A 143,001-nucleotide genomic window follows, 5' to 3' on the forward strand; every position below is an offset into this window, starting at 1 on the left:
GCTCCCCAGGATGCGGGAGTTTCAGGCCTGAACACTGACAGGAGTGCACTGGGCCCAGCACTCACGGAGCTGGACTGTGCGCCTGAAGTCAGCCCCCTTGGGGACGCCCCTTCATCTCGTCAGCTCGGTGCCCTCAGATCCCTCCCTGTGCAGTCTTCAGGAGCAGGATCTGGGGGGCTCTGGAGGCTCCACCCCCCCTTGAGGGGCTTAGCCAGCATTTCTGCCACCCTTCTCTCCTTCTGCTGAGAACCCAAGTCCCCAGGGTCAGGAGGTGGAGAGGCACCCCAGCCCATGGCTCTGACAGTTGAGGGCCAGAGCCTGATGTCAGACATGGTTTTCAGGAGTGTCTTCACCCCCAGGCTCCTCTGTCCCCATTTGCCATTCTGGGAGCTCCTAGGGACAGAGGGGTTAGCTGATACCTCCCAGGGCTCAGAGCTGCCTTGATTACCCTCTGATCAGAGCTGGCCCCGAGCCCAGGGCAGAGGTGAGTGGGACAAAGGCCAGCACCCATTCTTTTCATTGGCAGGCGTTTTATTTGTTCAATGACTTACCAGTAACCTCCTCATTAGTCCAAAGAGAGGAGAGGGCCTCCCCCCTTCACCAAAAGGACCCAGCTTAACACCCACCAGATTCAGATTCCTCTGGCTTCTCCAAGTGGGAGGGGAAGGAGATTTTTAGAGAAAAACATGGCTTTTGGAGAAAATACGTTTTGTTTTTATGCTTTCTTTAAAATGAAGAATGTCTTTTAAAGGGTTTCAGAAAGTTCCATTTCTTACAGTGCTTGGCAGGTCCCTTTAGATTTCTGATGCGGTCAGGTCTTGGGGATGACCCTGGTTTGTTGTTTGTGTGTTTACTCTGATAAATCCGATGAAGAAGCCTCTTTGGAAGAGTGTGGGGTGATTACAGACCCTCTAACTCTCAGCTGATAAACACTGGAGTATGTAGCTCACCCCACTTTGCACGGGAAATGCACGCACATTGCTTTCATGGGGTCATAGGTCATGTTCCCTCTTTGCTCCTGTCTTTAGCTGACCCCCCCCCCCACGCCCCCCAGCCCACATAACCAGAAGCACTGACTCTCTCTCACCTGCACTGCCTTATCCTGGGTCTACCCTGACGCTCACTGTCCATTGCTATAGTGAATTCTTTACGCTTCTAATCTGTCTGCTCTCAGAGACAAGGACTGAGTCTTGCTCAGTTTTGTGACCTCACTGTCCAGCACACCCTTACAGAATGCACACAGCGTTTAAGCATCTGTTGAGCACGTGGAGGCCGTGTAAAAAGCTTTTGTTGTTGTCCAGTCGTGTCTGACTCTTGGCGACCCCATGGACTGCAGCACGCCAGGCTTTCCTGTCCTTCACTATCTCCTGGAGTTTACCCAAACTCGTGTCCATTGAGTTGGTGCTGCCACCCAACCATCTCATCCTCTGTCGAGATGCCTTCTCTTCCTGCCTTCAATCTTTCCCAGCATCAGGGGCTTTTCCAATGAGTTGGCTTTTTACTTTACATTTAATTGAACTTCCTAGGGGTTCTTAAGGTTGAAATGAATACTATATATAAAACGAATACTAAAAGAACAAACTCTTTAAAAGACAATCTAAAAACGGTTGTCTTGAAAGAATGCCTTTGTAATTATCGGTTTATTGTAGTTCACGAAGCTGAGATTCCTTTTGGTGGGTGTCTGTTGCCCTCTAGTGGCTCTAGAGGGTTAAAGCTCGGGAAACGGTCCTCAAGATGGCCGTTCCCAGGACACGTGGGCGAGGACAGGAGAGATGGGGAGAGAGACGTTTGCAGCAGGAACGGTGTGATCATCTCACACAGTAACCTGGCCTTTTATACAGACTTCTTAACACTCTTCCTCTGTTTACAAAACAAAGAAACAGAGACCGCAGAGCCTTAGATGCCGGGGAAGCAAAAACCAGAGCTCCCTCTCCTGGGCAAACGAAATTCTGAACAGCTTGGGGCCGCTTCCGAAAAAGGGCAGCCCACACCAGTGAGGAGAAGGAGTCCTGTCTTCACCTGGTGACTCATCTCGCCTCTGGATCGACAGAAAGGTAAAGATAAGAGTTACTACTCTGTGTGTGTCTGCTTATTATGAACAGTTTTCGGTTCACTTTACATTTTCTATCATGTGGGGGTCATTATTTTTAAGCGGCTTATAATTCTGGGTCTGGGGAAGTTGCTTGTGAGAAATGGAATCTTTCCTGTGTATCAATCATCAGTGTTCCAGCCGCAACTAAAGATGAGCTGGTGAGCCCTGAGGGCACTCTGGAAGGAAAGAATACCTGCCCTCTAGCAGCCATCAGACTGCAGCCCCTCCCCTAAGGTGAGCCCTCTGGAAAGCAGGTTGTGAAAACACAGGACGCTGGCCCCTGGTAGCTGAGGTGCATCTCAAAGGACTGATTTCAGAGAGCCCGGACTCTTGCATCTTCCCATACAGAGAAAAGTCTAAATTCCTTAGCCTCAGACATTTGGTTTTCTTTAGTTAACAATAATCTTTTGATGTTCTGACTACCTGCCCTTGAACATTCATTGGAAGGATTGACGCTGAAGCTGCCGCTCCAATACTTTGACCACCTGATGCAAAGAACTGATTCCTTGGAAAAGACCTGCATGCTGGGAAAGATTGGAGGTGGGAGAAGAGGACGACAGAGGATGAGATGATTGAAAGGCATCACTGACTCATTGGACACGGGTTTGAGTAAACTCTGGGAGCTGGTGATTGACAGGGAGGCCTGGCGTGCTGCAGTTCATACGGTTGCAAAGAGTCAGACCCTGAGCGACTGAACTGAACTGAACTGAACCTGCCCTTTGTTGCAAAACTCCTACGTAACCTGGCTTTCTCCTCCTCTCCTCATTGGAGCGGTTCTCCCAGGGTCACTTGAGATGCTGCTTCTTGGGCTTAAGTCCTAAAAATTCCCAGCCAAACACACACACACACACACACACACACACACACACCAAAAAACCTCTCAACTTTTCGGTTCTGAATATCTTTTAAGTTCGCGTTTGTGTGCCTAGATTCACTCTCAGTGCAATCAGCATGTCACTGAGTCCAAGCTCACTCTGCTCACTGGGAGACGAGGTGTTGAGGCAAGGAATATGACTTTATTTGGAGAACCAGCTGATTGAGAAGATGGTAGACAAATGTCTGAACATAATCATCTCACCTGGGTTTGGATGCCAGGTTCCCTTATGGATCAGAGATGGGGGAAGGTGAGGAAACAAAGTAGAAAGGCCATCAGCCTTGCAGATATCTCCTAGAATGGCAAACCTCAGGCAGGAGGATGTGCTCCTTCCTTCCTGCCATCCACAGGTGGACTGGCTTCTGAACAAAGGCACTTTAGCTGAACAGTCAGGCAGAAAGGCAGGATTCTCTGAGGCAGGCCATCATATATGATTATAATAACAGCAGCAACGATAAAGCAAGTCACACAGTTCCAACAGGGGGTCAGAACTGGCTTCTCCCTGGGTGAACCAGCAGTGTGCTCTTTCCTCTGAGGACCCGGGGAGGAGAGGGAGCCCCTCACCTCAGACAGAGCTTTGGGGCGGGGCAGGGAGATCCAGAAAGGCAGAGGTGACGGTAAATGACATTTTTGTGAAATATATTAAAAGTAAAAATAAATGCAAATTATCCATGATAAACAAAACTATTGGTGTTCTAGGTAAAGACGGGATCAGCTGAACTGACTTTTCTTTCCACTTCGGTCTCCAGTGTGGCTGGCGCACTGCTGATTTCTCTTTGTTGTTTTTTATTAGGAAAGAGGAGCTTCCCTGGTGGCTGAAATGGTAAAGAAACTGCCGGCAATGCAGGAGATCTGGGTTCGATCCCTTGGTTGGGAAGATCCCCTGGAGGAAGGAATTGCAACCCACTCCAGTATTCTTGCCTAGAGAAGCCCATGGACAGAGGATCCTGGTGGGCTACGGTCCATGGGGTCATAGGAGTCAGACACGACTGAGTGACTAACACCTTCACTCCACAAGTGGTTAAGGGCCCAGCCTTCAGTACCTGGATTTCAAACCAGGTGCTGCTACTTACTGGGTGCCTGATGTTGGGTGACGTTCATCATGTGAGTCCTTAAAAGTGAAGCCTCATTTGTGGCTGGGTTGGAATGGAGGAAAGGGAGGATGGAGGAGAGATTTGTTCAAGGTGTGAGAGGGGCATGGCCCATCTTGCTGACTTTGAAGATGAAGGGTAGGAACCAGGAGACTCGGGATGGGAGTGGCCCCTAGAAGCTGGGAATGGTCCCCAAATGACAAGCTGCCAACCCCCCAGTAACAGGAGAGAAAAATAAGGGGCAAAACAGGAACAATAAAGAGAGCCAAAAGACATGCGTGCTTAGTTATTTCAGTTGTGTCCGATTCTTTGCAACCTGTGGACTGACTGTAGCCCGCCAGGCTCCTCTGTCCATGGGCTTCTCCAGGCAAGAATATTGGAGTGGGTTGCCATTTCCTCCTCCAGAGGATCTTCCCGACCCAGAGATAGAAGCTGGGTCTCTTACCTCTCCTGCATTAGCAGGCGGGTTCTTTACCACTACCACCACCTGGGAAGCCCACAGAGAGAGCAAGAAGACATGTGTGCCGGCCTTTACATGGAAAGGATGCGGGGGAGTTGCGGGTGGTGAGCACACCCCGCACCCTTCGGTGGACTGCGTGCTTCAGGGCGGTTTGCTCTGTTCTCTCCCCGCCCCCGCCCCTGTCCCTGCCCCCAGTTTGGGGACCCTGGCTCTGGACCCTCATGTATATTTTAGATGTCTATCAGGGCAGCAGGAGATTCAAAGTGCCTCAAAATTAAAAGCTTTTTATTCTCTTGCTTTCTCCCCCCCACTTTTATTACATACAAATTTGGCATAGAATACCATGCCTGATGCGAACATGTAATATTTAATATACAGCTGTTGCTTTTTCTTTTGCTATCCCCATGTGTTAAGATTTTAAGGCTTCAGTGTATTTTATGTGCCTGTTAAAAGCTGAGTTAACAGCACTGTGCGCGCTTAGAAGCCTGCGACAACAGCCAGTGGGCCGCCTCTGCTCACCCAGTTCCATCGCCCCCGGCACCCTGGGGGTCTCTGACCCTGCCCAGCCCACAAAGCCCATTTGCAGGAAAGGGAAAGAGACCCTTCTTCAATTAAAACAGGTTAATTTGAAATACTACTTTTTTCGATAATAACAGTTAAAAAAACATAAAATCAGTCTATGTACATTGTATAAATAAAATTGTTGAACCCAATAAGAGGTTTAAAAAATTAATCAAAATAATTAGGAACTCAAAGTCTCCAGGATATAATAATTAGCTTCATATAGTTTATCCATTTTTCCATTTTCCAATATATTGTGAAATTTGTCAATAGTAATGGATAAGGAGAGCTTCCCTGCTAGCTCTCTGTAAAGAATCTACCTGCGATGCGGAAGACACAGGTTCGATTCCTGGGTTGGGAAGATCCCCCGAAGGAGGAAATGGCCACCTGCTCCAGTATTCTTGCCTGGAAAGTCGCATGTACAGAGGAGCCTGGTGGGCTATAGTCCATTGGGTCACAAAGAATTGCATATGACTATGCACACACACACACACAATGGACAAGGAAGTAGATGGTAGTAAATTCAATCTCATCCTTTGTTGTGTTTGACCTTGGGACATGTGTTTTCCCTGACATTTCACTTGTTATCTCTAAATAAATGATCAATCGGGTTGAAGTTACGGTAGATGGGGTGGAAAAGACAGCAAAAGATGGTCGTGAATATAGTGACTTGATTGTAGCTGACTCTTGAGACAGCATGTTATGGGCTGTAGAGAATTCCAAAAGTATGAGATAGAGGAGGGAGATGGGTCTTTGAGAAGCAATTTGGAACCACAGCATATTTCTGAGCAGAGTAATGGCATACTCATAAGGACAATAAGCAAGTTGTTTACATTTTGGAAACTACAGGAAAATGCTTGAGTAATGTTATAGATTCAGTTACAACCACACTGAAAACTCCTTAAACTCCTTAGGCTCAATGAATAATGACTATTTGAATCCAAGAGTATCCCTTTAGGGTAAATCTCTACTTACAGGAAAGAGTTTGATACAGACACAAACTCAGGAGTAGATCTAACAGTGGAAAATAATATATGACATGAAATATAGGGAGCCCAGCCCTAAATGTTTGACTTGCCAGAAGCTGCGTCATTTTGAATCAGGATTCAACCACTTAAGTTTTGCCCAATAAAAACCTATTAGGGACTCCCTAGACAGTAAGGCGGAGAAGGCAATGGCACCCAACTCCAGTACTCTCGTCTGGAAAATCCCATGGATGGAGGAACCTGGTGGGCTGCAGTCCATGGGGTTGCGAAGAGTTGGATACGACTGAGCGACTTTACTTTCACTTTTCACTTTCACGCATTGGAGAAGGAAATGGCAACCCACTCCAGTGTCCTTGCCTGGAGAATCGCAGGGACGGGGGAGCCTGGTGGGCTGCCGTCTATGGGGTTGCACAGAGTCGGACACGACTGAAGCGACTTAGCAGCAGCAGCAGCAGACGATAAGGAGGCAAACTGTAAACGTGAAAGGAGGCTGTTGAACAATTAGCTGGGCAGATAGGATGCTTGGGCTGTTACCCGGAGTCATTACCCAGGAGTTCTGTCCAAGGATGTAAAAATTTCATTTAGAGATATTTCTTTTTATTAAAACACAGGAGCAGTGAAACTTTCTACTGGCTTTCTGGAGACCAAAGGAAAGAATCTTACTTTGCCTGATTTCTCTAAGGCAGAAAATACGTTGTGCGTTGTCCTCATTGAGTCACGATGGCCCCAGAGGTTCTCAGAATGGCAACTTTAGGCAAATAACCCTGGAGCTCTGTTCTGTGGTGGTGGCCACAGTGACTAGACCCCTGGTGGAGGGACTGAGGGGAGTTAGGAGGGTCAGTTCTCCTGAACACCCCCCAGCCCCACTGGCCTGTGACTTGTAGCCTACGGCCTATACACCTGCGCCCAGGTTTAGGGTCTCAATTCCACAAACACAAGTATGATGGGCTTTTGAATGGAAGAGTCAATGAACTGACTACAGAATGGGGGTTAGTGAGATGCAAGCAGCTTGTTAGGAGGAAGGAGGCATGATTATAGTTTTGGAGAGAGGTTTAAAGATTAAAAGAGGTAGGTTTTAGAAGAAATAAACTAGAAACAATTAAAATATTTAATTCAGTACTCAAGCTAATTCAATGGTAAGTGATAAATTAATTTAAAAGTATGACCTTGAAAAGAAATATTTTCTCCAGTTTCATCATAAAATGTGGCCTAGGGAGGGCAGCAGGAGCATCATTTCTGCACATCCCCCCACCCACCTCCAGCTCGCATGCGTACACTTGGTATCCACATGGTACACTCTAATATCATAGTGACTCCACCACTGCTCCTGGCAAGGTAATCCTCTCCGAACATGGGATCTCAATGACATCAGGACAAGACAGCTAGCACAAAGGGCTTTCTGCTCATCTCACTGCAACAATTTGAGCATCACAAAGAAAACAGCACCCTTAATTCTAGTAAAATACAGTTTTGAAGGTTTGCAAACTTGTAATGACACTCAGGAAAGAAAAGTTAATATCAAATGCACCAAACAGCGCTGTGAATGCAACAGGGCATGTTTGATTTTCGGTGGCCTTTAGAAGTTAGGACTTGGTGCATGAGTGCACGAGTGGCTGTCCTTCAGGGTCCCCGTCTGTTTATGAGGCACAGGTGTGGCCCTGTTCGGCAGCATTGCCCGGGGGAACGAGCCTAAACAAAGCTGATTATGTGATGGTGGAGTCCCTTGAGAGCCTATTTCAGTGATGACACAATATCGTGATTAGGTCAGACAGACCTAAAGCCAGTAAGAGGGAGTAGGCATTCGTGTATGCATTTGTGTAGGGGCTGCTGGCAATTCCCAGGGAAGCAGAGGGGAGTGAAGAAAGCGGGTGCGTCAGAGGATTCCCTGCTGAGAGGGAAAGCACGTGTGGTCTCTTTCTCAAGGTCACCTGCCCTGCAGAGGGGAGGGAATTAAAGATTCCTTGCCATGACATCCTGTGCAGTGGCCCAAGGGCATGCTAGTGTGCTGGACAACATCCTAGGGGATGGAGGGAGACGTATACAAAAGAAGAGAAAGGGACAGAATCTGATGGACAAATTTTGCGATGTGCCTTCAAGTTCTTTGTCTCAAGAACATCCAGACACTTGTTCCCCACGGGGCTCAGCTTCCCTGGCTGGGTACTGTGCCCAGCTCTTGCTTCTAGTTTTTCAGCCTTCTTATTACTCTCCACCATCTGTTCCCCAAAGCTGAAGAACATTTGTGTACAGATGAGGATTTTCCTCAAGTGAGGCAGAGCAGACAGCAGGCCGTAAATATTTTATGCTTTCCAGGATCATTTTCTTGCAGAGTATTAAGAATTCACGCCAACAGTTGGTAATGGGTTATCTGAAGAATGCATTGCTTAGTAAAGCATTCATCTTGGTAAAGGATAGGAGGAAAGGATTTGGATAAATTCAGAGCTGAGGTTTCAAAGAGCTGCAGCATCATTTCGCTTGTGGTGGCAGGCTCACCTACCTATTAACAACACTTAAAATTCTCCTCTTGGACTATTTTTCTTTAACAGCTTTTGGGGAGCCTCCAACTTATGGAAAAGTGGCAAATATGTGCAGTACAAAGAAATGTTTTTTTTTTTTTCTATACCATCTGAGACTAAGCTGCTGACATGTTGTCACATTACTTCCACATCCTTTAGTGCATATTTCCTACAAATAAGGACATTCTCCTACTTTAATGCGCCAACTTATATCCCCCCAAATTCATATTGGGGCTTCCCAGATGGCACAGTGGCAAAGAATCTGCTTGCCAGTGCAGGAGACGCAAGAGACTCAGGTTTGATCCCTGGGTCAGGAAGATCCCCTGGAGTAGGAAACAGCAACCCACTCCATCCAGTATTCTTGCCTGGAAAATTCCTTGGACAGAGGAGCCTGGCTGGCTCATCGGGCCCCAAAGAGTTAGACATAACTGAGCAACAGAACACACACATGCACATTCGTATGTTGAAATCCTAGCTCTCAGGACCTCAGAACATGACTGTATTTGAAGACAGGATCTTGAAAGAGGTTGTTGTTTACTTGCTAAGTCGTGTCCAACTCTTTTATGACTGCATGGACTGTTCCTGCCAGACTCCTCTGTCCGTGGGATTTCCCAGGCAAGAATGCTGGAGTGGGTTGCCATTTCCTTCTCCAGAAGATCATCCCAACCCAGGGATCATGTCTCCTATGTTGGCAGGTGGATTAAGAGCCACTAGGGAAAGAGGTAAATAGAATGAGGCCGTAAGGGTGAGCCCTAATCCAACGTGGGGTCCTTACATGTAGAGGTCGTCAGGACATAGACACCTGCAGAGGGAAGATCAGGAGAGGGTGGGGGAGGTGACTCTTGCTTTTTGCACACAGTTCTACCCTGAGCAATTGGTGATGTTTGCTCCCATCTGGTGGCTCCTCGGACACTTGGAGGATGCGTGAGCATGGCATACGTATGGTTCTGGTCTCCAGTCCCGAGTTGTGCAGGAGAGGAGTCCAGTGGGCTCAGCTGCCTGTCCTGCATCCCAGCATGCCGGACACATGCCGGCCTGTCTGGTATGGACTTATTTTCACTGTCCCTCGTCTCCTGCCTGCCAGGACCCCTCCCGGCTCCCCCACTGTGTCAGATACATCTTTATTCTTATGCTAAAATTCTTAGGGTGATCCATGCTGCAACAGTTTGAGAATTTATGGCAATGAAAGGGAAGTAACATGCCTGTTATTGCTATTTGGGGAAGGAAATTATGGGATATCTTTTCCTTAAAAAATTTATTTTTAATTGGAGGATAATTGGTTTGGAATATTAGATCCTTTCCTTTTAAGGTATATTCCCTTTGGGTAAATTATGAGGTAGCTCAGAGTTGCTATATAATGTATTACTGTAAGTCATTATATTGCTCACATCTTTGATTAAAATAGTTATAATTTTTGCTGCTCTCCAAGTATATTTAAAAACCAGCATGGGTAGCTATCACTAACTCGAGGGAAGGTCATTTAAGAAAAAAAGATAGCTTTTTTTAGTGGCATTTGGTAAAGTAGAAGGGGGATGAAGGGCATATTTTTCTTTAAAAATATGCTATTGCAGCAGTTTTGTTTAAAATACTTTTGTTTAAAAATACACCATGTGTTGATTTTTCCCAGTTTCTCATTTCTGTGTTGTTCCTTTGCATTTTTAAAAAATATTAGTTTTATTAACTTGACATTCTTCCCTTTCTAGGTAATTTATGGCCATTAGCTCTGGTTTATAGATACATTTTCTGTTTTCTTTTTGGCCACGTCTCATGCGGGACGTGCCTCAGTCCCTCGCCAGGGACTGACCCGGTGCCCTCTGCCTTGGAAGGGGAAAGTCTTAACCACTGGACCACCAGGGAAGTCCCAATCTTTTGCATTTTGACCCTGCATACTTGGGTTACATATGTTAGACTGTTCCTGGAAAATAAAACTGAATTCTTGTGGTCACACATTTCCACTGTATAGAAAAATGTGGCATTAATTTCAGAACTTCAAGTCCCAGTGTGGATCGGTGGTTTTGAACAAAGGCAAGTAGACAGAGTGGTGACGGCAGACCTTGCCTACAAGCCCCCTAGTTTCCAGCCTCATACTCAGCTGGACATGCGTGTTCACCTCTGACCCTCACGCTCCTTGGTCTCCATGACGCCAGCAGATGCATCGACACTCAGAGAGGTCAAGTGAGATTGTCCATGTGACCCAGCCATGTTAGGGGCAGAACAAGAATTCCATGTACGGGTCTCTGTAGCTCAACAGCTGTGCCCCTAGATATTTGACCGTAAGACATTTGCAGATTTCCCACTCATAGTTTAACACTATCTTGATTTTCACAGCACTGTCAAAATTTCCCAGACTCTTCTCCCTAAAGAGTGGAAATGTGACTTGTCTGATAGTTGATTTCTACAATGTTTTTGCAGCCAAAAGTCGCCTGGAGGAGCATCTTTCCTTCTCCTGCCAGCCAGACGGCTCAGTGCTCCCGGCCCAGCGATTGAGTGGGAGTGTGAGATTGGGAACCCATCTCCCCAACTCCTCAAGTGGCTATTGATGCCCTCTCAGCTGTGAAGACAACCCGAGGCCAGGACCAAACCAGAATCCTACAAGTAAGATCCTAATAATGAACAAGGCCAGTGGGAGAAGAGATTTATAATGGTAAAAGAATGTTCTGTGCAGAGTGTAGTGGGTGAGGGAAGCATAGCACAAAGAAACCACTTCTTTTCAGGGATGAATCCGGACCCTAAATTGAAAATGTAGTTGAACTCGATGACAAAGTTTTAAAACAGACCCAACTCAAACACTTCTCCAAATAGTTCTGCTCAATGTAATTTCGAACAAGGTATTTGTACGGCATATTAAAGATGCTTCAGAGCTAAGGGTTTATTTCTTTTTCCCTCTGTAAATTATTCTGACCAAGATAGAGAATCTAATTAACGTAAACCTTTTAATTACATTAAACAGTCCTATATTCCTTCTTGTTCTGCAGATGTGCTCAGATCTGAAGGCTGTTCTCCTACAAATTGTCACGTATTGTTCATTTCTTTGAATACTGCTTCATGTCACAATTTCCATAAAGTGCCAAAGGGTATTTCTAAAGTCCCTTGCAGGTAAGTCGAAAAATTACTGCAGGGTGTCCCTCTGGCAATCCAGTCACAAGGACTTCATGGTAACTTCTGTAAAAGGCATTAAGGTGGACAAAGACCTGAACTATTGAACTCAAGCAATTCACTGCAGTTTGAACCTGACAACTGGGTGACTGTGGCTGTAATCTACTGTTAAATCCCTTCAGTTATCCTAAACATGGTCTCTAATGTCTGATCAGCTGGGTTATAGGGCACTGAAATCATTGAAGAATATCATCTGTGGTTTTAGGATTTTCAGGGAAAAAAAGAGTCAGCTCTACCGAAGTCAGGGTTTGGGGGCAGCTTGTCAGTTAGCCTGCTCCCCGGTCCTCATTGACACTTGGCTCTGAAGGGCTCCTCCAGCACCTGGGGCGCAGGAAAGGCTCGGTTGGAGGCTGGAGGACAAGGCTCTGTTTGCTGCTTCCCTCCGGGCACGCGGGCAGCCCGACAGAAGTTTCATTCCAGGCGACCTTCTTTGCTCTCACCAGGAACAGTCAGAAAATTGACCTCTGCTGCAGGTTAATCGTCCTTCCCAAACTGAGCCGCCATCTGTGAGCTGGTGTCTATTAAATGACCGCAGATATCGTATTAGCAGGTGGGAGCAGAGCCCTGGGATGCATGGCTGGGGAGGGGCCAGGATGAGACATGTGAGTTCTGGAGAAATAGCTGTGTGAGCGCAACCCGAGGCAGCATTTCTCAGGGCCACTGGCATCCGCGGTGTGTATACTGAGCCCCTGCTAAGGTTGTGTCCCGAGGAAGAAGATGGCCTGGTTAGAGAGACACCAGCACACACAGGAAACTCAGTGACAAGCTTGCTAAGCAGTGAGAACCAACGTGGGTTTTCCCCTGGCCCATTGTTCAAGGTTTATCTGTGTTACTTGACTATGAATCCATTAAGAATGACAGATTCTTGGGCCCTGTGATGGATTAAATGATGCCCCCTAGTTGGGTACTCAACTGATAAGACTTATCTTCCGATCCAGAGATCCAGAGATCCATCTGTGTGTGTGTGTGTGTGTGTGTGTGTGTGTGTGTGTGTGTGTGTGTGTCTATGTGTGTGTGTTAATTGCTCAGTGGTGTCTGACTCTTTGTGACCCCATGGACCAGAGTCTGCCAGGCTCCTCTGTCCATGGGATTCTCCAGGCAAGAATACTGAAGTGGGTTGCTATTTCCTTCTCTAGGGGATCTTCCCAATCCAGGGATGGAACCTGGGTCTCCTGCATTGCAGGCAGATTCTTTACCATCTGAGCCAAATAAAATAAACCAGTATTAATAATAATACTAATGATGATGCTGTCATGCTTGATAAAAGACAGAAATCAACATTTTTATAACTCTGACATGAAAAAGAATAAACCTGTTACAATCCAATTATTTGAAGCTACTTGAAAAACAAAATATTTTGATGTATTATGTCCACTTTACATAACTATAGGTTAGATGAAGTGAAGTCGTTCAGTCGTGTCTGACTCTTTGTGATCCCATGAACTGTAGCCTACCAGGCTCCTCTGTCCTTGGGATTCTCCAGGCAAGAATACTAGAGTGGGTTGCCACTTCCTTCTCCAGGAGATCTTCCCAACCCAGGGATCGAACCCGGGTCTACCACATTGCAGGTAGATGCTTTACCATCTGAACCACCAGGGAAGCTCATAGATTAGATGTAAGTAGATCCTAATGACCATGACATTTAGCTTAATAGCTAATTGCTCCTAAGCAAAACTGGGAGCTTCCATGGGCAGCCCATCACACACAGCAGCTTCCTGAAAAAACTGAACAGCTGGTCTTGATTGTCTGCGCCTCTTCGGTTCCTTGAGAAATCAACACACAGGCCTTCAGTCTCCTCTGCAAGCAGGAAGCTGCAGGCCCCACAGAGCACACATTTGTTTTGTAGCATTTCCTCCTCTCTGTGACAATGCTGACAATTTTACTGAAGTAGATGAACGTCCCCACGTCTATGTTCGCACATGGCAGGAACAGTGGGTGAATGTGAGGAACGAGTTCTCATTACTGAGGCTCCCCTGAACTGGAGTGTCATTACTACCAAGTCACTTGCTTCTTCTCTTCCTCCACTGCTTTTCTGTCTTCTCCCCGTGACTTGATACATGACTTGATCACGGAATTCTCCAGGCAAGAATATTGGAATGGGTTGCCATTTCCTTCTCCAGGGGATCTTCCCGACCCAGGACTGAAACGACCTCTCCTGCATTGCAGGCGGATTCTTTACCACCGAGCCACTGGGGAAGCCCATGATGTTGCCACATGTACCAAATATAATGTGTGCAATACATGTCCATCCTTTAGGATGGACTGGTTGACTTTTCTAAAACCAGCTTGAACATCTGGAAGTTCTCGGTTCACATATTGCTGAAGCCTGGCTTGGAGAATTTTGAGCATTACTTTTCTAGCATGTGAGATGAGTGCAATTGTGCAGAAGTTTGAGCATTCTTTGGCATTGCCTTTCTTAGGGATTGGAATGAAAACTGACCTTTTCCAGTCCTGTGGCCACTGCTGAGTTTTCCAAATTTGCTGGCATATTGAGTGCAGCACTTTCACAGCATCATCTTTCAGGATTTGAAATAGCTCAACTGGAATTCCATCACATCCACTAGCTTTGTTCGTAGTGACACTTTCTAAGGCCCACTTGACTTCACATTCCAGGATGTCTGGCTCTAGGTCAGTGATCACACCATTGTGATTATCTGGGTCGTGAAGATCTTTTTTGTACAGTTCTTCTGTGTATTCTTGCCTCCTCTTCTTAATATCTTCTGCTTCTGTTAGGTCCATACCATTTTGGTCCTTTATCGAACCCATCTTTGCCTGAAATGTTCCCTTGGTATCTAATTTTCTTGAAGAGATCTCTAGTCTTTCCCATTCTGTTGTCTTCCTCTATTTCTTTGCATTGATCGCTAAGGAAGGCTTTCTTATTTCTCCTTGCTATTTTTTGGAACTCTGCATTCAAATGGGAATATCTTTCCTTTTCTCCTTTGCTTTTTGCTTCTCTTCTTTTCACAGCTATTTGTAAGGGGTCCTCAGACAGCCATTTTGCCTTTTTGCATTCCTTTCCCATGGGAATGGTCTTGATCCCTGTTTCCTGTACAATGTCACAAACTTCCGTCCATAGTTCATCAGGCTCTCTATCAGATCTAGTCCCTTAAATCTATTTCCTACTTCCACTGTATAGTCATAAGAGATTTGATTTAGGTCATACCTGAATGGTCTAGTGGTTTTCCCTACTTTCTTCAGTTTAAGTCTAAATTTGGCACTAAGGAGTTCATGATCTGAGCCACAGTCAGCTCCTGGTCTTGTTTTTGCTGACTGTATAGAGCTTCTCCATCTTTGGCTACACAGACTATAATCAATCTGATTTCGGTGTTGATCATCTGTTGATGTCCATGGATAGAGTCTTCTCTTGTGCTGTTGGAAGAGGGTGTTTGCTATGACCAGTGTGTTCTCTTGGCAAAATTCTATGAATTTAACCATTTCAACTAATTTTTCACTTTGGCATGCTTCCTTTTAGTATTATTTTTAAAATTCCTTAGATCTTCAATCCATGGAATGGATACATGTGAAACATTAATGAGGTCTTTGCTGTTAACTGTTTTTAACAAAAGTTCCTCATAAATGCCATGAAGGTGGGAAAGGACAGGAAGAAGAGGAGAGGCATTTTACAACTTACCAGAGATCTTAGTAATGATGACTGTAAACAGAAGCACTGACTAATCTTTCCCTAGGCTGGGTGGGGAATCTGGAAATGGGGTTTAGTGGAAGAGGAGCAGATGCCTCAGCAGGTCCTTGGGGTGTCAGGGGAAGTGGGGGGCACCTTTCTTAGAAGCTCTGTGTACATTACTGCCTGCCCCAGCATCAGATACCTGATGGTGAAAAGACATATGCAGCATATCTGGTTAATGCGAACGGTTATTCTGAGCTGTTTATGTTGGAGTTTTTGAGCAAATGTGTTAGTCACTCAGTCGTGTCTGACTCTGCCACCCTATGGACTGTAGCCCGCCAGGCTCCTCTGTTCATGGGGATTCTCCAGGCAAGAATACTGGAGTGGATAGCCATGCTCTCCTCCAGGGGATCTTCCCCACCCAGGGATTGAACCCAGGTCTCACGCACTGTAGGCAGATTCTTTACTGTCTGAGCCACCAAGAGTCACACCATTTTCACTGCAGTCAAGGAAATATTTTACCATGAAAAAATTCTTTTTTTTCCAAAAGTGCTCAAAACTCTCTAGGGTCAAATCAATAGACATGTATCAAAGCATTTACTGTGCTTCCACTATCTGTATGATCAAAATATTAATTTTTTTCTTTGCATTTTGTTACATAGGACTTCCCTGATAACTCGGTAGAGAATCCACCTCAATGCAGGAGATCCCGGTTCGATTCCTGGGTTGGGAAAATCCACTGGAGAAGGGATAGGCTACCCAGTCCAGTATTCTTCGGCTTCCCTTGTGGCTCAGCTGGCAAAGAATTTGCCTGCAATGTGGGAGACCTGGGTTTTTTTTTTTTTTTTTTACATATGAAGTCTTTTTACAAGCTGGTTGTTCTTTTGCTGCAAAATCATCTTTTGCTGATGTGTGTGTGTGTGTATTCTGAAGAGCAGTATTCATGTTTTCTTTATTCCAAGCCTGCTCCTAGAGAAATTTCAACCTTCCAGAGGCATTAGATGCACATTATTTTGGTTGTGATTTTGTTTTACTGATCCATGAATGCTTTCAGCTGTGCCAATACTGTGTCCATGATTTTCAGTCTTCTATTTCTTAGAGCTGGCATGCTAAGACTTCAGCAGCTTTTAGAGCTGGCATGCTAAGACTTCAGCAGCTTTTAAAGTCAGCTTCTGAGAACTATGCTGTCTGTGTTTTCAAAGTATGTCTAGATGCTTCTAAGGCTTGGTTTCAATACAGCTTTTGAAAACCTATTATCTTCCAGATATGCTAAGAACTGGAGGTACAAAAATGAAAATGATACCTTAAAAGGCACTGTAAGGTTGAATGGATGAATGAGAATGCCTGTTTCTGGCTCCCAGTAACAGTAAAAAAACAGTAGAGCCCCACGTCCCCCATCCAGCCGGCCCCATGAGGCTGTGAGGACTTGATGAGACCACACCTGGCAGGAGGTACTTTTGGCTGCACAGGTGTGTGGCCGGGGCTGCAGAAGACTGATGTCTACCTCTTGGTGTGCTGTAAATTCATGGTCAATAACTTCAAGGCAAAAACAATGCCTTGTGACCCCAATTCTCATAGAAGACTTTTGAAAATGCCACTGAGGGGAGGACAAATCCTATCCAACTAAGTGGTAGCTTCCATGACTGCTTTGCCAGGAAAGAAATACGAGAGGCCTGATTAAGAAAATTCCAAGTACTGAGAATGTTTGGTAGCAAAACACAGATAAAACATCTTAAAATGGCGAAATCTCAAATATTTTCAAATGTTCATCTCGAGTCTGATTCCAAAATAGATGGAAAGAAGCTGCTTTGGGCATCTTTTTAATCAGTTCAGTCGCTCAGTCATGTCTAACTCTTTGCAACTCCATGGACTGCGGCATGCCAGGCTTCCCTGTCTGTCACCAACTCTCAGAGCTTGCTCAAACTCATGTCCATAGAGTCAGTGATGCCATCCAACCATCTCATCCTCTGTTGTTCCCTTCTCCTCCCTTCAATCTTTCCCAGAATCATGTCTTTTCCAATAAGTCAGTTCTTCTCATCAGGTGGCCAAAGTATTGGAGCTTCAGCTTCAGCATCAGTCCTTCCAATGATTATTCAGCACTGATTTCCTTTAGGATTGACTGGTTGGATTTCCTTGCAGTCCAAGGGACTCTCAAGAGTCTTCTCCAACACCACAATTCAAAAGCATCAATTCTTCGGCGCTCACTTTATGGTCTGACTCTCACATCCATACATGACTACTGGAAAAACCATAGCTTTCACTAGACGGATCTTTGTGGGTAAAGTAATGTCTCTGCTTTTTAATATGCTGTCTAAGTTTTTCATAGCTTTTCTTTCAAGGAATAAGCATTTTTTAATCTCATGGCTGCAGTTACCATTTGCAGTGATTTTGGAGTCCAAGAAAATAGTCTCTCACTGTTTCCATTGTTTCCCCATCTATTTGCCATGAAGTGATGGGATTGGATGCCATGATCTTAATTTTTTGAATGTTGAATTTTAAGCCAGCTTTTTCATTCTTTCATCAACAGGCTCTTTAGTTTCTTTTTGCTTTCTGCCTTAAGGGTGGTGTCATCTGCATATCTGAGGTTATTGATATTTCTCCCAGCAATCTTGATTCCAGCTTGTGCTTTATCCACCCCAGCATGTCATATGATATACTCTGCATATAAGTTAAATAAGCAGGGTGACAATATACAGTCTTGACATACTCCTTTCTCAATTGAACATCCTTTTATTAGTTTCAATTTTATTTCACAGATTTCATACAACATAAAAAAGCACTGAATATTGAACTCTATTTTATTTACATGGTGTAAAACTTTTAATAAAAAAAATTTATCATAAAAGATGTTAAGTAGAGCAGAAACTCTGCCTGTGACCATTAATGCAAAGATTTAACATAAAGTATGCTCTATTTCATGATTTTTCACTCTAGGAGAAAATCTCTAATTCAGTTTGTCTAAATGTAACAACTACCCAGTGGCCTTCACTTTTATGAGCTTTACTCCCTCCTGTTTTATTCAAAACAGAGGCTGGCCAAGGCTGAAGATCAGAGCCTGCCACACCCATCAGGAAATACAAGCTTGCTTGTTCTTCTGATTGTCTCAGGATCGATTATCTTCAATGACAATAGTTCTAGAATAGGGTTCAAGTTCTACAAATATATATCGAAATTCATATTCACCACTTTCTGGGTTCTGGGAAAAAACAAAAACATAAACGAAAGAGCATCAAGGCCTTGCCCTCCCCTTGGCACTTCCCGGTTCAGGACGCCCGCCCCCCACGGCTCACCTCCTTCACTTCAAGATGCACGGTTCCCTGCTTCCCAGGCTCCGAGCCCTGGATGTAGAACTTCACTCGCATGTGTTTCAGCCCATCTTTTACGTATTCAATAAAGCTGTCAAGAAAATGAAAGAATGCAAGCCTGACTTCCTCTCACTCAAGCCTCCCGCAGCAGCCCCAGATCCCAGCTGGCCCCGATACCTAACGTGCTGCCTTCGGCCTCGTCGTGTCACCTCCCCGTAGCCTTTGACGGGCTCGCCGAAGACACTGATGACCTGGAGGACACAGACCAGGCATGCTCAGTCAGGGCTATGTTTTTTTAAAGTTTCCTGGAAAAATATTTCCTGACAAACCAAGTGACCCCAAAAGTGCAGCACGCCAGGTTCCCCTGCCCTTCATTATCTCCCAGAGTTCACTTTAGTTAATGTCCATTGAACATTTTTAGCAACATTTACCCAATGGTGTCTGATACTAAAAGTTATGAGAGCAAAATGATACTTTAGTCACTAAACACACATATAAAAACAAATGACTATTTAAAGCAAACCAGATCGAGGGGTAGGAAACCATTATTCCTAAAAGGAAAACACACAACGAAGTGGAAATGAAATTTTTACTGAACTAAAAATACAAATATTTTGGAACATTTTCATAAAATACAAATTTGATATGAAAGTAAAACAAATATTGCTTCAACTCTGTAAATATTTGTTTGTTGAGTATCTTCAGTATCAAAATTTTCAGACATAAATAAAAAGAAGAAATAGGTAGGATGAGACAAATTAAAGAACTATGTAGTTGAAACAAATGGGACAATTCTTCAAATAACTCACTATAATAAACATGTCGGTATCAGAACACTAGAATTTTCTGTTTTTCAATCAGTCACAGTGCCTGGCAAAGAATAGACCCTAATAAATGCTGACAAAATCAAATTGTTAAAATTTAATTATTCTTTGTAGAGCTCTTTTAGGCAGCATATTAAGTTATGAGTTTGAAAACATCCCACTCCACATTTATTCAGGGACGTTCTGTTTTGTTCCAAACGCTGAAGATCACTGAATGGCTAGTTTGTGAACAACACAGCAACTCTTCATCTCTTCCAACATTTAACTATGCGACTGATCATATTTATCATGGTAGCGTGTAAAACATATCTTGTCAGGTACAATTAGGTTTCCCAGGAACTACAGTGGGAACTTCCTTATTCCCTGCTGAGTTTCACTCAGAGCGGCATCTCCCCCACAGCTCTCAGATCACCCAAGTTCAGTAAGAAGGAAAGACGTCAGAAACCGTTAGCTCCTGAGGCTTCCTTGCTGACGGGCCTAGACACTGATGGAGCATGTGGAGGCGGTGCCCAGGGAAACCCGGGGCTGGGCATGGATGCTGACGGACCTAGGCTGGCCTTCCTGCTCTCCCCAGGGACCGTCTCTTTGACATTACTCCTTGGTCTATACGAGAAACAGCCCTGCGATTTATGATGCTATATGCCATATACTTTCAAAGTGCAAGAATTAAGCTTTCAATGAATTCGATTTTTCAAAGCTTTCCACCCAAGGAGTAAGAAATCTGGGCCTTCACAGGCTACACTGCCTTTCTCTCTGTGACTGGAAAGCCCTATGGAAAACTTCCTTCTCTATGGGATCCTTTAAAAAAAAAAATCAACGCAGCTTTTCTGCGTCTGCCTACTCCTGGAGTGTGGTTCAGGCAGGCTGTGCTTAAGACTTAAGATCAGGAATCAGACAAACTTGGACTAGGTTCTGGCTCTCCCTCTTACCAGGCTTCCCTCGTGGCTCAGAAGGTAAAGAATCTGCCTACAAATGTGGGAGACCTGGGGCTTGATCCCTGAGTCGGGAACATCCCTTGGAGAAGGGCATGGCAAGCCACTCTAGGATTCTTGCCTGGAGAATCCCATGGACAGAGGAGCCTGGTGGGGTACAGTCCATGGGGCACAAGGAGTCAGACATGACTGAAGGACTAACACATTCACTTTTTCCCTCTCGCTGGCTTGGTCCTCTTAGCTTTGTTACTGACTCTCTTTAGATGTCAATGTTCTTCTGCACGCAGGATAGAGACCGCACCCAGCAAGAGTGGTTCTCCTGAGACTGAGCACACAGTGCTCAGACCCTGGGCAGAGTGTGTGGTGCGCACTATGCTCTCAGTAAGCTCCAACAATTCCTACTATGATCATGAAGTCATGAATCAGGTTTTTAAAACGACGGGACACTTAATGCATGAGTTTAATATGCTGGTATAGTCTAAGCTTTTACAATTAGAATTGAAATGTCCCTGTATGGACCTCTGGGTGCTGCCCATAAATCAAAGCATTTCAAGTAGCAAACAAAGAGCTAATGACACAATCACAACCCAACCACTCTGATTTATTATTACATAAATTTCACCAGTCTCGGAACCACTATGTGACTTCTGCCCACCACTCCCCCGGTTCACCCAACGTTTTTTCCTCCCTATTGTCGGAGTCTGTGTAACTCAGTCTTGAAGACTAACCTCGGGATGCGATCTGCACTTTTCTAGGGCTTTCCCATATATCTTATTCGGACTTGATGAAGAAAAAAGTTCTCTGAAGATCGTGTAAAACAAGCCACCTGAAAAATCACAGAAAAAAGAGATCTAGCAAAACAAGAACAAGACAAATGGAGAGTGAAAAAGACATTCAGCGGGTTTATACTTGCTGTGATTTCAACCTGTAATGGTGATTCCAATAAGCACCACTATTAAGTAGGTAAAATCTCTTCCGGCTTCTTTCACTGTAAAGAGAAAACACCCCTGGTTACATGTGTGATGGACAGGAGCCGGATGCTCTTGGCTTCAGGATCTCCAGCAGGTGAGACGTGGGTTTGGGACACGGGAGGGGTCAGTGCGTGTTCTGCAGCAGCTGCTGTCAAATCTGCACATCAGAATCACCTGAAGAGTTATTTGGAAAGAACAAAAGCCAACTCTGGGAGCAGGGCTGAGGAGTCGGTACTTTAGGTACTTGATCTTAATGCCTCCTTAGTGTCTAAGATGAGGAAATCCTTTGCTCCAGTTCCTTTGAACCCTCCCACATGAAGTGGCAGCTCACGCCTCCCAGTTAAAGGCTAGCTCTTCCTCCTGCTCGAAGACCTGGTGGGGGCTTCCACCTTGCAAGACACATGCTCTGGCCAGGGTACAACATAACTGGAAGGAAGGAGGAAACGGGCCCCCCAACCCTGAAGCGGCTGGAGGCCCCACCAGCAGAGCCAGCTATATCCCAAGGGAGATGGGAAGGGGTGCAAATATAGACCAGGACGAGTGGGAGCTGGCCTATCAGCACTCTCTGATCAAACAGTGAAGTCTGACAAGTAGCCTGGGAGCTGATGCACAGCTCGGCTCACGCTGGGAAAGACGGAGTGAGCATGGGCCACGTTAAGTGAAGCAAAAATGACAGCACTGCCACGGTGAGCTGTGGGTGTGGTGGAGGGGGTGTCACACACCAAGGCCGGCTGTCCTGAGGGAGGGCCTGGAAAACACTGCTCACAAGGTTATAGAAGGCGGTGCTCTGACAGTCCTGGGGATGGCCCAGCACTGAAGCCAGGTGGGAACAGTCACAGCAATGAACAGCTCGGTTTCTGGACCTGAACCGCTCTTCACTCCTGGCATTCATTTACTGAAGGAAGGCCAATTCCATCAGGAGGCACTTGAGCAAGTATAGATTCCCCTGGTCCTTCACCAGGGCCCTTGGCCATTAACTTGGTGACCCTATGCTGGAAAAGGGGACACTTCAAGGTCCACTGGACAGAGTCTGAGCTGACATCAATAACTAAAGAGTCTCTGTGGTCCCTCTGTTAAGTACCTGTGGTGGCTATGTAATATAAGAGCCTGGCATGTAAGAGGGTCACAGCTACCCAGCTGGACTTACCAGATGGTCATTTCCCTGATTTTCAAAGTATAACTGGAACGGCTATACTCAGTCATCAGCAACAATAGTCCCTAAACTAGGTTCTTTGAGGTGCACTGCCCACCATACCATAATGAGTAAAGTCCAATGGAAGCCTCTAAAACTGTCTCCCACTGATCAAAACAGTAAATAAAAAACAGCACTGCATCTAAGGGCCAAATGTGAGAGATAGTCCAATTCCTGGAGACTAAAGACAGGTGTGGTTGTCCTAAGAGGTAATGGCTTGGCTATTAGGAAACTGAAATTAGAAATACTCACATTCAATTTTTAGTTGTGTGAAACTGGGGAAATAAGCCTTATACATACTACTGAGTCCTGTCTGAAAAAGTAAACGGTGAGATTCAAATGAGATGAAGTAACACCTGGGAAATCTACTTGTCTGTTAAGCTCTCTCCACACCAAAAAATAAAAGTTGAGAAAAATCTTACAGACATTATTCAGCAAAGTTGTATCAAAATCAGCCTTCAAAGGTCAGTTTTCAAATCTTGGGAAGAAAATTGCAGGCCTATCTTCTCTGCTTCTGAACTGTGTTGAACAGTTCTACCTTTTAATTTGCGTGAACTGTTTATTCTCGGCTCTGAACTCATATAAAGGGCGTTGGCAGCTCCCGTCACGTTTGCTGAGAGACTGATCGCTACACGGAATCCCCTTTACCTTTTTGTGACGTCGAGAGGACGGTTTCCCCGCCCTGACTCCTGTGCACAGACACTTGCTTGCTACCGTCCTCCTTCGCGCTCTGGGGGCTCCGTCCTTGCGTCCAGATGGACCTCTGGGTGACTCCCCAAATACACCTAGGTCGCGCCGTCGCCTTCTGCTCTTGCAGCCCCCATCTCCACCTGGGCTCCGTCTGCGAGCAAGCTCTGTGAGGCACGGAGTGTGGCAGAAACCAAGGCTTCCCGGGGCACCCGTGCAGCCTCTCCGTGCACCGCACAGCTCGCAGGAGAGTGCAGATCATGTTCCTGGAAGGCCGCCCCGCTCAGGGAAGACGCCAGCTATGAAGAGCAGACCTTCGCGACCGGCCACACACCCGGCCGGGCGCGGGATTGAGCGTCGCGTCCACACCGGTGACGCTGCACGGGCGTGTTCGGCAAAAACGTTAGCTCCAGCTGCGTCAATCAAGACAGAACGTCTCCGGAAAGGAGCTGACGCCCACTTGCCCTTCCCTTCGGCCCTCCTTTCACTGGACTGAAAGTACCTGGATTCCTTTCTCCGCTGACATTCACCCGATCCTCGCCAGGCCCCTTGCAAAGGGACCTGGAAGGCCGCTAGTACTCCTGGGAGTGGTAGTTCGAGGGCGGCACTCCTGCCGGAACTGCCGCGGTGCGGGACGCTCAAGGACTACATCTCCCACAGTGCAAGGCGGCCGGGGGCGCGCGCCGACGCCTCGGGGCTTCCCACACGCCCCTGCGCGGGCACCGCCCGACTCGGCCTGACAGGAAGGCGGGGCTTTGTTGGTGGCGGGCGGGATGGGAGTCCCTGGCACTGCGAACTTCAGGAACTTTTAAAAATCAAGTTCGCGATTACAAACCGCCCGTCCCGGTGTCTCTCTAGAAGGGGCCGTGCCAACTGGGGAATTCTCGGTCTGACTGTGGCCCTGCTGTTGCCTCTGGGCAGACGATGTAGCCTTTTCGTCTGGTGTTCTTTTAAACAACTCGGGCAGGAAGCAGCGCAGACTACCCCAGAGCTAGCAGGTGGGGAGGGCGAAGCCGCTTCAGAGCCCGCCCGGGCCACAGAGTGTGGGCTACCGTCTAGCCGCCGCCAGGCGTCCTTGGCGTCGGCGTCGACGCTGACGCCGTGCCCGCGAAGCCGGCTGACAGGCGGAGTTGTACTCGGCCCCGCCCCCTACAGCGCCTCTGCGCACGCGCCAGCGACGAGGGGTTCCAGAGGAGGAGCGTCGGCGCTGGGTATCCATGGCGACCGGACGCGGCCGGCTCCTGCAGCGGCAATGGCAGTGCCTCTTGGCGCGGCCCCAGCCGCTTGGCTGCTTTGGCTCAGCTTTCGGGAGCCCCGGGGCTGCCGCGGGGCGCGCAGGGTTCAGGTGACTCTCCGGGGGTGGGGTGCGGTGGGGGAGGGTGCCCGGGAGCCCCGACGGGAGTAGCCCCTCACTCCCCCGCCTCCCTTTCTCTTTATTTTCTTTGATTCCGACCTGTTCGCGGGAAAGGTCTGGAAGGACGAAGAGAGGAAGTGTCTAAAACTTGGGAGCGTGGGGTTACCCCAAGTCACGGTACAAGTCGAGGAGCTTCCGTGGAATATTGTGTCTCCTCGGTTCATTCAGTTAGTGGGCCCTGGGGGTACGGCGTGAGAGCCCCTAGACCCAGAGCAGCCCTCGCAGAGAGCCGCCGCGTGGACGCGCCCACCTGTGGGGGCAGGTGCTAATCTACGCTCTCCCGCGCCGGGTCGCCGGCACTGCCCCCCTCCAAAGCGTGTTCCCGAAGTTGTTTCCTAATTCTGGGGCCGGGGGTCACCTTTTGTCTTTTTTATGACTTTAGAAAAGTCGATAATACTTAACAAAACATAATCAATTTTCTCTCCTGCCCCCAGTTCACGAACGGAGGACTCAGCCCCTAATCAGGTAACGCTGTTAGGCAGGCTAGTCTGGGAGCTGCACCTTCGCCATCGAGGCAAGATTTGTGTTTCTAAGCAGACCCCGGGGGGATGCCTTTTGTTAATAGACATCCCTACATGCTCGCTCCCTGATTCTTTTCTGCAGTCTTCCTGTCCAAGCGGAGGAGGGGGGGGGGTGGTGGGGTGTGTGTGTGTGTGTGTGTGTGTGTGTGTGTGTGTGTGTGTGTGTGTTGTTCTGGTGACAGGGGGCTTGTCTTCGCGGAAGAGGGATGTGTGTGTGTGTGTGCGCGTGTTGTTGTTCTGGTGACAGGGGGCTTGTCTTCGCGGAGGAGGGATGTGTGTGTGTGTGTGTGTGTGTGTGTGTGTGCGTGCGCGTATTGTTGTTCTGGTGACAGGGGGCTTGTCTTCGCGGAGGAGGGATGTGTGTGTGTGTGTGTGTGTGTGTTGTTGTTCTGGTGACAGGGGGCTTGTCTTCGCAGAGGAGGGATGTGTGTGTGTGTGTGTGTGTGTGTGTGTGTGTTGTTGTTGTTGTTCTGGTGACAGGGGGCTTGTCTTCGCTCCAGTTCTCTCGGGGTACCCTGGGCCTGAAGGGTGGTCCTCTTCTGCAGTCACAGAAGGAGATTGGAGGAGTGAGGTGGGGAAGGGGCAGGGCGCAGGAGGTGGCAACTGCTTTCCAGAAGGAACTTCAACTTAACTCCAAGGACAGTGGCTCGCTTCACAGAGTGAGTGGCCCAAGTGTCGGAGGAAGTATCCCTGGTGCTCTCTTCATGTCTTATTACATCTCTTTCTTTCATCATGAGCTGTTCCTAGCTCTGCACCGGTCTTCCCAGTTAGATTGCAGGGTGGAGGAATAGTGCTAAGGACCGTTTGCATTCTTGGAGACTCTCTTTTTGCTTGTAGATCTCAATTTACGGATATAGAAAGTCTGCCATATTATGCCTTGTAATAAGCCAGATGTCTGTGTATAAGCACAGAAAAGGATTCTGTTACTAAGCAGTGACTAACACTACACGACTACTACTTACCAGCTCAACTACTTAAGGTATATTTTTTTTCCTCTGACTCTCCTGGACTGTCCTGTGTCCATCCTGCCGGGATCCATTACCCCTTTTACCCTAGTTTCAGAAGCAGGGCCCCCCTCCCTAGGTGTTACGGTGATAGTTGGTTCTTGAGAATAGCTGTTAACGGGCTGCATATCACAAGCCTCGTGACACAATGGTGACAATGCCTGCAAAATTTCTATTATGTAGGAGAGAAAGACAGGAATTTAAAGTAGGAAGATTGAACTTTAAATCAATTTGCCACTGTTACTAAAATTAGTCTTTATATATAAGGCTCTGTTAGTGGGAAGCAGGATGATTGTTACATGATGAATCTTCTATTACTTTGTAAGTTGAGTGAACTTCTTGTTGAAATGATGTAGTTAGAATGCCTGTAATTATGCCTGGCATGGAAGTGTGCATGGCAGTCTGTGATTTGGTGATATATAAATTCTTTTTGGTCAAGAAAAGTCAGATCTTAAGAATGGTTATAGTCTAAGTAGGTGGTTATTTTTAATGTCTCGAGGCAGAAAGAATTAGATTTTCATAAAGAATCACACAAAATGTTTAATATGTTTAAATCTTTTTAACACAAAATATGAATTTGTATAAATACATATCTTAAACTGTAAGAATATCACAGAAAGCTGTCAAGTTGGCTTAGTTTCTGCTTGGTCTAATTTCTTTGATTTATCAAATATTAAGAATCAGGCCCAGCAAGTAGGTTTTTAAAATATTGAACTTAATTCAAAGCAATCAGGTAAAGTCTGTCACGTGAAAAAAAAAATCGGTCTTAAACTAAATGTCATCTTCCTAGTTATAAAGCTTAATGTGCACTGCTTAACTGGGTAGCCACACAGAGCCTTGTGCCACGCGTGGGGCTTGCTGGTGGTGAACTGTGTGGCCCTGTAGAATGTGCAGTTAGTTTATTTTATGGAGAAATGCAGATGTGCTCTCAACGGTAAAGTCCATAACGATACGATGTATGGTGACACAGACGTCACTGTTAATTACCTCGTTAGAACCTTAGTCTTCTGCTCTGGAAATGAGGGGCTTGGGAGATCTAGTTTAATCACGGAAAAACAAAACAGAAACAAATAGGCTGTACTTCGAACAGATATGAGCCAGTGGGCAGGGGATTCCTTCTTGACATGGAAAACTAACATAATAGCTTTGGGGAAAATGTTAAATAACTGGTGGGTAGTATAATACATTTTTATAATAAGACAAACACTGATAAGTTACCCATTAGAATGCAATATTTGCATTAATTTTTCATATTAAATACGAGGCTTCAAAGGAGTTTTGAGCTTTCTGCAGGGTGTGTTCCCAGATTTTGGAAGACCTGGAACCCAGAATGCTTGGGGGCCTTTGAGAACAAAGGCTCCAGCCGAAAGGATGTTTTTTTTTGTTGTGAAAACTGTGCTCCCAAACCTTCCTCTGTTTGGGCTTCTCAGTTTTGAAATGAGAACAACAACCCTCCCTTACAATTCATTACATTTTCAGTACACAGGAAATATTAGAAAGTACACTGTGTTCTCTCCAATCTTCCGGCTTCTATTTAAAAACAAGGACCACAAAAACTCTGTAATCCCCTAATCTTGTGAATCAGATGTATTACCAGTTAATACCTTGTTATCTTTCCTTGCAGACTGCTTTTCTTTGTGTGTATGTGTTTGGTTTTTTCCTCTGAAGAGAGAAATAGAAATATAAGATTTTGTAGTATATGCTGATAGAATCTGCATTTTTGATCAATGTGTTATTAATTTAGCAAATATTTATTGAATGCTTTCTTCATGCTGGGTGTGTTGTGGGTGCTGAAGAATAGGCAGTGAACAGAACTCATGCAGAAGCCCTGCCAGCACAGCCCTTCCACCCCAGTGACGGTGGGCGAGTGAAATGTGTGGTGTCTGGTGAGGTGTGCTAAGGGAAAAAATGGGGGGCATCGTGTGTGTGTGAAGTGCAGACTGGAGTTTAGAGGGCATGGCTGGAAGATCTCAGTGAGATGGTGATGTTTGAAAGAGTCAGACACCACTGAACAGCTAAGCAGGCAGGCACTGTGTGTAGGAGGTGAAGAAGCCGGCTGTGCAGACGTGCAGAGGCTATAAACTTGTTTTTATGCAAACCCTCCCACTGAGTTGCAGCTGTCCATTTTAACTGGCTGAATGTTGCTTTTTTATGGAAGCCATGGGAATGAACTGATCCCTGTCTGTTTCTAGGGTCTTCTTCCCTGGTGGCTCAGTGGTGAAGAACCCACCTGCCAGTACAGGAGATTCGAGTTTGATCCTGGGATCAGGAAGATCCCCTGGAGAAGGGAATGGCAACCCACTCCAGTATTCTTACCTGGAGAATTCCATGGACAGAGGAGCCTGGTGGGCTACAGTCCGTGGGGTCACAAAAGAGCTGGACATGACTTAACGACTAAACAGCAACAACCAAATACTGTTTCTAGTACTTTTCCCAGTGTAGGCAACTTTGAGATGAATGTTCCTGAGTGAATCCTTTGCGCTCTTTTTTTTTTTTTTTTTTGCCTTGGGATATATTTCTAGACCTGAAGTTCTTGGCTTAAAAAAATACATGTCTTCGAAGGATCTCGACATTTACTAGGACTTGATTTTCCCTGCGCTTGGCACCAATCTGTGCTCACAGTAGTGAATGAGAATATCTGCTCACCTGTAGCCAAGCCACCCTTATCATCGTTTATTGGGTCTTTGCCAGTTTGCTAGATTGAAACTGATGGATAGATCTATTTTACTTTTCTTTGGTTTCCTTGGAAAGGCCTAGGGTGATCGTTTTGATTTTTTTTTATCTTTTGATTGAAGAAATACATAATGGCAAAAAGCTGTTATTGCTTTTTTACTAATGCTTCTAAACAAATTTGTATTTGGTCAGCCACCACAGCAGTATTCGTTTAAGTTATAAAATATCTGTGAGAGACGCTCCTCAGTCATCTGTCAATCTGTATCTGTATCTACCTGTGTACAGACTCTCAGACTTCTGGGCACACTTGTGTAGGGGTCTAAATGTAACCCAGTGAGGACTTGATAGATACTGTTATTAAATGGAAGAGTAAAAAAAAATCCTTCAAAGCTTAAGTAAGCTTAGAAAGCTTTGTCTCCTTAAGGTATTTTCTTTGAATAAGTAACACAGGTCATCTAGAGTTTGCAGGATTGGTTAGCTGCTTAAAATAAGGAATGCTTTAAAAAACTGAGCATGTAGTGTTGAACTGTGTATTGTGCCCGCTTCTTCTGTTCTTCCCAAGCTCATGTCTACCCAGAACCTGAGGACGGCCTTTATTTGGAATTGGGGTCTCTGTGGATGTTGTTAGCTAAGACGAGGTCCTGCTGGATCAGGGTGGGTCCTAAACTGAACGTGACTGCTGCTGTGTAGGGAGACACACACACGGAGGGAAGGTCGCCTTGTCAGGAGGGAGCACGGAGGATCGTCAGTGCCATCAGAAGTTGGAAGAGGCGGGGATGGAGTCTGTCCTAGAGCCCAGGGAGGGAGCATGGCCCTCCCAACACCTTGGTTTTCCTGTTTGGCCCCTAGGTCTGCGAGACGATACGTTTGTGTTGTTTCAAGCCACCCTGGTTTAAAGGTGCTTTAAGTCATGTTTGCTCAGTTTCTTCTGACTACGATTCCCTGGACTGTGGCCCGCCAGGCTCCTCAGTCCATGGGATTTCCCAGGCAAGAATCCTGGGGTGGGTTGCCACTTCCTTCGCCAGAGGACTTTCCCAACTCAGGGGTTGAACCTACGTCTCCTGCATGGCAGGGAGTATCTTTACCTCTGAGCCACCTGGGAAGCCCACTTTGTTAAGGCAGCCCTAGGAAATTAAGACAATTAGGAAATTGTCTTTTACTTCTGGTTGCCATTATAGCAAGATCAGTGGACTTGAAGCTTGTTGGCTATGGAAATCTTTGCTTAAACAAAAATGTCAATAGAAGTATAAAAATTACTGCCCAGGTGGGATTCTCTGACTAAAGCGGGAGAGGGCATTGCAAAACTTTCCAAAGGAGCATCTCACCCTGCCTCTGGCTCTGCGTTTCTGCACTGGGCCAGGAAGTCAGGTAAGATGACGAGCACCCGAGTGCCTCCTGCTGCGTGAAGCTGGGATGGAGAGGCAGCAGGATCTGGAGCGTACTCTGCCTCTCCTGGGCTGAGATGCCAGCGCACAGAGGATCACAGTGTTTCCTGAAGGCCTGCCATGTGCCAGCCAGTATGCTCGTTTCTGAAGAGAAAAATCTAGCCAGGGAAGAGAAACTTGTGCTCTGGCTGCTCAGAAGCACCTAGGGAATCGTCAGGCTATTTGAGTGCTTGCTGGCATGTCCATCCTGGCATGTGTGTCTCCATGGCGGGCACCAGGTGATGCCAAGTCCGTGGGCAGCACCGTCCCCAAGCCTCCTGACAGCAGGCTGTGCTCACAGTCAAGGGCCTTCCTCTGTCCATATCTGTCCATGTGGACTTCATTCTTCCGCTCCCAGAGAGGCTGTTGCCCTGACTTCCAAGTTCTTGGGGTCCCCTCCCTTTGCCCCGCATGCAGTCATCGTGCATATCTGTTAGGAAAAACAGGATGGGGTGATTAAACCTGTGGTGAACAGAGTGTATCCTCAGAGCTATAGGGTTGGTGAACCAAGTGTGTGGATACCGCATCTCTAGGTTCTAGTGGCTTCTGAAATGGTATGCTGGCTGGGCCAGTCAGTGAATGGGGTGTGTGTGTGTGTGTGTGTGTGTGTGTGTGTGTGTGTGTGTGTGTGTGTGTGTGTGTGTGTGTGTGTGTGTGTGTGTGTGTGTGTGTGTATGGGGTGTGTGTGTGTGTGTGTGTGTGTGTGTGTGTGTGTGTGGTGGGACGGTCAGTGAATGGTGTGTGTGTGTGTGTGTGTGTGTGGTGGGACGGTCAGTGAATGGTGTGTGTGTGTGTGTGTGTGTGTGTGTGTGTGTGTGTGTGTGGCAGTGGGTGGGGTGAAGGGGTCACGTGTGGGGAGGGCAGGTGAAGAAACAGGTTCTAGTTCTCCGCAGGAGAAGCATTGTGTCCACCAGGAGCTGTGAGCTTGCTGGCTTTCTGGGGGTCTCAGATCCCTGCCCAGCTGCTGTTGAGAACGGCTGGTCTTGGAGTGACTGTGATGAACATTGATTTTAGTGGGTGGATGTTTGATCCTCCTGCGGCTGTGACTGCCAGAGCCAGAACTGGGACCGCTCGTTAGCCCTCCAAGGTGGGCACACCTGGAGACAGTGCCAGATCCAGTTCAGGAATTTAAGTGGTTTTTTTTTTGGTTTTTTTTTAACTCTGTTGATGTCAACTTTACTGTTTTTCTATTGTGTTATTTAAACTGGACAGTTGACACATTTTATCTTTTCCCTTTTTGTTTCCATTAAGTATGCTTTTTTAAAAATGTATTTATTTTTGATTGGAGAATAAGTACTTCACTGTTTCCACTAAGTTCTCCCTGTAGCACCTTTTGATGGGCTGACGGTGTATAAAACGCAGCAGAGTCAGCCCAGCCTTCAGGTTTGCTCAGGACACTGAATGTCTGACTGCCCCCCCCAACCCTCCTCCCGGTTCCGTAGATGAAGTTTCACAGGGAGTGGTCTTTGGAGTGTATGAATCCTTTCTGTTTCACAGAGGGGAACGGACAGTTCACCTTTGTAGTTTGTATTTTCCACGTTTGCTTTCAGAACGAGGCCAGGCGCCACGCTGCCTGCAGGCCCCGCTGCCCTGAGTCGCTGTGCCCGGCAGGACAAGGCCTATGGGAGGCCCCAAGCTGGCTGCTCTGCGTCCCTGGACTGGTAAGGGGCGGAGGTGCTCTGCCGCAGCTCGGGGCGGGGGCGGGGGGGCGTCATTAGAGAAAGTTTAGTGCCGGATACCCCAGGTTGCTATTGTGAGCTCTCTAAGAATAGAAGTGTGAGGGGAGAAAGTACAACGTGGAGAGCTGGCTATGAGTCACCACAGCCTGTCACTGTCATCGTCAGACTAGTTTCATGAAGCTGAACTAGTAAAAGTGACAAGTGCATTTAATTTTCCTTTTTAAAAAGTGTTCTTCACAATTATTCACTTTCCACTTGATAAAAACCCTTGAAAAAGGAGAAGGAAGATTAGAGTGTGTCCTTTGGAAAGCTCAGGAGGTCTCTGGCTTACTTGGCTTTCAGGATTTGGGGAACCCCTTTGTGTCATGTCAGGTTCCGTTCTGTGACCCTCAACAACAAGATCTTAGAAACTGAAAAAAAAAATTTGCTGTCTGAAACTGATGCTGAAATGCCTGTGGCTTCCTACTGTACTACTGCCCCTGTGGCAGCAGCCGTGCACTCTGTCCTGTGCAGTCCTGGAAAGTCGGCGCCACCGGGGATGTCTCACAGGGCGGGGCATGGGCTCCCCTAGTCCACGTGCTGCAGAGCTTGGATTCACACAGAAAGCCTGAGTGCAAGTTTTGGACTTTTAATATCGCATCGTAAGTAGCTCAGGAAACAGTGTCCATACTTGTACTGTGTTTTTAAAAAGAAAGGAAAAGTCAAAAAAGAAAGATGTAACTAACGACATGGATTTAAACTTTAAACCATACGCTCTGGGAATTTTTTTGTTCATTCACTCAGTCATGTCTGATTCTTTTCGACCCCATGAACTGCAGCACACAAGTCTCCCTGTCCTTCACCATCTCCTGGAATTTTCTCAAACTCACGTCCATCAAGTCGGTGATGCCATCCAACCATCTCATCCTCTGTCATCCCCTTCTCCTCCTGCCTTCAATCTTGCCCAGCATCAGGGTCTTTTCCAATGAGTAGGCTCTTTGCATTAGGCAGCCAAAGTATTGGAGCTTCAGCATCAGTCCTTCCAATTCAGGATTGATTTCCTTTAGGATTGACTGGTTTCATCTTGTTATCCAAGGCACTCTCAAGAGTTGTCTTCTTATTCTTCTCTGGGAATAGACTCTGTCATACAACAATCTGATAGGAGAGCTAGAACAAATAGCGCTTCAGCTGATCTCTCCTTGGATACCCTAAGGCCTTCTCTGAACCAAATGCTCTGCTTGGGGAAGGAGGCAGTTGGTGAGCTACTCACATGTGTTCTCATGAGGCTTCTAGTCCTGTGGAGGACCCAGATTAAAACAAGGAGTGGATTATAAATTGGGGTACGTGCTGTCCAGAAAGCAAATGGACTCTAATCCAGGTTAATAGGGTGGGATGGTCAGGCAAGACTTCTCTTGAGGAGCTGACATTTAAGCTGAGAACTGAACACAGAGATGAAAGGGCCTGGAGAGGAGCCGGCAGAGAGGGGCAGTGTGGTGGGCGGGGTGGGGGGGGGGTCTGCACTTGCTGCCTGAGCGGGTGCTGGGGGGTTGGCGAGGGAGGCCGCCTGTGGGCCCAGGGGCGGGGCTGTCCGCTCAGAGCTCTGATGCCATTGGCTTTCTGACATTGCCTCATTCACTTCTCTGCCTGAGGAGGCAGGAAGGAGAGACACCCAAGAGCTGCCATGGGAGCCCCAGGCCTCTCGCACAGAAAGGGCTGCTTGCGTTGGGAGACGAACGGCCAGGTGTTTTCTGGAAGCTGCTCTGACTCCTCTTCCCCCGCCCCCCCCAGTTTGCCCTCAGAGGTCCTGCTGAAGATCCTGTCCTACCTGGATGCGGCGGCCCTGCTGTGCGCCGGGTGCGTGAACAGGCGCTTCTATCACCTGGCCAGCGACAAGTAAGGAGCAGACTGCGAGTTGCTGCACGCCCAGTGGTGTGGTGAGGGAAGTGGTGAAAACTACCGAGAGTTTTTTGAACCATTTTCGAGAATTTAGAAGAATTTCAAGAGTGGTTTCAGACAAATGTCTACCAGGTGAAATTTTCAAAGGTTTTAGGAAAGGGATACTCTTTGCACGAACTGGAAAAGGTCTCACTTGTTCTCAATGTAGCCGTTGGAGGAAGTGGCCTCAGGCCTGTTGTCCGGGAGGACTCGCTGTTCCCCAGAGGTGGGCAGGCTTCCCCCGCAGCCTGCAGCAGCCGTGGGACCTGCCCTGACCCTCCCCGCTGACCCTGCCGGGCCTTGTGGAGCAGACCCCACAGGAAGACAAGGGAGGGGCTCCCCGAAAGCCGCCTGCCATGGGAAGTGCTTGGTGCAGGGGCGCGAGGGGAGGGGCGGGGAGGAGGGAGCATGCCCAGGGAGCCTCTGCCCCTGGGGAGGAGGCCTGCAGAGCCCCCGGGCTGGTGGGGAGTCCGTGGGACGAGGGGTGGAACCCCTTCTTCTGTGCTGTCGCTGTGATCTCTGTCGGCGGCTCAGAACGTTGTCTTGAGGCTGAGAAGTGGGCTCCCCCCAGCTTCTGGCGAGCTCGTGAGGTCTTGGCTGTGACACCCCTCTGTCTATACCATCAGAAGGTCAGACAGGTGTTGGTCCACATAGGAGCCCAGTGTCAGTCAGGGCAGAGCACGATGGAGGGGAACTCGGATTTCAGGGCTGGTTTACTTGGTGAGGGGGTGGGGGAGGGCTGTGGTGTGTAGACATACCTGCATAGTGCTCCTCAGTGTGGGGCCCGCAACAGCTGCATTAGAGTCAGTGGGAAAGGTGAAAAAGGTATCAGACCCCTGGTGTACATTTCTGCAGATTTAAATTCTGTGTTCTAGAATCTGTGTTTAAAATTTCTCCAGCCGTGTTCTCATAATAAGAAGGGGACATATGCCATTCTCTGGTTGGTCAGGGTGGTTTTCTTATCTGTGAAGTTAAAAAAGCTATTTCCTGTGTGAGAAAATACGTGTCTGTGTCAGTATATATGTGTAGTGTCAGGTCCTGAGATAGTTCGAGAATGAACGGAAAGCAACTTTTGTGTGTCTCTTCCTTAAGTGACCCTCAGAGAGAAAGACATTCTCCGAAGCAAAGAGCACTGAGGCGTTTTTCAAGGAGGCGGTTGAGTAAATGACGAGAACTGTAGCTCCTTGGGGGTTCCTGATTCAAGGACAGAGCTGAGACTGTTCAGATAGACTCCTAAGCCGTGAGTTTCCTAGTCTCTGCCCCTCTGTCCAAGGCCCACAGGGCACAGGCTCTGCTCTCAGGACTGGGAGCCTCAGCTGTAGTTAGGTTCTTTGTACTTTTGTTGTTGGTTATCTGTCCACCCCACTTTCTTGGACATGGTTGTCTGTAAAAATCTGAGCTTCTTATGAAGTTACCCTTATATTCTCTTTTATGGAGGAGAATCTTAGTGGGATAAGTTGAATTGTATTCTTAAGAGTTACAGTCTGATTTCACAGCCAGACTTCATAAAAGGACATGTTAAGAACTGAATAGGTAAACCATGAATGTTCCTGAGAAGTTGGTGGTACTTTTTGAGCTTTGTTTGAAGAGAGGACAGGAGCCATCCCGTGGCCAGTTACACTGCTGACTTATGGGGAGACACGTCACGAGGGTGGGGTCTCCCTTTGCCCCTGTTGCCTGGGCAGCTGTCCCCCCACCTGCATGGGGCAGCCCTCAGCATGAGCCCCGGGCTCTGTGGTGGGGGGTGGGGTGGGGTGGTGTCACAGGGAAGCCTGGATCGGGCTGTACCTGGCTCTCTCTAGTGCCCGGGAAACACTGTTCATCAGAACGCTTCCTGAGCAACCTGAGGGACTTCTTCCTGTGCTTGGCTCACAGTCAGATAGCTCTTGCCCTCAGTCTGCTCTAGCTTTTTAACCAGGTGGGGCATTTTGTGATCAAGAAATGAATGCTTTTGGGTTTAGGGACTTCTAAAAGCCCCTTAAGCTTGACCTTTGTGTTTTATAAATAATGAAGTGGAACACCATACGTAATACTGAATATTTTAATTGTGTAGGATGTTTTTTATTCTCTTGAGGCTCCCCCGATGGTGCATTAGGTGAGATACTTTGTGTGAAAGTGGTGCATCACACGAGTGTAGGGTGGTGTGACCAGCCAAGGGTGTGACGTCACCACCCTGCCCCTCACGCCCCTCCCCAGACCTGTGTTCTGTAGTCTGTGAGTGCCAGAGCTTGTGGAAAATAGAACGAGCTGCAGTCCCTGTGGCGTGCAGGTGGGAAGTTTGGGGTTCAGTGGAGATCTTGCTGAAGTAGAAGAACACTGAAGTGGAGTGACCTGAGTAAATTAGAAGAAAGCACAGACAGGCATTTCTGCAAACAGAGTTTTCGAAAGCAAGCGTCTCCTCAAGGGATTTTGGTGAAAGAGCTCAGGTTACCTGGATGTTCTCAACTGATCATTATTTTGCATCTATTAGCCCATGTACGAAAGCCTATAAAATTATGAGCTGAAACATGGACACTTTAAGACAGAAACCTTGGAGTGAAATGATTTTGTGAGGGGAGAAATGACTAGAAAGCGATGTTGGTAGCAGGTAGGGGTCTGACTGTCTGTTAGTTTGCTAGGAAGTCCTGCATGGAGTGTTGAATCGCTATGCTATCAGTAAAGGCTGTCCCCTCCAGACCTTCCCCTCCAGAAGTCCTGCCTCCCAGGCCTCCTGCAGATCATCCTTTTCTGCATTCAATAGAAATGCAGAGACAGAAATTAATCAATAATTAATTATGTAAATTTCGCCCTTCACACCCAGAAACCGATGCTAACTCCTGCCTTAGTTTCCCTCCGGAGTGCCTTTCCTTCCTGTTTGAGAGTGTTGACGAGGGGAGCCCCGGGCTTAGCCCCCATCGTTGCTCCAGAGCCTCGGGCTCTGGGTCAGAGTGGTGTTGGAATTCCAGTGCCACGGCTGATGGGTGCTCTGGGTGTGGATACGATTGTTGGAGCCCGTGTCTCGGTGCTGCTGAAGAGTCAGGGACAGGCGGGGGTTGAGGCGGTGAGGATTCAGTGGTGGTTCTGTCACCAGTGAACACAGACCTGGGCAGGGCACCTTGCAGCTGGGCCTCAGTCACATTCTATTCAGTGGGGACTGTCGTAGCCGCCACCTCCTGGGTTTGCTGGGAGGGCGAAGTGAGTGCGTGCTTGTGAAGTGCTGAAGTGTGCTCAGAGCTAATGCTCCAAAATGTTACCTGTTGTCAGGTGTTATTAATCATCTTCCATTTATCCTCTTTGTGCAAGCAGTTCATGTTCATTGTTAAAAAATTAAAATACATGTCAGTTACCATCGGCATTTCTCTCTCTGTGTATATACATAAAACTGCTTTCTGATCTTTTCAAAGACACGCATGTATACAAGCTAGGAAGTCACATTGTGTACCCTTCTTGCTTTCTCCTATGTTAGACCTTTTCAATTATTGGTGTAAGAAGGCAGCTTTTATTTGGGATGACACCAGGGTAACGAGATCGCTCATTTCCCTCAGGCCTGGGAAGCACGCTTTTAACATTAGTATGTGTTTCTAGAGTTAGTAAATCTAAAACACTAACCTCACACAACAGTTCGTGTTGACACTTGAGCAGCTGTGAACGTTTAGCTTGACTTAGTCATGGAAATAACTAGTTATTTAACAGTTATTTAACTCGTTGTTAAATCATGTAAAACAGTTGTTCTGTGTTTCTCTAACATATTTGTTACAGGCGTGTGACAGTGTCTCTTAGTTAACACATTTGTCTCCTCTCCTCCCCCAGTTTTATTTGGATCAGAATCTACTCAGCTGCCTTTTCACCTAAAAGATCTCACTGGAGAGTTGATCCGGCAGAGAAGACAGACTTGTCTGTGAACTTACTGTCAGCAGGGGATAAAGAAGCTGGATATTGGAAGAAAGAGTATCTTAGGAAACAGATAGCGTCTGTAAAGGCAGCTCTAGCGCGGGTTCTCAAACCTCTGCACCCCCACACAGGCCTCCCATTGAAGACCAAGGAGGCCCTCAGGTGGGCCTCACATTAGCAAAGAAGGATGGTGTGAGCCCCGAGTGCTGGGTGTGCAGGTCGTACGCGTGGTTTACGTGGGGAGGGACTGTTGGATGTTTTGTGGTCTTGTGTGCCTATAAAATAAATGGTATTTTCCCATCCCACATATCTGGTCCAAAGGTTTCACGTGGCCTGGTAGTCGGCTCTAATAAAGTGGGAGATGCCAGGCCCTGCTCAGCGGGCAGAGCCTTAGTCGTCTTCACCTGTGTGTCGCCGGCTCCTGGCACAGAGCGGTGGTTCCACGGGTGTCTGTGAGGTGAGGGGACAGGTCCCGAGAGAGCTGCTGTGGCCTGAAGACTCAGACCAGGCGTATTCTGGAGCTTTAGATGACATGTGGCAGACTTCATTTTTATTTTTTGCCGTGAGGCAAACACTCTTGCTCGCTTTTCTGTCTTCAGAATGTCTGGCTTAGGCTGGGTGATCATACTGAGAGGGGACGATGGAAGAGAGTACACCATGGAGCACGCACACCTCTCCTTCAACGACTCCTCCGTCACGGTTATGTGGTACAGCAAGGCCTGGCCGCCGCTTGCCACGCTGTCCACCTTGGACCTGTGTGGGGTGACCCCGGTGTTCATGGGCCAGTCCAGGACCCCCACCAGGATCAGGTACGTGCTGCGGGGCAAGGCTGTGTCATGGGGAGCGACTCTTGGCCTGCTTTTCCTTGTTAAAAATATTTTGATTTGATTGCATCTGCAAGCCTTCTCTTTCATTCTGGGTTACTATCAAATAGGAAAAGAAGGGGCTTACGCATTGATAAGCTCATTGTTGTTGTTTAGTTGCTCAGTTGTGTCCGACTCTTTGAGATCCCATGAACTGTAGTTCGCCAGGCTCCTCTGTCTGTGGGGTTTTCCAGGCAAGAATACTTGAGTGGGTGGCCTTTTCTTTCTCCAGGGGATCTTTCCGACCCAGGGATTGAACCTGCATCTTTTATACTGGCAAGAAGATTCTTTTCCACTGAGCCATCAGGGAAGCCCTATCCATGGCTTAGGGAATGGTTTTCTCGTGACAGTTTCCTGAATGATAGATGACTGACCCTCTGAGGTTTTTCATTTTAAAACCATTCTAATACAGAGACATATAAAATGATGATATTTCCCTTCTTTAGTAGGTGATACAGTAGTCATAGTTTAAGCATTAGACTGTGTAGTCATTCACTATTTTGTCTGCTTTTCTGTTGAGCTTGCTGGTTGTGTCTTCTCCTGCAGGTGGCTTGCTGCTCCATGCCTCCACGTTCTCACCTGTGAAATGGGGTGAGGCTGGCTGTGACGTAGTGTTCAATGTGCATGGCTGCTGTGAAATCACAGAATTTCACCGTCCAGTGCGCACATCGGGTCTTAACTGCTGCACATACATCGGGTCTGATGTGTCTTATTGCTGGTGCTTATGGAGTCCTTATTATTATTCCGTTGTGAGGTAGCTGTGCCCTGGGTTCACACTTATTCTTAGGCTTTTGGTTTTCCCAAGGATTCGGTCATGCTTACTTTTTTAAGCTGGATTTTGTCACGTGTGGCATCCCGAGCTCCTGGATCTCCATGTGTGGAAATGCAGAGGTGGCGGCTGCCTTCTCTGGCATCGGTTTCTCTCACGCCTCCAGCCCCTCTGACCTCACAGTGCGTTGTTCTCACTGCCCTTCGAGCTGCAGCCCCACCACGGGCTCTGCTCCCAGCCCCTGCTAAGGAAGGTGTTGAAATCTCACTGCAGCATCTGCCTTCTGCTCAGTAGAACCGCCTTCTTTCCAGGTGTCCCTGAATGCAGACACGATTCTGCAGTTTGTGGCCGAGCCACTTGTCTGTGGTCCTGCCTCTGGTGCTGGCTCTCTGAGGGCTGTTCCAGTGATCTCTGGTCCGATTGTCGTGCTGTGACCGTGGGGGTGTCGTATTCCTAGTGCTAGTGAGTCCAGGTTTTATTGTATTCCAAAAATATTCTTACTACTGTGAAGGAAAACATGGGCATCACTTCCCCTGGCTATATTAACTAAAGATATTTTGGGAACAGCTACTTTTTTGGAATGGTACCTTTATCTGCATGAATCTCTGAAATTCTGCCTGGTATCATTGTGGACCCCAGATTTTTCTACTGCCCTGTTTAGGTTTTATACACTGTGAAATTGTTTTCAGAGAGTGAGTCTGCAGCCTCTGTACCCGTGTGACTGAACAGTACGTACTGGCACATCATGAGATTATGGTTATAGGGACAAGGACAGAACAGTGTGCATCAAAGTAAAACACTCATGAAAGTTCATAAATGGGTGGTGTTGAATTGTAAATTCACTCAAAGACATGATGTTCCTGAAACTGTTATCCAAGTCAGGAATACCTGATACTGCACAGTGACAGAAAGCTAGCACTCACTGTGAAAATTCATTTAATGTAATTTATTTCCATTAAAACTCACTGAACTTCAGCCGGCATTTGATCCACGATGCTGAACAAACTGAAAGTGCTTCTCAGGAGTCTGTTTTGATCGACGCTTTTATTGTAGGTTTGTGAGCAGATGTGTCCATGGTGCAGAAATGAACACCCTTCTGCATCTGTGTGACAGCAAAGGAGAGACACAGTGATTTTTATTTTGTTTCCTCTATGAGGATTTTTTTTTAAAACAATGAAAGCCTTATTTATATGATTTCCAGTTTGCATATCCCTGTAATACGTGCCTTCCTGGTTGGATGGTTATGCTGTCTGTGTCTCTGGTGTTCTCTGTTCTTCAGGGGATGCTCTGCCTCCCGGACTTCTGAGAATTGTCGGGTCACCGTCAGCCTTAGTTTCTGCATCAGGGTGAATTGTAAGGCCAAGGCCAACAGGGACTGGCGTGGCCTCTGAGGTGTCCATCATACTGGTCTGGAGCCATGGTCTGAGGTCTGGGGTGTCAGGCTCCTTTCGGGGTGTTTTCCCAGCCCCATCCACTTCCATCCACATTGGCGACATCATTGCAGTGGCTGCTGCCCCCGAGCCCCTCGCGGTGCCGCGTGCTCTAGGGAGGGGCTCTCATGTCATCTCCTGCCCGCCCTCCCTCCCTGGACACCGGTGAAGTCACGCTGAGACAGCGTGCAGGGTTGGAGCTAAGCGTTCAGCTCCGGTTCTCCTAATTCTACACTCGGTCTCCAGCCTGGTGTTCAGCTTCCCCCAGGGTATTCGCCCCACGCTCGGTGTATATTTAGATCCTTGCCTCACACTCACGCTCACCTAACCTGTGTGGTTCTTAGCACAAGGAGCTGGATGAGGGGCTCGGCTGGTCAGGTAGCCGTGGAGGCATCTGGTTTCCATACTTAGAGCCCCTCGCTTTCGAAGAGTTCATGGTGGAACACCGTGGTTTTTATGTGCTTCTGCCTAACGGACATCTGAACACCCGTGACCAGCTGGTGTGTGTCTTAGGTGCTGGAGGGGCCCCCGGGGCCCCCCTCTCCTTAGAGAGTTCCCTCTGATGGGAGCTGAGCTGTGTTGACCAGCCACCCAGTCCTCTCCCTCCCGGTTTGCTGAATTGCCTCCGGGAATGACAAGACACCTCCGTCCGCCGCAGTGGAGCAGGTGGATCAACAGATCCTTCTGTTGATCTGTGTGTCAGGGCAGTAGCGCTGAGCTGTGTTCTCTTGCACGTGGGAGTTACTTACTCTCAGATTCTGAATCGTAACAGAGTTCATGCTGCGTCTCGTTCATGAAAACCCTTGTGATTTTGGTTTAAATTTATTTTCTGATGTTAACAATTTCCACTGTTTCTGAGTTGTTCTTGATGATAACATGAAGAGGTGACTCTGCTTTCAGGTAGACCAGTGTACCGCTCCTTTTTTGTCATTTAAGGGATTTCATCTTCTGCGTTATTGAGGGCTGTACTTTGGGGCTCTGCTCCTGATGGTGGTGGTGTCCAGGCTTGTGAGGAGGGCCCTCCTCTTGCCCCTGGGCGATGGTGCCGCTCACTGCAGTGAGGGCAGGGGCTGGGGAGAACTCTGGGCTTACCTGGTTTGCTTTTTATTTATTCAGGTTGTCTCTCCCTATGAGCTACCTGTGCATGGTTAGATGTTCCTAGAAGTCTCTCTAGACGCACTGAAGAGTGTGGGCAGCACAGGCCAGCCAGAGCTCACGTTCCTCTCTGCTTTCTTTGGCATGACGTTCAAAGGCCCCGATGGCATTCTCTGATCACCAAGTACCAGCTGAGCCAGCTGGGCGAGTCCAGCGCGGTGGGCGGCGACAGGCTGACACGGGTCTTCTGCCTGACCCCCGGCCTCGTGGTGGGGCTCTGGAAGGTGAGCCCGGCGTGCACCCGCCCCGCGGCCTCCCGTCCACACCCCAGTCGCTCCCCTCGAGTGTGGGGCAGAGGGTGGGTCCTGTTCCTGCTGCCCCCTCATGCCTTCACCTTCCCACCCGGGTCCCACTGCTGCCCGCGCCCGAGGCACAAACCCTTCCTGACCGCCTGCTGGGTTCCCATCTCCCTGTGATTTCCCAGGACGTCCTCTCCCCTCCAGGCAGTCCATGCTCCTGCCTGCTGCTCTGCCGAAGCTTCTTCCTGCCCGTTTCACCCCGGGGGCTCACTGGTGTGTCTGCTTGTGGCGGGGGAGCAGCCCCCCAGGCGTTTCCTTTCCCTGGGATGGTTTCCAGTCCTCCAGCTCCTCCTCATCCCCTGGGCGGTCGTGGCAGTGAGGGGCGACAGTGTCCTGCTCCCCACGCGGCCAGGCCAGCTTGCCCCTGTGGCTGCGGCCTGTGAACAAGCTGATTGTGAGAATGGTTCACACGTGTCCCCGATGACTAGGCAGAGCCTGGGCCCCCATGCCATCCTCCAGACCTCCTCTTCCCTCGTCCCGCCGTGGCCTCTGCTCTTCCTCACTCCCTCCCTCCACGCATGGTGACTGTGGACCATGCCGCACATGGCTTGCTCTGGGCTCGTGAGTCGGTCCACCTGGGTTGGCCACACAGGTGCCAGGACTCTGGCTGACCCGGTGGTGGAGGTCTCACCAGCATTCTCTTTATCTGTGAAAAGCCTCCGTAATGACCTGGGATTAACAGTGTATATTCTCACAGTCACCACACGTCACAGGGCACTCTGATGTTTCGCGGGTGCAGGGTGTTAATGCTTTTGGCTCCACAAGCTGTGCGTCTCGGGTGCCTTGTGGTCATGCCCTCACTGTGACGTCTTAAGTCTTAGCAGATGGTGATGGTGAGTTAGCACCGTGGGGTCTCAGACGCTGAGACACCACATCTCTCTGTGAGATGCCTGTGCTGCGATCAAAAACAGCGACCCTGTAAACAGTGAAAATATTTCCACTGACACACGTCTTCTTTTCATTGCCTTTGCAGAGGGAGGAGGAGCTGGCGTTCGTTATGGCAAGCCTGCATCTGCACCTCCTCGTGGAGAGGAGCATGCTGGGGTCGCCTGCCGTGTATGTATCACTGTGCGGCGTGTGCAGTTTTGTACAGTCCGCTTAAGGGAGTCTGAGGTGAAACCGTCCTAACATTCTGAGAAGAGCTGCGAAGATACCCTTAATCAAGAGCCGCAAGCCGACGGGCATAATTACGCAGCTTTTGCCAACGGTTACTGGGTTACCTGCGAGTAGCCTCCAATGCACTCGCTAGGGCTCAGGCTGGCGCGCCGTGTGGGATGCAATCTCTAGATCGGGGCAGCGCCTTGCAGTACGAGGTTCGGACGCACTGAGACGCCGCCGGCTCCTGGCGCTGCTCCGCGTGCGCGTATGCCACAGCAGGCAGGCTCCTGGTCCCTGGGGTCTGAGCTCCAGGCGTGGGCTGTGCTGTCCGTTCCTCGGCTCCTCTCAGCCCCCGGGGCCAGGGCACCCGTGTACCGACGTGGAAAGCTCCCGAGTGGCGCCGTTCAGCACATTAGCTGCTAGCGTGTTTCTTCCTGGGTGAAGGCTCCTTCAGCGTAGCTCTGGGTCTCCTCCCAGGGGTCCCTGCGCTGCTGGTCTGTTGTCCGGTGTGTCTGCCTGCCACACAGTCAGCCCTCTGAGTGCCGGGACCACCCGGAGCAGAGCTGCTGTCTGGGCGGCTCCCAACCACGTTGCATCTTGGTGGTCCGGGAGTGCCCAGGGAACACGCGACTTCTGCCCATTTGTACAGAAGTTGAGAAGAGGAACACGTCCGTCCTTCTGAGCCAGTGGTATTGAACCTTGTCGGAACCCGCAGAGGGCTGGCGGCAGCTGGCATCTTGGAGGGGTGCTCGTTTTCGGGAGCCTTTCCCGTGGAGCTCCTCCTCTGGGCTAACAGACTCGTGCGTGTGTTCTGCCCCTCAGCCCCTACGAGCTGCCGCCTCACGCGCCTGTCTCGGACGACAGCCCCGAGCGAGGACTGCACGGCTACAGGCTCCACGTGGACATGCACAGCGGCGGCGTGTCCTGCCTCTGCGGCTCCTTCCGCAACCTCTCCGCCAACAAAGGTGAAGCTCAGTGAGTTTGAGTTTTTGTTTCGGTGTGAAATTCAAAGACTGGAGAGGCGAGGGAACCACTTTTTATATGCGAGTTAAGGAAGGCCCCCGAGTGACCATGGACCTGTGTCCTTCCTGGCCCTCCGCCCCTCTCCCCCCCGCAGACCCCTTATCGCAGGCTGTGGGGCTTCTGGCTCAGCCCTACCCTCTCCAGTTGCTGGCTCTGGCTCCATCTTCCCGTCCCCTTTCTCTACCTTCTGGAATATTCTCTGCTCGCCCTTTCCACTGGTACCTCGTGCTTTGCCCGACCACTGTCCCCTCTCCCACCCCGACTTCTTCCTTCTCAAAGGAGTGTGGTGAATGGGGTGGATGGCCCCCACAGGGCCAGTGTGGGGGCCTGCCCAGGGTGAGGGCAAAGGAGCCCAGACGGGGTGGACGGGAGGCAGGGGGTGTCACCCCGGGGGTGGGGGTGACGCAGACTCCTGCCCTGGTTCTGATGGTTCCCACCTGGTGTCCTTCCTTGTATCCTGTAAACTTGAACTTCGGTGTAGAGACTTGCATAGAGTCAAGTTTCACACTGGTGGTAAGGGGGAAATTATATACTTCTTTTCTGAATGTCCTATTCACCCAAATGCTTTCACCTAATGGATTTGACATCCATTAATACTCCCTGCCTGGGCGTCCCAGGTGGCGCTAGTGGTTAAGAACCCATCCCCCAGTACAGGAGACATGAGAGGCTTGGGTTTGATCCCTGGATCAGAAAGCTCCCCTGGAGGAGGGAACAGCAACCCACCCCGGGATTCTTGGCTGGAAAATCCCATGGACAGAGGAGCCTGGTGGGCTACAGTCCATGGGGTCACAAAGAGTTGGATACAATGGAAGCAACTTAGCGGCACATTAGCAATACTCCCTGCCTACATCATCTTTTTGTAGTTTTGAAAATCGCGTCATTCTGTCGGCATTTATTAGCTGAGCTCTTATAGAGAACTTTTCCCCTTATTAACTGGGTGACTTCCTGTAATGGCAGGGTAAATGCTTTAACCTTTCTCTTTTAACCACCAATTTGCAGATTACGAAATTGATGTATTTATCAGCTGCTATGGTAGAAACAGTTTTGAGGACACTCTCTCCTGTCTTTCTTGTTTATTGTCACTTTGGACTCTTGGCTTTTTATGTACTCAATAATTTATAATCAGTTACAGACATTATTCTTTGTGAAGCTAAAATTGTCCCCAGTTTGGTCACTGGAATCTACTTCAGGTAGGCTTCTCTGCCTGTTCATACACCTTCCTTCTTCTCTGAGTCATCTTTGCATTTGTCTCAAGAAGATTTCTAGGCTTTCCTGTGGGTGTTGGCACTTTTATTACACTTATGAAGAATGTATATGTTAACCTAGGGTGAACTGACATCTTTGTTGTTTATTTGTCCCTCCCAAGTATGTGGAATGTCTTTCAGTTTGTTCAAAAATACTTTTATGTCTTTTTGGAATGTATCAGAATTTTCTTCATACTCATTTTGCACATTTCTTAAGATTTTTAGTAACTATTTCCTTTGTCGTTTCTGCTATATCTTCCAGTTGTTTTGTAATGTCTTTGTGTGGTTTTGGTCTCAGGTGACTGCTGATCTCATAGAATGAGTTGGGAAATGTTCCCAACTCTTGAATTTTAGGGAGGATTTTGGATAGAATTGGCAGTAGTTTTTTCTTAAGTGGTTGATGGAATTCACCTTTGAAGGCATCAAGTCCTGGAGCTTGCTCTGTGGGAAGGTTTTTAGCTACACTGTCAATTTCCTTTATAGATGTTGGGCTGTTTAGGTTATCTGCTGCTTCTGTGAGCTTTGGTGTTTTGTGTCTTTCAAGTAATCTGTCTAAATATAAAGATTGATGAGTGAGTTCATCAATGAGTGGGTTCATTGATGGGTGGGTTCATCAACAGAAGAACAACCCTGCTTCTTCTGTTGTAAATTTCTCCATGAATGTGTACCAGATGATGGGTACTTAAATCCATTATTTTATTGGTGGTTTAGTCACTGAGTCATTTCCCATTCTTGCGACCCTGTGGACTGTAGCCCTCCAGGCTCCTCTGTCCATGGGATTCTCCAGGCAAGAACACTGGGGTGGGTGCCATTTCCTTCTCCGGGGATCTTCCCCACCCAGGGACTGAAGCTGGTCTTCTGCCCTGCATGTGAGTCTCCTGCATTGCAGGCAGATTCGTTACTGACCTAGCCACCAGGGAAGCCTGGTCCATTATTTTATTAGAGGTTATAAAAGGATGATCCCTTAATTGTATCATTCCTTCTTCATCTATTATTAGCATTTGATAAAGACGGGTTTTCTTTTGTCAATTGTTAAGTTACCATGAAATATAATTAATAGAGGAAAGGCATGATACATGCTTGATTCTTTCTTGATTTACATACAGCATAGTAATTTATGCTGTAATCGTCTTTGAAGATGACTTATAAGTTTTCTGCGCTCAGTTGCTCAGTCCTCTCTGACTCTTTGTGACCCCATGGACTGTAGCCCACCATGCTTCTCTGTCCATGGGATTTTTCCAGGTAAGAATACTGGAGAGGGTTGCCATTTCCTTCTCAAGGGAGGTATTATTGTTAATTCATGGATTGAAAGGGCAGAGGTTGTTTATTTTGGTCCATTTGAAGCCGTTGTTTTATTATTACTGTGATGTTCATACTGTCCTGTCATGGGTCATCTGCTTCTCTTCTTCTGGCATGACGCTAGTCCTCTTTGGTAACTTCCTTGTGTTCCCAAAGGATGAGACTCTTCAATCTCACTTTGTCTGTTTCCCACCCAGACCTGATCTTGACCATTTCCCCAGGACCTCTGTTTCCGTTTATTTTTCACTATAGACTGTGGCATTTAGAGATCATAATCTATAGCTTAAGGACACCTGTCGCTCTTGGGTTTTCATCTCTTCTAGGGTTTTCACTGGGCAGAGCTGTGAGGTTTGTAGACTTTATAATATGTAGAAATAAGTTATGCATTCATTTAAAGTAAAGATCTTGGGGTTTTTAATTCACCTATTATTTTTATATACTTGTATTTATTTTCTTATGCTGAAAGTCTTTGTTCCAAACAACATCAAAATATATAAAATTTCAACCCCCCCCCAATACTGATATTACTAGTAATAACCTATTGCGTGTTAGGGCTTCCGTTGTAGCTCAGTCAGTAAAGAATCTGCCTGCAATGCAGGAGACCGGGATTTGATTCCCGGGTGGGGGTTTGATTCCTGGGGAAGGAAATGGCAACCCACTCCAGTATTCTTGCCTGGAGTAATCCCATGGACAGAGGAGCCTGGTAGGTTACAGTTTATGGGGTTGCAAGAATTGGACATGACTGACTAAGCACACATTACATGTTATTTTAATTAAGATTTTCCTTGTGGCTTTTTATGTACTTAAGATATATATATCACGTTAGAAAAAGTTAGGTCACCTAAAATAATTCTGCTTTGTGTGGTTATGCTATCACCTTGATATACAGTTAAGGTGATTTGTTTCAGTTGACTTATTTTTCAGGATTGCTTTGCTTCTGTTTTTGCATTAAGAAATTACATACCACATTTACATAGTCCACAGTTGAAGTTATAAAACAGTGTAGTTCAGAGACGTTTACTTCTGCCCTGTTTCTTCACTTCTGTTCTTTCCCTCCCTCCAAAGGGAATCCTTCATGTTAGTCTAAAGTTTCTTCTTTCAGTGTTTCATTTTGAATACATAATGCTATATACTAATATACTCATATTTCTCCCAATTTTTAAAACTGAGACACACTGGACTCCCTTTGAAGTTACTTCATTTTTTCCAATTAATAATTTATTCTGAAGATTAGTTTTTAGAGTAAGATACAGGTCTTTCTCTTTTTTTTCTTCCCCAGTAGCTCAGTTGGTAAAGAATCCACCTGCAATGCAGGAGACCCTGGTTCAATTCCTGGGTCAGGAAGATCTGTTGGAGAAGGGATAGGCTACCCACTCCAGTATTCTTGGGCATCCCTTGTAGCTCAGCTGGTAAAGAATCTGCCTGCAATGCAGAAGACTTGAGCCCTATTCCTGGGTTAGGAAGATCCCCTGGAGAAGGGAAAGGCTACCCACTCCAGTATTCTGGCCTGGAGAGTCCCATGGACTGTATAGCCCATGGGCTTGCAAAGAGTCGGACACGACCGAGCTACTTTCACTTGTTCATGTCTTTTTCTGTGGTTTCCAGCCTTTGCTGTTATAGATAGTGGTTTAGTGAATATAAAGTGAATAGGCTTTTCATGGAAGCAACCTAGATGCCCATCAGCAGATGAATGGATAGGGAGGTTGTGGTACATATACATCATGGAATATTAGTCAGCCGTTAAAAAGAATTCATTTGAATCAGTTCTAATGAGATGGGTGAAACTGGAGCCTATTGTGCAGAGTGAAGTAAGCCAGAAAGATAAAGAACATTACAGCATACTAACACATGTATATGGAATTTAGAAAGATGGTAACGATAACCCTATATGCAAAACAGAAAAAGAGACACAGAAGTACAGAACAGTCTTTTGAACTTCGTGGGAGAAGGTGAGGGTGGGATGTTTCGAAAGAACAGCATGTATATTATCTATGGTGAAGCGGATCACCGGCCCAGGTGGGATGCATGAGACAAGTGCTCAGGCCTGGTGCACTGGGAAGACCCAGGGGAATCGGGTGGAGAGGGAGGTGGGAGGGGGGATCTGGATGGAGAATACGTGTAACTCTACGGCTGATTCATATCAGTGTATGACAAGGTCCACTGAAATGTTGTGAAGTAATTAGCCTCCAAAAAAAAAAAAAAAAAAGTTAAAAAGTGAATAGGCTTGTTCACATATCACTTCACGTCTTGTCAGCTTGTCTTTGGGAGACTTTCTTAGAAATAGGATTGCTAGCTCAAAGAGTACATTGCAAATGTAATATTGAAAGATACTGGCAAATTCCCCTTTGTGAGAGTATTTCCAGCTTAATGGGGAATTAAGTTAATAAAATATTTTGTCACTAAGTACATTTCTTCTAGGTTTTTGTTATATGTCCTCTTGAGTTTCTTTCTCTTCCTGGATTTGTTGGATTTTTTACAAAAATCAGGAATAATTATTATTATGAAATACATTTGGGTAACTATTGATGATTTCTTCTCCTTTACACTATTAACATAGTAAATTTCATAAATACATCTTCTATGGGAAGGTTAACATCCTAGAGTCCCTAAGGCAAGCTCCTGTTCTCATATATGTGCGTATTTAAAAATACTAGTTTTAGTTATTTGGTTTCTAGTATTTTCCATTTAAACTCAAACTATAGTTTTCAGTTTTTTATGTTTTAAATTTGTTTCTTTTTCAGTTATAAGCAGGTTTTCTACTTTTAATTGAATCAGTTTTAAGATTTGTATAATTTCCTAGAAATCATCTGTTTTGGGCTTTATTTTGATCTTTTCCTAGCTTTTTGAGCTGACTCCTTAGATTGTTTAATTTTCAGATTTTCTCCCCCCCTCCCCGCCCCCAGTTCCCTTTGTGCCCAGAATCTTGGAGTCTCGAGGTTGGAAGGAATTGAAAGGTGATCTAAAGAATGATCCATTCTGGACTTGAATTTGCTCTGCCCAGAAACAGCCCACCTGCCTTTTTTTCTGCTTTTCATTGAGCCCAAAGTAGTTTCTGGCCCCAGGCCCTCGGGTTCCCTTCGTGTCCCGCCCTCACAGCCTGACAGTCTCTCTTCTCCAGGGGCTGGGCCCAGGCCCGTGTCGGGGGGCTGCTAGGACTTCAGAGGAGAGGACCCCCTGCTCCTTGTTCTCGGGCAGCACCGCGTCCTGCTGACCGCGCTCTGCGCCCCTCGTGCCTGAGCTGTGCCCTCGATTGTGAGGAGGCCAGGACGAGGGTGGCAGAGAGCCCGGGCGGGCCCGCGTCGTGCCTGTGTGAGTCTTCACGGCGAGCCTGTGGGCTGGGCACTGTGCCCACTCCCAGGTCGCTGCTCGAACGACTGGACTGTGTGCTCGGGGTGCCCCGGCTGCGCCCCGGGCTGTCTGCAGAGCTCAGGGTCTCAAGCACTTGGCTGCTGTCTCCTGTATGCTGCACTTTGCAGCGATGTGCTTTCTCCTGTGTGTGACTGTCCCTTCAAGGCGATGGGCTCGCCAAGGGTGTCAGGTGGGGGCCCTTCTCTGCTGGAACGCTGACGTACCCTGAGAAGGTGAGATGATTGTTAGGTCATGAAGGAGGCTGAGTAAAGGAGAACGGCAGCCTGCGATGGGAGCAATTCAATTTGCCTTTCATCGGTTGTTTTCACGTAAGGGACGTTTTCCCCTTAAGGCTTGACACTCTTGCATGTTTCCTCTGCCTGTGGTTCTGCGATGTGGACCAGCAGAGGGTGCTGTTGCCATCAGAGTCGTCATCCCTCTTTACCAGAGTACAAACCCACACGTCTTCTAGGTTTGTGAGAAACGTGCTTGTGGTTCCAGGTGGTATATTTAGTCAATTCCAGCTCTGTCATTGCGTGAGGGGATGACAGCACAGTCCCCCGTCAAGGGTAAATGTTTTATCCTCACGGCCCTAGAATTGCAGGGTGCTGAGCAGCCTGGCCTGACTTTGGAGGCAGCCTGCAGGGAGCAGCAAGACCTTGGCAGCTCGCACCTCCTTCCTCCAGATCCTTGAGGTTTTTCTCCTCCGCTGACTTTGCTCTGTATCCTCGAGGTAGAAAATCTTAGCCATTAAAATGACAGCTATGCCCTGAGTCCTGTGAATCCTCCCAGTAGGTCCTCTGGGTCTTGGGGACCCAGTGCCAACCATGTACCCACATCTGCAAAAGTACAGAAGTCATAATGTGCCCAGGGAAACTCAGCCCCCCCTCCCCCCCCAAGGCCGTGCAGTCACATAGGATCGTGACGGCACCTTCTGAGTGCTGTTTGCCTGAGAAGCGTGTTGGAGCCTCAGCACCCAGGGCTCTTACTGGGGCTGGCCATGTGGGCACCCTCTGCCAGCCTCACCCACGTTCCCGACTCCCAGGAGGAAAGGTGTTCAGCATGGATCACGTTGTCGGTACAGACTGCTCAGTCAGAGAGGAATGGTGAGGTGGGAATCCTCCTGAAGCCCGTCTCCAGACCTCAGTCAAAGGCCGGCAGGCTTTCTAAGGGTAGTCTGTCTCAGGATGCCAGTGCAGTTCACCCAACGGAGGAGCAGACCGGAAGCGGTCCAGTCGTGTCTTTGAAATGTAAATGGAGCCTGAAAAGGAGCACGTTCAGCATTGTGAAGTGTGAAAGAATGTGTATTTTTTGATCTTAGTATCAAGCTAATTATTACCAATTTTCAGAAGCTGGAGGAAAAAGATTTTGCACAGTACAGCATATTGAGACTCATTATCAGTGTTGACAGGGAGAGTGATGGTAAAGAGGAAGAGGAAAAGAATTTTTAAATAACAAAGTATGCTGCTGGTGTCATTTATTTGAGGTGTTAGAAAAATGCATTTAAAAACTAATGGCTTTTTCCTTTTATGGGATTTGAAAATTCTGAATATGTGGACATTTGTAAAGAAGCAAACAAAAATCACCCAAGGACGACCCTTGCTTCTCTTTTGGTTCATTTCCAAGTCTCTAGCTGTGTTTATGTTTGTGGACCACATTGTGGGAGCAGTGCCTGCTTTTCCCCCACATCACTAAATAGCCTTTGAAAAATTAGACTTTGGGAAGTTTATGACAACCTGTTGTTTGGTTTTATCATGCTTTATTGACCTATGCTCCTTCTGTTGGGCGTTTAGGTCTCCTTTTCCATGATTATACCACTACTATCCTGAGCATTATTTTGAAAAACGTTTGGTAATTTGAGAGGTGAAAATGACATCTGATTGTTTTAAGTGTGCAAATGTTGAATGTTAGGTTGATTGCTTAAAAAGCCCGTGGACTGTAGCTGAGTTTGGCGGTTACTGAAGCGCTGTCAGGTGGGCTGTTTCAGGGCACCTCAGCTGTTGAGGCTGTAGTGGCGCCTGTCACGGGTGTGTGACCTGTGGCAAGGTGAGCGAGGAAGTGAGGAGTGTCCCAGGAGAGGAGGGTGTGCCAGTGCTGTCTGGTTTTCATGTTTCTTTCCTAACTGAATTTCCAGTTGTTTGTGTTTGATTGGTTCCACTGTTTTAAATGTTTACTAGATCTATATGAGTTATGTTGGTTGCAAATAGTTTCAACATTTTGTCTTTTGCCTTTTAAGTTTTGTACATGGTGCTTTGGATCTCCCCCTCACCAAGTTTTTTTTGTTTTTTTTTTAATATTTATTTATTTTGCCAGGTCTTAAATGTGGCATGAGGAATCTTGAGTTGCAGCATGTAGGGCCTAGACCCCCCACCAGGGATCAAATCATGGCTTCCTGCACTGGGAGTGTGGAGTCTTAGCCACTGGACCACCAGGGAAGGTCCCAGTCAGAATTTTTCACTGTATATCATCAGTCTTTTTTTTCTTGTTGTTTCTTCCAAGATTTTTACACGTAAAAAGCACCCACGTGGCAAGGCCAGGCGAACATTTCACCTATGTTCCCTTTCGATTATCTCCCTTCGTTTTGTAAACCCAGGGCTTCCCTCGAATCTCAGCCCGGTAAAGAATGTGGGAGACCTGGGTTCGATCTCGGGCTGGGAACGTGATCACAGGCAGCCTGCAGCTCCCTGCCTTCCCGCGAGGCTCTTTCTCTGCTGTGGGCCGGCCCCTTCTCCCTGTGACTCTACCGGGCAGGAAGTTTGTCCAGCTTTACTTGTGGATTTTGTTAGGAAAATGTGTCCCTCCCCCAGGGTCCTGTTTCTTACTAAAGAACTTTTTATCGAAAACGTCTCAGTTATTTCCATCCATTTATTCTTTTAGATGTAGTTAAAATAATCACTTGGCCAGATTTTAAGTGTCTTGTTTGGATTTTGATCAGATTTATATCAAATGTGTACATTAATTTGGAAGGAATTGATGTGGTTTCATTCAGGGCTCTGGACTTTCTGTTAAGTTTTCTTCCCTCTCCTTAGGGGAAATGTCTGTTACATAGGTCTTTGACTTTTTTCAACTCATTTTTGTGTCATTGTGAGTGAATACTCTTTAGGTTATATTTCCATTATCTGTTACTAGATTCGTTTTATATCCTTTGGAGATTTTATGTTGTGCTTTTCATTAAAATGCTGATTAAATAATAAATAGTGCAGTACTCTGTAAGGCTCAATAGAAAACACTGAGGGATCTGAAAGAAGTTATGGGCCTGAGAAACTTTTTACTCTGCAAACATGTAGGGTTTTTCATTTTTTGAGGAGCAGAAACTGTTTAGCCCAGATAACCTCTTTTAAAGAAATTCTACTTTAAGTTTTTTATGGTTTGTTTGAGATGTTTCTTATATAGTATGTTACCCCATTTTTATTTGTTGTGATTCCAAAAATAGATAGTATTTTGTTTCCTCTGTTCCTTAATACTAATTACTTTCTGTGTTTCTAGGTCAAATTATCCTGTCTAAACATTTATGGTAACAGGAAGGCATTAGAAATTGTTTAGTATTTTCTAGGTGGTGATTATCTAGAAAAATTACAGCAGATAGTTTTTACAGCATCTTCGTCAGTGGTGATGGTTACCTTTTCCCTGGTTTGCACATTCGGTGGCCCATTATGAACAAGTCGGCACTACAGACTGCTGTCCATACAGCAGTAGGACATAGACCTCCATGCATTGTACGTCACGGCTCATTGGGAGTCAGTGGTCTTTTCCCTGAAGCAGGACGGGCGATGTGATTTGTGGGGCCCTGTGTAAAATGAAACTTTGAGGCTCCTTGTGAGAAAATTATTCAGTTCAGAATGGTGACATTAAACCAGGAGGGTCCTCTGCAGATGCACAGGTTGTGGCCCCTGAAGCTGGCGAGCCCCTTCCCCAGCCCCTATCTGCCCCAGCCTGGGGACCCAGGACCTGTGTGGAGGAGCCTTGAGGTTCTGAAACTATTTATTATTGTTTAGTTGCTCAGTTGTGTCCGACTATTTGCAACCCCATGGACTGCAGCCCACCAGGCTCCTCTGTTCGTGGAATTTCCCAGGCAAGAATACTGGGGTGGGTTGCCATTTCCTCCTCCAGGGGATCTTCCCAACTCAGCGACAGAACCCACGTCTCCTGCATTGGCAGGTGGATTCTTTACCACTGAGCCACCTGGGAAGACTTTACATGAGCCCTTTTCCTCCTCTTTTGCATTTCTGGCCTCTTTACTTCTGTTTGAGGTTCTAACTTCATGAATGCCCAGAAGTTCCTTAGAGAAAATCACAAGTACATGTCCACTGGGTCTGTCAGATTTTTTTCTTCATGTTCAGGGACCTGGTCTGTAACTGCATTTAGCTATTTACATTTTATGTACATCAGGGGTTTGAAATAATAGACATGTCTGAAGATTATCTGAAGATAATTAAGAAAAATAGCAAAGCCATGTGTATTCCAGGGGAGATTTACTTTAGACAGCTGATAGGAGATTTTCTCATCTTAAGAATTAGTGCCATTGTTGTTTGATCATTAGAGTAGTTCCTAATTACTACTTTGTAGCATCAGGTCTCCGCAGCTGTAAATTGTTAACACTCTGTGGCATGTATTTCTAGGTTTATAGGGTCTCCCTCTCTCTTTATCCAAAACTTGCACAGACACCTGAGAGTTGCTTCCGTTCCATTTATTTGTGCTCCTGAGCTGGTCTCCAGATGGTGATCGAGGGTTCTGTCTTGTTCAGTTTATCTGTTTAGTTAACCTGTGCTCTGCTGTCCTTGCCTCAGGCAGTTCTAATCTAACTGAACTCCCACCTTCTGTGTTTTTTGCTTTAGGAAAAAAGTCACTGGTCTCTTCTCCCCACTGTTTTTACTTCCCGCTTTTTCTGTGTTCTATTTATGATGCAAAAAATGAACTCTAATCATAGCTGAGAAATGAGAACTGTTAATAGTAGTGTTGTTAATATGCCACAGAAGACCTGACCTTTATTCCTAGAGACTAGGTTATTTCAGGAAAGAAATCAATAATCCAGTATCTTTAAATGTTCAAGAGTATAGGGCTCTCCTGGAGGCTCAGATGGTAAAGAATCTGCCTGCAATGCTGGAGAGCCGGGTTCAATGCTGGAGAGCCGGGTTCAGTCCCTTGGTCAGGAAGATCCCCTGGAAAAGGAAATGGCAACCCACTCTAAAGAGTGGCTAACACACAGGGGTTTAGCAAAGGAAGAGATGAGTGCAGTTAGAAGGGTGCTGTCAGCCGCAGAGGTGACTGGTAAGCTCCCTAAGGCACTGGGGGATGAGGAAGCAAGGACTCAAGTGGGCCCTGCCCGGAGTTACAGGTTGGATGGGAGAAGCAGGGCTGGTGCGTACGCAGAGGGGCAGGCGTTTGGAGGAACACTGATCAAGGTAACAGCTAACCCTTGAGTGCCTCATTTTCTGTAACTTTCCTTTCTACTTTGCACCTTAGAGAAAATTACAGGAATAGTTCAAGAATTCCCATATACATTTTTCTTTTTTTAATGATAGATTAGTCTTGCTTGTTCTAGGACGTCATACAAACGGGCTCGTACAGTATGTCCTCATGTGTTCAGACTCTCAGCATAGCGTCTTTGTGATGCAAGGGTGATTGTCATTCCTATTATTAATGAATTGTATTCCATTGAATAAATGCACCAGAATTTGCTCACCTGTTTTTCTGTTGCTAGAGAAGGAATTTAGGTTGTTTTCTGGTTTGGACTGTTAGGAATAAAGCTACTATAGAATTCTTATGAAAGGTTTTTTTTTTTTTTTTTTTTTTTTTTTGTGGGCATACATTTTTATTTCTCTTGGCTAAATACCTAGGGCTGAAAAGTTGAATCTTAGGGCAGATTTATGAATTTAAACTTGACAATCTTTTTTTTTTTTTTTTTTTAATGTATAAGAAATTTTTATGTATTAGAAGTTACCAAACTTCAGTTTTTAGCCTGGTTGTACCATTTTACACTCTCATCATCTGTGTCTGAGTGTTCTGTTTGCTCCATATCCTGGGCAACTATTGATGTTATTAGTCTTTTAAATTTTAGCTAATGGCTGACAATGGTAAGCACTTTTTCATGTGCTCATTATCCATTTGTATATTTTGTTCTTGGAATGTCTTTTAATCCTTGTGTCTGTGTATTTTGTCTCTTTATTCCTCAATTGTTAGAGTTTTTTATATATTCTGGGTAATAGTCCTTTACCAGATACATGTTTTGCAAATATTTTTTCCCAGTCTGTGGCTTGCTTATTCATTTTCTCGGTGGTTGTGGTTTAGTCACTCAGTTGAGTCTGACTCTTTATAACCCTGTGGACTGTAGCCCTCCAGTTTCCTCTGTCCATGGGATTCTCCAGGCAAGAATACTGGACTGGGTTGCCATTTCCTTTTCCAGGGGTCTTCCCGACCCAGGGATTGAACCTGGGTCTCCTGTATTGCAGGTGGTGTCCTGCATCACAGGTGAATTCTTTACCAACTAAGCTACCAGGGAAGCTCCTCATTTTCTTGGTGGTTTTAGTGATTTTACCATTTTAGTGATCAGAAGTTTCTCATTTTGATGAAATCTCATTTTTCTTTGTTTTATAGTATTATTTTCTGTTAAGAAAATAAACTTCAGCACCAGGTTATGGAGATATTCTTTCTTCCAGATGGATTATGGTTTAAGTCTGTGAACCATCCTTAAACAATTTTTGTATGAAGTATGAGGCAAGGGTTGAGGCTCATTTCATTTTCCCAAATGAAAAGAAAGTTGTTCTTACACCATTTGTGAAAAGGCTTTCTTTTCTCATTGAATTATTTTGATGTTTTTGTCAAAAAATCAGTTGCTTGTAAAAGTATTGGTCTATTTCTGGACCCATCTGTTCTACATTGTTCATCTATTGATCTTTATAGTAATACCACACTGTCTTGATTGCTTTAGCTCTTTAGTAATTCTTGAAGTCAATTATTTTTCTTTTTTTCAAGATTGTGTGGCTATTTTAGGCCCTTAGCATTGCCATGTGAATTTTAGAATCAGCTTGTCAAATCTTATTTTCTATTGATAAATTAATTATTAAATACCTGCTGGATGGTGTATGTATGGCTGGATTCCTTTGCTGTCCACCTGAGACTGTCAGAACAGTGTTTGTTAATCAGTCATACCCCAGTACAAAATAAAACGTTTAAGAAAACACCTGTTGGGATTATGATTGAGAGTATTAAGCCTGTATATCAAATTTGGGTAAATGGACATCCTCACAGTCTCAGGTCTTGCAATCCATGAACATGGTGCATGTTTCTGACTGGCAGTAGACTTAACTCTTTAGATGGATTATTATTGTTGGGATAATACATAAAAGTGCTTAGTGTGGCATTTATAATGACCCAGCCTCTAATGTTACTATTTACTGTTAGTTCCATTAATCACACAGCTTTATAAAGTACTTACTGTTCAAATCTCATTTTGATCGGCTTGGAGCTTGACCATGGTCACACTGCTAGTAAATGCCTGGGAAGGGTTTGAAATGAAGTCCTTACAACTCTTAGATCTCGTGCTTGTGAGCGCATGTCCTGGAAGCCAAGGGTAGTGAGCCTTGTGTTGTATTTCTCTGCGATTTGGGGGTGGCCTTTATGTGTTAGCAGGTTAAGGTTAGACAGGATCCAACAACAGAGTTTATTCCGAATGGTTTACGAGTCGCAGGAGTTTAATGAGGGTGTGTTGGCTCACAGTCTCCCTGGAGAGCTGTAGCTTCTCCCGTGAGAGCATCACCCTGTCACACCAGGAGCTGACCCCAGAGTACTGCCTGTGCCCCTGGCCCCATCCGTCAAGGCAGCTTTCCCTTCTCTGCCCCTGCCTGCTGCTCACACTGACCCAGGCGAGCAGGGACGTGCCCCAGCCAGGAGCCAGGCCACTCACCCCCGGTCACAGGAGGGCTGGGGCGGCAGGCAGGGACCCCAGGGGATCAGCCATGGTTGGGGGGCTGCAGCTGGTTCCCCAGCACGTCTGGTCTGTGCGTTCATACTTTCTACACTGTTGGTAGTAAAATGAAAACAAAGCCTCTTGAGAATCTAAACCCACATTATACATTCTCAGCTAGTATTTAAACCAATGGGTGATCCTGTTTCCCTGATTTCATATCCATTTTAATCTGTCGTAACATGTCATGTAGACACATAACATGGTCTGGGTTGCGTTTCTGCCGCTTCGCTGCTGTGTGGCCTCAGGGAGGGTGCTGTTCACCTCTCTGCTTTCTCAGCTACGAGCTCAGAGAGGCACAGTGTCTAATGAGTAGTCCTGTTCTGGGCTGTTCTTTTAAGCTGCTGGGCACACAGTGCCTACCTCATGCCTGGTGTACAGGAAATAGGCAGAAGTGTGACCTGTTTCACGTACACTCAAGCGTCACACCTGCGTCCTGTGTGCAGATCGCTTACATGGAGGGAGAGCTTCCCCATGTTCCCTCTCAGAGGTGGAAGTGCTTGCCGGAGTCGGTGGGGAGAGCGCTGACCGTGAAGATGCCACAGTGTCGTTGCTGGTCTCCAGGGGGGATGTCTGGTGATGACGGACGAGCAGTGGTCCTCGCTTCCTGGAGAGATTTCATGTTTACTAACTTGGACGGATGCCACTGAGCTGTCACTGGCTGTGGTGCCTTGGAGTCCACTTTCTGCTGTGGCCCGAGGACCGGCCGGCAGTCCCCTGCGTGGCTGTGCGGTGCCACGGGTCTAACCAGGGCCACATCTGCTGGGAAGGATGGCATTGCCTCGCCTCCCCTGAGGCCTTGCTGGAGAAGCCGGAGAGGAGGGACCTGGGCTGCCCCGTCCTTGGACCAGAGCCGCTGATGGGCCCTGCGGAGCTGGAGCCGCACTGCCCGACGGGACTCCGCTCAGAGCCCGTGTCCTGCCTATGTGAGGACGCTGGACCGAGTTCCCAGAACCGGACTCTGGCTTCCGCAGCAGTTCAGCTTTGGCTTTCTCTTGTCCTGTGAATGAAACGGCGTGGGGTCAGGGAGCTTGTGCTCTTCCTGGCTCTCCTCCTGCTGCTGGCCCGTGACTCACACCTCACGCTTGGGCAGGTGTGGCCTCTTTGAGTGAAGGCCCGTGACCCTGTCATGGGTGATGCAGCCTTAGCAGGATGCATTACAGTGGGTGCAGGAGGGTCAGCGGCCCCGCGGGCCCCAGGCGTGTATGCAGCCCCACCGTGACAGCCCCGGTGGTCAGGCTGCTCGCAGGCCGCTCAGCGCTGGTCTGCGTGGCCTGGGATTTCTGCTTGTTTCTCCTCTTGTGAGGACACGCTGTGCGGGGGCTCCTTTCCTGACCGCGTCCACGGTCACCTGCCCTCCCCGCTCCTTCCTCTGGACGCCTCTCTCTCCCTCACACTTAATGCCCTTTCTCTGCACTTTCTGGCTCCTGTTTTCTTAAGCTCCACCGCTCTGTTTCCCCACTTTCCTTGCTGTTAGGTTTTATCAGATCAGTGGAACCCCTGGTGATCTCTCAGCGGCCTCTCCATGGTGACAGGGTGCTGTCTGGGTTCACCCCAGGGGTCTGCCCATCTCCCTGGTGAGACACGCTCATTTCTCTGTCTTGGGAATGCAGGTGCAGATGCTGGTGCCCTGACCTCAGCCAGACGCTGGGGTCTCTCTTTCCTTCCATCCCCAAACCCAGCTCTTAGATCCATGAGGTTTCCTTATAGTGGCTGACCTGGGGAATAGTGGCTGACCTGTCGTCCTGTGTTGGTTGGTATATAGTAATTTTAAAAATCTTCAATCTTTTCAGGATGCCTTGAAAATGAGTACATGAAGCTCAGTGTGATAAGTTTTAAAAATAACACAGAACACCTACCTCTTATTGGAAAAGTTGGTCTTTCTTGGAAAACTAATAGTTTTGATGGCTGTATAAAGGTAATTTTTTTTCTTAAAGTACTTGGTCTCTGTATCATTAACATGTCTGATGATGTGTATGTGTGATGCTGCTTTTAAAGTCCTAGATTGATTGTTCTGGTGTCGGAAGAGTTGTGCACGTCTTCTTACCACTGACCATCCAACGCTTACTGAGTGCCTTTTGTTTTCCACTGAGTGAGGTGGGTGGGTGGCACTCAGCACCGTTTCTGAGCATTGTTGATTGCACCCACGCATGCGTTCCCTCGAAGCCCTTTTGGCTGTTTGTTTTATGGAGAAAGAGTGGAGCTGTAGGTTGCACCAGGCAAATCGCATTTACTCAAAAACGTCTTACTCATACACCCATTTAAAGTATATTGCAATTCCGTTCCAGCATACAGATATTTCTTTGAACAGTTAAATCAGAATTTGCCTCTGTCACAAACCAGCCACACAGCCGGGAGGCTTGATGTGGCTGGGGGTTGGTCCGGGGTGGCGGAGGAGGGTGATTCTTGCAAAGTCTGGCTCCTCCTGTGACCCCCGTGCCTGTGGGCGCCCTGGTTCTCACTCCTCTCCTTCTATATTTTGTGGGATGAGCTGGATTTTCACAGGACGGTTCTGCTGTGGATGCAGAGGCCCCCAGTGAGCTGGCTTTATCCTGCCTAGGAGCACGGAAGCCTCGTCACAGGGGTGAGGGGTGATGACCGAGGCCAAGAGCTGCCTTGTCGCCAAGCATGAAGACCATCTTATTATCACTAAGGCGTCTCTCTTGACCCACTTGCTCTTTGCTGTGATGAGATGTTTTATTAATTGTACGTGTAAACAGGTATCTAAGCTTCGGCAAAGATCTGTCATACACAAAAGAATATTGTTTCATTTCTTCAGGAGCACAGGCCAGGCATTTAAAAATGGGTTCAGATGAGTCTTACAGAAACATGTTTGAGAACGTTGAAATCACAGTAGATCTTGAGGACCAGGAAAGGCAGAACATCAACTTAAAGGGTCAGGAAGTCCACACACACTGCACGTGCTGTTCCCTCCTTCTGTAATTTTGTTCTCTTTCCTCTTCTCCCTCCTCTTTCACATAATCATTCATGACGAGGCTTCATCTCACTGTTTACTAAATCAGGTCCAACTGGGATTGTTATCCTTGCCACTTATGAATATTTGTGTTTATTTTGTAGAGCTGCTCTATAGTGGACTTAACTCTTTTGGAGGAGTATGGGAAACCCTTCTGGTGTTTCAGCTCCCCGGTTTGCGTGAGATGCTGTCCCGGGCCCTCTGATGGCCCTCATTTCTTGGGGGAGGCATACTATGTGGACTACTCGGATTCGGAAGGCAAGCTGCACATGGAGCTGGTGTGGATCGAAGAGACGGAGGAGTACTTTATCGTCAGCCTGGCTCTCTACCTGCGCTTGGCAAAAGTAAACCAGTGGTTTGGGACAAAATACTAGCAGCAGCAATCGGTGGCAAATTATTATTGCTGTTTGTTTTCGCTGGACTAACTGGTTTTGTTCTTGGTGTTTGTCTTGAGTTAAAATAAAGCACTGGTCTGTTTGGTATTGTCTTATTTCACATTATAAATTATGATTCCTGGGTCATTTTAAAGTTAACATTTAGAAGATTAAGTTAAATTTTAAAAACATGAAAGTAGCACATCACAGTGGAAGTTCATATAAAATAAAAAAGGGAAATATTTACTCTTCTCTTGCCCTTGCACTTTAAAATACAAGAAAATGGATGAGACTGGAAACTAGTAAGTTTTCTCTTGAGGAGGGGTGTGTGTGTGTAGAATAAAGATCATGTGACCTGATCTTTATAAAGGCACTGTGTGTGTGGGTGTGTGTTGGGTAAAGATCATGTGACCATTGTGTGTGTGTGTGTGTGTGTGTGTGTGTGTATTGGGTAAAGGCCATGTGACCACTGTATGTATGTATGTATGTGGGTGTGTGTGTGGGGGTGTGTTGGGTAAAAATCATGTGACCACTGTATGTGTGTGTGGGGGGTGTGGGGTGTGTGTTGTATAAAGATCATGTGACCACTGTATGTATGTGTGTGGGTGTGGGTTTGTGTGTGTTGGGTAAAGATCATGTGACCACTCTGTATGTGTATGTGTGTGGGTGTGTGTCTGTGTGTGGGGTAAAGATCATGTGACCAGTGTGTGTGTGGGGTAAAGATCATGTGACCACTCTATGTATGTGTGTGTGGCGGTGTGTGTTGGGTAAAGATCATGTGACCACTCTATGTATGTGTGTGTGGGGGTGTGTGTTGGATGAAGATCATGTGACCACTGTGTGTATGTGTGGGTGTGTGTGTCTGTGTATTGGGTAAAGATCATGTGATCGCTGTGTGTGTATATTGGATACAGAGGATTTTTTCTTTATAGGTTAGAACCCCAAATAAGGAAATACATTTAAATCTGAACTTCATGGTGTTCATTAGGATTAGAAAGTGCTTTATTCATGGCATTTAGCAGCCACATTAGTATTCAATAAAGAAAGTAAAATAGACAAATGACCTGCTTCACAAGGAAAGATGCATGTGTAATCATCTGAAGAAATTGTCATTCCTTAGAAGAGAGAGGTGTGGCGCACATGCCGTTCAGACAGCAGCTCTGCATCTGTGGTGTTGGAAGCAGGTCGGACTGGAGAAAGAGGGCCGCTCTCCTTTCCCCAGCTGGACGGCACCAGGATGGAACGGGGAGCCGGGTAGTTGCTGGCAGCACTGTGGGGTCTCACAGTTACAGCACTTGTCTGCATCACAGCCGGCTGGTCCACGAGTGCACCCCAGGCTCCATCCATCCTCGGCTGTTTGCTGCGTCTGTGGAAACTAAGGGGCGTACCAGCAGCGGGGGGAGCTCGCTGGAGGCAGGGGTTGGTGGGTGAGCGAGTCCTTCCCATCTGAGCTAACGTTGGAAGAGAAGGTTAGAGGGAGGGGCCGGTGAGGCATTGACAGTCAAGGTGTCTCATCAAAGCCCTGTGCTCACCACCAAGTGAGACTGGAAGACTCACCCTTGGCCCCGCTTGCCCTCTCATGGGTCTGAGATAATGTCCAGCTTTGGGCAACTCCTTCCTCTCGTTTATCTCCATCTTCCTAAGTAAAGATCTGTAGCTGATTCTGGTTTTGTTGGTTTTAGCATCTATTGACTTACGGTCAATAAAATCTCTCTCTTTTACAGTAGCCGTCTCCCCTCTTGCATCATACCAGATAATTCCTGCAATGTAAAATCCGTTGTTGTGATTTGTTACTATGTAATATTGTTCCTGGTGAGGCTTTTCTCTTCTACAATCTTTTATTTTCTTGGATTAGTAATTGCCTTCCTTTGTTGACTTGCATGGGTTTTCAATGAACCTCAAGTTTTCCTTAAAGGTCTCTCCAGTGTTGCATGTGTTGGCCAATTTTTCAGTGTATCCCACCTCCTCTCCCACCCACACAGGCTTAAATATATCAAATACTCTCTAAATTCTACTGTGTCTTCCCACTAGGCCCTTCCCCTGAGTTCTGCCTCTGCTTCAACCTAAACTTCTCTGTCCAGCCCTCTTGGACACCCCTCATCCTGAGAAGTCTCCTGTGTGCATCCTGTCTATGGAATCTCGTCTTCATTCTTGATTTAAAGTTGACCCTTGAACAGCGCCTGTGTGGACCCTCTGCATAGTTGGAAATTGGAGTATAGTATAAAGTTGGCCCTCCCTGTCCTGGCTTCCTCAGAATCTGCTCATTCACCCCACCTCAGATCAAGCAGCGCGTGGTAGTAACTGTTGGAAAAAGCCCAAGTGCCTGTGGACCCACACAGTTCAGACCCACGTTGTCTGGGGTCAGCTGTACATCTGCTCTTCAATGGCACAGGTTTTCCTGTAGGTCTCGAAGGAAGTGTCACAGGAGATGCTTTTGAGGTCCATGAGTTTCTGAAAACCATCTGATAGTTTAACTGGGGACAAATTTTAGGAGGTAAAATGTTTTCTCTTAGAACTTTGAAGACAGCTTTTCTTGAGCATTGATCCTGGGGTTGTCCATGAATATCTAATGCTATTTGGGTGGATCTTCCTTTGTGTATGATCTGTAGTTTTCTTTCTGGAAACTTTTGGAATTTATGCTTGGTGTTTTGAAATCTCAAGACAATGTGATTGAAGTAGGTCTTTATCCTTCATTATGGGTCATTTTAATGTCAGACTTTGTGCACTTCAGTTATGCGTTAAAAATGTCAGTTATTTTCTCTGTCTTATTTTTCCGTTCCTTTTTATTAATCTACTGTCATCCTTTCCGGGTGGATCATCTGAAGCTTCTTATCTTTTCCACCTTGTCGCTCTTAGTCCTTTGTTTTGCTTTCTGTAACAGTGTCTTGGTTTTCTTTTTCAACCCTTCTGTTTAATCTTTTTTTTATTGTGATGACCAGGTTTATACTATACACGAATTCCTTTTCTAGTTCCGTAGCTGCTTCGCAAGTGCAGTCTTTCTCTAAGGCGGCTGGCAGACTCTCTGTGAAGGGCCCAGTGGTGGCTTCGGCGTTCGTGGAGCATATGGTGTCTGCTACGTCGACTCAGTGGTGCGACCGAGCGTGAAGTCAGCTCCGGGCCGCCCGCAGGGGAGGGGCACGTGTTCTGCGGAGCCTTGATGTACCTGAGCAGGTGTAAGTCAAATTGTCCCCAGGCTGCAGCCTGCAAGCCTGCACACAGGTTCTAGGGTTATCAATTTCAGTTTTCAAAACAGTTTCCAGCTTCACTCTTTAGCAGAATCACAGCAAGACTCATCAGTCGGTGCTGAGTTTGTGGGTGACACTGTGATGAGAAGCGAGGTACTCAGAGAGTCTTGGAGGAGAGGATGAGTCCACAGTGGAGGAAGCTGGACAGGCCACACCTGGACCCAGTCTCCTGTTGCCCCTCGCCCCCCGTCCCGCTCCCCGCTGGTCCGCTGCACTGTGGCTGGGTGCTCTGCCCAGAGGAAACCCTTTGCACTCCGCCAGGGCCCCTGCGAGTGCAGCCTCTTCACCCCACCTGGGCTGCTCGGACCCCCCTCCCCGCCACTGTAGGTGCCTGTTGCGCTGAACCCTATATCGTGGCTGTAGAAATGGACATGGGGGATGGCGGATTTCTCAAGGTTTAACGTGCAAACCTGTATTAGTTCTGTACATCATGAATGTCCACAGATACGCCCAGTGTAAATAATTTAGCGCTATTGGGGACTGACCCATCTTAGTATTACATGCATTGAGATTACATTAACAGCCATTAATAAAAGCATTTACTAATCATTACTGCTTTGTCAGAGAGAAAGTCTTTTTGTCTGCAAAGCAAGAGGATTTATTATGCTGGAATATTTTAAATTCAAAGAGGAATAAGAAGCAGGGCTCATGGAGCTCAATCAATTCAAGTGAAGTAACAGGTACAAACTCTTCACTATGCAGTTGGCAAAGGAATCAAGCGTGAGTTACATGCAGAGAAATGTACCTGCCACGGACGTGCAGTTGACGGGATATACTTTTATTTCAAGTGTACTCTGTGTAAAATTTTGTCTGATTCAAAATCAGACCAAAGATCTGACTGACCCTGTTTACTCAGTCGTGTCGGACTCTTTGAGACTCCATGGACTGCAGCATGCCAGGCCTGCTTCCCTGTCCTTCACCATCTCCCTGAGTTTGCTCAAACTCATGTCCATTGAGTTGGTGATGCCATCCAACCGTCTCACCCTCTGTCGCTCCCTTCTCCTCCTGCCTTCAATCTTTTCCAGCATCAGGGTCTTTTCTAAAATCAGTTGGCTCTTTGTATCAGGTGGCCAAAGCATTGGAGCTTCAGCATCAGTCCTTCCGATGAATATTCAGGGTTGATTTCCTTTAGGACTGACTGGTTTGATGTCCTTTCTGTCCAAGGGACTCTCAAGAGTCTTCCCCAGCAGCACAGTTTGAAAGCATCAATTCTTTGACTGGCCTTGGCAAAGATGGATTTTATAGTGACTTGATAGTTACCTAGTTCTTATTAACATCTCTTTATGAATCTAATGATTATAATTGCTGCAGAAAGAAAATGCTCACACAGAAAGATCACTGTGTGCCAAGTGTTTTTCCAGTTTGTAAAGAAACGTGCCTTTAAAAACTGCAGGCACATGTTGGTCCTACACACCGGGTACATTTTGTCTGTGGAATAATACAGCATCCAGCTTCAGCATAGGACATCGTCTGTGGTCTCCTGGGGCTTCAAGGAATAACAGCTGGATTTTGTATGAGCTCCTTCTAGGCATGTCCTGGGCTGTGGACGCCCCTGGGGCTGAAAGAGGGAGCATAGCTTGCCCAGAGGAACGGGGTGGGGGTGGTGGTGGTAGAACACGGAGGTGCCGTCCAGGTGCTTCAGTGGAGCATCTGCCACAGCCCAGAGGTCTGGAGAGGAGTGGACTGGTCTGGGGCCTTGATGGGCTAATGGGACAGCTACAGAGGGGCCCTGCCTCTGGCGGAGCGTGAGGACCAGGCCTCGGGGGCCTCGGTCTTGCACATCCTCCATTTCAGGTCCACGTGAAACAATGCTTTGCTCTAGAAAAGGACCGCAGGATGAGTGCCTGCTCTGAGAACTGTGGAGAAACTGGGGAGTGGTCTCAGAACATCAGCTCTCAGAGTCTTCCTGAATTGGCCCGGCCTTAGCCTCGACCACTGGCCTGAGTTACCCTCTGACTTCTCTCTCCAGCCTCTGGGGGGACACAGTGAACTACCCCAGGACCTGCCCTGAAGGCAAATGTGTGTATTTGCTGATTGACATAGAGTTATGTCAGAGTGAAATAGGTGTACAAAATACATTCATTGTAAATGTCTGCTTCAGGAAATTGTCTGTGGACTTGAGAAGAAACACCTGTGATCACTCCCTGACTTAATGCTGCCTGGGGAGAAACATTCACCAAGATTAATAATAAAAAACTTTCATTAAAGATCGGGAGCTTATTGTGTACCAGGCACTGTGCAACAAGCTTTACCTGTAGCTTTTTTTTTTTTTTTTCATTTATTTTTATTAGTTGAAGGCTAATTACTTTACAATATTGTAGTGGGTTTTGTCGTACATTGACATGAATCAGCCATGGATTTACATGTATTCCCCATCCCGATCCCCCCTCCCACCTCCCTCTCCACCCGATTCCTCTGGGTTTTCCCAGTGTACCAGGTCCGAGCACTTGTCTCATGCATCCAACCTGGGCTGGTGATCTGTTTCACCATAGATAATATACATGTTTCGATGCTGTTCTCTCGAAACCTCCCACCCTCGCCTTCTCCCGAAAACCTGTGGGGCAGATGGTACGATGATGACCTCATATGGTGAGGAGCCGAGGCTCAGAGGGTAAATACCCACAGGTACATAAAGCCATGACTCGCCCCTGTCTGAGCTGGCGCCCTAACTGGTGCTGTGTACGTGTTCTATGTTATACCACATGTCCTGTGGCTCTGGGAGGCAGAAGGACCATCGGGGACATGTAAGACCTGAGAAAATGTCATCAGTTAGGCAGTTGCTGCTGCTGCTAAGTTGCTTCAGTTGTGTCCGACTCTGTGCAACCCCATAGACGGCAGCCCACCAGGCTCCTCTGTCCTTGGGATTCTCCAGGCAGAACACTGGAGTGGGTTGCCATTTTCTTCTCCAATGCATGAAAGTGAAGTCGTTCAGTCATGTCCAACTCTTAGCGACCCCATGGACTGCAGCCTACCAGGCTCCTCCGTCCAGGGGATTTTCCAGGCAAGAATACTGGAGTGGGTTGTCATTGACTTTTCCGAGGTAGTTAGCATCATGTAAATGAATACATATAATGAAGCCATTTCTACCTAATTCAAGGATACAGCTGTTTAAATGAGTTATGCCTTTCCTGAAGCAGACATTTAAAACGATGTATTTTGTACACCCATTTCATGCCTTGGAAGAAAAGTTATGACCAACCTAGACAGCATATTAAAAAGCAGAGGCATTACTTTGCCAACAAATGTCCATCTAGTCAAAGCTATGGTTTTTCCAGTAGTCATGTATGGATGTGAGAGTTGGACTATAAAGAACATAAAGAATGCTGAGCATCGAAGAATTGGTACTTTTGAACTGTGGTGTTGGAGAAGACTCTTGAGAGTCCCTTGGACTGCAAGGGAATCCAACCAGTCCATCCTAAAGGAAATCAGTCCTGAATGTTGGAAGGACTGATGCTGAAGCTGAAGCTTCAATAATTTGACCACCTGATGCGAAGAACTGACTCATTTAAAAAGACCCTGATGCTGGGAAAGATTGAAGGCAGGAGGAGAAGGGGACAACAGAGGATGAGATGGTTGAATGGCATCACCAATTCAAGGGACATAAGTTTGAGTAAACTCCGGGAGTTGGTGATGGATAGGGAGACCTGGACCTGCAGTCCATGGGATGGCAAAGAGTGGGACACAACTAGCGAGTTGAACTGAACTGATGCGTGATTCAGTGAAACCAGTACATACCAATGGAAAGACTGAGAGTAACTCAGTCACTGCGAAGAAGCCAGGGAGGCAGGGTCTGCTCTACCATGAGGAAGGCTTGGTGTAAAGCCAGGAGGTATGAGGCTGCCCCTTGGTGCAAGGCAAGAACAGACAAATGCAGCAGAAGACAGAACTCAAGAGATGCGTTTGATGGTGCAGGTGACTCAGAGCAGAGGAGAAGGGTGGCTTTAACAGCTGATGCTGGGACAACTAGGTGGCTGTCTGGAAGCAAAAAAAGTGAACCCACCACACCACACCCAGAAACACATCCCTGCTAGACTGTAGATGAAAATGTGAACAGTAAAATAAGAAAGATTCTGGGAGACAGTATGAGGAGCTTCCCTGGTGGCTCAGTGGTAAAGAATCCACCTGCCAAGGAAAGGGACTTGGATTCGATCTCTGGATTGGGAAGAGTCCCTGGAGGAGGGCATGGCAACCCACTCCAGTATCCTTGCCTGGAGAATCCCATGGACAGAGGAGACTGGCCGGCTACAGTTCATGGGGTTGCAAAAGGGTCAGATACAACTTAGCGGCTAAACAACAGCAACGACAACCACTATTTTAAAAAGACAGCCTGGGCAGTATTTCCGTGTGTTGAGGTCCCTGACAGGCACTGGACTCAGGTACCCTTTTGAACTCTTTTAGAAACACGATCCTCATTGTCAAGGGAACACAGTCTCTTTTCTGATAACTCTTGCTAAGTATCCCTCCCCGTGTCATGCCGACACCTGCCTCTGAGTACCTGTGAAGAAGAGAAATGTCACTCATTGGCCGTAGTCCCCTCCCCTACTAGAGATGCTCAGAGTCAGCCTGATTCCCACTGGGTCCTCCTGGGGTGGCTTTTACAGGGAAGCTGAGGCGGGTCTCAAAGCATCAACCAAAGAAAGTTGAGTAATCTGAGCTACTAAGGGGATTTCACTCATGGATGATTATGCCCATGAGAAAAAAGGGAAGTCTGTTTATATAATGTATGCATAAATAAAGCAGAGTATCTGGACTTGACCATTTCAGCTGCAGTGATGTTTTGATTGCATACGTTATTAGGAAAAATTCAGACTTGGTAGAAATAGAAAACCCAAAATATGACTGATAGTAGCTAAATCTTCACATAAGAACATTAGACTTGGAAGAAATAATGAGCTTGTAAAAAATGCTTAGTGGTGAAAAAAAAAAGTTAATTTGTTAAATTTGATAGGACCCCAAAAAAATCAAGAAATTAAATTTGTGCAGTGAAATATGTATGGAAAGGAATTGCTCCTGATGAAAGTGAAAAAATACACTGTTTGCTTGGGTGCTCTAGAAAGCTGATCAAAGGATTATGCTGGTTTAATGGCATTTAATGTTGCTAAATTCTAAGGGAAATGTTTTTATTGGTGAATAGAGTCTAAACATCCTCAGGGTTAAAATGATGGGTGAAAACATTCTGTATTGATTTAAAGGGTTGAGTACCTCTTCACTGCAGTGTGCTGTTAAATTCTGATGCCACTGGACTATGGAGCCTGCAATAATAATTATTTGATCTTTTATCTACACACAGTCTACACCCCAGTGGTCATCTGTTGCCCCTCGTTCTTGTGCTTTTCCAATGCACATTGACCTCTTACCTCCGGTTAGGGCAGAAAAAATTGCAGTTGTCATGGAACAAGATACTATCTCAAACAGATTTACAGACGCCATCCACCCATTTTCCCAGAATGAGATCCTTTGTGTGAAAAGATTCTGTTGGCCATGGTTCCACTGCTGAATTGCTCATTTGCCCCATGATCTCCATTCTGCTTAAGTGGAGTGAATGGTCAGGCGAGAGAGGTTTGTTTCTATAGCAGCTCAGTGGCCAAGCTGATGCTTCAGTTCACGACATGCCCTCCATGCGGCCCCGACAGGTTGGCCTGATGCCGGATCGTCAGCTGGACACGCTCTTCTCTCTTACACGAGAAGATGATTATGGTACATTTATAACTACTTTAACAATGTTTTAAACAATTGTTTTATTTATTTTTGGCCATGCTGGGTATTCATTGCTGCAGGCGAGTTTTCTCTAGCTGCGGAAAGGCAGGGCTACTATGCACGTGTGGAGTGCTGACTTCCCTTCTTGTGGAGCACAGGCTCTAGAGCCAGAGGCCTCGGTAGTTGGGGTCCACAGGCTTAGCTGCTCCATGGAGCGTGGGATCTTCCTGGACTAGGGATCAAACCCGTGTCCCCTGTATTGGTGGGCGGATTCTTAACCACTAGACAGACCACCAGGGGAGTCCTATAACTACCATTTAAAGAGATTCTCAAAGCTTTCTGTAGGAAAAAGCTGCCAGCTGGAGAAACTTTGTCTCAGAGGGGAACAAAAATGGAAAACCTTCCACATTGGTATTAGGAAAAGGTTAAAAGTTTCATTCTAGAGGCAGAGAGCAGCGTGATGTCATCTCACGGGTTTATGTCACTGTCGCATTTATTACCCAAGGGCGTTGTTACATTAGGAAGTGTAACCATGCATCTTCATCACTGTGATTTATGTTAAAACCTAATCGCAACAGGGAGCATTACTTCTGTGGGTGGCGTGTCCCCCCGCCAATCTGTGGATGCTTGGGCCTTGGAGGAATTTATTCCCTTAATGTTCTGTTTGGGACTGAAACCTGGCCCCATGTCAGGAGTTGAGTATGGCTCCTTGGACAGAATACTGAGTGAAAGGGGAAGTGTTAGTCGCTCAGTTGTGTCTGACTCTTTGCGACCTCATGGATTGTAGCCCACCAGACTCCTCTGTCCATGGATTTTTCCAAACTAGAATACTGGAGTGGGTTGCCATCCCCTTCTCCACGGGATCCTTCCGACCCAGGAATCAAACCTTCACCTCTTACGTCTCCTGCATTGACAAATAGGTTCTTTACCACTAACGCCATATGGGATAATTTTCTGGGAAAGTATTTCCTGAGAGCTCTGAATTGTAGATCAAGGCCACCAGGCATTCACCTGCAGTGTAAAGTCTGACAGATCACCAGGTGGTGAGTGGAGGAATCCTAATGGACCTTAGAAAGTCTCGGGGACGATAGGGTCCAGTGGTGAGAAACAGGATAGAGGAGAGAGACCTGCTTCTGTTCAGACTGCCCCTCGCCAAAGTCGTTCCACTCAACACAACAAATACTTAGTGCAGAGCGGCTATAACTTATTACTTGCCTCTTTAAAGCATTTATGCCACTGCAGCCTGGAATGAAATTTGTCTGTGATTCAACAGTAATTTCTCTGTTTTCACCCTTCCACGTCTGTTTAACTCAAAGATAAGGCTGAAATTCTCAGAGCTTGAATGAAAGTTCCCAGACAACTTTCAATGAGCCAGTCGAAAACTCCCCAGGAACGAAAGACAGGCTCCCAGCTCTGTTCTCCGCTTGCTGAACTGGAATCTTAGTGAAGTTGTTCCATGGGAGGCAGTCAGCGATGCCCACCTTGGGATCGGAAATCCGATATATATATAACACGCAGCTGCAGATGGCGCTGAGCCTGCCGCGTCATTCTCTCCTTCCTCCTCAGCCACCGAACCAGGAGAACTGGAGAGGGAGGCATCAGCCGTGTGGACGAGGGAGGCAGAAGGCAGCTGAGAACGGCCCGTTTCAGGAAGTTGAGAGCATCGTGACGGCGCTGCGGCTGCAGTGTTCTCGGGAACCATCTGGGCCCCAGAGCGCGCGTGGAGGCTGTTGTATCCTGGTTCCAACTCTGCGGTTCACCTTCAGAATGACCTTGAGGATGGCATCTAGAAGAGGATGCTGACGGGGAGAGCGCCCTCCTAAATCCTGCAGACAGGACACGTGGAGCTGATGAAGCCTCCAGACTTCCTTAAAGTTTGCCAAGGGCAAGATACATGATGATGTCATCCCTCACAGAGCAGGCAGTCAACGAATGTCCAGTCCAAGTACATTTGTAGAAGTGAATGCAATTACCATCCTTTCCCCGCTTGACTCAAACAATTAAACCACTAATATCCATTAGAAAAGTGGTGCTTTGTTTATGGGATGAAGCAAGCTATTTTTAGAAGCAAATGAATGCTGCAGATCTCGCTCCCAGCACGTTTTGCGGCCACGTGTGTCCAGAGGAGTTTTAATGGCTTCGTTTTGGGGAATGTGGCTCTTGTGAAATTCCTCAGCCAGAGCTGGTCTTTGGAAGATGTACGTAGTTGGGATGAACTTTTCCTATGAAACATTGGGATGAGTCCCGTTTTCTCCACCTGGGAACCTTAACAGCTGATGTGCCCCCACTCTGGCACCTGCAGAACTGTCTTACCGTCTACTACCACCAGACTGGGCAGGAGATGGAGAAGACTGTGAGCCTGACAGCCTGTCTGTGTGTGAGACGTAAAGAAGGAATCGGTAGTTAAATGCTGACCTCTGAGTTTGCTGCTTTCACTTATTTTTCTCTACAGCTTAACACACAAGATCAACTGAGATCATGTGCGCGGCGCGCCAAGTGGTGTCTGACTCAGTGCGGCCCCAGGGGCTGTAGCCTGCCAGGCTCCTCTGTCCTTGGGATTCTCCAGGCGGGAATGCTGGAGCGGGTTACGGTGCCCTCCTCCAGGGGATCTTCCCGACCCAGGGACCAAACCCCCATCTTTTATGTCTCCTTCTGGCAGGCGGGTTCTATGCCACTGCACCACCTGGGAAGCTCCTTTCCTGCACAGAGGTACGTTTTAAACAAACCTGACTTGGGAAACACTAGACTGTGGAGTAGATTCATTAGTGTGAGATCTTTTTGCCTGGTGAGGTGCTTTTCACATTATGAAAGAATTCTCAAACGTTTGACTGTTTTTCCTCCCCAAATTGAAATAGACTTTTTAGATTGCTATGGATTATAAAAGAAATAAACACTTTTGGTAAGAACTTTTAAAAGTACACAGCAAAGTACAAACAGGAAAATAAAAATCACCCTCAAATGGGCAGGTAGAGAGAACAATAGCAATGAAAAAGCAGAAGTACCAATATGACAGAAACTCACAAATATGAGAACATTAGGAACTAATCTAGTTCAATAGAAAAGTTTTTAGAAAAATATAGCAAAAATTCGTTCAATAAGAAATGGAACATGTGAATAGAACGTAATCATTAAAAATTCAATCAGTAATCAAAACCCCATATATTTTTTAAAAAAACAGCAAACTTCAAACTATTTAAATCTGCTTTTTTGCATTATATTCAAGGACCAGAGAGTACTACTAGCTGTCAACAGAATGTTCTAGAGCGTATGAAGACAGAGAATGCTGTCCAATTCATTCTTAAACAATTAAACGCATTTTTAAAATTGTAAATTGTAGCAACATATAGAAATTGCATGAAGGAAAAATGCACGGACTGATAATTACTATAATTCAAAATCATGACTGACGCTCACCCAATATTGCCACAACCGCTGAGTCCTCAGTGTGTTTCCCATCAAAACACCTTCTCTTTTCCCTAAAGAAAACCACTGTCCTGACTTTAGGTTATCACGTTCTTATTTGTCCTCATACTTTAATAATCTAAACATGCAGTGCTAAATGCTTTAGTTTTGTCCATTTGTGAACTTCATGTGAATGTTTTGGGTGGAGGTCCAAGGCATGCCAGTAGGACTGGAAAAGGGGGAAAAAATGAATAAGGACTAGAAAGAAGTAATCAAACTGTTATTAGTAAATGATACGACTTTCTACGTCAAAAACCGACACTAACCCACTAAGAAGTTATTAAAATTAGAAACTTCATTAAGGCTTCTGGAAAAATATCTGTGTGTAAAAATCAACTTAATTCCTTTAAAAATCAACAATCAGAAAGTTTAATTAAATAATGCTTTATTGTAATTGCCCCCCAAATTCACCCAAATAAAAACAAACTGTATGGTACTTGGAGAAAACACCCAACCAAGGATATGTTAGACCTTTCTGGAAAAATCTTACAGCTCTCTCAAAAGACATCAGTAGAAATGTAAATAAATAAATAGAGAGTTATCACTTTTATACACAGCAAGACTGACTCTTAATAATGTCAGTTCCCACTAACTTAATCTGTAAATTCAATACCATTGAAATCTAATTGCAAGAAAAAAAGTTTTACTTTATAAGCTAATTAAAAAGCCATGTGGAAAACTGCAAGTTTAAGAATGGAGAAGACAAGTCTGAAGAAGCAGGTAGCGGGAGATGCTTTGAAGATTTATTTTGTAGCTACAGTAATTAAAACAGTGTGGGAACTAGCTCAAGGGCAAAACCTTGATTTATAAACACACAAAATGAGAACACAGAAGCAAAATAATGCACAATGGACACAAGTTAATGGCAAGGTAGCCATAGAAATCAGGTAGGGAATATGGACTATCTAAAAATGTGCTGGGACTATTGGATACCCATTTGCAAAAAATCAGAATTAAAATTAGACACTCTGCACAAAAATATATCCTAGGTAGACCAAAGACATAAGCAAACTTTCAAATTTGAAATGAAAACATCAGAGAATATCTAACCTTGGTGTAGGGATGGATTTTAAATGAAAAACATAAAAAATACAAGCCATAGGAGAAAATGAGGATTAAATCAATTGTCTGTAAGCAAAACTTCCATTCTTAAAAAAATGAGAAGACAAAGATTGTGAGAGGTTTGTAAAGCATATAACTGATAAATATATTAAAATATTTATTGAATATAAATGTTTAAATATATTTAAGCAAATATACTTATTTTAATTATATTTAATATATTAAAACTCCTTCAAAGCAATAAGCTTAAGACCAAAAACTTGATAGAAATTAACAAAGGGTATAGACAGATGTCCAACTCTTTGCGAATCCATAGACTGTAGCCCGCCAGGCTCCTCTGTCCATGGGATTTCCCAGGTAGGGATACTGGAGTAGGTTGCCATTTCCTCCTCCAGGAGATCTTCCTGGCTCAGGGATTGAACCTGTGTCTCCTGCGGCTCCTGCATTGGCAGGCAGGTTCTTTAACACTGAGCCACCTAGGAAGCACTATAGGTAGAAGAGTCACAGGAGAGGGACTGCGGGTTGACACTGAACACATGAACGAAGATCCACATCATCGGGGAACGTCAAATTAAACCCAAGTGAGGCACCAGCTCACACTCTCCAGCTGGCAGTGATGAAAAGTTCTGACAACTCCAAGTCTTGAGAAGAATGTGGAGACTAGAAACGCATATGGTCTGCTAGTGGTTGATACAACCACTTTGGAAAGTAATTTGGCATTTCTCATAATTTTAAATATTTCAGACTCTATAATTTAGCAATTCTAAGGGTCTTAGAAAAGACCCTGATGCTGGGAAAGATTGGGGGCAGGAGGAGAAGGGGATGACAGAGGACAAGATGGTTGGGTGGCATCACTAATTCAATGGACATGACTTTAGGTGGACTCCAGGAGATGGTGAAGGACAGGGAGGTCTGTTGTGCTATGGTCCATGGGGTTGCAGAGAGTTGGACGTGACTGAGTGACTGAAAAACAACAATTTAGCAATTCCATTTCTCAGTATGTGTGAAAGGGAGACTAGTGCACAAGGAGAGATACTTAATATTTATAATGGTGCTGTTTGTGATAGCACCATTGGAAAAATTCTGTATGTCCATCAATAGGAAAATGAACAAAACATTGGGTATATTCATAAAATATAACACAATACACCAGTTTAAATGAATGAATCAGAGCTACATGCATGAACATGAATAAATCTCATAGACATAGCATGAGAATATGATACAATTTATATAACATTTAAAAATCTTTAAGACCAACTTGCATATATTTTTGGAAGTATGCTTTCATAGAAAAATGTCTTTAAGGCATTAAAAACATGCATAAGAATAATAAACCTTAAATAAGTGGTTAAATTTGGGTAGAGAGAGATGGAAAGGGTTAAGGAACTGAGAATTCTTCACAAAACAGTGATATAAAGACAATATGGCAAAATAGTAAGAAGTGACCAAGTGACTATGCTTGAAATATTTCACATATCAGTTAAAACTGTCATCAATATATATCATCGTATCTCCATCCATATCTATCTATCTATGCATCTATTATCCATCATCTATGTATGTTAGATTTTAAGATCTATACTGTTCTTTCTTAAGGACATACAATATTTCATAGACATACTACATAGTGATTTCCAGATTGTAGTTTATGTAAAGTTTGAATGCTTTATTTTTATTTATTTTTGTAAAGAGATATATATGTATGCTTTTATTACTTTTTAATTGCAGTATAGCTACTTTACAACATTGCATTAGCTTCTGCTGTAAAATGAAGTGAATCAGCTATATATGTACATATATACCCTCCCTCCTGGATCTCCCGCAGAGAGATGTAAATATACATACACCTGTAATCTCATTTACTTCATCAGCTGGGAATTCTGAAGAACACCGTGAAAGAACAGAAGTGCATGGAAGTCTCTTCCTCTTAACTTCAGACAGCCCTCCTCCCCCAGCCCTTCCATGCCAATCCCTCACACCTGAAAATCTGAATAAAGAATGCTGTGAACATAAAAAATAGAATGACTGGATTGAGGAGGTGTCTGTGATCCGAGTTTGAAGATATAAATTTATATATATTGTCCAACAAGAGGACAATGAGATTGCTGTGATGTCTTTTCCTCTGTATATGAGATTATCACATATTAGACTACACTAGGTCCCTTGTTCTTTGATTTGAAGAAATGACTCTATGTAGCTTTAGAATGGAGGCAAAACCAGGTATAATCCTGCTGTGAGCAGGTGACCAGAGGTGTATGACCGGGTTCTTAGATCTCATACTCAGAACTCTGCTGTCGCTTCCAGGCGTAACCAGGAAGAACCACAAAACCACATGAAGACAAGAACTGCCCTGAGTCACCCGGGGCCCGTCCTTCCTAGGTGCCAGTTTGCAGGGCCCGCTTAGGTGACGGAGGAATCTGGGCTTGTTGTAAGCGCCACACCATGGCTCAGCTCCTGCTGCTCTAGTTAGAGATGCGTTTCAAGGGCATTTGCATCAGTTCAGGAATCTTGAAATGAGTTCTGAAAATAGGACTCAGCTAGAAGGGGAAAAAGTGAAAACAATGACAGACTTTATTTTCTTGGGCTCCAAAATCACTGAGGACGATGACTGCAGCCATGAAATTAAAACGCCTCTTGCTCCTTGGAAGGAAAGCTATGACACACCTAGATAGTGTATTAAAAAGCAGAGATATCACTTCCCTGACACAGGTCTGCATTGTCAAAGCTCTGGTTTTCCCAGTAGTCATGTACAGATATGAGAGTTGGACCATAAAGAGAGCTGAGCAATGAGGAATTGATGCTTTTGAGTTGTGGTACTGGAGAAGACTCTTGAGAGTCCCCTGGACTGCAAAGAGATCAAATCAATCAATCCTAAAGGAAATCAACCCTGGATATTCATTGGAAGGACTGACGCTGAAGCTGAAGCTCCAATACTTTGGCCACCTGCTATGAAGAGCCAATTCATTGGAAAAGACCCTGATGCTGGGAAAGATTGAAGGCAGGAGGAGAAGGGGATAACAGAGGAAGAGATGGTTGGATGGCATCACCAAATCAATGGACATGAGTCTGAGCAAACTCTAGGAGATGGTGAAGGACAGGGAAGCCTGACGTGCTGCAGTCCATGGGACCACGAAGAGTCAGACTCAACTCAGCGACTGAACAACAACAACGCTGCAGTAGAAAGATGGGAATTTAGATGAAAATATTGGAAAACATCTAATATCTGCCCCTAGCTTTCTGAAGCTGCTAGGGCTCCCTTTCTCATTCACCAGCCATTCCTGCTGCAAGTGCAGTATAAGCTGACGCTAGAATTGGGGTGCTGGCTCCCCACAGGAAGGGTCCTTTACCACATCTGTTTCTGGGTGCAGCTGGGAGGCTTGGTCGAGCGTCGGATGAAGAGCATTGCTGAAGGGGAGAGGCAGATGAGATATCTGAGCAGCTTCCCTCCCCCTGGATCCCTGATAAACCACAGTGCCTGGCACAGAGTAAATGCCCAGTAAAATGTAATTTACTTAATGAACAAATGCATGAATCCATTGTTAGTTTGCAGCCACAGCCTGACTTGGTTTACTGGATAGCATGTTCCTGGCTGTTATTTCTGAGCATACAGTGGCCTGTTTTTTCCAGCTTGGCAAGTGTTTTTAACCCTCATACTTAATGCGGATTGAGGAGATAATTGCTATTTAATATTTGAAAAACCAATAGATGTCTTGGGTGGTGAAGTCCCAAAGCTTCGAATTTATAGCTTTATTATCCATTGTCTCCATGTTCCCTTTGACTTGGCCTTTGGCTCGCATCACTGTTTGCTCACTGTGACTCAGAGGCCCTAAGGCCCCGGAAAGAGTAAATGCAAGGATGCCTCCAGTGGGCAGGTGCCTTGGGGAGGATAAAAGCATTTGATAAATTAAAGGTGGTGGCCTTATCATTTTGATCACGTGTTTCAGTAGGAGCATGGGAAAGGGAGAATGTCCATCATTTGCAAGACCCACAAGGTGGTCGGTGTGGGGAAAAGAAAGGGCAGGAGAGGTCTCCAGTGGGCTGGGCACAGAGATGTCAGCTGAGCTGTGCTTGAGGGGTGCTTGGCGGGGAAGGACTCCCACAAAAGGTATAGATTGAGGAGTTTTAGACCCCAAAGGAAAGCATCTTTACCCTCTACCTTGGCACTTTGCCTGTAGGAGAGAGAAGGGGGCGGCAGAGGATGAGATGTTTAAATAGCATCACTGACTCAGTGGACACGAGTTTGAGCAAACTCTAGGAAATGGTGAAGGACAGGAAAATGCATTCTAAAGCTCCCATTTGCTTCAGGGCATAGACCGAATCCTGCCACACAGACAAGACACAGTCCAAAACCTCAAATTCTGCACACTGTACAATAACCAGCACAGAAGAAACTTACAACCAGAAGCCATCTGATATTTGGGTAGTTAACTGAGGAAAAGCTGTGGTTTTTCCAGTGGTCATGTATGGGTGTGAGAGTTGGACCATAAAGAAAGCTGAGTGCAGAAGAATTGATGCTTTTGAACTATGGTGTTGGAGAAGACTCTTGAGAGTCCCTTGGACTGCAAGGAGATCCAACCAGTCCATCCTAAAGGAGATCAGTCCTGGGTGTTCATTGGAAGGACTGATGTTGAAGCTGAAGCTCCAATACTTTGGCTACCTGATGCGACGAGCTGACTCATCAGAAAAGACCCTGATGCTGGGAAAGATTGAGGGCAGGAGGAGAAGGGGATGGCAGAGGATGAGATGGCTGGGTGGCATCACTGACTCAGTGATGGATATGAGTTTGGGTGAGCTCCGGGTTTCTTCTCTGAGTGCAGGTTGCAAGTCTGTGTTGTGTTTCTTGTGTAAACCACAGCACAGTTCATCAGCTGTGGTTTCTAGTTCTGATTTCTTTAACATAGATTGAGAACTTAATGATAATTGCAAAGGGGTCTAAGTTCAGCATCCCTCAGAAAGCAGTCATTTTTGTTTCTATTGGCAGAGGGTTAGGCTAACCTCATTCCTCAGGTGATAACAGCTCTATAGCGGGTCCGTATACGCCCCTTTCTGGGTTTTACTCTAAGGTGTCACTCTATCACCCACATTACATCATGCTGTATTATAAACTGTTACCCCTCATCACCTGCTGTCGCCCCTGGAGACCCTTATTTTTGTTGATTACTCTTAAATATACATTTATCTTTGTCAAATAGATGGTGATTTTTGTGTCTTTAATTCACCTAAATGGTGATGCTCCTTGCTTTTTTGGGATCATCTAGGTCTTCTCAGGTGGCACTACTGGTAAAAAACCCGCCTACCAATGCAGGAGACGTAAGAGACTCAGGTACGATCCCTGGGTCGGGAAGATGCCCTGGAGGAGGAAATGCCAACCCACTCCAGTATTCTTGCCTGGAGAAGCCCATGGCCAGAGGAGCCTGGGGGCTACGTCCATAGAGTTGCAAAGAGTCGGACAGCACTGAAGTGCCTGAGCACACAGGCGTTCATACTACCAAATGTATACCTAGCGTTCAGCTGTTAACTGGAGTGCCATGATGCAAGCATGCATTTTTGTGCATATATCTTGGTTGTTGTTGTTGTTCAGTTGCTAAGTCATGTCCAACTCTTTGCGACCCCATGGACTATAGCACACCAGGCTCCCCTGTCCTTCTCTATCTCCCAGAGTTCCCTCAGATTCATATCCAGTGAATCAGTGATGCCATCTAACCATCTCATCCTCTGCTGTCCCCTTCTCCTTTCACCTTCAGTCTTCCCCAGCTCATTCCTTATTTATAGGCAACACATCAATTATCTCATGTTGTGAAACAAAATATCCCAAATGTTTATGCCTTGAGTATTTTCCTTGTTGATGATTCTGTGGGGCAGCAGGTGGAGGACTGAGAAGTTCTCCAAGTCTTGTCAAGGGTTCCTTGTGGGGCTGTGGTCTCCTGGGGACCATGTGGTTGCTCTCCTGGGGCCCCATGACCTAAGGCAGCATCACCACCATGCTGACTGTTCACTGGGCTATGCATCCTGGCACCTGGCGGGATGTTCAAACCTTGATGCTACTTTTAGAGTCATGGGTGTCTTATTGCCAGGAAGTGTAACCTGGTAATTGTGTAGTAGAATCACCGGAGTCAAAAACTTAAATTTTTTTTGTAAAACAGAACTTCAAAATTACTTAAATTTTTTGTTGTAGGAAATGGCTCATAATTACACCCAGCACATAATTTTCTGTATTGTCACCAAAATGACCAGTCTTGATAAGAAGTTATTCTTACTTCCAGAACTTCTGGTGTGACTACTTATTACCAGACTCCATAAGGAGTGATTCATATATCTATATAAGACTTATTATAAGTAAAATATCAGCAGTTGAAGTAGAAAAATACAAAAAAGTTTGGACTGCTTCATCTTTATTTGCTGGGCCATTTGTTTATTCACCAAGCTCATCTATTCAGCAGATGTTTATTGAACACTATTTTGTACTGGACTATAGGAAAAACATAATTGTATAAAACAATTTGTTCTTCCAAGGAAATAATAATCCAGATGGAGGATGTGAGATGTCCCTAAAAATGATAATACCAGGCAAAGCCAGAAAAATGCCATAAGGGATTTTTTGACCAAGTGCTATGAGCCTTGGAGGGGGTAGATGTTTTCTTCTGGCCATGAAGGGAAAGGATTAATATTTATGAGGAAGGTAATGGATATCAAAGATCATTTATCTGGATCTTAAATGATGGACTCTGCTGACGGGTGAACATGAAGGTCAGAGGAAGTGAGAACGGACTTCTGGTGGCGTGGGGGTGAGGGAGGGGGTGCTCACAAAACTGAAAGTGGGCAGCAAATCCAAAGACAAACACGCTGGGAGCGTGCAGACGAGTTCAGAACAAACTGCAGAGAAACGCCAGTAAGGCACTTGGACATTTCTCTGTAGAGAAAGGGGAACCAACACAGCTTTTTAGGCAAGAGAATAATGTGATCAAAATTCCGTCTTAGAACAATTATTTGAATGAATCTGAGCTTTGCTTAAAGCTCCTTTCTGAGGTGGAAGGAACTGAAATTGAGCTAAGGAAATGCTGGGAAAAAAACGGTAGAGGGTTATTAGTGGGGAAGCCGATGGTCTGAGAGAATGCGGCGCCCACACTAGGATGGCCGCGTTGTTTGCTTCGGTGTCTGGTCGTCACTGGTGACCATCTTGTTTACTTACGTGTTTCCTTGTTTAAAGTTTGCTTCCTCCTCCCAACTAGAGCAGAATCTCAGGGATCTCGTCTGCATCGTTTGCCTCGGTTCCTGGAACAATGCCACACACACATGAGGCAATCTTTCATTATATTTTGAAAGAGTCAAGATTAACGGAATATCAAAAAGGTTAGAATAAAGTGAATCTCAGTTTGATTTGATTTTCTCCAGGAAGAGTGAGTTTGGGGACCGATATGGAGAAAGGTCTAATTCTTGTGTAGAGTTGTATGTACCATTTTCAAAGTACTTATGACTATTTTATTTATATGAAAGACAGTTATTTATTCATTGGACGTTTATTGAGCAGTTGCTCTGGGACAGGGTTGTGCTGTGTGCTTACAATTGTGAGACAGTCGCTGCCCTCAAAGCCCTCACAGGCTGATGGAAAAAACCAGAATGCACAGAGAATTATAATAGACCGTGTCTAATAGTCAGGGTTCTCTGGAGAAATAGAACTGATAGGATAGGCACTTATATAAAAAGGGATTGTATAATAGAGAATTAACTCACATGATTATGGGGGTGGAGATGGCTCAAGACCTGCAAATCCCCAGGGTCAAGACCCAGAAAGAGCTGATGTTTCAGTTCGAGTCCAAAGGCTGGGGAAAAACCAGTGTTCCAATCCAAAGGCAGGCAGTCGGTGGAGGGTTGCTCTTTCATTCTGTACAGGCCTCCAGTGCCTGTATGAGGCCCAACCTCACGGGGAGGACCATCCACTTTACTCAGTGTCTGGTTCCAATGTTCACTGCATCCAGAAACATCTTCATGACACAGGCAGAATCATGTTTGACTAATTGTCTTTGCACCCGTGTCCCAGTTCAATCAACACATGAAATTAGCCATCACAGGGTCTACTGTTATGACAGAGAAATAAACCAAGGTCCGCTCAAACTAATTCCATCTTGGGCAATTGGAGAAAGCTTTGGAAAGTAGGCAGCAAGGGAAATAGTTGCTTGATATTACTGTCCTCTCTATTTTTAAAGGAGGAGATAGAAATTCAGGGAGATTAAGTCACTTCCCATCACACAGACAGAAAGTGATAAAGCCAGGAGTCGAGCCCACATCTTCTGGTTCCAGATTTTATGGTTTTGCATTATCCAGAATAAGCAACTCAAAGAAAGAATTATATTTAAAGATGGTGAAAGAACATCCAGTTTAAAAAATGATTTGTGATTCAAGCTGTAGCTCAGTTATACCCGAAGCTGCCAAAGGGACTTGGGAGGGTCACTTTAAAGTCTCGGGGGGAGAAGCTTTCTTCGGCTTCTCAATGCCCACCAGCACAACCCCTGAGATGGTGGTGGGACGTGCAGGGGTGGCCCGTGGCTTTGTTACTCGGGGTCTCACACTCATCCTGGTTTCCAGGTGAGTGAGGTAATGACACAGCAGAGTCCTGGGGCTCCCGAGTGTAGGAAGTGGGCCTGGAGATGCTGGGAAGTGTTCTGAGTACTTGTCCCCCCAACAGGCTCATTTCCTGGGTGCTTCTGCTTGATGGTCTCCCTCTAGCCTGGTTTCCCTCAGGCATTTTAGCTCTTGCCCCCTCGTGATGTTGGCAAGCGAGTGGCTTCTGGATGTGAGACGTCTCCCCCCCCCAACCCCCCCACCTCTATAAGAACTTAAGTAGGTGGTACCAGCACAGTTGTGTCCAAGTGGACTTTTTTTTTTTTACACTTTTAATTCAAACTCTTAAAAGGAAAAGAAGAAATAATGCTGTGAGTCCTCTTGGGTCAGGGGCAGCTCTTGCACGATGCAGTGTCTGCAACGGCCACCCCCTAACTCGGACGTGGTGGGATTCTAAAGATGCAGTGGGCTTAGCAGGACTCTCGGGTTTATTTCCACGAGAGTCCTACTCTCGACTTCCTTCTGTCTGGGACTCCACTGTGTTTACCCCATCAGTGACTGGCTGTGTCCAGGCCTCATTACCTGCTCTACCCGGGAACACCAGGCCACTCGCTGCAGGGTCTTCCAGAAAGCACGATGACCTGCCAGACGCCAAGTGCATCCTATTCTGTACTGCTGAATTTCAGAAGGAAAGAGGACATAACCTTCGCTCCCCCTCCATCTGCAGGCAGATCACTCTCAAGGCTGTTCTTGCCGTGGGTTTTCAACTGCCATCTGAAAGGGGTGTTAGTCATCTTAATAATGTGAATTAATCACAAGCCCATCCTGGTGGACAATATCGCAATCAAAACAACAGAGTCTGAAATGTTCCAGGCAAAATGAGAACTTATGAGCATAGCTTAACTCAGAAATATTGCAGCTGCAGTCAACAAGCTTCCAATCAAAAGAGACTCACAAGCCATATCTGCGATTTTCTGTCTGTTGAAAGTGCTTTTGTCACTAAAGCGGTATCAGCAGTGTAATTTCAGACTCAAACAAGGAAGAGAATTACAGTAATTAAGGACATACTGTGACCAGAACACTTCCAAGCAAATGATACTGTTGAAGTTGTAACTTTCTGAACCAAATGAATTCTGTCTTATGTATCAATTTTTGAAGAATGTAATTGTTATTAATAAGACATTAACAAGATATCATTTTCTTTGATAATAACTTGGTCTCTCCGTAAAAGTGAGTTATTAGGATAATCAGAAACTGCATTGGAACCTACAATATAGAGATGATACAGTGTTTTCTTCCATTTCTGACATATTTGATGCTTTTCAAAATGTGCCTATTCTGTTTTTTTCAACTTATGTTAAAAAAGTTAGGAGTCCAAAACTACCTCCTTGGTTTTTTGGAAGATTTTACAACTCTTTTTTGGAATGACCGTACAACTTTAGAATTCTGTGTTCTCTTTATCCAGTCATGGAGTTTAATAGAAAAGAACAGAAACCAACATTGACCATGTACTAGGCACTAAGGAGATGCTTTCAAATGATGCAATTATCTCAGGAATTTGAGAATTAGTTCCTATTACTGAAAGTTCATAGCATAAAATAAGTTTTAGAAGTTTAATCGGGTTGAAATGCTATTTTCCCAATTAATGATTTGCCAAGAAGCAGCAGTTTCATATAAACATAGGTAGCAAATATAAGTGGCAGGTACAAATGCTCTAGAAACGTGGTCCATCCATCCATGTGATTTTAAATCAATGGATTGTGAAATTCTTCTGTCAGAAAAATTGACTACGACTCTTTAGGCCCCACTCTAAAATTACCGCTGTCATCGTGTATTAACGTGTTCCTTCCATCCTGCGGTTTTCCTCGTGGGGCGTTTGCCCTTGGCTGTCAGACGACCTTGTGTATAATGTGGTCGGGGCAGCAGAGTGCAGGCACCACGGGCATCTCACCCTCACGAAGGAAGTTCTAACCCTCTGTGATGAAAGGCAAACTAAAACACCACCGAGAGGCCACTTCTCATCCGCCAAATCAAAGGAGACTAACTTAAAAACACACGGCATCCTTAGCTCACAAGAGTGGAGACCAGCACCGCCTCCACTGCCGGTGGGAGGGGAGTTGGGATAGTTTTTGTCCAACGTAGTTTGACTAGGATCATCAACAACGTTTAACCCTTGGAGGCTCTCACTTCGCGTCCAAAGTTCATCCAAAGGATGGGGTGACGTATTCGTGCACAGATTTGTGTACAAGAGCGCTCATTAGACGGCAGGTGCAGAGGGGACAATGGGGAAGTCGCCTGCCTGCCCGGGGTCAGCGCGTGTGGCCCCACGAGGACACACCGTGGAGCCACTGAACACGTCACCTGACCGAGGAGCGCGGAGAGTCCTGCAAGTGGAAATGCTTCCAGAGACACACGCAGGGTCTAGTATGCTCACAGGCACGCACCCGCGTGTGTGGGAGTGCCTGTCCCCGGTACCGGTCGGCCCCAAAGACGCAGCTGCCGTGAGCCCCGTCGGTGTGCAATGCCTCGTGGTCCTGCAGAGCGACCGGTCGGGTGGGCCGCTCAGGTGACTGTCCAGCGGGGGCTGGGCATGGCTGCCGGGCCCGGAGCCTCTGCCCGCAGCTCTGGGACTGTGGTCCCCCTGCGTGGCCTCTCCAAGGGCTGGCTGACAAGTCTCAGCATCTCAGTGGGCCAGGGTGGTTGGGGCTTTCACATGGTGACCACTTCACTCCTGCCTGGAGAAAAGGTGGAATCTTCCAGATTTTCTAAAGCCTAGACCCAAAGCTGGCACAACACTGCCTCTGCCCGATCCATGCGTTGGGTTGGGCACAAGGCCAGATTGTTCAGTGGGGGTGGGGAGTGTGGGAGTGCGCCTCACAATGAAAAGAAATTGATGGCAGCCAACTTTGGGGGTTATCAACTGCAATGCACACATGAATTTTATTTGATTATTTATTTGTTTTTTTAAGGTTTTGCCTTTAGGTCTATGAACCATTTTGAGTTAATCTTTGTATATCCGTGCAAGGTCTGATGATGTAGTGTTGTTTTTTTTTTTTTTTTTTTTTTTGCATAGAGGTATTCAAGTTTTCTAAGGGCTTCCCACGTGCCATTAGTGGTAAAGAACCCACCAGCCAGTGCAGGAGATGTAAGAGATGTGGGTTCGACCTCTGGGTCGGGAAGATCCCTGGAGGAGGAAACGGCAACCTACTCCAGTATTCTGGCCTGGAGAATCCCAGGGACAGAGTAGCCTGGTGGACTATAGTCCATGGTGTCGCAAAGAGCTGGACACGACTGAAGCGACTTAGCACATTCAAGGTTCTAGTGCCACTTACTGTCCTGTCCCATGTGGCACGCAGGACTGTAGCTCCCCCACCAGGGATTGAATCCACATCCCCTGTATTGGAAAGCAGAATCTTAACCACTGGGCCACCAGGGAAGTGAATTTTAAAAGCCATCTTCTCTGATGGTGTGATTATAGCTTTATATGCATATTTTCTGTATGCTGTCTGTCTCTCTCAGATTATTTATGCTGAATTTCTACTTTATCATCATCAAAAACAATAAAGGAAAAACCCCCAAATCTTCACTGTACCAAATTATAAAATAATAAAGAATTATAGCCACGAGGGTGAACTGACGTCTACTGCATTGATGTAAAAATGCATCAGCATAGCCCTTGCTTTCCACAAGCTCTCCTACTCAGGCCTGCACCTTGTCCTGGTGACCACGACTCTGAACGTAGAATTCTACGTGGAGATGAGCGTCCTGGGGAGTCACTGGGGGTGTACGGTGTTGGGGAGGCTGCTAACAAACTCTTTCATTTGGAACTAAGCTCCTCTCATAAACAGACAGCTTTTGAGATAGAAGATATCTTCTATCTATCACATTAAATCATACTACATGATTTTTTTATGAGTTAAAAAGTCAACACATAAAAGTCATAAATACTGATAATAGTAATATTAAATGTAAGTCAGTCAATGAAATTGTCTCTCTATCCGTCTAATGAGATACAGTCTGACACCAGGCTTATTGATAAGACTGGAAAAAAACTCTGATGATATTAAGTTTTGGCAAGTTTGAGGAGCAGGAGCCCTTTATATACTGGTGGTGAGTATAAAAATTGACCCATTCACTTTCCAAACAACCTGGATAAAAACATATACCTTTTGATCCAGCAATTCCAGTCCTGGACATCTAGAGAAACGCATATACATACCCACCGGGACACTTGCATCACTATGTTCATGGCAGGATCATTCAACACTGCAAAGCTTTGCAAATAATCCACCAGCAACAGAGTGGACACATAAATTCTGGCGTGCTCAGACAGGAGGGGAAGTGAACTACAGGTACACATATCAACATGAAAGGACCTCACAAGGTTGTTGTATCATTTGTTAAGGACTGGGCAGCTTCAACAATAGGGATTTACTCTTTCACTGGAGGCCAGAAGCCCAAGCAGGGCTGGTTCCTTCCAAGAGCTGCAAGAGAGGCGTCCACTCCAACTCTGCCTCCTCATCCTACAGATGACAGTCTTCTCCCTGTGCACCTGACCTTGGTCTCACCTTGTTTGTTGCTGTGTGCAAATTTCCCTTTTTTCTAAGGTCATCAGTCAAACTGGATTAGGGCCCATTCTCCAGAACTTACTTTGACTTGATCACTTCTGTAAAGACCCTCTCTGTGCATAAGTTCACGTTCTGACAACTGGGTAATTAGACTTCAACATATGAGTTTTGAGAGAGTACAATTAAATGCATAGCAGTCATTTTTTATATTTTATAATTAGGCTATGAATATTTATTTGTATTTAATCAAAATATGTACATCAGTCCACCACACTGAGGAGGATGTCCGTGACTTTCAGAAGATTCTCAACAAGGCCTATGACCTTCAAAAAAGTTGAGAAAGAGTTGGAGATTAGAAGTGGAACTTCTACTACTAGTTTTACCACTTCTGTTGCTGGTGATACCAGAACTAGGAAGAGTTGTTAAATGCTACAGAAGCTTATAAGGAAAGCACATAGATTGTGTTTATAGGGCATTGAAAAAACAGGGTGCTTCTGTTTGAAATGGTTTATATGTATTGCTGTGGGGAGTTATTTTAATAAATCACTAGTCATCTTCCTATCTTTAAGAAGGATTATATTTAAATCATTTCAGATATATAGTTTTCCAACTTTCCATGAAAAGTCTCTTCTAATATATCACATATCACTTGACGTACTTGCCTTTAGTATGTGTTTCTGGACATCGGAAATGTTTAGGACAATTTGCGGAAAATCGCATACGCTCCCTGATGCATCCTCCCACCCAGGGGCCTGCCTCGGGCCACCTTTCTCAGTTGTGTGTGCTTGTGTGTGTGCTCATTCACTTGGTCGTTTCTAACTCTTTGCGATCCCCTGGACTGTGAGCTGCCAGGCTCCTGTGGCCATGGAATTTTCCAGGCAAGAGTACTGGGGTGGGCTGCCGTTTCCTCCTCCAGAGGCTCTTCCTGACCCGGGGACTGAGACCGCGTCTCTTGTGTCTCCTGCGTTGGCACATGGATTCTTTAGCAAACCCAGGACAATGACCTTGGCTCTCATTCTAGTCTACACTATCGCAGGCAGGTAGGACCTCCTGGGTCCAGGCCTCTACCTGTGAGCAGTACTGAGATGAGGGGTCTTTGCTTTGGGACGTCATAGATTTGTTAGGAATGACTGAATTCACACTCTAAAATAAGAACTATATAATTTTACCATATATTAACTTAAATATATATTTAGCAAAACCCTGTAGAATTTTCCAGGAGTTCTAATAAAAATAGAATGTGATTTCCCTAATTACCATAAATTAGGTCTAAATTAAAGGGTGTGGAGTAGCAGCTTTACTGAACGTGCTTTATTATGGAGGCTTTATTGAATGTGCAGCTTTCAGGGGTGAGCCCCATGGCCCTGGGAGAGGAAGAAGGCAAGTGTGTCCGAGCTGAATGGTCAAAAATGTATTCACATGGCCTCATGTGGAAGCACCTGTCCACGTTTCATATGCACCGACCACCATGAAATTCACTTAGTATTTACACATTGTTTTAATTTACAGCACACAGACCTCTGGAGAATTCTTGGCTGTTCATTGCATATTTATCAAATGGAAAAGCATATGAGTCCATTAATACTGGGTTGGCCCGAAAGTCTGTTTGGGTTTTTCTGCAAGCTCTTAGGGGAAAACCCAAATGAACTTTCTGGCCAACCCGACACTGAAGGGCCCAGGCTGTCTGCTCACCCCACTGGTCCTGGCCCTGCTTCATCCTGGACTCACTTGTCAGGACCTGAGGCCCCCGCTTCCCTCCTCCGGGTCTTTCCTGGAGGATGGCATCAGCCCACAGAGATGCTGCGAATGAGGAGAAATCGAGAGAGGGTGAAGGTGTACCCCACTTCTCTAGTTTGCTCTACATTCAAGAATCAGTCTCTCAGCTTTGTCTATGCAGATGGCTCTTTATATTCTCACTAAATTCACAGAAAGTTCCTAGCTTGCAAAATCATGTATATTCTCATGCATTATATGTGCAATAAAGAATAAATGTACTTGCTTTATGGATGCAGTAGTTGTATTTCAGCCGAGAAAGCTCTTTCTCAGCTGTGGGGAAGAAACATCTAAGAACTAATGTCAGAAAAAAAAGAAGGAATTGTGTCCTTTGTTTTAAACTGAGTGTTTGAAACACATGAAGTACTGAAAATCACTGTATTTTAAAATAAATCACGGTGTGATTGAATTGTTGCTAATCTAGAAGAGGATAAATTTTGAGCGGCTCCCTGCCGCTGACTCTGTTTAGTTTTAGGATTTACTGCCTTTTATTATCCTTAGAGTATGAAGTCTGAATAAATTCCCTCCAGACCTGAGCCCTCTGCCTTCTAGGTTATTTTGCTCCCTTATAATAGCTCTTAGAAGAAAGATAAATAAATCAGACATTTTCTGCTGTATGGGACGCATGTTTCGTTGCAGAATCCGGGTGCTGGATGCAGCGGGAGCTGTGTGTCTGCAGTGCCCAGCACGGTGTTGACCCGCGGGCTCCAGATCGGTGTGGTCCAGAGAACTCACCACTCAGCCGAGCTGCACAGCCGCAGTGAGGGAGGGACCTGGCGGGGCTGGAGGAAGGAGGGGTGGTTCGGCATCCACTCATCGGACAGGACACAGACGCAGGGCATCCCAGGCCAGCATGCCTCGACCTTGGCCCTCAGGATGAATGGCTTGCCTTGCAGATGCAGCTGGAAGGACAGCCGGCCCTCCACCTGCCCACCGGCTCCATGGCGGCTGCCTTTCATGACAATTCCTCTTTTCATCCTAGAAAAATGATGCCTGTCTTGGCCCATTTCTTTTAATGGAAGCTCCTTAATAGCCCTGAAACAAATGATTGTTTTGCCAGCAGCCAGCTCTGAGGTGCTCTCTCTAGGAAATAAAACCGAGTGATGGGAGTGATCTGTGGTCCTTACCAGCCCCGCTGCGAGATGAGATCTGGGTAAGGAGGGGGCTGGGACTTAGAAGTAGGAGCCTCTGGGAGACAAAATAGTTAGACCCTTGGTCTGATCGTAACACCCACGGGCAAACAAGAAAAGCACGACATGAGGACATTTTGCAGTGGATTTTCTTTTACTATTATGACAGTGGTGGTTTTGTCGCTAAGTTGTGTCTGACCCTTGCAACTTCATGGGCTGTGGCCCACCAGGCTTCTCTGTCTTTGGAATTCTCCAGGCAAGAAAACTGGAGTGGGTTGCCATTTCCTTCTCCAGGGGTGAAAATGCATACTTAATGACAAGTAGATAAACCGCTGATCAGAAAAACTGAAGAGTGCCACTCCCATTACAGTGTGATATTGAAGTGCTGCCTAAAGACATTTTATAAAGTAAAAAGTGTTTGAAGTTTAATTTTATAAGTCAACACCACTCAAACCAACATGATTATTTGCTGGATTTTAGCTTTTTGTTTCCTTAGAAGTGCCAAATGAAAAAGAGAGATTGTGTGTTCACATTTCAGGGGCTTCCTGGGTTGCTCAGTGGTGAATAATCCGCCTATGCTGCAGGAGACACAGGTTTGATTCCTGGGTTGGGAAGATCCCCCGGAGGAGGACATGGCAACCCACTCCAGTATTCTTGCCTTGGAAATCCCATGGACAGAGGAGCCTGGTGGGCTACAGTCCATGGGGTCATAAACAAGTCGGACACGACTTAGCGACTAAACAACAACAACACATTCACACTTAGCTGTATGAACTGCCGGGCTGCTCAAAGCCATCCGTGTAAACTTTTCCATGAAGGGGGAGATCTCAGAGATTTTAGCCTCCACAAAAAGTGACTTTAGAGGCCTCTTATCCTTGGAACAAGGAGGCACTCTGTAGGTCAGTGTTCATACCATCGGCTTCTGCATGGAGGTTCTCACTCCTAGTCAGCAGGTGTGACTTGAACCATCTCTCAGATTTACCGCACAAGCTGAGGGGCTTCGTGTTTCCACTTAAATGGAGCTTCTTAGGCGAGCTGGAATCGTTTTAGGCCAGGGTTTCTTGTTGAGGTTGCTGACCTCACTTAAATCCGAGGAGCACAGTTGGTGGCCCTGCAATCATCTCCCTGGCTGAGGAGATAGACCCACCAGCTCTTTGTCATAATGAGTGTTTCGCAGGGTGTTACGGAGGTGGTGGGAGGCAGGGGGGGGATATTTATGAAGTGTCTTGATTGACTCTTTGCATTTATTTTCAAGTGACAACTCCAGCTACCTACTGAGACAGATTGCTATTTATGGGAAAGCCTTATTTTTGGAATTTTCATTTTTTTCCTAAAAGGGTAGGAGACTTTAGCGCCTTCTTTTTTTTTTGGTTGTTCTTGTTCCTAGAGACCTTTGTCAATGTGATGAAGGTTTGACAGAGGTGCAAGCTTCAGCCAGGACTCTAGTGTGTCGTTAGATCTGGGAATTAGAAGGGATCCTGGACTCAGCTATCCCGACAGTTGTCATTTTAGAGATGGAAAAGACGAAGTGCAGGAAAGGGCCCCCCTGCACTGTTGGGCAGATGGAGAAGGGGAGACGATGCTTCCCGACTCTGGGCCACTCTGACTCTCACACCCTCCTTTCCCAAATCTTAGCCTGGTCCTTCCCCACCGGCCTCCTCCCCTGCTGCCTCCTTCAGAGTCTTTTAATGTTGCTGAAGCCTGGGCCAAGCTTCTTCAACTGGTCCTGAGGACCTCTGGGGACCCCCCGCATTTGCTTCAGATGCTCAGATGCACCATGAAAGTCCTAGCGTGTGAAGTGTCCATCGGAGTTGTCAGGGATGCACTTCTCAGGAGTAAGGGTCTACAGCATCCATTATATTCCCTCAAGGTAATCTGTGACGTTAGAAAACATAGCCACTTCCATTAGGAAGTTTCCTGAAGCAGGCGGAGGTTGACGAACTCTGGTCCTTTCTTTCCTGTTCTCAGGTAGCTTTTTACTGACGCTGGCGGTGGCTCTGTGCTGCGGTCACTGGTTCTCTGCGGTTCTGGTGAAACAGCTGAGTGTTTATCCCTTGTCATGTAGCCTTGAGTTTGTTGTTGTTCAGTTGCTCAGTCGTGTCTGACTCTTTGTGAGCTCATGAACCGCAGCACGCCTGGCCTCCCTGTCCTTCATTATCTCCTGGAGCTACTCAAACTCATGTCCATCGAGTCGGTGATGCCATCCAACCATCTCATCCTCTGCTGCCCCCTTCTCCTCCTGCCCTCAATCTTTCCCAGCCTCAGGGTCTTTTCCAGTGAGCTGGCTCTTCCCATCAGGTGGCCAGAGTGCTGGAGCCTAGAGTTTAATTGATCTCTGTCAGTCTCATCCCCAGTTTGTCCCCTGGAGGCAGTGTACCTCACCTGATATTGAAGCATCCTTAGGAAAGGATGCCACTATCTCCTGGGTGAGCCCCAAAATGGAATGTCCTGGAGGAGGTGGGCCATGGGACCAACATGCCTGATACCTTCAATCACTGAATGTGTAAGAGGCTCACTGTCAAACTGATCAAAAAGCACATGGGAGCCTTGCTTTAATGGAACCTGGCATTTGCCCCAAGAAAGGACGTTGCAGGCAGAGCCTCACTCGAGCCCTGCAGAGCGTGACCACATGGATACCACTGCTGAATGACTCCCTCATGTGAGATGTGACGTTACTTCCCAGCTGCTGGGTTTATGGTTCCCTTCAGATATTTCTGGCTTGGATTCAAGTGGATGAATCAGAAACATGTAGCTTTTGGTCTTGGCATCAGTTTCTTTACCATCTCAAAATTATCTCCAAATTTTTTAAAATCTTATTTTCTCCAGAATTTAGACATAAATTGTGTCCTTCTTTTTATAATCTGTGCAGGCATCTTAGGGGCTACAAAGGAGTGGATGAAATTCCAAATATCTCTTTTCAAAAGTGCCATGGACTCATTCCAACCAACCACTGACAAGGATTCGAGACCCTCCTGTGTATCAGGATTGCACTGATGAAGACAAGATTGGCTTTTAGATAGCGAGAGGGATAGTAAACGTGTGTGTGTGCATGTGTGCTCCATTGTGTCTGGCTCTTTGCAACCCCATGGACTGTAGCCCATCAGGCTCCTCTGTCCTTGGAATTTTCCAGGCAAGACTACTAGAATGGTTTGCCATTTCCTTCTCTGGGGGATCTTACAGACTCAGGCATCAAACCTGCGTCTCTTGTGTCTCCTGCATTGGCAGGTGGATTCTTTACCACTGGCGTCACCTGGGAAGCCCTAGTAAGCATGTAAAACACATAAATAAGTAGAAATATGTAAATAAGATAATGCTTGATAATGGTAGGTATGCACCAGTCCTTGTTAGCAAACAGCACAATCCGTCAAGTGAAACAGAGAAGGACCGTGCCTGGCTGCTCCGAATCCGCTGGACGACGGGCGGGCGTCGGGCGGGGGTCGGGCGGGAGCAGGGCTCCATGTGGCCTCTCGCTGCCCTGGACATGAGAGTCCACGTAGCCCCCTCCAGCCCCCCAGCGGTGGCCCTGCTGAGGTCAGGGGCGGAAGTTCTGGCTCCTGGGGGGCAGGAGAGAGGGAACTGTTCCGTCCCCCACCGTCAGCTTCCTAACTGATGTCTTGAGTTTCCCTCAAAGTAGGAAGGGTATTGGGAGATGCCAAGTGATGTCTCCGACAGCGGTTCGGGGAGTTTCAGAGTGTTCAGAAGAGGGCCCATCCCTAGGATGGGTAACGTTTGAGCTCAAGTGCAGGTGATGGGAGGATGCAGCCAGCTGAGTTCAGAGAGAACGTTCTGGACTGCAAAGTCCATACACGGAAAGGAGCAGGTGGGAAGAGAGACGGGGAAGGAGCAGAGCTGGGGTCCGGGACAGGCGTCTAAGCAAGGAAGAGGCGGGGTGAGGGGTGAAGTCAGAGACTACGGTGCCTTATCACGGGGGACTTGCAGATTCCTGCACGAGGCTTCGCTTTCCCTGCGTTTGTGGTGGAAACTGTTGGAGGTTTAGATGTCACTCACTCTGTGAGGGGAGCGCTAACCAGAAGCGCTATCACCCTGATCGTGGGGAGACAGGCTGTGGCAGCTGCCCGCGTAACCGCGGGTGGCACCTTGGAAAGAGAGTAGATGAGAAAGCGCGGTCTGTGTGCCGGGGCTAGAAGCCCGCAGGGGCTGCGGTGGCTGTGCGGGAGGGATCAGTAGCTCATTTTCAGTCATGCTGGATTTAAAGACTGTTAGCATCTCAGGTGGGAATGTTAAGGATGCAGATGGATGTATGAACCCGGAGCCCAGGGAAGAAGCTTGGGGATTCAGATTGGAGAACCCTCATTTGAAAATGATGCTTCAAGCCACAAAACAGGACATCACCAAAGAGTGTAGCCGGAGCCGAGTGGGGAGGAACACGCCAGGGGAGGAGGGTCTCCCGTCCTGAGAAGGACGGGGCAGACGGGAGGGTTCACAGGTGAGTTCACAGTCACGTGGCGTGCTGCTAGCTGCACGACATTTTTAAAATAAGGAATTCAACGAGATTTGCATTATTTCAAAAAGGCACTGCAGAAGCATTTTGAATTTTTTATTATTAGGAAGTTATTTCCCTCCATGAATATTATTTATTTATATTTATATTACATTTGCTTCCCAAGAAGCGCTTGAGGCATTTTGATATAAAGTGATATTTGAGGAAAACCATTAAACTAGAAAATCAAAGTGATAAGGAGAGCAGAGGAAGCTAAATGCTGGGTGTGCTTGTGCGCTGTACCCAGTTACCGCGGCTGAGTATTGCATTAGCTCAGTCTCCCAGCAGTCAACATCAAAAGGAACACATCAGGTTATATGACTGTCTTTAGCTGATACGAAGAAATGCCTGGATGTAAGGGAGACAAATTTTCTTCCCAAACACTAAGGAGTAAGTTTCTCTTGTGTCATCCCCTACATAGTGATGGATAGCATGCCTATGAAACAACAGTGCCATCGTATTTTATTCTTACAGAAGTCTTTGGAGGTGAATCCTACTACTTTCCCATTTTACAGATGAGGAAACTGAGGCTGGGAGGGGGTAAGTACATTGCTCAGGGTCACACGGCTGAGAGGAGGTAGAGCTTGGATTTGAGCTCAGTTCTGTCTGAGGCCAGTCTCTGAATGCTCAAGGCCTGGGCCATACCATCACTGGGCTGTGTCATCACCACGCTGGTTTGCTTTTGGCTGCATTAGGTCTTAGCTGTGGCTCATGGGTTTAGATGCCTGGAGGCATGTAGTATTTTAGCTCCCAGACCAGGGGTCAAACCCGAGTCCCTGCACCAGAAAGTGGATTCTTAACCACTAGACCACCAGGAAAGTCACCCATTTCAGTCCTACTCATCCACTGCTTTATTTCCATGATAGTATTTCTTTAAATATTGCTCCAAACACTTCTAAAAAAATTTTGCATGTCACCATACACATTTTACATATTTCCACATGCTAATCATTAATAAGATAATTTATTTTTCATGTACAAAATCTGTCCAAGAACAGAAGACAGTGCTTTATCCCAGCTCATTTATCCCCACTTTTGGGAACCATTTAACCTTTTCCACAGGGCTTAGGAAATATGTTTTGAAAATACTGTATGTTTTAATGGGGCCAAATATTAGAAAATATCATAGGATTTATCTTATGATCCAGCACTGTGATTTCTCTTGGGTTTGACTCTAGGTGTGAAAGCCAACACTGTGTTTTATTTCTGAGCTTCACTGATGTTTTATGCTGGCTGTAATAGAATTTAGTGCCGTGTCCTTTTCTCAGAATCTTAATAAACAACCGGAAGCAAGTCGCACCTCATGAGCGGTTAGAACGTCCTGACTCAGCAGAAGTGCCTCCATCTTTTCGGAAAGGCAAGCATTTTGCTGTCCCACAAGCTGGTGATAATTCAGAGTCGGGAGTGGAGCTGGGCCCTCGGCATCAGGGAGCAGCGAGGCGATAACTCTGACAGCCTCTTGAAGACGTGTACATCTTCGGCCAATATCTTAACATCTCCCAGCTTAGTTCCATCAATGAATCCCATGGTTGCAGTTTGGCGGGTTAGGCCTTGGTATCTAGCAGTTTCTAGAATATCTAATGTGATAATGTTAACATGATGTACCTTTGAGAGAGCGTCCAGAGTCTTGCATGTCCCCCACATCCCTGCCCAGCGTGCCAGCTGCAAGAACTGTCTGGCTCCATTTCTGGAGCTGGTCACCCGGGAGGTGGAGGCGACCCCAGCATCACCCCCATGCCACTGCTTGGGGACGATCTGCCCTGGACCCCCACACCCCTCATGGTTATGAAATAGCTGCACTTTCTCTGCTGTCACATTCACATCCCAGACAGGAAAAGAAGATGAAAAAGACAAAGAAGGAGGAAGAGGAAAGGAGAGGTGGAGTAAGAGGAAACGAGGAGTGTCTATTTCAGGAGAAAAATCAGAAACATGCAGCACATCTCTGCCTGTTGGCTAGAACTGAGCATGTGAAGTATTCGGAGCATTGAATAAAAGTAGGGTTTTGCCCGTAAGAAAAGAGAGACAGCACATCTCTGCCTGTTGGCTAGAACTGATCATGTGAAGTATTCGGAGCATCTAGTTACATTGAATAAAAGTAGGGTTTTGCCCGTAAGAAAAGAGAGACTAGGTACTGAGTAATTTGTCCTTAGCATCTTCAAAAATGCTAGTGTTTATGTAACTTTAAGAACTACCCTTTAATAGACATAATCATTTCCTTTCTGTAGATGTAAAATAAAGGGGCTCAGCTGCTCAAGGTCACAGTGCTGGTAAACTGGAAGCTAAGACTGAAGGACAGTCTTTCTAGCTCCATCCTGTCATTGCTAATAATATTGTACCACTGCCAATGACCCTAGACTCCTCCGAATGAGTCTAGCAACAACGATTTTTTTCCAACACTGTTGCCCTGGTCTGCTCAGGGTGCTGTAACAAAATACTGTGGACTGTGGTTAAACAGCAGGAATTTATTCCTCACTGTTTGAGGGGTTGGAAGTTGATTGGGCTGCCAGCATGGCTGGGTTCTGGCCAGAGATCCCTCTTCCTGGCCTTCTTGTTGGGTCCTCATAAGGCACTTGGGGTGAGGTTGTAGCAGGAGATGGAGGGAGAGAGTTGTGGAAAAGAAGCTTCTGGTCTCTTATAAGGGCACAAATATCATCATGGGGATGCTACTGTCATGACCTAGTCTAAACTTAATTGTCTCTCCTAATACCATCACGGGCTTCCCCAATGGCTCAAGCGGTAAAGACTCTGTCTGCTAATGCAGGAGACCCAAGAGACTTGGGTTCAATCCATGGGTCAAGAAGATCCCCTGGAGAAGGGAAAGGCAACCCACTCCAGTATTTTTGCCTGGAGAATCCCATGGATAGAGGAGCCTGTTGGACTATAGCCCATGGGGTCACAAAGAGTTGGACATGATTGAGTGACTGAACACACACACCATACCATCACATTAGTGGTTAGGGTTTCAAAGTATGGATTTTGGGGGAACACAACCATTCAGGTCAAAACAACACCCTTTTTTTTTTTTTACAGCTTAAGACACAAGAGCTTTATTGAAACACACACACAGATATACACATGCAGGGAGGGGGAGATGTTAGGTCAGATACTTAATATCTCTAAAGTAGCTTTATTATAATTTCAGTTATTCACATCTTTAGCATTTGATTAAAAATATTTGTCATTCTGATTAGCATCCAATGCTATTTCACTGTTTTGATTTCCATTTTTCATGTTATTAGAATGTGATCGTCACCGTGTATCTGTTAGCAATTTGTTTCTTTTCTTTTTAACACACCCTACTCACTATATTCTAATGGGTTTATTGTATTTATCTTAAAGACTTGCAAATGTTCTATATCCATAGCAACCACACTTGATGTGATATTAATCCAGGTAATATGGATGGATGTATTTGATGCCTTTTGGCATGAAGACTTTTATACTCCTACAGACATGGTAAGATACAACCACATGAGAAGGTGATTCTTAATTATCCGAGAAGTCACACTATCAGAGTTTCGAGAAAAGACTGTGTGGATTGGTCTGGGAAGACTTCAGAGAAGAAGTGGGATTTGATCTGGACCTTGGAGAATGGTCTTCATAGAAGAACAGGGAGAGGCATTTAAGGTGCAAGAAATTGTGTCTTGGTAGAAATGATGATATGTCCTTTCTTAGGACAAATCCTGAGAAATAATACTGGGGAGATTAATTATACTTCTAATGTATCCTGACACAAATAGAGACAGATGATTTTAATAAGCAAGCTGTTTGTACATTTACTGGTTAGGAATGTGGACCAATGTGAATTTATAGCCATCTTATCTCATCTCATCTCATCTATAAATAGAAGCTCATTCTGTGGGTGGAATGGAGGGTGCAGAGCCCCCTGAGGGTAGGGGCCATGCGCTCGGTGTGGTGGTTAATCTGCTTCCGGGTCATCTGGCATGTTACAGTCTGGAACCTCAGTATGCTGGGGAACCGAGGTCAAGAGCATCCAGCTTCAGAACCCACAACACACACAAAATGCGTTTTTAGTAGCAGTTGATTCTTAATGTTTTTTTTCTGCTATTCTTGTATTAACAGTCATTGCTCTGTTAAATGGGCAAATGCCCTGCTCCACTGGCTGGAGCTGATGGGCTCGGGGTGGCCACCTGGGCCAGAAGGGCACCCAGTGACCATGTGGTGGCACCTGGCACCCCGCCTAGAGTTTCAGATCCAGCACAGCTGCCTCAGTCTTCAGGGCGTCCGCCAGGAAGCAGGAGTCCATCAGGCTGACGGGGAGAGTCCTGCTTTACTGCACACACGCAGGCAGGTAGAGGGCGGCTAGCCTTTGACATTCTTGGTGCTAATGAGCTGGAAGGAGGACCACGTGGTGCTGTGTTCACTGGGCTGTCCTCCCCCAGGGCCTGGTTCTGTTCCCTGGGGACCTGGAGGCTGTCCGAGGACCCTCCTGGTTGTCCTCGACCCCTGGGGGCAGGAGGTGCAGAGAGCGGAGGTGCGCTGAGAGCTCACTGCACACGGTGAGCTGAGAGGTCACATCGTTGGCTGCAAGGGGGCTCCCTCTGCCCCTTTGAGCACTGGAAAGTGCAGCAGCCCCATCCTGTAATTGTCAGTGGAGTCCTCCGTCTGGGACCCCCACCCTCCTCCCCTGGGAATGACTCTATTATCAAAGGTCTAGGCTCATTTCTGAAAGTGTCACCTGTGTGGCCCTTCTGCTTCCAGCATCTCAGGGAATATGGTGCCTGCACTCCTGATAATATTAGACAAGGCTGGGTGTGATCCCTGCATTGGGAAGATTCCTTGCAGAAGGGAAAGGCTACCCCTGCCAGTATTCTGGCCTGGAGAATTCCACGGACTAAGTGCATGGGGTTGAAAATAGTCAGACACAACTGAGCAACTTTCACTTCACTTCATTAGCAAGTTTGGTTATCAAGGGGCGCTAGTGGTAAAGAACCTGCCTGCTAAAGCAAGAGATGTAAGAGATGCAGGTTCAATCCTTGGATTAGGAAGATCCCCTGGAGGAGGGCATGGCAACCCACTCCAATATTCTTGCCTGGAGAATCCCACAGACAGAGGAGCCTGGCAGACTGCAGTCCATAGGGTCACAAAGAGTGGGACATGACTGAAGAAATTTAGCATATTAAGAAGTTAAACTAACCAGAATTAAGAGTGTTAAGTCAGCAGATGGTATTTGGGGGCTGACACCCACCTCTAACACCCCTAGTGAAATGACTTTAGTTAAGGTTGAGGTCTTGCCATCTTGGCTCTTGGACCCTCCTCCACCCTGGACCCTTTGACCCCGCCAGGCCCCAGGCCCCTGTCTCACTTTCAGCTCTGCCCTCAGCCCATCTGCCACTGAGGGCTCCCTGTCCCTCTGTGTCCACCACCATGCGCTGGCCTCTGGGCAGCTCAGACCACCACACTCATGCCCAGGAGGTCACATGTGGGACAGTCAGGGGTCCCTCCCTTTGGCATCACCACCTCTTTTCCTTTTTACTAGAAGGCGGCAGGTGGCCAGTGCTCATGGAGGCCCTGCTTTCTCTGTTGTTCTTCAGTCACTCGGTCATGTCCAGTTCTTTGCAACCCCATGGACCACAGCATGCCAAGCTTCCCTATTAGTGAAGGACACCAGTCCTTCACTATTCCCCAGAGTTTGCTCAAACTCATGTCCATAGAGTCAGTGATGCCATCCAGTCATCTCATCCTCTGTGGTCCCCCTCTCCTCCTACTCTCAGTCTTTCCCAGCATCAAGGTCTTTTCCAGTGAGTCAGTTCTTCACATCAGGTGGCCAAAGTATTGGAGCTTCAGTTTCAGCAGCAGTCCTTTCAAAGAATATTCAGGTTGATTTACTGAATAAGATTGAGTGGTTTGATGTCCTTGCTGTCCAAGGGACTCTCAAGAGTCTTCTGTAATGCCACAGTTCAAGAGTCAAGGCTTCAGTGCTCAGCCTACTTTATGGTCCAGAGAAGACTCCACTTCTCAGCCTGTGATTGGTTGGGACACTGGGGTCTCCCCATTAGAGACACTCAAGAGCTTGTCTGGGTTTTCTAGGTTCTTTCTTTTCCCTGTTGTAACTATGCAAATGTCTGCTTGTTGAGAGAAATTCAGCTGTGTCCCTGAGTAGCCATGTGGAGGGACATCCTGGGCTGCTCAGCATTGTGGGGGTGAGAAATAAACTCCCGTTTAATTTCTGAGATCTGGGCTTTGTACCCAATGCAGAGTCTATTCTAACTACTTCTGGAAGCTGTTTACAATGTTTTCCCGGGTGATATCTAGATGAATGCTGTTGTATTCCCCTGGGGGACGGTAGCAAGATCAACACGCACTCTGCTCTTGGTAACATGTCATCAGAAGATGCTGGGAAGTCATCCCAGGAAGAAGAGATGGCCCAGAAATAGTTATTTGTAAATGAAGAAAGAATGGACTTGGGTAAACGGAAAAGGATTAACCTTTTAATTAAGATATTAAGAAGAGGTGGCAAGAATACACAGAAGAACTATACAAAAGAGACCTTAATGACCCAGATAACCATGATGGTGTGATCACTCACCTACAGCCAGACAGTCTGGAATGTGAAGTCAAGTGGGCCTTAGGAAGCGTCACTATGAACAAAGCTAGTGGAGGTGATGGAATTCCAGTTGAGTTATTTCAAATCTAAAAGATGATGCTCTGAAAGTGCTACACTCAATATGCCAGCAAATTTGGAAAACTCAGCAGTGGCCACAGGACTGGAAAAAGTCATTCCAATCCCAAGGAAAGGGAATGCCAAAGAGTGTTCAAACTACCATACAATTGCACTCATCTCACACGCTAGCAAAGTAATGCTCAAAATTCTCCAAGCCAGGTTTCAACAGTACATGAACCGTGAACTTCCAGATGTTCAAGCTGGTTTTAGAAAAGGCAGAGGAACAAGAGATCAAACTGCAAACATCCGTTAGATCATTAAAAAAGCAAGAGAGTTCCAGAAAAACATCTACTTCTGCTTTATTGACTACGCCAAAGCCTTTGACTGTGTGGATCACAACAAACTGGAAAATTCTTCAAGAGATGGGAATACCAGACCATCTTACCTGCCTCCTGAGAAATCTGTATGCAGGTCAGGTCAAGAAGCAACAGTTAGAACCAGACATGGAACAACAGACTGGTTCCAAATCAGGAAAGGAGTATGTCAAGGCTGTATATTGTCACCCTGCTTATTTAACTTATATGCAGAGCATATCATGCTCTGGGCTGGGTGAGGAGACACAAGCTGGAATCAAGAATGCAGGGAGAAATATCAATAACCTCAGATATGCAGATAACACCACCCTTATGGCAGAAATTGAAGAACTAAAGAGCGTCTTGATGAAAATGAAAGAGAAGAGTAAAAATGTTGGCTTAAAATTCAACATTCAAAAGAACTAGGTTCATGGCATTCAGTCCCATCACTTCAATGGCAAATAGATGGGGAAACAGTGGAAACAGTGAGAAACTTTATTTTTTTTTGGTCTCCAAAATCACTGCAGATGGTGATTACAGCCATGAAAATAAAAGACGCTTGCTCCTTGGAAGAAAAGCTATGACCCAGCTAGACAGCATATTAAAAAGCAGAGACATTACTTTGCCCACAGAGGTCCATCTAGTCAAAGTTACGGTTTTTCCAGTAGTCATGTATGGATGTGAGAGTTGGACTATAAAGAAAGCTGAGTGCCAAAGAATTGAAGTCTGTGGTGTTGGAAAAGACTCTCGAGAGTCCCTTGGACTGCAAGGAGATCCAACCAGGCCATCCTAAGGGAAATCAGTCCTGAATATTCATTGGAAGAAATGATGCTGAAGCTGAAACTCCAGTACTTTGGCCACTTGATGTGAAGAACTGACTCATTTGAAAAGACCCTGATGCTGGGAAAGATTGAAGGCAGGAGGAGAAGGGGACGACAGAGGATGAGATGGTTGGATGGCATCACTGACTCGATGGACATGAGTTTGAGCAAGCTCCAGGAGTTGGTGATGGACAGGGAGGCCTGGCGTGCGCAGTCCATGGGGTCGCAAAGAGTCGGACAGGACTGAGCGACTGAACTGAACTGTGCCTGGAATGCTTCTTATATGAGAAAGAAAAAGAATTGAAACCTACAGATTCAAAGAGCAATCACTCAGTTGGGCCGAGGAGGATGAATGGGGTTCACGGAGATCCCAGGAACAGGAAACTTGACCCTCAGGGAGGGAGGGAGGAGAGCCAGATGGGAATAGCACAGTGAGTCCTTGGAGACCCAGGTGGCTCCAAGTATCCAGGGATGTGTGGGGCCGAGTCCTACTCAAAGTCTCCTCGCTGGATGCTCACCAGGCCCTCGAGTTGTGGGCTCCAGGATCTGTGCCCACTTTGTAAAGACCAAGCCTAGAAGTGTGTCTGCTCACTGACCTGTTAGGATAATTGGGTCCAGAGGGAGCCCTGGAGAGGCCTTCTCGAGTCACCTGCTCACCCTTTCGTTCCATGCATGGGGAACGTGGAGCCGATTTCTTTGTGACTAGCAGGAGGCAACAAACATGGAGATGGTGTCGGTCCCCCGGGTGGGCAGCTTTCCAAGCTAGACCCTTCCGACTTCTGAGTGTGGCTTCCCCGCCCTTGAACATTGGCTTATTTGTGGGGCTGGGGTGAGACTGGTTCAGTGTGGCAGCTTTGATGGGTTAAGGAGGCATGTAGGTTTTCTGACCCAGTGGAGTTTTTTGCCTTAGCTAAGCTCATCTGGACGTTGTTTTCTCCCTGATTTCAGAGTTTCATTCAGAACGTAGACTTTGTTTATGATTTGTTAGTCCTACAAACTGACTTTTGGGGTCAAATAATGATTATTTGCATTCTGGGCAAATGTCACTAGTTGACTGTGAAATATGAGACAGCTGGGCTAACACGATTGTAAAAGTTCAGTGTTGTACAAAACAACTGCTCTTGGGCTTAACTTCAGGGCCACAAAGTACATTGATGGTAATCACCTTGGCTCAACCCATAGACCATGAATTAGTTACTAATCAATCTGCAATAAAGTAATTTATACATGACAGTTAAAGTAACAGGAGAGCCTCGGGAGTAAATATTTTATGTGACGAATTAACCATGCGAGCTTCGCTCACGAACATTAATTCAAGTCCTGAGGTTAAATTCCTGTGTGTTGCGAAGTCGTTGCTGAGTAATCACCTCAGGGCAGAGTAGTGATGCAGGGCTTGGGTTTGCATTTGCCAAGGTCTCTACCATCAGAAATGAGAGGTAACAGTAAAACCAGCAACTTCGTTCTCCCTTCTGTTCTAAAGAGTAAGTGAATTGCCTCCCTTCTTCCACTCCAAACCTCCCCCCGAGGTGTCCAGTTAACGGAACACCGGCTGCTCCCCATTGGCCTGGCAACCTAGGGTGGCAGGTTTGCCCGTGAACGTGAAGGTCCAGGAGACCCAGTGCTGCAGGGAGAATAAAGTCCCTTCAAATGTCCCTGTCCTAACCCCCAGAACCTGCAGTTGCTACTTTGCACAGCAGAAGGCATTTTGCTGATACGATTAGTTTAAGGATTTGGAGATGAGGAGATTATCCTAGATTACTGGGGGTAGGGGAGCGTTGGCAGTATAATTACCAGGGTTCTGACAAGTGGAAAAGGGGGCAGAAGAGGAGGCCAGGCTGACACCTGGTGAGAAGGACGCTACCTGCAGATGCTGACTGTGAAGACAGAGGACGCCGAGGAGGAAGACGAGTGTTCCATGTTGTCGCTGAGTCTGTGAAATTCCTCTGAGGACCTCAAGCCCTTTATCGTTACAGTCGTAGCCCCCCGGTTCCTGGGAAAGAGGTGGGTAAGGCACTGAGCAGGCTAGAAAGGAGCCGGGGAAGCAAAGTGCCCCCTTCCCTCGGCATTGAGGACTGAAAGCCAAGGCTGAGCATCACTCTGAGCCCATGGGCCGAGCCCGTTTTGTCTTCTCATTCCCCTGGGGTGTCTGCGTTTGCAACACGACCCAGTTGTGGAGGACGCTTTGGAGAACCCTCTTGAGTCTCTGATCACTGGGAACATTGGGCTTGGAGGAATTTTATGGACTCAGAGGAATGACCAATTCAACTGAAATGATGGTAGGAGTGTTTTTAAAGGACACGATACCGCATGCGTCCAGTCTCCCGTGCCAACACCAACCACTCAGCTTGTCCATAGCAGACCCTCAGCAGGTCCATGAGACCAAAGTTCAAGTTCATCTGAAAATTTAGCTCGATCCATTGACTTAAGGGGGTGTCCCCGATGGCTCACCAGGTGAAGAATCTGTCTGCAAAGCAGGAGATACAGGATACTTGGGTTGGATCCCTTGGTTGGGAAGATCCCCTTAAGGCATGGCATCCCACTCCAGTATTCTTGCCTGGAGAATCCCACAGACAGAGGAGCCTGGTGGGCTACAGCCCCTGGGGTCTCAACAGAGTCGGACACGACTGAGCACACTGCTTTAAGTCCGTGGTTCCTCAGTGCACCGTGCAATTCTTCAGGAGTCGCTGGTCTCTTCATCCTGCAGTTTGGAAAAGGGAGCTTTGCCCCCGGCCCTTCCTCCCATCTCAGCGGGTGAGTGCAGATGCCCCCTGCGCCTGCCTGGTTAAAAGCTCTCATCGCGGCTCCTCGCCTCTTCTTGCCATGAATTTAGCGCTCTCAATAAACTTTATCTTGCCTTTTATGTGGTTGCTCTTACGTCTCTTCTGCTGTCACCAGAGACACCTTTTCAGTTGCTTTTACATCTTTTCTAATTACTCCCAGCTGTGGTGTGGGGACTGGTGTCGGGATCTTTCCTGAAAGCTGGTGATTCTCTGATGACATTGTGCTGGGATGTCTGTTTAGAGAGAGTCTCCGGGCAAAACTTCACATGTCCTTCCTGCCTTGTCTCCTGGGCTCCTGTTCTCCACACACCTGAGGTCACAAACCTCTATCTTAGAAATATGCTTCAGCTCCTGATGAAACCTAAACTGACATCTATGCCATTGCTCACCGGGCACTTTGCAGTCTGCTTCCTGTCCGCGTATTCTGACGGCTTAGCTGGAAAGCTAAGTGTCCTCACATGGACTTCACATCCTTTGTCAGGAGGGCCTGCAACTTACACTTAAGATGCTTCCAACTCCTGGTATCGTGATGGGTGCTGGGGACTCAGTCTACAGACACAGGACTGAGCATCAGCACCCCTGCTGTGGCTGTGTCTCCTCTTAGGGTTTCACTGTGTGATGTTTTAAAATTTTATTTATTTATTTTTGGGTGTGCCGAGTCTTTGTTGCTGTGAGCAGGCTTTCTCTAGTTGGGCCTAAGGGGGCTACTCTTCTCGTGGTGTGTGGGCTTCTCATTGGAGCACAGGCTCGAGGCACGCAGGCTTCTGTAGTTATGGCACATGAGCTTTGTTGCCCCATGGCATGTGGAGTCTTCCTGGACCAGGGGTTGAGCCCATGTTCTTTGCATTGGCAGGCGGATACCTAACCACTGGACCATCAGGGAAGTCCCTGCTGTGTAGTTAAAGGAGACAGCACATCCCCCAAAGAGGGTTCCCCGACTCCGCATCCTGCAAAGGGGCCACTGGTTGATCCAGTCTGACTGCCAACCACGGCACAAGTTACTCTACTTTAGAACTAGTTGGGTCTACTCCCGAATCTGAGTTCTTTGCATCAGGTCTTTAGACAGACCACTCAAGTGTCTTCAGGTAGTGTGAAGACATACTTTGTCATTAACTGTGTAGTTCTTTCACAGTGCACCCCAGAACGAAGCCGATTAGAGTAATCTACAAGGACCGTTAACTTTAATGTGGTCTGGTGGTAAACGCATCTTTTTCAATCCAGTCACTTATAAACTACACAGCCACGGCTGTTTGAGGCAGCTCCGAGTCTCTGGTGTGTGTTTTTGTTCATTGCTCCCAGTGTCTCTACGTGGCTTATGCTGGCCTGCAGCAAGTTATGTTGCATTTTCTTATCTCAGAGTTTATATTGAAATTCCATATTTCACGAAGAGTATTATTGGTAGGTGTCCTGTAACACAAGTGCCCCAGGATCAAAGAGGCTTGTCGTATATTTCCTAGGGCCTCTTCTGCTCTAAAATGCATTGCCTGACTCGGCTGAGTTGGGGGGAGCTGAGCTGCCTGGTGTTGGAGTAGCCAATGGAGACCACAAACCAAATGAAAGTTACAGTTGAGACATTAATCTCTCACTGCCGTGGTATGAGCAAGAGGCTACCCCAGAGAAAGCACAGCCCCTGTTCTATTTTCCTCCATGAAGCATCACGCTGGTCACGGTTCAGGTGGATCAGCACAGATGTGGGGGTCCTCCCATTGTAGAGGGAGCCCCAACTCTGGGAGTTTTATGCCCAGGACTGCGAGGTCCAGGGAGGGGCTGGGAGCAGAAGGTCCTGATGATGGAGTGAGTGTGCAGAAAGCCTCGAGTCTCCTCCTCCCCTCCTTCTAGAAGGTCACTCCTGGCCATTGGCCTGGGTCATCAGAATTGCAGCCTGTGACTTCGGGCTGCCCGTGCCTGCAGTTGCTCAGCGTTCAGCCTTGAAGCTGTTCCTTAACTTCATTTCTAATTCTCTAGCTATTTCTGTTCCTGTAATGGCTAATGCCACAGTCGGAGGGCGAGACTGCCCTCCAGTGCAAAGGTATTTGGTACAAATACCTTGCTACAAAACATTTTTCTGCGGAATGTCTATGATTGATTCTAATTGTTTCTCCCCTGAACTGCTGTAGTTGAAAAGGTTTTAAAAAATATATACTATTGGACTTCCCTGGTGGTACAGTGGATAAGAATCTGCCTGCCAGATCAGTCGAAGTTCGATGCATGAAACAGGGTACTCAAAGCCGGGGCACTGGGACAACCCAGAGGGATGGAATAGGGAGGGAAGTTCGGGACGGGGGGGACACATGTGCACCTGTGGCTGATTCATGTCAATGTATGGCAAAACCCACCACGATCAGTTCAGTTCAGTCACTCAGTCGTGTCCGACTCTTTGCAACCCCATGGACTGCAGCACACAAGGCTTCCCCGTCCCTCGTCAACTCCCGGAGCTTGCTCAAACTCATGCCCATCAAATTGGTGATGCCATCCAACCATTTCATCCTCTGTCGTCCCCTTCTTCTCCTGCCTTCAATCTTTCCCAGCATCAGGGTCTTTTCTAATGAGTCAGCTCTTCCCATCAGGTGGCCAAAATATTGGAGTTTCAGCTTCAGCATCAGGCCTTCCAATGAATACTCAGGATTGATTTCCTTTAGGATGGACTTGTTGGCTCTTGCAGTCCAAGGGACTCTCCACGATATTGTAAAGTAATTAGCCTCCAGTTATAATAAATAAATTAATTTAAAAGAAAAAGAATCTGCCTGCCAATGCAGGGAACATGGGTTCGATCCTTGGTCCGGGAAGGCGCCACATGCCAAGGAGCAGTCAAGCCCGTGTGCCACCACCACTGAGCCTTGCGGGTCTTAGCACCCGCGTTCTGCACGCAGAGAAGTCACCGCAATGAGAAACCCGCGCATCGCAATGTGGGCGCGCAGCGCGCGGCGGGCGCAGGCGCAGAGAAGCCCGAGTGCGGCGGTGAGGACGCGGCGCAGCCCAGGTAAATAAATAAGCATGTTGCTAAAACTGAAAAATAGACGTGCTATCTTTATGTATATATCCGCTGCTGGCTCTATACATGTGATAACTAGACGGGCTCTCTCCCCCCAGCCAGGGTCGCGGCCAGTGTGCCCTCACTGCACACAGCCCTGCCCACACGGCCTGGGGCCTGCGGTAGCGTAAGCTCTAGTGGCCGTATTTTCTCAGCTGAAACTTGGGACACACGGCCCTGCCAGGGTGACTGTACGTATGGATACACAGGACATAATATTTCTTTCCCAGAAAACCTGAGGCATATGGTCTCCATATGTACAGAAGCTATGGCCTCTCGCGCGCCTGTTTGCTGATGAATTTCTCATCACATGAATATGTAACAATAGTAATGTGATTTTTATAGCCTTGCTGTCTGGGCCTTTCCGTTTGGAAAAGATATTCATCATTTGTGTTTATGGCCAAATTAGTTCTCTCAATTTTGTGGCCACCCTGACATGATAAGTCATGTATCTTGGTTTTGATGTTCTTCAGTGAGTATATTTTCTTACTTCTATTTAGGGATCTGTGCTCTGTCTAGGCAAAAAAAAAAAAAAAAAAAAAATATGCTGTGTGTGTTCATTTGTTCTGAAAATGTCTGTGGAGGAGGCTGCTTGATGGGGAATCAGTGTGGGGAGTGATTTCAGGAGCGTGTGGGGAGAAAGAACTAGAAAAGAGGATTAAAGTTTACGAAGTTCTCTCTCTGCTGGGGTCAGCGAACAGGGGCATTCTGAAAGGCAGAAAAAGTGAGGAGTGAAGGGAGGTTGAGAACATGGCAGGACAATGGAAACCATCATGGTGTGGAAGGTGTTTCCAGGTATCCCCTCCTCAGCCTGCTCCCAGGTGGCTAACCGAGAAACCAAATAAATAGGTGACTTTCACCTACAGCAGAGCCAGGAGATGGGGCAAACGCTGATGACACCTGGGAGGGTTAATGAAATGTGTTTGAGTTAAGAAATGAGCAGAGTGAGCATTTATTAATATTCATAAGAATCCTGAAAGCAGTAACTGATGACATTCTCGTAGATACGATCACTCCAAAGTAAGCGAGAGGTGACATATTTGATTGGAATAATGAAAACAAGAAGTTCCTAAAAGAAAAATGATCCCTCGGAGCAGTTAAACTAAATTGGATGCGATGCAGCTTGTTAAGATGATGGGTGGAAGTGTGGTGATTGGCAGGCCTTGTCTGTTACATTGACCTTCAGATGGATATGAGAGCCAAGCTTGAGGCACCAAAAAGAGTGATGAATGGGACAGGGAGCCCCTTAATATTTTTCTCTTCATTAGGGAGTTTTAAATGAAATATAAGCTCCATTTTAAAAGTCCTTTGGTTTTTGGCAACAATTCTCTAGCGTCTATTTCCAATTTAGTCTTATTTCCCCACCAGGAAAGTGAAACGTGAAAGTGAAAGTCTCTCAGTCATGTCCGACTCTGTGACCCCATGGATTATACAGTCCATGGAATTCTCCAGCCCAGAATACTAGAGTGGGTAGCCTTTCCCTTCTCCAGGGATCTTCCTAACCCATGGATCGAACCCAGGTCTCCAGCATCGTAGACGGATTCTTTACCAGCTGAATCACAAGGGAAGCCCAAGAATACTGGAGTGGGTAGCCTTCCCTTCTCCAGGGGATCTTCCCAACCCAGGAATCGAACCTGAGTCTCCCACATTACAGGCGGATTCTTTACCAGCTGAGCCACCAGGGAAGCCCATGCAGGCTACGTAGGTAATTTTTTTCTGTGTCTCTTCCATTCTGTGCAGAGAAATGGTCACACCTTTCATAGACCTTTGGAGGTGTTTCCTGTTACCTCACGGCCTGGGGCGTGTCAGCTCAGTGAATGCCTAGGAGGGAGGCCCTGTCACAGCTCACGTGGTTCAGATGAGGACACTGAAGCGCGGGGAAGGCACGTAGCTAGTAAATGAGGACAGTAAATGTCAGTGGGGAAGCCCGCCCAGTCTGTCCCCACAGGTGACTCCCCTGAATTTTTGACTGAGGTGCAATTCAAGACAAGAAATTCCCTCCCAGACTCTCCTTGATTTTAAGCCCTCCTTTCACAGGACTGCAGCCATGCTTAGTTGTGTTTTTAAGGCTGAGCTCCATCCCCCCCTCCATCCATCTATCCACCCATGGATCCTCCCTCTCTCTTTTCTTTCCATCTGTCCTTCCATTCATCCATCCATCCCCTCTCTAAACATTTTCAAAACCTAAAACATGGTTTATTAATACTAGGTATTACTAATACTAGGTGTACTAGATAATACTAGTAGAACGTACCATGGTTAGTGCTGGAGCTGAGAAATAGTAGTTCCTGTGTAGACATATTTATACATAAATATATAAATTTGTATATAAATATTAACCTCTCTACACTTACCTCTATACCAATCTATATATGTATTTATCAACGTAGACCAGTCAATATCTATCTATCTATCTCTATCATTGGTCTATCTGTTTAGCGTCTGAATATACACATGCATTCAGACCAGTGGTAGGAAGCATGACGGAAGTTTTAACCAATTATTATGGCCATCCAGAAGACTGAGGTTATTAAATGACTAGAGAAGTGTGGGAGGGCAAAGCTTATGGAGGAGCTAACCTCTGGATCTGGAAGGGTACCAATGAACTTGGCAGGCAGATAAGTCGAGAAGACCACTGAAGAGGGACTCCTATGGGTGTGTGCATGTGTGTGTGCATACAGGTGTGTGCATGTGTGATCATATGCATGTGTCACACATGTACCCACATGTGTGCACACACAGTGATGTCCCGGAGAATGTGTCAATGGGCCGAGTTTTGAAGCAGATTGGGATTTCGGACGTCTGAGAAAGCTGCAGGGGCAGGAGCCTGTGCTAGGGCCGACTGCCCAGTCAAGGCTGACTAAGCCCCGGACGGTCATGTGCAGCCCGGCGGCCCCCCAGCTGCAGACCCTGAGGCGTGCGACCCCTGCAGAGCTCCACCACAGCACGCGGCCCACCTCGGTGCCCCCCACCCCGTCCTCACAAGTGGCAGATGCCCTGGCCTTGGAGTCACTGGTCCCCTAACCCGCTGACCCTCACTCTCCTCACCTGTAAACTGGGATCGAGAAGCATGCGCCTTTGAAGCCGGTGGAGAAATGCCACGCAGTCTCTGGTTCCGGCGGGGCTGGCGTCCTCACTGAGTGGTGGGCACGTGGGCTCTGGCCCCGGCTGCCTGGCTGACTATCGGTGTGACGCTGACCGAGACAGGTAACCTCTCTGGGCCTTGGCTGCCCCCGGGTGTGGGGAGGAAGACCCGTGCCCGGCGTGGTGCTCACGGGTGAGGGAGCCGCGCATGCTGGTCCTCGGACTGCCGCCGGCCACCCAGCGAGCTGCCCCTGGGAGCAGGGCCTGGCTTCACAGCTGGCCTTGTGCACCAGCGACCAGACCTCGAGGACCCTTGTCCTGTGATCTTCCTGCCTCCAGTGGGATGGTGTTTGAGTCTTTTCTCCTCCTGGTTGCAGATAATTTCTGTGTATTTTATTTACATAGCACCTGTCAGTTGACTCTGGTGTGCTGAGACCAGTGAGCTTTTTTTAGTTCCAAAACAGTGTTTTGTTCTAAGTCGTGGAGAAGGCGAGGTTGACTCTGACGGTGAGACCAGCCTGACCCCGCAGGCTCACGCTGGCCTGCCACCCTTGGGGATCCCTTGTCTGTCCAGCCTTGGGTGCCTTCCAAGTTCAAAGCCACCTGCGTTCCTGTTGATCTCAGGAAAGGTACTCGAGGAGCGTCTCCTAGGAGAGGGGGCAGACCTGAGTCACTGTGTTCCCTGTGCTTGTTTCTCCAAGTGGCCGGGTCGTGCTCCTGCTAGAGGTGACTGTCCTGAAACAAGACCTGGGTGTCTTCCTTCAAGAATGAATGCAGAGTCTCACTACCCAGAACCAAACCCAAGGAAAACAACTTATTACTTCTGCTTTTTTTTTAAAAAAAATTAATCTTTATATATATATTTTTAACACCAAAGACATTCTGTATTGGAGTGTAGCCAGTTAACAATCTTATGATAGTTTCAGATGAACAGTGAAGGGACCCAGACATACATATGCATGTATCCATTCTCCCCAAACCCCTCTCCCATCCATACTTCTGCTTTTAATAAAAACATATATCTTTCAGAATCTGACCTCAGATGTAGCATTATTTCAGGACTTAAGAAAAAACTGGGGGCAGACCACACAACCTGGAATGAGTTACAATGGAATCTGATGCACAGAGTGTGATTAAATGGCTTGTGTAAGGGTTTAAAAGTTAGAAGATCTTTTCCTTTGATTACATAATTGTTTATCCGCTGCATCCAGCATAAATATGAGCTGCCGCTCCATGACCTGGGGAGAGAAATCCAATTTGATCTCTTTTTATGCAGCATGTTCATTTTCACAGGGAGATTCAATTATTCCCTCACTTATGAGGCTATAAATGAGTTTGCTGGGCTGGTTCCTGACACCAGCACTCGCTCTCATCATTATTCAGATTAGTTTTCACTTTTCTAAACTGGTCTTCTGCCTACTGCTCTTGGAGCCTGGCCAGCACTGGGGAAGAGGATTAAATAATCCTTCCCTCACCACTTCCTACATGTTGTGCTATTTTGTTCTCTCCCAAATGTCATCCTCTGCTCACACGCACGTTTTCCACGGGTGAGGCTCTCAGACGTCTCCGTGGCTGGTTGCTCTGTGGACGGCGGGGCTGTGCAAGGACCTGCTGAGCGGATGGTCCTCCGTACAGAGGCTGAGCTGGGGCCCTGAGCTGATCCCATCCCAGGAGCGCAGAAATCGCTGTTTGTCCACACACAGACCCATTTGCTCTGTTGGGAGCAGAGGCAGAGAGAATCAGCGGGAATAAATTCCAAGGCGTGCCTACTAAGTCAGTTGTGTCCGAACTCTTTGTGACCCCATGGACACATGTGACCCCATGGAGCCCGCCAGGCTCCTCTGTCCATGGGATTCTCAAGGTGAGAATGCTGGAGTGGGTTCCCATATCCTTCTCCAGGGGATCTTCCTGACCCAGGGATCGAACCCCTGTTTCTTATATCTACCTGGATTGGTAGGCAGGTTCACTAGCACCACATGGGAAGCCCTAAATTCCAAGGACAGGAAGACAAAATAAGGGCCCCTGGCACAGTGAGCGGGCGGTTTGGGCAGCTGCCGGGGCCCTCGGATGTGACTGGTTCTGCGGGTTCTTCCTTCACTGTGGTGATGGTCTTGCCCAGACATACTCGAGATTCCACCTTGAAGACCGGGGTCGGGGGGGCGGGGGCCGCTGCTTCTTGAGTTTTAGGTGTGATGTGATGTGTGATGAGCGCAAACTGTACCCTCCTGCGTGGCTCAGCGGTAAAGAACCTGCCTGCCAATGCCGGCGACGCAGGCTTGATCCCTGAGTTGGGAAGATCCCCTGGAGGAGGAAATGGCAACCCTCTCCAGCATTCTTGCCACGGAAACCCCATAGACAGAGGAGCCTGGTGGGCTGCAGTGCACGGGGTTGCAAAGAGGACACAGAAAGAGGACACGGGGACATGGCTGAGCAACTCACACACACTCCCCTTCCTGCGTGCGGATCCTGGGAGGAGGGTTCAGCGCAAGGAGGGGGGTGAGGGGGAGGAGTGTAAGGAGGGCGGCTGTGCACGAGCCTCTCTTCTCCCACGCCGGGGACTCTTCTCACCTCCAGCATCTCCGTCTGGTTGGAGCGCCTCCAGGCAGAGTCTCACCCCTCAGACACCTCCCGGGATCTCCAACTGGCTCACCGCCAAGTCACATGGGCCGTGAACCAGCCTTGGTCCAGCGCCTCCGTGGGGGTGTCTTCCTGCGGCTCTCCTCTCCTCACTGGCATTTTCCCTGTCTTTATCCAGAAGAGCTCTGCGCAGAGTCTGCCTTTCTTGTTGCACACCTGGTCCCCAGCTCGAGCTGCTCATCCTTCTGGGAGAGCTCTGAGCTCTTTGCCTGGTGGAGCCCTGATCCACCAGCTATACCCGAGTCTCTCTGGGTGATGCCCAGGCCGGCATGGGCTCAGGACGGGTCCTAGGTGGCCAGAGTCTTTGTGGGTGATGCCCAGGGAGGTGTGGGTTCAGGACAGGTCCCAGGTACTGCATCCTGAAGCCTAGACTCTGAACAGGAGGCTAACCCCTGGCCTCTTCATCCTGAGGGTTCAAAGACTCCGTGAATAGGTACAGACAGCCCCATGCAGAAGCTGCAAAACTCTACGTAAAGGTGACAACAAATTTGTGACACCGCCTGAGGGAGCCCCAAGGAAGCAGGCAGCAGGCAGCAGGGCAGGGGTCGCCCAGCGGATGGGCATTCGGGGCGTGGGTGATGGACAGCGAGGCCTGGCATGCTGCAGTCTGTGGGGTTGCAAAGAGTCGGACGCGACTGAGCGACTGAACTGAGCTGAACAGGGGGCCTTCCCCGGGGAGAGGCAGTGGGGTTAGGGAGCACGTATGCGGGTGGAGTCAGGCGAGGTGACTGGGCGGAGCCTCGGTGGGAGAGAGGCATCCAGAGCAGGAGGGCCCCAGGCTGTGCCCGTTCCAAGTGCCAGGCTCAGGCCTGCGTCCTCAGACCAGGGGCCCACGGAGGCGTCCCCGCTGGTGCCAGTGGCCAGTTCCACGTGCTAAAGTCACACCCTTCATACAGCGTGGCCGCCCCATCCATTTGTGACATTCCCAGACGTCTCCAGTCACTGACAGAAGTCCCCCGGCTGAGGGCAAAGTGGCCCTGTTTAGGACACGACTCGAGTCCAGAGTTTTCTCCAGGAGTGAGATGCATCCCCACAGGAGTGGTGGGCTGGTGCCCTGCCCCTGGTCCCTGGGGGAGGGCGGGAGTCTGTACCCGCGAGCGGACAGATACTGGATGGGCTTTCCTGCTGCCGCCCTCGGGGGACACGCCGGGCGTGGTGCGGAGCCTTGGCCGAGGGTTTACACTGGGACTGTGTCCTCAGGAGACCCCGGGGCTGGGGTGAACGCCGCAGCGAGCCTCACTGTAGTGTGGACCTTGGTGTATTCTGCGCCTGGGGCTCTCCGTGAGTCAGCGCTGTGGTCCCAGAGCTGAAGGCGCCTTAGAGGAATGTGTCTGACCAACACTGACTCTCCAAGTTGGAGGGACCTGTGGGAGTATAGCCACTTTCACTGTCTGCAATTCCAGGGCCCCAGGACCACCCTGACGTTCGCCTGATTAATGATTCGGGGACACACGCCTGTGAGTGCAGAGTGGGGAGGCTTGGGATGTAATTAAGCGCACATCTGTCTTGGACGTGTGCCCAGATGCTCTGCGATGGGTGAATCCAAAAGTCAATACCAACAGCGGAAGATGGATAGGGTAGCACTAACGAGCTCCATAATCATCGCTTGTGAGACAAAGGCCAGCTTCGCAGGATTCCCGGGGGTCGTGTGCACTTGGGATGCCAAGGAGCTAGTACGTGCGAATCCGTGGGGAACCGAGCCAGAGTCGCCAGCTGGGACCCTCGCCCAGGCACGGGGTGCTGCTGAGCCGAGAGCCCGGGGAAGTGAGCAGACGCCCCAGGGAGAGGGAGGCAGGCCTGGCCTCCCCCCAGCTCAGTTCTCTTCCTTCGGAGTCCGCCTGACTTCCCCGAGTCCCTGTTTCCTCTTCTCCAGTGAATCGCGTATCCCTGATGGTTGTGGAGGTGAGATGTGCGTGGAAAGTGCTTTGCAAGCTGTGCCGGACTCCCCAGACAGCGGCCGCCGTGACCGCATCGGCTGCTCCCAGGTCAGGTAGGAAGACGACGGCCGTTCTTCACAGAGGGCAGCCCTCCCTGGGACCCTGGGTGGGATCTGTCTACAAGCCAGGAGCCCTGTGATGTTCTGGGAATAAGGGATGAGGTGTGGGCACAGGGGCCTCCCCAGATGGAGAGGTTGGGAGGCGTGGGGGGCTCTGGAAGGGTCACAGAAACGTCACCGCTCATCCTTTGTTTGCGCCACTGTGCTGGGACCGGTCAGAGCCGGTGGGAAAGTGTCGGGGCGTGTGGGGCTGGAGCCCACACGTGGGGTTTGCAGAAACTCCTGCACCTCCATGAGGTGCCCCAGGCCTCTGAGGGCCTCCACCAAGCAATTGCTTAGACCTGCGCTGTGAGCAGGGCTCTCTGGCAGGAAGACCAGCCGGACCTGGGGCTGGAGGGAGAGTGGGGACCATCTGGGGTTGCAGAGTATCTCTGTAACATCTGCCTTTGGGCCCCACTTGGTGCCTCCTCCCCGATAAGTAGAATCCTACACGTTAAAAGATGCTTGCTCCTTGGAAGAAAAGCTACGACCAACCTAGACAGCATATCGGAAAGCAGAGACATTACTTTGGCAACAAATGTCCATCTAGTCAAAGCTATGGTTTTTCCAGTGGTCATGTATGGATGTGAGAGTTGGACTATAAAGAAAGCTGAGTGCTGAAGAATTTCTGCTTTTGAACTGTGGTGTTGGAGGAGACTCTTGAGAGTCCCTTGGACTGCAAGGAGATCCAACCAGTCCATCCTAAAGGAGATCAGTCCTGGGTGTTCATTGGAAGGACTGATGCTGAAGCTGAAACTCCAATACTTTGGCCACCTCATGCGAAGAACTGACTCATCAGAAAAGACCCTGATGCTGGGAGGGGTTGGGGGCAGGAGGAGAAGGGGACAACAGAAGATGAGATGACTGGATGGCATCACCGACTCGATGGACATGGGTTTGGATGGACTCTGGGAGTTGGTGATGGATAGGGAGGCCTGGCGTGCTGTGGTTCATGGGGTCGCAAAGAGTCGGACACGACTGAGCGACTGGACTGAACTGAGAATGCTGCATTGAGTGACCTTCCTGCCTGGCTTGTGTCACTTGGTGTGTTGTTCCAAGGCTCATCCATCTTGTTGCATTTTTCAGTCCTTTCTTCTTTTTTTGACTGAAGAACATTCCACTGTGTGGACAGAACGTATGTTGCTTACCCATTAATGTGTGACGGGCACTTGGGTTGTCTCCACTGTTTGGCTGCTGCGGCTCATTCTGAGATAATCATTGGGATATGGGGAGCCGAGTCCCTGCGGCAGCTCTCTGGGGTCCCTGCCTGGGGGTGCAGATGCTGGGGCGTTTACTAATCACGAGGTTAGTGTTTGGAGGAGCTGCTCTTTCCTTGGCTCCTCCAGCCTGGAGCCTACAGAGGGGAGACTTCATGGGGAGGGTGGTCCCGGCCATGTGCGCCAGGTCAGGGCCTGCTGATGGCACTGTCCACCCTGGTCCTGATCCAGTTGGTGCCTTGCAGCTCCTGGAGTGGCCTGGTGAGGGGGTGGCTGCCCAATAAGCCACCAGACTGGCTCCTCTGGACTTCAGACCAGAGATGACAAAGATGTTTAACCAGGCAGGACATTGCAGACGGAGACCACAGAGGTGCTGAGAGAGAGGCTTACCTTGATCCTTAGTGGCTCTCAGATGGGGTCCCAGTGTTCAAATGACATCCTCTGCCTCTTAGAGGAGGCTGATGGGCTCCCAGGGGATGGTTCTTCATTCCAGGGTCATCCCCATTTAAACGGTGATCTCCCTATCCCGGGCCTAGCAGGACACAGGCCAGCCGAGGCTGAGGATCCCCTGGATGGGTGGTGATGGATCCAGTCAAAGGGAGGGGGCAGAGGGCAGCAGATGAGCCTAGAAGTGGAGACATCGCACAGTAACCTGGGAACAAGCTGAGGGCGGGTGACACACACTGTGTGTTCTGAACCGGCATCCATTCCCCCAGGGACCTCCTTCTACACCTGCGGGTCCTCATTTCTCTGCATATTTTCTACTAAATCCTATCACCCAATGCAGACTCGTGCCTCTTGTCCCTGCAGACCGAGGGAGTCTAATCAAAGCCTGCACAGCCTAGGCACATGCAGGCATACGCTCACACCCACGTGCACACACCCTCTCATGTCTGAACTTGCTGGATCGCCAGGCTACAATCAGCCAGCTCTGCCCTTCAACATTTTAGCCCTGACTCATGCAGCCTCTTGGCAACTGGCTCCTGTAAATTACTCATGTACGTGTTTCATCATCAGGTGATAGGCCTGCATGATACACACTGAAGGAGCAAGCAAGCGTCAAAGTCATGCTGGAAATTTAGGCTGCAGAGAGTGCCCAACTGGGAAATAGAAGCAAAAATTCACAAAAGTCTTGCCAGGGGTTGAATTAGAAAATCTGGACAGTTGCTTTCAGTTATCTCTTGACTGAGACGGGGAGGTGTAAATAACATGTGGATAATGGAGTCAGTTATTTGTTCAAAGTAACTGGTAATACAGTATTTGTTTGTCCCCAAACGCTCAGTGTTTATCTGTCATTGGTGGTGGTTTAGTTGGTGGTGGTTTAAATCGTGTCCGACTCTTGTGACTCCATGGACTGTAGCTTGCCAGGCTCCTCTGTCCATGGGATGCTCTAGGCAAGAATACTGGAGTGGGTGACCATTTCCTTCTCCAGGGGATCTTCCCGATGCAGAGATTGAACCCGGGTCTCCTGCATTGCAGGCAGGTGATTTACCAACTGAGCTATGAGGGAAGCCCTTATCTGTCATTATATATTTGTTAAAACCCAAAGAACGCGTGACACAAAGAATGAGCCCTAATGTAAACTACAGGCTTGAGTTGATAATGTTGCGTCAGTGGTGGCTTGCCCGCCGTGACAAGTGTGCCTCCCTGGGCAGGGTGCTGGTGGCAGGGCCATGTGTCCCACGTGTGTCCGTGTGTGCCCCGCCGTGTGTCCTGCCGGACCACATCGGTCCAGGTGGTACATGCAACCTCTCTGTGCTGTTTCCTCAATTTTGCTGTGAACCTAAAATTGCTCCAAAACTTATTAATATCAAACTTGCTAATATTAAAAAAAGGAAACCATATCTTCCTTCCCACTCCCTTTTAAATGTATGACTCAGAGATTAAACAATGGTATTAAATGATGGCAGACATAAAGAGATGCTGTAAAGATCTGGGGATGAGATTCAAGGCCCATCACTGCATCCCGCTGGCTGGGCAGGCCCCGGGGCCCCGGTGCTCCGTGCTCAGTCCTGCTCACTGTGACCCCAGGGACTGTAGCCTGCCGGGCTCCTCTGTCCATGGGATTTCCCACATAAGAATACAGGAGTGGTTTGCCATTTCCTTCTGCAGAGGATCTTCCTGACCGAGGGATCAAACCCACGTCTCCTGTGTTGCAGGCAGATTCTTTACCGTCTGAGCCACCAGCGAGGCCCTGGTGTTCTGAGACTCTGGCTTATGAAACAGATGGTCTCAGCCTCAGTGGGCTCAAAGGTCTAAGATCCCCATATGCTCTGGTCCAGTATTTTATCATCTGGATTTGTAACCCAACCTGGTTTGACTGGCTGTTCACTGCTCATATGCTAATATCGAGAGGAAAAGCGTCAGTAGAAAAGAATGTTCTTTTAATCAGCAAAGCCAGCAATCTGGGAGGATGGTGAACTCGTGTCCAGAGACCAACTCCAAAGATTCTGTTCAGCCAGGCCAACTTTTAAAGGGAAAATTGGAGGATAAAGAACCCCAGTGAATCAGGGTTCCCCTCCCCCCTGGAGGCAGGGGACTGGGTTCTGCTTCCTTCTCCACTGCGTGCAGACTGGCCAGCTCTCTCTTTAGAGATCATCTTGCTCGAGTGATCTGCCTGCAGGATTGCTTAGGGGGACTATGGAGGTGGAAGGCTGGCCTTATTTCTTTTTATCCAGGAAAAGAATCAACAGTTTAGACAACGCATGGTGTGCATTCAGGAGAGCGTAATTCAGCAGTTTCAATTTTCTAGTGATCACATGCCTAGAGTTAGGTTTTTTTAAAAAGGTTAGAGGCATTTTGGCTAAGATCAAGTAGTATGGGGGCTTCCCAGATGGCACAGTGGTAAAGAATCTGCCTGTCAATGCAAGAGATCCAAGACACGCAGGTTCCAGCCCTGGGTCTGGAAGATCTCCTACAGAGAGAAATGGCAATCCACTCCAGTGTTCTTGCCTGGGAAATCCATGGACAGAGGAACCTGAGGGGCTACAGTCCATGGGGTTGAAGAGGTGGACACAACTCAGCAACCGAGCACAAGGTTAGAGGGGTCAGAAATAGGCAAACAGGAGAGGGACAAGGCAGCTGCTTTCACATCACTGAAAGCTGGCTCCTTCATCATGGGAGCCAGAGAGAGGAGGGTGACACCTGAGCCCCGGATATGGGGTCAAGACGGTCTTCTGCATTTTCTGCTGTGCATCCTGGACAAAGTCATATCCACTCTCTCCCAGCCTCAGCTTCCACAATTTTGAACTGGGCTTAGTAACACTCATTGCACAGTTACGTGAGGATTATTCAGAAGATACAAAGATATGCCTTTCTGGACCATCAGCACTATTTTTCTTGAGTTTCTGTACTGTACACACTCAGAATGAGGTGGAGGGAATTCTCAGGCCTCAGAAGTGACTGTCTGCTTTCACGTGGACCTTAACATGGGTCACGGCCTCTTTCAGGATGTCCTTGAAACACTGGAGAGACGGCTGTGAACTTTCAGCACATTCTTAAAATAATATCCGAAGTTAGTTGCATTTTCAGGAAATGTTGTTGTGGTCCCTTTTAGACATTCTCCAATATTCTGTTACCAGCACCAAACTCAGCTTTCGATCTGGCCATTAGATCTAGTGCTGGTGATGTTAGCGGGCCTCCCACCCCAGCCCGTTTCCCCAGCAGCCTCCCGGGCAGCATGGGGAATTCAGAGGCTACTCTGTGCTGGGGAGTTGGTCCTGCCTGATTAAGAAATGTCTCCATTTCAGCTCACCTTTTAGCTTATTATTTGGTGGTGCTGGTTTAGTCTTTAAGTCGTGTCCAACTCTTGTGACCCCATGGACTGTAGCCCACCAGGCTCCTCTGTCTATGTGATTTTCCAGGCAAGAGTACTGGAGTGGGTTGCAGTTTCCTTCTCCAGGGGGAATCTTCCCAACTCAGGGATTGAACCTGCGTCTCCTGTTTTGCAGGATGATTCTTTACCACTGAGCCACCCAGGAAGTCCCATGTTTGGATTGAACTAATTTTCCAATAACTAGAAACAGATGACATGCCTCTGTCACCCAGATAGATTCATGGATGTCTTATTCCATTTCTGATCAAGGTGGCAGGTCATGAAACTCAGTACCCAGGTGTGCAATAAACAGCGTAATTAACTATCCAGTGTGAAGTTCATATCATTTCCTATAAAAATTCATTTGGATTTACAACAGCTGCTATTACTCTTCTCCAGCTGGCATGCTGCCTCAAATTCCACATCTAACTAGGCAGTGGGAGCATTTGAATCAGGTGGGTAGTTCATTATATTATGTAAGTATGAAGGCACTTTGGAAGAATATAAAAGGACCATTAAAATGTATTAAATTCAAAAGGTTTAGATAGCTTTTCTGTTTATTCAAATGCAGTAAATGATAGACTGAAATCGTAGTTGTGGGGGACTAAACATATCCTCCCCTATGAGCACCTTCATATATTTGCATTTAGCAAGTCACAGGACATCAATAAAATATTTAAGAAAACATAAATTAAACCCAGATAGCTTATTTCTCTTTTGGTGTTTTGTATATAGCCTACAGAATGTGTGTGCGCGCGCATGTGTGTGTGTGTGTGCGTGCATTTTGAATACATTCACTCTCCTGCCTGGTTGGAAAAAATATATTAGTAGAAGGTTGTTTCTTGCAGGAAAAGATAAAATACACAAGATTTGGCTGGGCTGAGTCTTGGTTGCTGTGAGTGCGCTTCCTCTCCTTGCGGTGGAGCAGGGGCTACTCTATAGTTGCCGGGCAGGCTCCTCATTGCAGTGGCTTCTCTCGTTATGGCTCATGGACTCTAGGGAGCAAGTTCAGTAGTTGCAGCACGTGGGCTTAGCTGCCCCGGGCGTGTGGGATCTTCCTGGACCAGGGATCGAACCTGTGTCCTCTGAATTGGCGGGCTGATTCTCAACCACTGCATCACCAGGGAAGTCCAAGAGGGCTAGACTTTTTAATCTTTTTGTTTGTTTGTTCTTCTGTAGATCTGGAGAACTGGAGAGGTAGTGGAGGCACAGATATCTGGTGCAGATTTTAGATATTCTCTCTCCCCACCTCCCTCATCTCTCCAACTTTTTCTCTGTTGAAACTACAGGAGTTTGATAAAACTTCAAGCTCCTTGAAGTCAGGAACTATGCCTTAAATGAGTGCTTTTGTTTTTGTTTATTCACTAAGTCATTTCTGACTCTTTGTGACCTCATGGACTGCAGCACACCAAGCTTCCCCGTCCTTCACCATCTCCCGGAGCTTGCTCAAACTCATGTTCATTGAGTTGGTGATGCCATCGAATCATCTCATCCTCTGTCACTTTCTTCTCCTCCTGCCTTCAATCTTTCCCAGCATCAGGATCTTTTCCAAGGAGTCAGCTTTTTGCATCAGATGTCCAAATTATTGGGGCTTCAGCATTAATCCTTTCAGTGAATATTCAGGGTTGATTTCCTTTAGGATTGACTGTTTTGATCCAGGAGGAGTTTAATAGATATTTTTTCATTTCAAGTTGCAGGAAGTTAGCTTTTCTTTTTTTTAATATTCATTTTCCTTAGTTCCTTGGGCCCATCATTATAATGTTTGCTGCTTTTAAGTGGGGTTGGCATCCCTGATACCCATAAGATCACAGGTCAATGGTATTTAAAAAATAAAACATGGCCTATTATTAGGCAGGGCTTTGAGTTAAAACATCTCCTTTGAGAGGTACCTGGCTTTATTTTTCTAGTTCCACGGGAGGGTAGGGCCTGAAGGGGGGCCTGCCTGCTCTGCCTCACCTCACTAGCATCATGCCAGGGGCCTGAGCCCCCTCTAAATGTGAAATTGCACTCCGAGTTCAGCTTGCTCACTTAGTGTGAAAGCGGACTACACAGAGCTCAGTGTACTCAGTTCCTGCCGTTGACCGGTTCTCACATTAATCCTGGGAAATGGAAATTGCTTTCCCCTGGTTTTCTAACAGACGTAAAAGAGGAAAAGAGATATGGCTCTCGGGGAGGCTCCTGGGAGCCCATGCAAGAGCTTTCCTGTTTCCCAGCCTCCCTTCTGATGCCAAACAGGGCCCCGGGGGGCTCCTGGGCACAGAGGCCTCTCTGTTCCGTGACCTTTTCTGAGTTCCAAAGGGCAGAAAGTGTTACTCATCAAAGAAGGAGCATCCAGGAAACCACCTGAGGCAAGATTAAGGGGGCCAGGGAAGCTCATCAAGTTTAGGAGACCCGACCACCAAAGACCCTGTGCACAGTCTACTCTTGATCGAAGAGGAGAAAGGGGCAGCAGAGGATGAGATGGTTGGATGGCATCATCAACTGAAATGACATGAGTTTGAGCAAACTCCGGGAGAAAGTGAAGGAGAGGGAATCCTGGCGTGCTGCAGTCCATGGAGTCGCAAAGAGCAGGACCTGATTTAGTGACTGAACAACAATAACAAAGAAGATTTGTGTTTATAAGGGAAATCTCCATTTGTAAAGATGTCTCCTACTCTGTACCAGAAAGAGAAAGTGTTAGTTGCTCAGTCACGTCTGACTTTTTGTGAACCCCATGGACTCTAGCTTACTAGGAAAGAGAAGGATGTCTCTCAATCTTGAGAGATTCTGGTCCATGCTGGAGACACTGCCTTAAATTGCATAGCAAGTCTCCCCTCATTTCCCATAGCTTCCCTGCCACCCTCCCTCACATGCTTTCTTTGATTTAGCTGAGATGGTCAAGAAGTCCAAGTTCTAGCCACCTCTTTGAGTTACTCTTCCCGGAGTTTCTCCCATGTTTATGTGAGAGACACATGCTAATAAACGCCAGCATATTTTCTCTGTTCATCTGTGTATTGTCACAAGGATCCCAGCTAAGAATCTGGGAGAAGAGAAAAGGTTTTTTCCTTTCCTACATAGGAAAACCCAGTCATAGTCACGTGTTCACATGCTTTTATCTGCCGGCTGCTTTCCATCTGTGCTTAGGATCTTCAATTGCACCTGCTAGACTCTAAACTATAATCAAGATTTTTTTTTTCCTGTTAAGCACTTAAATTACACAAATAATGTTCATTGGAGAAAATTCAGATAAATCAAAAATATTCACTCAGTATCCCACCCACCAATCAGAGAAAACCCCTACGTTCCTAGGCATTTCAGGCTTTATAGTTCTCCTTCTGACCATCAATTCAGAAACAAAACTGAATCATGTTATAAATACTTTCCTGTATTCTGCTCTTCATAGTTAATAGATCATAAACATCTCTTCCTGTCAGTGGCTGTACATTTATGTGATCATTATGAACAAAAATAGCATTACATGCCTTCTGTTTTTCATAATTTACTCAACTAATTGCTAATTGTTGGACCTTTAGGTTGCTTATGCATTTTCTTTCTATAAACAGCATGATAAATATCCCCTGTCTATGTTCTTTGTTTATTATGCAATAATTTGCCTAGGATGAATTTTTAGAAGTGGAATTTTAGGGCCAAAATTGTTGTATATGATTAATGCCTTTGCTAAACTACTTTAAAAAAAACTAACAATTTGTATTCTGTATATTTTTTTGCTAACTTGATAGATAATTATAGCATTTTATTGGTTTTGGTGTGTACTTTTTACTAGTGAAGAATGTTTTTTCATATATTCATTGGAAATTCTTTTACAATTAGTTTATTCTTTCCTTTACCTATGATTTTTCAGGATGCCATCTATGTTACTTATTTCTAACCTAAAAAATACATTAAGCATATCGATAATTTGTATAGAATATTTTCTGTAAACTTTTTCCAGTTTGCATTTTGAATTTCGACAATATGGATTTTAGTTATACTTTAACTTTTTTGAAAATTTGTGTTAGGTATTTAAACTTTCAGTCTTTTTCTTTATAGGCTCTAGCTTTCATATCAGAATTCAAATGCACTTTCCTACATACCTATCAGAATACTTACCTATATTTTCTCCTAGGAATTGTATGGTTTTATGTTTTATGTTGAAAATTTTAACCAACTTAAGAAAAAAAAATTAAAGTTTCTCCATACTGATTCCTGGTTCATTGGAAAATCAGTCCTTTCCTGTTTACTGAACAATCGGCCCCCACTTCCTGCCCTCAGTCAACCATTTGCCCAGCAGCAGGCATGCGGCGTCTGCTCCAAGCCAGACGAAAGATGCTAGTCCTCCCCCAAGAGCAAATGGCTTAAACTGGGCTTTTGAGGCCCCTTGTTTGAGGCCTCAGCATCTCAGCCTCCCTTCTGATTTTTATTTTTTTAATGCACCAGGAGCTTCAAACAATTATGTCTCTGCTTGGCTGTGTCCGGCCGTAGTTGCATCCCGTGGGACCTTTCCTTGTGCACACGGGGTCTCTGGTGGTGGTGCGTGGGCTTAGCTGCTCCGTGGCATGTGGGATCCTGCCCGGACATGCTACCCGTGACCCCTGCATTGCAAGGTGGATCCTTAACCACTGGGCCCCCAGGGCAGTCCCCTGCCTTCTGATCTGAGGCCGCTTCTATCCACTGTGGGGACCCCACTGTGGACGTTCTCCTGGAGCCCTGTTGTTTGTCTTCTGCCCCTCTAATTCTTCCTTCTCTTCCTCCTCCCTTCCTGGCTGCCCTTTTATGAGAGCTAAACAGCTCACCCCTGTGGAGAAATAACCAAGAATCACACAGACCACAGTCCAAGGAAATGGGGGGACATTGTAGCAGGGGTCCCCGACCTCTGTCCCAGTGTCCCCCTGAGAACCCAAGCTCCCTTTGTACCTCTTTTATCTGCCAGGCCCTAAACAGTTTTGATTCTGCCTTTAGGGGACACCAAGATAGGTCATGGGGCACCTTGGAAACCACCCTGGGTGAGGTGGCAGCAAGGGCCCCTGCCCTTTCCAATAAGGAACCGTTCTAGGCATTTTCTCAAATCCCAATCCTTATATAGGGGCTCGGTTCCATTTATTCACTCAGCAGATGTTGACTGATCCACTGCCGTGTATCTAGGAAACAGAGGAGACAGTGAATCCTGGAGATAGGAAGAACTGTTTAAGATCTATGACCTTGTCTCTTTCATCTTCTTTGTATCAGATAATGATGTGCACGCCTGTCCTGCTGCTCTTTCCCCTTCCCCTCTCTGGGTTATGCCTCTCCTGAGGTCAGCCACCATGTCTTATCTGCCTCTGGTTTGCCCACTTCGTGGAGTATGCACCAGAGGTTCAGTGTTCCTCTTGAATTAAAATCACTGAATAATGCGGCTTCAGTGATGAATTCTCTCTCTGTTCTGAAACCCAACCTGTAGCTCCAGGAGCATCTGGGGAGAGAGGTGTTTAACAATAACTCCACATTTACTCTGAAAACCAACTGAAAGTGATACTTCTCAATCTTGGCTCGACTGCCATTCGGAGCCAGATGATTCCTGGCTGTTGGGAGATGGTCCTTGTGGGTTTCTGGGTGTCCAGCAACCTTCTTGGCCTCTGTCCATTGGAAACCACAAGTGTTCACCTCCCCTGATGTGATAACCAGAAACATCTCCAGACATCACTATTTATCCCTTGTTATTCAGTCACTTAAGTTGTGTCTGACTGTTTTTGACCCCATGGACTGCAACGTGTCAGACTTCCCTGTCTCTCACTATCTCCCAGAATTTACTCAAACTCATGTCCATTGAGTTGGTGATGCCATCCAACCATCTCATCCTCTGTCACCCCCTTCTCTCTCTGCCTTCAATTTTTTCGAATGAGTCAGTTCTTCACATCAGGTGGCCAAAGTATTGGAGTTTCAGCTCCAACATCAGTCCTTCCAATGAACACCCAGGACTGATCTCCTTTAGGATGGACTGGTTGGATCTCCTTGCAGTCCAAGGGACTCTGAAGAGTCTTCCCCAGCACCACAGTTTGCAAGCATCAATTCTTCGGTGCTCAGCTTTCCTTATGGCCCAACTTTCACATCCATACATGACCACTTAGGAGACAAAATCACTTTGGTTGAGAACCACTGCCTTAAAGATTTGTGGTGGATTTAGTATGGCCACAACGGCTTTGACTGTGAGAGAGTCTATATCCTTTGACATCTGGGTGGGCTCTGTGATCACTTTAACTGGAAGTATATGACAAAGGATGCCAAGCCAGCTTCTGAGCCCAGGTCTAGGGGAGCATGGACCCTGGAACTCTTGGAGCCCTTGACCAACATGTCAGAAATCTGATTGCCCTGAGACTGCTGGGCTGTGATGGTCCAGGGGGTGTGGAGAGATTCTGGAAGGTGTGTGTGTTAGAGAGAGTAGGAGAGGCAGAGGGAGGGAGAGAGGGAGAGAGAGAGAGAGAGAGGAGAGTCACACACCCTGAGGAACCTAAGGCGCCATCTTGGACAGGAACCCCCAGCCCCATTGCCTCACGTCGTGTGGGTCAGGGAGGCCCTGGTTAGTTTTGGGGTGGTTTGTACGCAGCAGTGGAGAGCTAGAGCCACATTCTGACTTGAAGGAAAGCAGCTCAGTCGTGGACTGTGTTTTGTCTGTTTATTTGGCTGGGCTGGGTCTTCGCTGCCAAGCTCAGACTTCTTGCTAGTCATGGCGAGCGGGGGCTCCTCTCTGGCTGCGATGCGCACAGGCTCCGGCAACTGCAGCGAGAGGACCAGGTGGACGTGGCTCCCGGGCTCTGGGGCACAGGCTCAGTAGTTGTGACCCACGGGCTTGCTTGCTCCGTGGCGTGTGGGATCTTCCCGGACCAGGGATCAAACCCGTGTCTCCTGCACTGTCAGGCCGATCCTTTACCGCTGAGCCACCAGGGAAGGCCCAGTCATTGACTGTTTACCACGTATGCACCACTGATTTAGTCCTCAGCATAATTTCTACAAGCAAAGAGCATGCAGGCGTTAGGAACCCCTTATGACCCTACTGCTACTCCTGTTTCTAACACACGGTCCTCATGTCATTCTCTGTTATCCTCTTCGGTTGATGGTATTTGAAATGGAGAAGGGTAAAGTGCCTTCTCCTTCCTATTAATATTATTTAGTTTTTAAAATCAAAAGTACTTGATCATTAGCTAATTCATTTAACAGCCTTCTAAAATAGGCAAATTATATCCTTCTCAATTAGCACTTGATAATAATAGAATAAACCACAAAAGAACTTTTATTTTTATTCTATTCTCATACAGATAAAGTTAGAGCACAAGGCCTATTTGTTAAGGGAATTACTTTGCTCTAAGTCACTAGGTACATATAATTAGGGAAAAATGAAATATACCAAATGATAAAGAGTATGAAACTTGGGTTTTTCAAATGCTACTTTCATTAAAAAAATGTTTTTTCCTTCCAAGTTGAGTAATTATACTGTGAAAGCATGTCCTTTTGTACTTGAGGTGTCTGTGATGACCTAGCAAGATAAATGATAACTAAATCAAGATGAAAGTGCCTTTAAGACTGGGGTGTGAGTGAAGCTGCGTAAAGGGGTGTTACCTGGCTGTGGGACTCAGCCACCATCTGTGGGTCTCGGTTTCTTTTTCTGGAGAACAGTGGAGTTGTTTCCTGATGTGTATAACTTTAAAATTTTAGGTTGAGATATTTTCAATTTTCAGCAAATATACACGGCATTGAAACTTGTTTCAGTAATGAAAATAAATAGGGAAAAGAGAGCTTCTTACTAGAAAAAACTCTTACAATTTACTTATTTATTATATTGTTGCTGTTGTTCACATCTGACTCTTTTGCGACCCCTTGGGACGGACTGTGGTCCTCCAGGCTCCTCTGTCTGCGGGATTTCCCAGGCAAGAGTTCCAAAGTGAGTTGCCAAGCCCTCCGCCAGGGGATCTTCCCCATACAGGGATCAAACCCACGTCTCCTGCATTGGCAGGCAGATTCTTCACCACTGAGCCACTTGGGAAGCCCTGTTTACTATATGCCAGTGAGTTATCCACCTTCTCCCATTTAATCCTCAAAATCCAGTACTGTTGTTTTCATTATCCCTGTTTTATAAATGAAGAAATAGGCTCTGAGACGTTAAGTCATTTGTTAAAAGGTACAGAGTTCAATGGAAACCCATGGTTTGGATCCTGCTTCTCTGGACTCTGAAGCCCATGGTCTTTTCCATCTTCCCTCCCCTAAGCTCCTCAGAGGAGACATATATATATATATATATATATATTTTAATAGCAGAACCTCATGCAGAGTGGAAATGTTGCTGACATGACATATGGGCTGGGGTTCAGCATGGGGTGGGTGCAGTATTCCAGCTCTGGGAAGCGTGTGTGTGCAGGTCAGCTAAGATGAGAGAAGTTAGTCTGTATGTTCCTACTAGTGAGGACATCGTAGCAGCTAACAGATCAGATTGCTGGGTTCGGTGCTAGCACTGAAGCTGATGGGCTGTTTCACTTGTTTGGCGTCCCTGCTCCGCAGTGCCTCTGAACTGAGACCCTCGAAGGCGGCTGGCAGGTTGAGCTAACAGCCAGCCTCAGCTGTGATGCTCTAAAATCTGGGAACTTTGAGAAACTCTCAAGTTTTTACTTCAGTGTGGTTCTAATTCACCTTCTCTGTGCTGGCAGACCAGACATCGGCGATTTACAATACCTGTTTTCAAAAGGAAAACCATTATTTTGGGGTGAGGCAGGCTCTTCCCTTTTTCCAGTGGGTGTAATCCATGCAATAACTGTGTTTACTGCCAGACTTGTCTTCTCTGGCTTTCCTGGTGGCTGAGGTAGTAAAGAATCTGCCTGCAATGCTGGAGACCTGGGTTCAATCCCTGGGTTGGGAAGATCCCCTGGAGGAGGGCATGGCAACCCACTCTAGTATTCTTTCCTGGAGAATCCCGTGGACAGAGGAGCCTGGTGAGGCAACAGTCTACGGAGTTGTAAAGATTTCTTTTGGCAGCAGAGGTGCTGGTATCCTTCACTTTGGTGAGCTGCCTACATTCATCATGGAAGGAAATAACAAATTCTAATTGGTGATGAGTGAAAATCAAGATGTGATGTTTTTCCCCATCAAAGGCCCCAATGTGTTCTTTCTGCAGCCTCTTAGAAACTTCTGATATTTCTGAAAGAGAATTCTGTGGGGTGTTGAGGAGTGTTAGGATATAAAAGGCGTGTTGAACACGCTCTGTGGAACAAAGGAAACCAGTTCCTTTATTGCTGGGCTCTTCAGATCTTTCCCATCAGTTCTAGAGCCCCTGGGGGGCCGTTTTCAAATAACTGGACCAAGTAACTCTTTTTAGAGGAGCACAGGGCGAAGTCAGAATGCACTTTGGGAAATGCTGCTCTTGCAGGCGAGCCCTTACCGGGGGCCAGCTCGGGGTGGAGGCCCTGGTGCCCCATTGAAGGACAGGCATGAGTGTCACTGTCCCCTTGGGGCCGATGCCCACCCTGTGAAGCTTCTCTGCAACAGTGAGCTCTGCACCTTCTTAGGGTGGTGTGCCCTCCTAAGAAATCTAAGATGACCAAGAAATTATCTGAGTGGCACCTCCTCTCCTTAAAGGACCTGAGCCCAGCAATGTGAAATGGAAGGACAGCAGTTGACCCATCTCATGTTTTACTGAATAAATTAGACCTTCAGTGATCATCAGGAATTTCATGCCATAACTGACAACCAATAGCTGCCTTTGAAAGTATTCCTGCAGTGCATGCTCAGCCATGGCAGCCGGACACTGTGCGGGGGCACACCGCCGCCTGTGTGTGCTGTGGCCCTGGGGAGCAAGGCTTTTTCCGGGAATCTCAGAACAAGATGTTCAGCGTCTGGCCTGGATTCCTAAAAGTTCCACTGGTGGAAGAAACCACCATGCCTTTCTCAGATCGGGTTGTGTGTGCATAGACCTTACTTGGATAAACATTAAAACACAAAAGCAAGACTGTGTAAAGACAAACTTCACTTTGAAAAATCAACATTGTATTGATTCCTGGGGATTTTAATTTCATTTTGCAAGATGTGGTCTCCTTTTCTACCAGCTCAGATCCACACTACAATCAGGGCTGTGCTCCTAAGTTTTCCATCTCCACTTACTGGTTTTGTCTTGAAGTTTGAAAATGTTGAAGCTTGAGGCAGTATGTGTGCATGCGTGCTAAGTCACTTTAGTCGTGTCTGACTCTTGGCGACCCCATGGACTGTAGCCCCATAGGGTCCTCTATCCATGGGATTCTCCAGGCAAGAATGCTGGAGTGGGTTGCCATTTCCTTCTCCAGGGGATCTTCTGCACCCAGGGATCGAACCCACGTCTCCTTCGTCTCCTGCATTGGCAGGCAGATTCTTTGTCACTGTGCCACCTGGGGAAGCCCTTGATGCAGTATGAAAAAGTGAAAGTGTTAGTCGCTCAGTCATGTCCAACTCTTTGAGATCCCATGGACTGTAACCATCCAGACTTCTCTGTCCATGGCAGTCTCCAGGCAAGAATACTGGAGTGGGCTGCCATGCCCTTTTCCAGGGGATCTTGTGTCTCCAGGTCTTCCTGACTCGGGATTGAATCTGGGTCTCCTGCTTTCCATTTTTTTATCATCTGAGCCACCAGGGAACAGGTTAGCGTTGTATATCCAATATTAAAAAAACTGGATGTATACCAAATAGGTAAGCTAGGTAAGGGGCATGTGCTTCATTTCTAAATACTTCCTACTAAAGATATAGTTTCTCACATTTGCATCAGAAAAGTGCTTTAACACTCTTTGATTATACAGTTTTTGTTGGATGAGCTTATTTCCTTCCTCCGAAGACCAGTCCTTCAAAATTGTTATTCATTTTACACACACTTAGTTATTGAGTGCCTGCTATAAGGCAGGCATCATTGTAGAAATATGGATACAGAGAGATACTCAATGCAGGCCTGCCTTTGAGAACAGAACAATGGAATAATTTCTGTGTTTTCAAAGAAATAATTTAATTCAGAAACGTAAGACTAAAAGGAGATTAAAATGCAAGATTAAATAATCTCATCATCCCAAAGAGATTATCTGAGGAAAGAAACATTAAATTCTTAGAAATTATTTCATAATCTTATTTTGCCCAAGATGATTGAAACTAAAGTTAAAGCGGTATTTATTGTCTATCCTTGAATGTGTGCCCAGTTATAGAATACATTTAAGAAAATTAAATGTGCATACAAATACAGTGGAATCAAGGCCAAAAGTTTTCATAATAACCATGAGCTAAGAATTTGAGCACCACATGGACTTCTCTGTGTGTTTGTGTATTTGTTGGAATTGTGTACAAGCTTCTGTAAATCTGAATTTCAGATTTTAGGCTTTTATCCAGGAAATGTATTACAAAGGCTCTGGAGAAAAAGCAAATTGATAATTTAATGAAAAACTTGGAAGATTCAATGAAGGCTAAGCATAAGCTATGTGCTGCCAGAGGTTTTTCTAAATTCTTCAGAGCTTATTTTAGCTTCAGGTGTTTAAAAGTCAACACTGTTTTGATTTAAAGGTTTAAAGCACTTAGAGTTTTCTAACAGAGATTTAAAGAATTTGAGGAAGGGAAGGCGAGTTAATCCTACATGTGAATTCAGTTGAAATACCTGATTCAATTTTTACCTTTTTTTTTGTAAAGAATCATATAATAGTTGGCAGAAGTTGGAAGGCATTCTGTTCATGTGATCTACCTTTGATGTTTAAATTAATCTTCAAATGCTTTTCTGAGATCAAAGACAAAGTTTGCGGACTGATTTACCTTGGCACTTCTGCTCAGTTAAATAAGGATGTGCACACAGCCATCGTGGTCCTGTGTCAGCTCTGCCCGTGTTGTAGGAATCGCGGGATTGTTGCTTCGCGAGTGTGGATGTTGGGCGGCGACACCCCAGACAGACCCTGGTTCCGCGGTGTTCCTGGAGGAGAGACACAGAACTCTGGCGAATGGGACAACGCACAGCAACCCTGCAGATTCCCACAGTGCAGGCGAGGGGCTCAACGCCAACGCGGAGATAAATCTCAGTTTCTAGGGCATCTGGGACAGAGTCTGAGAACAGTTGTTTATGAGACCCCTTAGTGGGGAGTGGTTTTTCTGGTGCCTTCTTTCTTTCTTCCTCTTTTATTAAAAACAATAATTTTGTTGGTTTAGTTTTGGCTGCGCTGGGTCTTGGTGGCGGCAGGGACTGTCTCTCGTTACAGGGATTGGGGCCCAGCTCTCCAGCTGCCGTGTGCAGGCCTCTCCTTGCCGTGGCTTCTCTTGTGGAGCACGGGCTCCAGGGTGCTCGGTACTCAGTGGCTGCAGCACCTGGGCTCGGTGGTTGTGGTTCCCGGGCTCTGGAGCACAGGTTTGGTAGCTGTGGCTCCCGCGCTTCGCTACTCTGGGGCACGTGGGATCCTCCTGGACCGGGGATCGAACTTGTGTCCCCTGCATTGGCAGCTGGACTCTTTACCACTGCACACCAGGCAAGCCCTCTGATGCCTCCATTCTGATTTCCTCTCCTAACTTAGCTGGGCTTGTGCAGGTCTGCATGCTGCGGGCGGGAGGGGTGCTCCTGCACTGCAGGGCCTGGGGTCTCTGTTGAGTGGCGATGAGAGCTGGACTCCTGCTCCCACGGCCGTGAGCGTGGCGGACTCTGAGGAAGACCACGTGCAGAGGAAACAGACTTGACTGAAGGCAGTGTTGGCTCTGTCATCAGCTGTGTCCGCCCAAGATTCTGGACAAAGTGTGTGCAGGGACTCAGACTCTGGAGACGGACAGCCAGGGGTAATACTAAAGTACTCAGTGGCTCCCAAGGCAGAGGCGTGGAGACAACCCGTCAGAAGGTGGAAATGGAGTCAAGGTCACGTCATTAGTTTTCAGTTGTGGGAAGTCGGCAAGGTCCCAGGAAGGTGCCAGTGTTGCTGGGACAGCGGGAACAGGGACCAGGAGTGTGGTGGCAATCCAAGCAGGGGGTGGAAAAGAATTTCCAGACACAGAGTACTGCAGAAAGGAATGCATTTATTAAGCACAAAGAGCAGAGATAATGAGGGCGCGTCAGTGAAGCAGACCGACCTCCTGACAGGCCAGGGAGAGTCGACTGGACACTGTTAGGACGGCGGCTCAAGGGACAGCTGACACTTTCCGTGGGTTAGCAGTGAATTTTTATGGCCTCAAGACCCAGAAAATTCCTGCTGGAAGGGTGGCATTAGGTGCTTGGTTAGGGCGCTACAGGATGAGCCCCGGGGTGGGTATGTTTGCCTGACTCAGGGTCAGGAAGCTGGCCGGTAAGGATCAGGGGGCCTTCCAGCTAAGGTTACAGTGGAGCTCAGTCAGTCCTGGAGATGACCTTGGTTCTGGGCTCTGCTTCTGTGACCTTGGTACAAGGCCTCGCACCTGTGACCTTGGCATGGGACTCCACCAGGAGCACAGAGGATAAGGGAGGGCTTGGGAAGTGGCTGCTTACCAATCAGTACAGAACTATTTCTGGCTTTTCAGGTGGCGCTAGTGGTAAAGAACCTGCCTGCCGATGCAGGAGACGTGGGTTTGATCCCTGGGTTGGGAAGATCCCCTGGAGGAGGGCAGGGCAACCCACTCCAGCATTCTTGCCTGGGAATCCCCTGGTCAGAGGAGCCTGGAGGGCTACAGTGCATCGGGCTGCACAGAGTCAGACACGACTGAAGTTACTTAGCACGCACGCACAGAGCTCTCTTCAGTACAGCTGTGCAGTGATGGGCTGCTGTCCTGCAGAGACTGGCCTTAGATCCTGGTCTAAGTACTGGGCGTGGAAGCACCTGTTTACCTCCGACTTTGAGTTCCTTCTCCTAGGAAATAGGAGTGTTAGTGATACACCCTTTGTGAAGTTGCCCTGAGGGTTAAATGAGATAGTGCGTGAAAAATGCTGAGCCTAGTGCCTGGCCAGAGGAAAGTGTTCAGTAAATGGCCACTGTGATCTGTTTCCCACTTTCTGCCCATTGTGGCTGAACTTTTAAAGGATTTTAAATGGGAACAGCTTGATGTGAATTGAGCGCTTTTCTGAAATAGATTAGACACTGCCTTTTAGATTTTATTTGTGCATAGATTTCTGCTTAAATTTTATGATTATCTTCAAAACACTGATAGGAGAAAATGCAAAAATGATGCTTTAATCTGCTTTGTTATTACTGCCATAACTAAATAGTAACAGGCTCAGAGATTGTTTCTCCGATGTAGAGAAAGTCTTGCTTATGTAACTTCAGAATAATTCCTTCATTCTTTTCAAGGTATTGGGGCTCTGCCTCTGAATTGCAAATGCTTCTAGAACCTTTTTTGTTATCCTGCTATGGGAAAAGGTTATTGAAAGGTTTAAATGAAATGAACTCAAATGCGAATGAGTCATATTTAATATTTATTTAATCTGAACAAAGTGCCTCGGAACATTCAGGACACATACACAGGTCAGAGAAATGTTATGACATGTTAAGAGAACAGACTTCTTTTGAATGCACAAAGGAGCTTGCTAACTAAAAGAATATTTTCAAGCAAATAACTATTTCCAGTGTTTTGTTTTGTAAGAGGTCCTTTTCACATATTCATTTAAATTGCTGTAGGTATTGGGTGTGTTAGTATGTATTGAAGCATATGATCTTTTCTTGCTGTTTCTTTATATTACTTATCTGGCTGGATCTGGTCTTTGTGTGGCACTCGGACCTTTGTTGTTCATGCACAGTTTTACGTTGTGGTGCAAGGACTCTTTAGTTGAGGCACGTGGGCTCCGGGGCCCTCGGGCTTCAGTAGTTGTGGCATGTGGGCTTAGCTGCTCCGTGGCATGTGGAATCTTAGTTCTCCAACCAGGGATCCAACCTGCGTCCCCTACATTTCAAGATGGATTCTCAACCACTGGATCGCCAGGGAAGTCCCTTTTTTTTTAATGAGCAGACTTTTTGAGATCTATTTCACATACTGTATAGTTTATCCACCTAAAGTATACAGTTTAGTGGTTTTCACTGTGTTTTCAGTCTTGACTGATCACCACCATCAATTTTTGAACATTTTCATCACCCCAAAGAGTGTTTTGTTCATGTATTTGTGAATTTCCCAAGTTTCTCTTATTTACTTTTAATTTCATTCCATTGTGGTCAGAGAACACATCCATGGTATGATTCCAGTCCTTTGAATGTGGGGGAGATTTTGCATCCTACGATCAGGTTCAAACTCCAAAAGATAGTGGAGGACAGGGAGGCCTGGTGTGCTGCTGTCCATGGGATTGCAAAGAGTCAGACACGACCGAACAATAACAAACTGGGTTTATCCTAGATAAACTTCCATGTGGCTGGGGGAGGGAGTGTGTTCTGGAGCTGTTGGGTACAGAGTTCTGTAGATGTCTTGTGTCTACTTGGCTTGCAGTGTTTATATCTTCAGTTTCCTTGTTGAGTTTCTGCATGGCTATTTTGTACATTGACCATCGTTTCATCCAGTATGGGGGTGTTGAAGTCTCCAGTTACTGTGATTGAACTGTCGATTCCTCCCTTCAGTTCTGCTGGTTTTTGCTTCATGAATTTTGGGGTTCTCTGCAGGATTTCATTGCTCTGAACTAGGAGCTGAGGGGAGGGAGCCCTTGGCAGCACCTTCCAGCAGCGATTTCCATCTTACTGAGCTGGGTTGTAGCTCAAATGCAGAGTCTGGCTGTTTTTACTGAGATTTAGTAGATTTTCTTGCATAAATGTTTTTCTATTTGCTAGATGCCCTGAGGAAATGTTCCAGAGATTTGAATTGGTTGCTTTGTTAAAAATAAATTCCATCAGTTATAATTGTTCTGTTGGGGAAAGGTATGTGGTCTGTCTTATGCTGCTGTTCCAGAAATCTCCTCCCTCTGTGTTCCATTATTTTATTTATCTATTTTTAAAAATTTATTACTTTATTTGGCTGCATTAGGTCTTAGTCATGGTGTGTGGGCCCCAGAGCGCAGGCTGACTTGGCCCAGGACACGTGGGATCTTAGTTCCCCAACCAGGGATTGAAGCCTCGTCCCCTACACTGGGAAGCAGATTTTTAGCCACTGGACCACCACAGAAGTCTTCCTGTGTGTTCCTTTAGGGTGTTAAAAGACAAAACAACCCACAACATGTCTATGATAAACAGAAAATTGGAGCAGTAAATGAAGTGTTACTCCTAGACCCAGGATTTACAATTCTTACACAACAGTCATTGTTAAGTCACTTACATTTATTCTCCTCATTACATGGTACTGTGTGGACAAAGAAACTAAAGCAAATAGTCTTGGGCCTCAGAAGCTTATAGAATAAAATAGCTCTTCAGTAGGTGTTAAATTAAAGCATACTGTGCTCATGGACTGGGAGAATATTGTTAAAATGTCCTTACTACCCAAAGCAATATACAGGTTAATTCAATCTCTATTAAAATACGACTGGCATTTCTCACAGAACTGGTATAAATACTTCTAAAATTTGCATGGAGCCACAACAGACCCTGACCAGCCAGTGCAGTTTTAAGGAAGAAGAATAAAGTTGGAGGTGTCATGCTCCCTGATTTCAAACTGTAGGTTGAACATCTTTTCATGTGCCTTTGGCCACTGAATGTATCTTAAAAGTCTAGTTAAGAGATTTCCCTGGTGGTCCAGTGGTTGGGACTTGGCCTTCCAATGCAGGGTGTGCAAATTTAGTCTCTGGTCAAGGGGCTAGGATCCCATTTGCCTCAAGGTCAAAAAATCCAAAACATAAAGAAGAAGCAATATCATAACAAAGTCAGCAAAGTCTTTTTTGAAAAAAATGTTTAAAAGTTGAGACATTTTAAAATTCTGGCTTAGACATTTGTTTTTAGTTACTTAAGAATAAAAAGCTTCCCTTTCTTTTTCTTTTTTCTCTACCTTTTCCTTCCCCTTTTTTCCCACTGATGTTCCTTTGAGATATCTCCAAAAGTAGATGTCAAGTAGGGGTGTATTAGGATTTTAATTCTCTCATTATTATGAATTGTCTCTGTATACAAAGTATCAACACATATGGAGGTCAGACAAGACTAAATATTACTATTTAATGAGATTGTAAGTATCACAGAATCCTTACAAAGACTAATTATTATTTTTACAAGCAAAAGAGTTCATTTTCAGCCAGCAAATATATTTTAATACCGGGGCTCTTTCTGAGAAAAAAATAACACCTTTGATTTATCCTTGTATAAACTTCATTATCAAGGTTATATGAGTATAATCTTAAGCTTATAACTCACGCAATTCTGTCTCATTTTAGACTTGTGTTTATAGTAAGGGTAATTCTAAATTAAACCTATAATGCCTGAAACTATCTGCACTTAGGCTATTTAATAAAAATAAAATCACTTGATATAAATCCTTTTTTCCCATCTCAATGTTTTGCTTTTCTATGTGTCTCCACTTAACTTCTTGGGTATCTCAAATGGTAAAGAATTCAGCTGCAATTCAGGATACCTGGGTTTGAGCCCTGGGTCAGGAAGATCTCCTGGAGAAGGGAAAGGCAGCCCACTCCAGTATTCTTGCCTGAATAATCCCATGTACAGAGGTGCCTGGTGGGTTATAGTCTGGGGATCGCAAAGAGTTGGACATAACTGAGAGGTGAAGACACACACACACCACTTGTAATTCAAAGAAACTTCCCAGCAGAATTCATCATCGACAGCATGTCATTTGGTTTTCTCTGTTTAATACCCATGTGTCCACAAATCCCTGGCAGTTTATTAGGCTCTGAGGATGGTGTTGAGGCTGAAGTGGCAAATAAAGGATGATCTGGGGATTTGCAGTGTGTGTATTACAGTTTCTCAAAAATGCTACCCACACTTAAAAGTGGGTTAAAGATTGAAATAAATCCTGGCATGAGTGAAGTGATACAGTACATCATAGGAGATCTTGCTGAACCATTTAATCTAAGAGTGTGCTTCAACTAGCAAAGCCCTACAGTTGATGACAGTAATTTGTTTTATAATAAATCTGAAATGAAGGTTTTTTTTTTTTTATTAAAAAAATAGGTACACAAAACATCACCTTTCCAAATCCAGTGCTTCATGAAGGATCCATTATATTTAAAGACACTAAATATATCTTGGTTATGCTTAAGGTACATAAAGTTTCCAAAGATGGTGTGGGAATACTTAAAGGGGAGATGTGATAGGAAGAAATAGATTTAGGATAGGAATTTTTTATTTTTATTTTTCCATTTATTTTTATTAGTTGGAGGCTAATTATTTTACAATATTGTAGAGGTTTTTGCCATACATTGACATGAATCAACCATGGATTTACATGTGTTCCCCATCCTAAACCCCCCTCCCACCTCCCTCCCCATCGCATCCCTCTGATTCATCCCCGTGTACCAGCCCCGAGCACTTGTCTCATGCATCCAACCTGGACTGGTGATCTGTTTCACACTTGATAATATACATGTTTCAATGCTGTCCTCTCAGATTATCCCACCCTCGCTTTCTCCCACAGAGTCCATAAGTCTGTTCTATAGATCTGTGTCTCTTTTTCTGTCTTGCATATAGGGTTATTGTTACCATCTTTCTAAATTTCACATATATGTGTTAGTATACTGTATTGGTGTTTATCTTTCTGACTTACTTCACTCTGTATAATGGGCTCCAGTTTTATCCATCTCATTAGAACTGATTCAAATGTATTCTTTTTAATGGCTGAGTAATATTCCGTGATGTATATGTACCACAGCTTCCTTATCCATTCGTCTGCTGATGGGCATCTAGGTTGCTTCCTTGTCCTGGCTATTATGAACAGTGCTGTGATGAACACTGGGGTGCACGTGTCTCTTTCAGATCTGGTTTCCTTGGTGTGTATGCCCAGGAGTGGGATTGCTGGGTCATATGGCAGTTCTATTTCCAGTTTCTTAAGAAATCTCCACATTGTTCTCCATAGTGGCTGTACTAGTTTGCATTCCCACCAACAGTGTAAGAGGGTTCCCTTTTCTCCACACCCTCTCCAGCATTTATTGCTTGTAGACTTTTGGATAGCAGCCATTCTGACTGGCGTGTAATGGTACCTCATTGTGGTTTTGATTTGCATTTCTCTGATAATGAGTGATGTTGAGCATCTTTTCATGTGTTTGTTAGCCATCTGTATGTCTTCTTTGGAGAAATGTCTGTTTAGATCTTTGGCCCATTTTTTGATTGGGTCATTTATTTTTCTGGAATTGAGCTGCAGGAGTTGCTTGTATATTTTTGGGATTAATCCTTTGTCTGTTTCTTCATTTGCTATTATTTTATCCCATTCTGAAGGCTGTCTTTTCACCTTGCTTATAGTTTCCTTTGTTGTGCAAAAGCTTTTAATTTTCATTAGGTCCCATTTGTTTATTTTTGCTTTTATTTCCAATATTCTGGGAGGTGGGTCATAGAGGATCTTGCTGTGATTTATGTCGGAGAGTGTTTTGCCTATGTTCTCCTCTAGGAGTTTTATAGTTTCTGGTCTTAACATTTAGATCTTTAATCCATTTTGAGTTTATTTTTGTGTATGATGTTAGAAAGTGTTCTAGTTTCATTCTTTTACAAGTGGTTGACCAGTTTTCCCAGCACCACTTGTTAAAGAGGTTGTCTTTTTTCCATTGTATATCCTCACCTCCTTTGTCAAAGATAAGGTGTCCATAGGTTCGTGGATTTATCTCTGGGCTTTCTATTCTGTTCCATTGATCTATATTTCTGTCTTTGTGCCAGTACCATAATGTCTTGATGACTGTGGCTTTGTAGTATAGCCTGAAGTCAGGCAGGTTGATTTCTCCAGTTTCATTCTTCTTTCTCAAGATTGCTTTGACTATTGGAGGTTTTTTGTATTTCCATACAAATTGTGAAATTATTTGTTCTAGTTCTGTGAAGAAAACCGTTGGTAGCTTGATAGGGATTGCATTGAATCTATAGATTGCTTTGGATAGTATACTCATTTTCACAATATTGATTCTTCCAATCCATGAGCGTGGTATATTTCTCCATCTGTTTGTGTCCTCTTTGATTTCTTTCATCAGTGTTTTAGTTTTCTATGTATAGGTCTTTTGTTTCTTTAGGTAGATATACTCCTAAGTATTTTATCCTTTTTGTTGCAATGGTGAATGGTATTGTTTCCTTAATTTATCTTTCTGTTTTCTCATTGTTAGTGTATAGGAATGCAAAGGATTTCCGTGTGTTGATTTTATATCCTGCAACTTTACTGTATTCATTGATTAGCTCTAATAATTTTCTGGTAGAGTCTTTAGCGCTTTCTATGTAGAGGATCATGTCATCTGCAAACAGCGAGAGTTTCACTTCTTCTTTTCCTATCTGGATTCCTTTTGTTTCTTTTTCTGCTCTGATTGCTGTGGCCAAAACTTCCAAAACTATGTTGAATAGTAGTGGTGAGAGTGGGCACCCTTGTCTTGTTCCTGATTTCAGGGGAAATGCTTTCAATTTTTCACCATTGAGGATGATGTTTGCTGTGGGTTTGTCATATATAGCTTTTATTATGTTGAGGTTTGTTCCTTCTATTCCTCCTTTCTGGAGAGTTTTTTTTTTTTTTTTAAAATCATAAATGGATATTGAATTTTGTCAAAGGCTTTTTCTGCATCTATTGAAATAATCATATGGTTTTTATCTTTCAATTTGTTAATGTGGTGTATTACATTGATTGATTTGTGGATATTAAAGAATCCTTGCATCCCTGGGATAAAGCCCACTTGGTCATGATGTATGATCTTTTTAATATGTTGTTGGATTCTGTTTGCTAGAATTTTGTTAAGGATTTTTGCATCTATGTTCATCAGTGATATTGGCCTGTAGTTTTCTTTTTTTGTGGCATCTTTGTCTGGTTTTGTAATTAGGGTGATGGTGGCCTCATAGAATGAGTTTGGAAGTTTACTTTCTTCTGCAATTTTCTGGAAGAGTTTGAGTAAGATAGATGTTAGCTCTTCTCTAAAATTTTGGTAGAATTCAGCTGTGAAGCCATCTGGTCCTGAGCTTTTGTTTGCTGGAAATTTTCTGATTACAGTTTCGATTTCTGTGCTTGCGATGGGCCTGTTAAGATCTTCTATTTCTT

General features: G+C 46.5%; 2 protein-coding genes and 1 long non-coding RNA gene across 4 annotated transcripts; 2 read left to right on the forward strand and 1 right to left on the reverse strand.

Annotated features, from left to right (window-relative positions):
- The first annotated feature begins 1,755 nt into the window (after positions 1–1,755).
- LOC136167609 (uncharacterized) lies at positions 1,756–12,921 on the forward strand. The gene is made up of 3 exons (XR_010663098.1): positions 1,756–2,054; positions 10,990–11,172; positions 11,553–12,921. It is a non-coding gene; the product is annotated as an uncharacterized lncRNA (long non-coding RNA).
- Positions 12,922–18,065: 5,144 nt separating this feature from the next.
- On the reverse strand, positions 18,066–23,816 carry TIMM21 (translocase of inner mitochondrial membrane 21). The gene is made up of 6 exons (XM_065932302.1): positions 23,228–23,816; positions 21,342–21,404; positions 21,145–21,242; positions 18,838–18,911; positions 18,646–18,751; positions 18,066–18,551 (listed from the first exon to the last, which is right to left on the reverse strand). The coding sequence occupies exons 1-6, from the start codon at positions 23,526–23,528 to the stop codon at positions 18,459–18,461; spliced, it is 735 nt and encodes a 244-aa protein (XP_065788374.1). The 5' UTR covers positions 23,529–23,816; the 3' UTR covers positions 18,066–18,458.
- A 316-nt stretch (positions 23,817–24,132) lies between these two features.
- FBXO15 (F-box protein 15) lies at positions 24,133–61,694 on the forward strand. 2 transcript variants are annotated; one of them, XM_065932300.1, is made up of 10 exons: positions 24,134–24,611; positions 31,853–31,963; positions 33,749–33,853; positions 37,685–37,927; positions 38,365–38,574; positions 42,080–42,206; positions 43,255–43,337; positions 44,202–44,344; positions 60,050–60,174; positions 61,335–61,694. In XM_065932300.1, the coding sequence occupies exons 1-10, from the start codon at positions 24,484–24,486 to the stop codon at positions 61,602–61,604; spliced, it is 1,545 nt and encodes a 514-aa protein (XP_065788372.1). In that variant the 5' UTR covers positions 24,134–24,483; the 3' UTR covers positions 61,605–61,694. The 2 variants fall into 2 exon arrangements, with proteins under 2 accessions (XP_065788373.1, XP_065788372.1); XM_065932301.1 differs by lacking the exon at positions 60,050–60,174 and having other exon boundaries at positions 24,133–24,611; positions 61,335–61,558.
- Positions 61,695–143,001: the final 81,307 nt, after the last annotated feature.

The sequence above is a fragment of the Muntiacus reevesi genome, chromosome 4 (assembly GCF_963930625.1).
Source record: "Muntiacus reevesi chromosome 4, mMunRee1.1, whole genome shotgun sequence".
Taxonomy (NCBI): domain Eukaryota; kingdom Metazoa; phylum Chordata; class Mammalia; order Artiodactyla; family Cervidae; genus Muntiacus; species Muntiacus reevesi.

What these genes read in the sequence shown, in the direction of transcription:
- TIMM21 (XM_065932302.1), bottom strand. Translation starts at nt 23,528, where the DNA reads ATGATCTGCACTCTCCTGCGAGCTGTGCGGTGCACGGAGAGGCTGCAC. An exon ending in AGTGCAGATCGCATCCCGAG is followed by an intron (nt 18,912 to 21,144) that starts GTTAGTCTTCAA and finishes TGTGTCCTCCAG; the next exon opens with GTCATCAGTGTCTTCGGCGA. An exon ending in GGCCGAAGGCAGCACGTTAG is followed by an intron (nt 18,752 to 18,837) that starts GTATCGGGGCCA and finishes TTTTCTTGACAG; the next exon opens with CTTTATTGAATACGTAAAAG.
- FBXO15 (XM_065932300.1), top strand. Translation starts at nt 24,484, where the DNA reads ATGGCGACCGGACGCGGCCGGCTCCTGCAGCGGCAATGGCAGTGCCTC. An exon ending in ATGCTGGGGTCGCCTGCCGT is followed by an intron (nt 43,338 to 44,201) that starts GTATGTATCACT and finishes TCTGCCCCTCAG; the next exon opens with CCCCTACGAGCTGCCGCCTC. An exon ending in CAACCTCTCCGCCAACAAAG is followed by an intron (nt 44,345 to 60,049) that starts GTGAAGCTCAGT and finishes CAATCTTTTCAG; the next exon opens with GATGCCTTGAAAATGAGTAC.